General features: G+C 44.4%; 7 protein-coding genes across 16 annotated transcripts in view; 2 read left to right on the top strand and 5 right to left on the bottom strand.

Moving 5' to 3' along the window:
• Nucleotides 1-17904: 17904 nt before the first annotated feature.
• Nucleotides 17905-18788, bottom strand: fam204a (family with sequence similarity 204 member A). Its single transcript, XM_048228486.1, has one exon. It carries the CDS (start codon nucleotides 18702-18704, stop codon nucleotides 17970-17972), a length of 735 nt encoding a protein of 244 aa, XP_048084443.1. The 5' UTR covers nucleotides 18705-18788; the 3' UTR covers nucleotides 17905-17969.
• A 14-nt stretch (nucleotides 18789-18802) lies between these two features.
• Nucleotides 18803-23696, top strand: LOC125284501 (26S proteasome regulatory subunit 4). The gene is made up of 11 exons (XM_048228482.1): nucleotides 18803-18863; nucleotides 19791-19844; nucleotides 20046-20142; nucleotides 20693-20817; nucleotides 21009-21194; nucleotides 21349-21477; nucleotides 21697-21793; nucleotides 21997-22186; nucleotides 22422-22573; nucleotides 22913-23067; nucleotides 23433-23696. Exons 1-11 carry the CDS (start codon nucleotides 18861-18863, stop codon nucleotides 23565-23567), a joined length of 1323 nt encoding a protein of 440 aa, XP_048084439.1. The 5' UTR covers nucleotides 18803-18860; the 3' UTR covers nucleotides 23568-23696.
• Nucleotides 23697-24020: 324 nt separating this feature from the next.
• On the bottom strand, nucleotides 24021-39724 carry nrde2 (NRDE-2, necessary for RNA interference, domain containing). 2 transcript variants are annotated; one of them, XM_048228456.1, is made up of 14 exons: nucleotides 38789-39724; nucleotides 36997-37099; nucleotides 36553-36768; nucleotides 35562-35711; nucleotides 32504-32999; nucleotides 31783-32197; nucleotides 29636-29769; nucleotides 27818-27941; nucleotides 27388-27560; nucleotides 26804-27217; nucleotides 25298-26274; nucleotides 25033-25174; nucleotides 24648-24719; nucleotides 24021-24494 (listed from the first exon to the last, which is right to left on the bottom strand). In XM_048228456.1, the coding sequence occupies exons 1-14, from the start codon at nucleotides 38847-38849 to the stop codon at nucleotides 24369-24371; spliced, it is 3603 nt and encodes a 1200-aa protein (XP_048084413.1). In that variant the 5' UTR covers nucleotides 38850-39724; the 3' UTR covers nucleotides 24021-24368. The 2 variants fall into 2 exon arrangements, with proteins under 2 accessions (XP_048084413.1, XP_048084412.1); XM_048228455.1 differs by having other exon boundaries at nucleotides 36997-37102.
• Nucleotides 39725-41700: 1976 nt separating this feature from the next.
• On the top strand, nucleotides 41701-52787 carry calm1a (calmodulin 1a). Its single transcript, XM_048228218.1, has 6 exons — nucleotides 41701-41813; nucleotides 47178-47208; nucleotides 47913-48056; nucleotides 49697-49803; nucleotides 50310-50445; nucleotides 51076-52787. Exons 1-6 carry the CDS (start codon nucleotides 41811-41813, stop codon nucleotides 51102-51104), a joined length of 450 nt encoding a protein of 149 aa, XP_048084175.1. The 5' UTR covers nucleotides 41701-41810; the 3' UTR covers nucleotides 51105-52787.
• A 14870-nt stretch (nucleotides 52788-67657) lies between these two features.
• ttc7b (tetratricopeptide repeat domain 7B) lies at nucleotides 67658-114921 on the bottom strand. Its single transcript, XM_048228217.1, is given in 23 exon segments — nucleotides 67658-70445; nucleotides 74904-75106; nucleotides 77408-77548; nucleotides 83577-83762; nucleotides 84934-85031; nucleotides 86636-86752; nucleotides 89041-89045; nucleotides 91104-91130; nucleotides 91132-91266; nucleotides 92398-92470; nucleotides 92587-92644; nucleotides 92970-93087; nucleotides 95595-95699; nucleotides 96200-96283; nucleotides 98253-98390; nucleotides 98576-98639; nucleotides 98847-99019; nucleotides 99138-99216; nucleotides 100885-101006; nucleotides 103875-104008; nucleotides 109322-109490; nucleotides 112399-112553; nucleotides 114739-114921. Coding segments are annotated over 23 exon segments (2727 nt in total). The 5' UTR covers nucleotides 114860-114921; the 3' UTR covers nucleotides 67658-70223.
• Nucleotides 114922-115087: 166 nt separating this feature from the next.
• Nucleotides 115088-120012, bottom strand: LOC125284039 (breast cancer metastasis-suppressor 1-like protein-A). Its single transcript, XM_048227736.1, has 11 exons — nucleotides 119945-120012; nucleotides 119532-119672; nucleotides 119350-119440; nucleotides 118960-119087; nucleotides 118794-118873; nucleotides 118464-118560; nucleotides 118083-118172; nucleotides 117833-117897; nucleotides 117644-117683; nucleotides 117341-117482; nucleotides 115088-116257 (listed from the first exon to the last, which is right to left on the bottom strand). Exons 2-11 carry the CDS (start codon nucleotides 119665-119667, stop codon nucleotides 116140-116142), a joined length of 987 nt encoding a protein of 328 aa, XP_048083693.1. The 5' UTR covers nucleotides 119668-119672; nucleotides 119945-120012; the 3' UTR covers nucleotides 115088-116139.
• Nucleotides 120013-121363: 1351 nt separating this feature from the next.
• Nucleotides 121364-144179, bottom strand: part of gphna (gephyrin a) — a 78931-nt gene continuing 56115 nt past the window's right edge. For 2 of the 9 annotated variants that reach the window (XM_048228827.1, XM_048228831.1), the window contains 18 exons: nucleotides 144108-144149; nucleotides 142712-142786; nucleotides 141418-141480; nucleotides 139768-139810; nucleotides 138315-138452; nucleotides 135634-135783; nucleotides 130619-130711; nucleotides 130238-130293; nucleotides 128467-128586; nucleotides 128089-128147; nucleotides 127800-127953; nucleotides 127538-127659; nucleotides 125980-126067; nucleotides 125776-125849; nucleotides 125606-125670; nucleotides 122734-122837; nucleotides 122482-122578; nucleotides 121364-122031 (listed from right to left, as the gene is read on the bottom strand). In XM_048228827.1, coding sequence (XP_048084784.1) covers nucleotides 121898-122031; nucleotides 122482-122578; nucleotides 122734-122837; nucleotides 125606-125670; nucleotides 125776-125849; nucleotides 125980-126067; nucleotides 127538-127659; nucleotides 127800-127953; nucleotides 128089-128147; nucleotides 128467-128586; nucleotides 130238-130293; nucleotides 130619-130711; nucleotides 135634-135783; nucleotides 138315-138452; nucleotides 139768-139810; nucleotides 141418-141480; nucleotides 142712-142786; nucleotides 144108-144149 — 1677 coding nt within the window. In that variant the 3' untranslated portion in view covers nucleotides 121364-121897. The remainder of the gene's footprint in view (nucleotides 122032-122481; nucleotides 122579-122733; nucleotides 122838-125605; nucleotides 125671-125775; nucleotides 125850-125979; nucleotides 126068-127537; nucleotides 127660-127799; nucleotides 127954-128088; nucleotides 128148-128466; nucleotides 128587-130237; nucleotides 130294-130618; nucleotides 130712-135633; nucleotides 135784-138314; nucleotides 138453-139767; nucleotides 139811-141417; nucleotides 141481-142711; nucleotides 142787-144107; nucleotides 144150-144179) is intronic. The other 7 variants (XM_048228832.1, XM_048228834.1, XM_048228835.1 and 4 more) reach the window with 5 other exon arrangements.

The raw sequence follows: 144179 nt of genomic DNA on the forward strand, positions 1-144179 counted from the left end.
AGCTGCGGTAAATTACAGTCCTTGTATGAAGGCGTCCATTGTTTTTCCAACCCACTTTTAACTTCCAACAAAATTACGTCTCACTGCAACGTCGCCATCTAGTGGACAAGCGACTACTTCTGTAATACTGAAAATGCAGCCATGATGATGATGATGAATATTTATTTTGGCTTTCTTTTAATCCTACTGATTTTCATTTTTTTTACGGGGCAAATCACAAATGAGTGATTATGAGCCAGGTTGATGTGGGCCCTTGAGACCAACATACCATAAAAGATTCACAGAGAACTGTGTCTGCCCTACCCTCCTTTTCGGGGTCCAGTCCAGCGGGGGCTGCAGATGAAAACGAAAAATGACGGTTCCATGCTATCCATGTGGGGTACATGCTCACCAAGTTTGTGTACCCCGGTCTTTCAGTGTCCTGAATCCTTGTTGGTGTACGTCACTAAATGTACACATAAATTATTTTATTGTAAGGCCCCCCATGAACGAAAGTACACAAAACTTGGCATGCATTCAGAGGGTGTCATAATGATCCTACTCTTTTAATTTCGTGCAGTTTTGACCTTGTCAGCCAGAGATATTGAGATGAAAAACACCTCATTTTTGCTTTTAATTTTTAACTAGGTGGCGCTATACATGAAATAAGTGGTAATGGGATGGGTTGACATGCCCCTTAAGACCAACATACAAAAAAAAAGGTGGACCTCCTAGGCCCTACGGTTCTCGAGATATTCACAGAAAACTGTCTCCGGCCACCTACAGGCCAGTTGGTGTATAGTAACATAAATTAATTTATTGTGTGGCCCCCATGAACGGAATTCCACAAAACTTGGCGTGCATACATAGGGTGTCATAATGATCCTACACTTCCAATTTTGTGCAGTTTTGACTATGTTAGGTCACAGATACCTTCAATTACACCACCTCATTTTTACTTTTTTTGTGTTTAACTAGGTGGCGCTATACATGAAATGAGTGGTTATGGAATGGGTTGACATGGCCCCTTGAGATCAACATACAAAAAAAAAATGGTCCTCCTAAACCCTACGGTTTTCGAGATATTCACAGAAAACTGTGTCTGCCCTACCCTCCTTTCGGGGGGTCCAATTCAGCGGAGGGGCTACAGATCAAAACGAAAAACGATGGTTCCATGCTATCCATGTGGGGTTACATGTCCACCAAGTTTAGTGTACCCCTGTCTTTCAGTGTCCCGGGAATCATTGACGGAAATTTGGGCATGCGAAAAAAGAAAAAAAAAAAAAAAAAAAAAAAATCTGACTAAACCTATATGACCGCCGCTTCGCTGTGCGGCGGTCATAATAATCACATCATAGCACTACATCACTTCACAGATCATCAAATGACATGATTAAAGAGAGAGTGAGAGAGACAGAGAGAGAGAGAGAGAGAGAGAGAGAGAGAGAGAGAATAATGACAAGCCGTAGCCCATTAGACTGAGGTGGAGTCTGTATGGGCCTGTGAGTGCTGGTTCTGAGGTTGGGGGTCAGCTCTGTGACACCACAACAGAATCTCCTCCCCACCTCAGAGCTGCCCCCTGGGGGACTTCGGTGTGGCCCACCTCTGCCACGGTTCACTGCCTCCTGCTCACCACTGCTGTTTGTTCCTACTGCAGCTCTTTTCACAAACACACACACACACACACACACAAATACACAAATGTGCGCAGACACACACACGCACGCACGCACGCACGCACGCACGCACGCTTTTACACACACACACACACACACACACGCACACTTGTGAAGACACACATACAAAAACAAACACATATACACACTAGTGGACAGTTAGAAACCAAACAAATGTTCACATGCGTATCAAAGGGCACAAACAAATGACAGGGTAGCGCCAACTGACTCCAGCAGCAGCAGACTGGAGCAGCAGAGAAACAGAATATCATCAAGGCTTCCTCTCTCTCCCCATCTCTCTCCTTTATTCTCTCCCCACTCAATTTACCACTTATCCAACCTTCTCCACCTTTTCCATTCCTCCCCCTCTCTCTTTCTCTCTCTCTCTCTCTCTCTTTTCTGACGTTCACACCACTGGCTCCCGAACACAGGAGCTGTCTGACTTGTCACAGTGGTGTGTGTGTGTGTGTGTGTATGCGTGCCTGCTCCTCAGAGGGGGGGAGTTCAGGCTTGCTTGGTATCCCAAGCAATAGGACAGGGCATTGCAATGAGTTGATCAGTATCCAAACTGCAGCGTCTGCAAACAGATGATTAAGGCATTTTCTACTTGTTTTTCAGTGTGGGCCTTATGCTTAGTTAGGTTTTGTCCTTGTCAACACTTTTGGCCACCTTCCACCACACATTCTCTCCTCGCTTGGGGGATTTTGTTGAAATTGCGGTGAGATATCTTCTGTTTTTTCTCAGGCACAACCTGACCTGACCTAAGGGCCTTAAGCCAACAGCTCCCCAGATGGGTGTCAACCTGAATACACCAAGCAATGACACCACCTGTCCGGCCAACATGCTCAGAGCTACACTACTCAGAGATAGTGAACTCTCAGTTTGTCTGGCATGGATATGCATGTTGTAGTGCACAGAATCATTCTCTGTAATGAGAGACTATTCTTGTAATGATAGCTGAAGTACCACAATTTCCTGAAATTTCTTGACACATACTTTCAATGCCTCCTATTTCCCCATTTCCCACTTTGTTTCTGATGCAATTCTGCCTGTTTTTAACAGAAATAATGAAACAAATGAGTAACTAATGAGTATAATATTTATGTTCAAGTAAGTAACCCAGAAATTTGAAGGGAAAAAAACAATTTGAATGAAAGTATGAACCTTTTTAATTGGGGGCCAAGCAGCGAAGCTGCGAAGGCACCCATTGAGTTACTAGCTTTTCCTATTATTATTACACTTCCGCCATTGGAGTCTATGGCAGCCCATAGAACGCCTGGCTAAAAAGTGCAGATTTTTGGCAGAAAGATTCGGGACCTCCACTGACCACTCACACTCATTTACGGACCTCTAAACCCAGCCATCTAAGCCACCAACGGGTCAAAATCTGGGCGAAAAATTGAACCGCTGGGTCTAAAGTTATGAAATTTGGCACACTGATTCAGCACTGTCCCATGATCACTCTCACCAATTTCCAGAACTCTATGCCCAACACTCTAGCGCCACCAATGGGTCGAACCTGGATTGCATTCACGCATGTGACCATTGAACGGTGCGTCCGATTTTCACATATCCGGCACCGTTGGAATCCCTGGACCGACCTAAGTTCAATGACCCCTATTACGTCACTTTCCGCCATATTGGACATCCGCCATATTGGATTTAGTCCAAACTCTACGAAAAGTTTCAGCGGTCAGAAATTTCATCTGATTTTCACGGAACTTGACGGAGATGATCTTCTGCCTGAGCCGCAAAAGCGATACTTGCCAGATTTTTCAATTTCAAATTTGTTTGCCCGTGACAGCCAATCAAACGGGCGACGGACTTTCCGCCATATTGACCTCCGCCATATTGGATTTAGTCCAAACTCTACTTTAAAAGTTTCGGCAGAAATTTCATCTGATTTTCCGCGGAACTTGACGGAGATGATCTTCTGCCTGAGCATAAAAAGCGATACTTGCCAGATTTTTCAATTTCAAATTTGTTTGCCCGTGACAGCCAATCCAAATACGGCGACGGCAAGCCAAACAGGAAGTGGACTAACATCTCCGTGGACGCTTTGAGTTAACATAACAAAACTTGATACCATTAGTCAGGACAATGTCCCAATCACTCACAGCAATTTTTATGCATATACATTGAACGCTCTAGCGCCACCACCAGTTCAATGCTGGACATGCGTTCATGCGTGTGATCCTTGACTCTTTTGTCTGATTTTCACATTTGAGGTAGCGTCTGAATCCTTGGACCATCCCGAGTTCATCTACCCCTATCCCGTCACTTTCCGCCATATTGGACCTCCGCCATATTGGATTTAGTCCAAACTCTCTCGAAAAGTTTCAGCGTTACAAATTTCATCCGATTTTCACAGAACTTGGCGGAGATGATCTTCAGACCGAGCTGCACAAACGATACTTGTCAGATTTTTTATTTTCAAGTTTGATTGCCCGTGACAGCCAATCACACAAGGCAACGATGCCTCCTAACAGGAAGTGGGCTAACATCTCGGCTACGCTTTAATGTACGAAGTCCAAACTTTGTACAGGGACTTGGTATCTGATTGTGAGGACACACTAGGAAATTGGCATTATTTAGCCTCTATAGGGGGCGCTGCAATACAGGAAGTGAGCTTGTATCTCAGCAACGCTTTTATGTACGAAGTCCAAACTTGGTATAGGGACTTGGTACCTGATTGTGGGGATGCACTAGGAAATTGGCATCATTTGGCCTCTACAGGGGGCGCTGCAATACAGGAAGTGAGCTTGTATCTCAGCAACGCTTTGATGTATGAAGTCCAAACTTGGTACAGGGACTTGGTATCTGATTGGACACAGTAGGAAATTAGCATCATTTGGCCTCCTCTATAGGGGGCTGTAATACAGGAAGTGGGCTCATATCTCAGCAATTGTATGAAGTCCAAACTTGATACATGGACATATTAGCTGATTGTGGGACATGCAAGGAAAGTGGTCTCATTTGGCCTCTAAATAAAGAAAGTGAGCTCACATCTCAGCAAAACTTTAGTGTATGAAGTCCAAACTTGGTAGACGGACATGGGAGCTGATTGTAAGAACGCACAAGGACAATGGTGTAATTTGGCCTCTAGGGGCGCTGTAACAAAGTAAATGAGCTTATTTCTCAGCCGTTCTTTATCCAATTGCCATCAAACTTGCTCATGCCATGGCAACGCCATTCCTGCTATAGCGCACTGCTTGGCCCCCGCATTGCTGCTTGCAGCTATATTTATACAGTGTCCTTGAGTGACTTGAAAGGCACTTATAAATAAAATGTATTATTATTTATTAAAAGTGAATGAAGAAAACAGCATGAACACCGTGCATCACATGCCAAGAGTTACAAGTTCTCACATCATTTTGCTGTCACTCACAGCAAAGCCACAATTCCAACATGGGAGGAGGAGAAGAAGAAGAAGAAGAAGAAGAAGAAGATGAAGAAGATGAAGAAGATGATGAAGAAGATGAAGATGAAGATGAAGAAGAAGAAGAACAGCAAGCAAGATGGATGGAAAATAAGGAGAGCACAACCATGCATGGGGTGGTAAATGTGGAGGGTGTGTGTGTGTGTGTGTTGTGTGTGTGTGTGTGTGTGTGTGTGTGTGTGTGTGTGTGTGTGTGTGTGTGTGTTGTGAAGGATGCAGAGTTAACACAGCTCCATTAAACAGCCATTCACCAAGCTAAGGCAAATCAACATTGATCTCAGTGACCTGGAGGAATCAATGCCCACATGAGTCTGCAGTCAATATGATCATCATACAACACACATGAGTGGATCCATGTAACACAGATAGCCCGGACTCTCAATGCTGCAGAGGCTGTTCCAGTTTAATCCTATAACTTGGCTTCATGCTGCTGTTGCTGGGTGGAAGCCTTTGGATGGGTCCCAGCATAGCTAAAATGGGAGAAAGCCTGGGGAACACCAGAGGAGAAATAGAACAAATACATTCATGCAGTTTAGAGGCTTAGATCAGCATGGATAAAGGGTAAGGTACTGAAATATACCTGACATACTGTATTTGACTGAGAAAATAAATTATGTAATGTAGATGCCAATCATGTAAAATGTTGCTCTATGTTTGTCCAACACAGCACCAGTTCTATCCAGTAATGAGCTATTTCACAGAAACAACATAGAGCCATTAAAGCAACTCTTAACACTTGACCTGAAATATCAAAGCTGCTATCAATGCTACACCAGGCACATAGAGGCAATGCAGGAAAACACTAAATAGAATAGAAAGAATAATTCATGCTAACATTACAAGACAATCAATACGGTTGTGGTCCTAATGGTTCTGCAATGTTACTGGAAGAGATTTTATGATTATGACTTTAATGTAGGGGATGTTTCATTTGATTAATTTGTTATCCATGTGCTGGAAGGAGGACAGAGTTTGCATCCACTTTCACCACTGCTCTCAGATCAGTCCAGTTTGTCCACAGCTGAGAAGTAAGTTGAATAGCATCTCAAGGACATTGCTCATATACTAGCTATACAGACACATCTATGCCTTCTTTCATACGGAGAGATGACTGACCAAAACATAATTTACAAAAGTCCTTGAACTGTATATTCACATGAAATATATATTCCAGAACCTCTCTACAATGGAGTTTCATTTGATGTCCTCTCTGCAAGAACATGACAGGAAGAGTTGATCAGTTTTTTTCAGTTGAGGTTTTTTCACTCTTGAGGCTTGGCAAGTCAGCTGGGGACGGTGAACACAAAGGCCAATCAGGTGGAAGATTTATCTTTACTGAGAACAAAGCCATGAGCTTTCACTAGTGGTGGTGGGGGGGAACAGGAGGCTATAGCAGCTTTTTGAGAGCTCAAGAAAATCCAGATGTAGAAAAGAGGCAAAAGAGGTAAATGGCCTCCTTTGAAGAGGCCGTTCACTCATGAGATGCTCTGATGATTTGCTTTCTTTAAGAACCTGTTGAAACAATGCCTGTCCTACATTACATTTATATATATAGAGATATTATTGTTGGATTTCAGACTACTTTTTTGGCTCCTCTTGTAATTCCGAGAGCAACACATTAACCAGGTGTGAGTCATGCATGGGTTTCAGTGCACTACACATTGACTCAGCTGCCCGAATCTCCTGTCCCAGACTCTTTCTGTCCTGTGTGTGCTCTCCACACAACAATCTTTTTCAGCAGTCAGAATGGATGTGAGTCATATTTCTGATTTAGTCCATCCTAGGCTGCTTTTTCTTTTCTTTTCTTTTTGCTCTGGATATATGAGCAGGAGTGGCATAGCCTGGCGCCGGAATGAAGGTGTTTGACAAAGTGCGCCCAGAGGGAACAAAAAGGTGAGAGGTTAGGCGGGTGGGAGGTGGAGTGGGAGAGCAGCGCAGCTCTCTGTCTGCAACAGCAAGTCCCCTATAAAGGCTGTATTCCATTCACGGAACACAGCCACGCACACTGGGGAGGAGGCTGGATGCTGTCCTAATGGGGAGTCAACAAAGACGGATGCTGTTGCCAGGGCTCTCTCTCTCTCTCTCTCTCACACACACACACACACTCACACAAGCACAGACCTGCTCAGACACACATACACACACATATACAGCACTGTTATCTCCTGAGCTCCATCACACAGAAGTCCCAGAGCTGGTTGGCAGCTGTCAGTTGGCTGCATAGCACATGTGACTTGGCCACATACACCACAGTGCAGTGCAAACACAGTACAGTACATGCATAATATTTAAACCCTTTCTCCTGCACAACTTGTGTTTAGAAACTCATCGCACTCAATCACACATTCATGCACATACACACATGCAGAGACAAAAAGAGGGAAAGTCTGTCCATATATCCATGTTAAACGTACCCACATTATGAACACCATAAAACCTTGTCTAAAAATACATATCAGTCACTATACAGTGTTGTTCAAGCACCTCCCTAAAACTGAAAAGGCTCATTCAATCCACAAATCCATTTCCCACCCACACACACCCCAGTAATTGATCTAACTCCCTGCACGTCTTTATTAAGCACTAAAGATCGCACTTAACCCCATTACACATGCTTAAGCTGGCCACTCAATTTGCCGTGTGTCAAAAATCCCTCCTCTCCTCTGCTCTCCATTCCTCTCCTCCTTCCCTTCCCTTCCTCTTCACCCCATCCTGGCACACGCTTAGCCCAGATGCTAGTCATGACTCCACAGGCTCCCCTAACATTCAGCCACTCCACAGCAGGCTAAAGCGAGCCTTGAGGAGAGTGGAGTGCACCCACAGAAAGAAAGAAATGAAATAACAATGCCACATCTTTCTCTCTTCCTCCCTCCCTCCCTTCCTCCCTCCCTCCCTCTCTCTTCTCTCTCTCTCTCTCTCTCGCTGGCAAGCAGCGGGAGCCTGAGCGATATAAAATGGAAAAGGAGGCAAGGGGCGTTCGGGAATCAAAATAACATCTCCAAACTGGAGCATCACAGGGGGCATCTTCAGAGGCATATTTTGCATGCGATCCCCAGATGCCCCAGCTGCTTGTGGCAGTGAATTGTGGGATAAGGGATGTAGAAGGGGGTGGATGGGAAGGTGGGGTTGTGTGTGTGTGGTGGGGGGGGCATTGTTCACGAGGAGCTGGAGGGTACACAAAGATGAGAGCCAGGAAAACGATGGTAAATATGCAAAGAGGCCACATATCAGGAGTGGAGAGCCGGAGCTGTGTGATGCTAATTGCTCTGCCTCAGAAGAGGAAGAGAGGGAGGCCTTGAGCCTTGAGCGGAAAAAGAAGACCATTCTTGGAAAAAGAAGAAGTATTCTTGGTTTGATTCCAAATCATTTCACTGCGTTCACTTCACACAAAAACATTTAGAAGAAATGAGCCTGGAGAACACTTATATTCGTTAAAAAAGCAGCTTGATTGCGAATTGCAGTGAGCGCATTCAGGCATTTGAAGGGTGTACCTTTTGCACATGAGGACGGTATGATGGGCTAATTTGATTGGTGCATTTACCCATTAGTGCTGCTATGTGTCATTCAATCCAATCTGATAACAATTACGTTGAGTGAGGGGATTTGGGGCTAAAGCTGATTTACTACTGGTTAGGACAACTGACAGGTAATTACTAAAGCTGCCAGCACAAGATGGCAATCTCTGACACCATGCACCCACATGTACATGCACACAATTACACACAGAGAGAGAGAGAGAGAGAGAGAGAGAGAGAGAGAGAGAGAGAGAGAGAGAGAGAGAGAGAGAGAGAGAGAGAGAGAGAGAAACACACATGTAAACACACAGACACACTCATGGTGTGAAGCTGTCTGGTATTCTCTCAGAGGGATCACATGCAACTTTGACTTGATATTAGAGGCCCAACCATCCAACTCTCCCAGCAGGCATTCCTCCAAAGAGGATCCCCACCGTGGCAGGCTGCTTGATATTCCGGCCGTGTCCTGTTGTGCTCACGAGTGCACTCTCTCTGAGATCGTCCTGCGCCTGTCGCTCCCTGACAGATTGCTCACAAGTGTTTGTCGGTGTTTGCCCGCTGCTTTTGACTGGCGCACACAAGAAAAGCTTGGAGAGGTTCCTTTGAGGAGTTAGGGTGAAGGTGATCAAACAATTACACCTTGGATATTCCGCGATCTACAAAGAGACCAGTGGAAAAACACTACAAATATTCAGATGAGGGGGTTGCATTTGATGAGATCTCTTCAACATCTGTATAGACTCTGAACACAAACACTTGGCCATAATCACCCATGCGAGAATAAAGTTACCCTGTATTATCTAGAGGAAAGTGGTTTACTGTTTGAAAAGCCCTTTATTATAGCAGATTTTTTTTTCTCTCTCTCTCTGTCTATATATGCTTTTCTTGTCACCCCACCTTGTTTCTGAAGACACGAGAGAATTGTCACCTTGGCTTTTTGTACAACTGCTCTTCCAGGCCACTTACGCCATCAGAGGGGATGGTCAGCTGTCCGGCATGATAATAGCACTGTGGCCCTGAGAGGCTGTAAAAGCTTTGCCTTGGCTCTCTCCCGCCAAACACACACTCACAGACACACCTCAGTGGCGGAGACTGGTCTTTGATAGTTGCTGGAATTGGTCGTGCTTCACAAAATGGGCCAAACGACCTGACCCATCTGAATCAAAACAATTCAGCATGGGAAATGCCAGAGCACTGCGTACTGGTGAGGGATAGGTGGAGCAAGGAAATAAAAGTCCTCAAAAAAGGCAGTGGGGATTGGATGAAACAGCTCATAATAAAGATATTTCATATGTGGGAAAGCAACAATGTCTTAACAATGGCCTAACAGCAACAATGCCTTGATATTGTTGAAAAGGTAAAGCATTCTGCTAAATATAGTGTAAAAACTCAAATAGCCTTGTACCAATACCATTGTGCTTCAAATAACGTAGCCAGCCTTCGCCTGTGTGTTGCATTACTTACTATCTGGCACACTTTGTGTCTGGCATCAACCAACACGCAAAACATCAGCTTTTGAAACACGACTTGACGCCCAATTACGTGAAAAAATAAAAAAAACATTTCCTTGAGAGACCTATTATAGAACTCTAGATATTCTTTTAATGACTGTCATTATTTTTTTCTACTTATCTCTCTCTTTATCAGCAGTGAATGCCAGGGTGCATTGCTCTTGCATCTTGGCAATTTCCAGTCATCGTGCTGGTTTGGGGCGTTCGCATCCAGCTCACGCACGCACCCGGAGCTTTGCATGTTTAGGCTGAAATTAGCAGCTCCTGCGCGCACCACGTGCTACTGTCTGAACTGTAATGAATGCTTTAATTAAGCCCTGCACTCCAATACAAGTCCCCACGAGCAGACAGGGGCCCCCACAGCTGCTGATGAACATTAAAGGCAGAGAAACAGATAGATAGACAGCAAGAGCTGTGAGGAATATCTGATATGGGCACAGAAGAGCAAATGACTGGGAGTAAACATGGTATGCAGACACACATAGACTGAAATGCACATGAATGAAGTGTACATTGACTCTCAGACCCACTCGCACACCACCACTCGCACTCTTTTGTCTCTCTCCCCGCACACTGTTATCATATTTATTCAGACATTTTCAATCTCTTTTACACACAAAACACTCTTCGGTCATCTCACACTTCCATTCCGACACATACGCACACACATACACTCCATATTTCTCATAACCATATGCTCTCATACACTGTCAAACTGTTTTACACACACACACACACACACACACACACACAGAAAGTCTCTTCTCAGCGGGAGGCACTTTCATCACTTCTTTATGCATACGAGAGAAGAAAGCCATTACTACGGCGGCACTCACTCTGCTATTCAGGACGATAATGTCCGTCTCGCTGACACACAACTTATTGGGGGAAAAGAAGGTAATGGGGGGGGGTAACTGGGGAGTCGAGTGACCTTTGCTGACCCGATTCCAACAACAGTGTAGCCACAGCTTTGTGAAGCTCCATCCCACTGCAGCGAGACCACAGACAGAGAGGTGAATGTTCTTTTTAAAATGCATGTCTAGTCTAGGAGGCTTGCTGGGATAAATGCAGGGGAAGGGGCTGTATGGAAGAATACCCGACAGAGAAAGCCACAATATAGTTCTTGTTAAAAGCCCACCGTAGTGTTTACCAAAAGATAGACTATGCTTAGAGAAAATGGCTTTGCTTGAATTGGGGGACAGAGGGAAGCGAAGAGCAAATTCTGATTCAGGCTGATCCGATTTGAAACCAGCAGGGTACATTCTATTATAGTGCATTAGCTCTGGGACTGGTTGCATTGGTAGTGTTTGGGAATAGGGCTCTGCTTTCTAAAAACAAAAGTTCAATTTTTAATGCATTCTGGGAAATGGTGTCTGTCCTGATATCCTTTGTGGCCATCCGAAAATGTGAAGAACACAGGACAAAGACACAGCAGGCTGGTGGATGGCCAAGAAAAATTTAAACTGCTCTTCCCTAAGCTGAAAAAACTGACCAAGTAGTAAATCCTTAGCAAATCGGTTGCCTATATATGTAAGGACTCACATAAATCACAGTGACTAATTTATGGAGAGGTTAATTCCATCAATTATAATAGAAGGTAATGTGAAATATTTGTGTGGTATGTTTCTTGAAGGCGGACAATGATTTGGAGCCCTTTAGAAATGACCATCATGTGAAATGATGTCCATGTCAAACACTTTTTCACCCATAGGCAGGCGCAAGACGACCTTTGGGGGCAGGGTGAATTGGATTGACATTTGCAGGAAAAAAGCAGACAAGGCCTTCAATATTAATCGAGCTGGTTCGCTAGTATGAGCGGATTTCTCATTTGGGTCTCTCACCATCCCTTCTACCCTTCTATCTGAGAATTTAATGAAGATAAAGTAAGACAACGTCACAGGGGGCAAAAAAAACATCAAATTATCAGAGTGTCGGTAATGACTGCCGCAGAAAGGATAAACTGGCGACATTCTTGAAGAGATGATTTCCTCCTCTCGACGCCATTAACAGGAGATCTATGCGTGTCAGCCTCGTAAGTCATTTAACAGGGCCAACGGAAAGCACAACACCACATTACAAATGAGAAATTAGACCCCCATTTCCTCGGCGTGTGTTTAATGATAGTGCTCTGTGTGTTTGCACATGATCCCGACGATGATTACACCGCTCCAAAAATAGTTTCATGAGTCATTTGCTACTTTGCTTGCTGGGTTCAAACATTTTTTTCTAATTTAATCACATTGTCATAACAATTCCCATGAGGCCACATTCACGAAACAGGAAAGGTTCCTTATTTTGTAGTGTCAAAAAAGCACAAAATTAGATGGTGTTTGAAAACATCATGTGACAAAAGATATTTTTCTCAAACACATGGCAGAAATGTTTTTGACACGTTAGCGTGGGAATTGGGTGTTGGAGAGGAGCATAATTGCCTCTGCAATGAAGCTTACATGATTTGAATACTTTTCTTTAGAGTGCACAATGAGGCCTTTGATTACTCGCTGTCTTTGATTATTAGGCTTCAGATACACAGGCAAGTATTTTGCTGTTATAAAACCGCAGCAATCACATTCTCTCCACATGCTATATTGTCGGAATACTGGACAGACTAATATGAGTTACATACACATGCTCACATAATTGAGCACTACAAAGAACAACTGTGAGGGCTACAAGTGGGTACATTACCCACATCATGTTGTTTAAGAACTGAAAATTATTTTTTCCCAAACAGTTTAAAATAGGCCAACCTGCGACACCAGGGGGTAAGAGAAGTCAGGTACCGAGTAGCTCAGCCTGTACTAGAGAAGGCACAGTCCCCATGCCTCTTACATGTCCACGGTGTCACTGAGCTCAAGCCAAATACCATATGCACTGTGCTGTTATCCTGCTATATGGAATATCCTTGAATACAAATATGTTTCAGATGTGGATCTGAAGCAAATCCCAAATTGGGGAACTGCAGCTTGTTAACGGTATCTCACAAAGCATAGTGGGGCTACTCTCTTGGAGAGCATTTCCTGTATAATGCCGCCTAGAGATACCGTCTCTGGTCATTAGATTACATCAGCAGCCAGTCTGTCTTGTCAGTGTAGCCCCTTGCTTACAACTGTATGTGTGCACTGTGTCTTAGTGGTGTGTGCGTGTGTGTGTGCGCGAGTGAGAGAGTGAGTGAATGAGAGAGAGAGAGAGAGAGAGAGAGAGAGAGAGAGAGAGAGAGAGAGAGAGAGAGTATTAGGGCAAAACACAACAAACTCAACGACCACAGAGCCGAGACAAGACTCAGAGGCTTGAATTTTTCATGTAGTCCTTGGAAACTCTGGAATCTGCATAATTACTTCCTCCCTCACATGTTCAGAGGGATGTAAGGCAAAATCCTCTCTTCAGTCAGGTGAAAAACCAAAGACAGGTGGAGGCACGCAGCATCTGCTGTATCAGTGAATGGCATCTCAGAAATGTGGAGGCGATGGATGAGGCGGAGATGCTTTCTGAGGTGCATCCTGGAGTGCTTTGGTATCCATGCCAGATCTAGTAGGATTACCTGCCACAAATCAACAAGGAGCAACATGGACATAGGCTACAAGAGATCTTCAATATTTTTCAAAATCCATAAATGGAACAAGGTTCTCAGGAGGTAAAGCACTGATTTGATTGACAGGGAGAGAAACCCTGGCTTAATCAAAGCTGTGTACATCTCTGAGACGGTGCAAGCCTCTGTGTGTATAGGGCAGGATATGTGGCTGTGCTGTCAAGTGTAGCTCACAAAGACAGCAGAGTGGTGGATCTTACAACAAGGAGTGCAAACTGTCCTGGATCAATTCACTCCTGTGAGGATTTGGTGTTTCCCAATTACATAGAGTGTAGTATGTTGAAAAAGTCCTAAACAAATAATAAGCAGTGTAAATCCTAAGCATAGGCAAGATCATATTTATTTGCACTGCTTCTGGAAAGGGACAATAGACATGGAATAATTCCTTATTTAATTGTCTTCAATGGTGGTGTGGGCAGGTGCAGTTACTGCACTAAACATTGTTTAGCATGCACATAACGCCCTCTCCTGGTGAATGGCCTCAACACGCCAAAAGTGGGTGCTGGAAGTTTGTGGTATTTTTGAGGATAAAAAGGTCTCTGTGGGGAACACAGCGTTAGAATTTCCTCAGAAGACAAAGAGTAAAAAAGGACCGATTTTAACCAGTTTTCTTGCAGTAGCGATTCAGGGAGGCTAAAGTGTGCTCGGAACAGAGCTGGCAGGGGAAGAAAGACAGAGGCAGAAAGGCACTTTAGAGGAGATGAATATGTTTAAATAAAAATATGTATATTTTTTTAAGCTCGAGTGTGTAGCATTACTGAAACCGCTTACAATGTGTGTGCCCTTATCAGAAATTAAACATTCAGATGAATGGAACTTGGCTCTGGGTTTAATGCGGGGGAAATGTCAGAGGCAAACGCCGACCTCTCTCAATAAACATTGAGCTCCATTTCCATATTTCATCAGTCGGAGGTGTACTCACCGTGTCGGCTCGCATTATTATCTTTAATGTCTGTGCCTTTTGAGGAGAAAGAAATGTGACGCCGCGGTGCTGCTGCTGCTACGGTTTCATAATGAGCGAATGCTAATGCACGCAGTCAAATGTGAGCCGATCTCAGAGGATGAGTGGGAGTGCTGCCTGCTGGATGGCTGAAATTAAGAGTTCCCATAATAAAGGTTACAGAGATATTCTAATAATTAACTCTTCACACAACAGTCGGGTCCAAGCTCCCACTACAAGAGAGAGGCAAACTCTTCACAGTCACAAATTATTCAAATATGTTCCTAGTGGCAGTGTGTAATCGGGCAATAAAGAAGCAAAAACTAATTAAAGTAGGCTACATGTAATAAGATCAGATAGGAGGGAACTGTTATTCAGCTGGCACCACTGTTACAAATTCAAGACATAAAATCCAGTCTAAAACTGGATTAGGCCTAACTAGACTTGTAGTCAAGACCGCCTAAACTGAGACCAAGACACTACCAAGACCAGAGGGTATCAAGATCGAGACCAAGGCCAAGACAGACTGAGTCAAGACCAAGACAATGAGACCAAGACAAGACCGAGGGATCCGAGACCAAGACAAGACCAAGACCAAAGACGGTCGAGACTGTGACAAGACCGAGACCATGTAAAAGTGGTCTCGAGACCGGTCTCGAGACATCCAACTCTAGGCCTAACCATAATATAGGCCTACAAATTATTTGACGAGATGATAGGCCTATATGATGTCAGGTTGGTGTCGGAGTATAAAATATCACCATAGTTAAAATATCTAATGTGGAATAGTATCTAATCCAGTTGATTTAAGAATCTGCTCCAGAAAATTATGTTCCAGACTTCATAACTGCATCTCCATCCAACTGTGGAATACGATCTTTGCTGCTGTGTACAAATGTAACAAATCCCATGATACACCTCTGCATTATAGGCCTACTGAGCTGATGCAGCCAGACTAGGCCTATATCCTGCTAACTTTATGATGGGACAGTTGGAAAATATATTTTTACCTATGGTACAAACCAATAAATGTTACAAAAGAGTAGCCTAGTTAACATCTTATTTCAAATATGACAATAAATGTGGTTAACCTCCTGTGTTTGACATTACAATCTCTTCCCGTCTCACTTTACATGTCCACCCATGAATCATGGACCATAACGAACACAGTGCATTCATGTCAGCATTACACTATTCTTCAAGGCATTCTCACTAAAGTGTGAACATGCCCCCAATGTAAGGGAGATTAAGCTAGCATTGACAAAACTTAAATGGGGGACGAATGAAACATTCCGGTTTTCTCCGAATGCAACGATGATAGACAGACATCATTTGGACAAAACATAGAGCATATTAACCTCCGTTGCTCAGCCAAATGCCATCCTGTTTAGGGGTGGGCATTTCATCGGATCAATACCAGCATGATGAGATCGATACTTTAATTTTAGTTCACTTCCAATATCTCTTAATTTGTTCAAAATGTTCCTGTTTCACCAAGGGCTAGCCTACAGTCATGCAAACACCATTCCTTTCACATTTTGCATGCCCGCTTTGCAATGTTTCATTGCTGAAATGTTTGTAAACTAAACAGTGGAAATCATAAAATCATTAGTGGTCATAGCCTTGGCAGCAAATGTAATTTGCCGCTGCTAGGGGCGTGTCTAGATTTCTAGGCTATAGTGGTCATGATAATGTATTTAAATTTAGTATATTGATGTTTTATTCACATCATCATGACACACTGTTCTCCCCTACATAAAAGTATATAAACTGCTTTTAGTTACAAATATCAGTATTGGTATCAGTATTGACAATACTGGCCATATATTTAATTGGTATCGGATCGAAACCAGATTTTACAGTATCGCACACCACTAATCCTGTTTGTCCTGTTATCACAGAGTTACAAGCTATAAACGATTTTTGATGGTCACAAGTTTACTTCATTAGCGGTTTATTTTTTTGATTATTAAAGAGTGTTTTTCATTTAAAGGTTTGACTTCATGTTTATTCAGTAGAGCATTTAGTGCTCTCCCCAATCCCAGACGTTCACATTGCATGTTTGTTTGTAATGGATGCAAAACAGCCTATAATGCTAAATGTCTATGGGGGACGATTGAAACACCTGTTTCATTTGTCCCGACCAGGCAGTAAACCCCATTTATTCTAAGTCAATGCACACATATCTGTGTTTATACTATATTTTATGCAGGTGAGACATGGAAAAGCAGTTTTAGAAAGATGCAAATATATTTGGGGCTATCAGCCTAGGGGGTTTTGCCATGTTAACCTATGGAGACTGACGGCCTGTGGGTCATGAAGGGCCCTTATTTGGATGTGTGGTGGTTTTAACCACATAAAAACAGAGTGAAATAACATTTTGTACTATAGAAACATTATATAATTCGAAACATGCATTATTCTAGCTATATTAATGGCATTGTGCATGCTATTTCCATAACCGCGAAATACGCACATCACCATGACGGCAATGAGTTGTCAACAGACATGAACCAAGACATATAGCCCAGCAGCAATCTATCTAAAATAACACATACTTGAAGTACCATTCATGGTATGTTGTCAAATATTGAAGTTGTGGGAAGTTTACGTAGGCTAATTTAAGCTGTTTGCTTCATTCGTCCCCCATGCTGGTTCATTTGTCCCAGCCAGGAGGGACGAATGAAACAAAACGCACGTCCGACTTCTCCTTAAATAATTCTTGAACGGTTTTGTTCAGAGCTGTAAATGCAACTGTATTTGACAGAGGACAGATGTAGGTTGCTAGTGACAAAATATTGACTTTCAGTGTTTATTGTCTTTGTAAATTACATTTAATTAAAAAGTATTTAATTTGTCTCCCCTAGCCTATGTCATTGAAGCATCCCTATTTCTGCTTACAAATGGGCACTCGTGTAAGATATGACTTTGATCCTATATTATGAAAGCACAAGAAGTTATGTGACCTCACATGGCCATGGCATTTATAAAATCGACTTAGAATTGAACTAAAATCTAATGTTGAAGTGCTACAGAACTCACAATAAACAATGCAGGTTTCCCTACTCATTCCCACAACTGTAGCCTAGCCTACCAATGGTTGCCTGAAGACTACTGCAGTAAATCTGGCACTGTGTGCAGGTTGCTCTTTGGCATAATAAAACACCAAGTTTGCCCATATTTGAAGGAGATCACTGCTCTGTTTGTTTATAGAAATCTAGTGGCCTAGAAATTCATTAAAACACTGCACTGTAATGGGAAAGCTAATGTAACTTTTAATTTAATACAATTAACAAAATAGTTTGTTAACAAACAAAAGCTCACATATAGCCCATGTTGCTTTTAGTTTCCCATCTCCTCTTTGCCTCAAAGCCCCAAACAAGATTCTTCTTTCTTTTCTGGGCTGCCTTTGAGGCCTCAATTTCCTGATCTTGCACAAAATCACGGCAGTCAACCGCGTTTTTGATTTTTACACCCAGCTCTCGAGTGGCCAGACTGTCACTGAGTTCCTCTGCCTTTTTATAGTCCCCTGCTTCAATAGCACTGTCAATAGTCTTTTCAAGACCAGATTTAGGAGGCGGCCTGCTACAAGCCGGGGGTTCAAATCTGTCATTAATGCCAAAATACTGCTTCAGTCCTTCGAGGTGTTTTTCTGGTGCATTTACTTCCTCCACCTGTTTAGATTCCTTGTGCTGTGGGTCAGAACATTTTCTTTTATTCGCTCTTCGCTTTCTTTTTCGTTTTGTTGATGGTAACTCTCCCCTTTGGTCGTCCTTTTGCTTCTGAAGGTGTTTGAACTTATTCCACATCTCTTCAGAGACCCCAGGTAAGCATTCATTTGAGGAATGATTGGGCCTAGTACTGTCAACAAACTCAAGAGTCTCACCTTGTGTGGGTGAAGTTTCACTGGATATGAGTGCGTTAACGTTAGCATTCTGTTTACATTCTCTCACATCGGCTCCAGTAGCCCCATCAAGGTCCCCTGCACACGCATCAGAATCATCAGAACTAAGCTCTGCTTCTGATAGACCTTTTGGAAGAAGTCCGCTATACATTCCGAGTTGATTTCTCCTGTTCTTCTTACACAGCACAACACAGAACCTGGTAGTAGGCTACAGTGGAACCACCATTCTCGTGTCTCATAAATGATGACGTTACTTTGCTGGCATGACGTAGTTTTCAAGGGACACATGTTCTGAAAACAAGCGACAATGGTAAGTGAGCAAGCATTTTTCGTACATGTTCAAGTGTGTAATTTAAATCTTTATTTTAAAATAGAATATATGATTCTATTTATATGATTACTGAGTGTAATTTACTATCAACTGTACACTGTGAGGAGATATGTAATGCATTCTGTTGTGGACCAGTGTTATTTTATCAACACATTCGGCTAGCTTGCTATCAGGTTGCTAACGTTTGCTGGTGACTGGGCTGAAGACTCAATAAGAACGGTTTTGTTAGTAGTGGAAATTTGTAACTTAGTTCGTGTGCGGACATCATCTGTATGGACATTGATTGTGTGTCCATACACAGCATGTTCTTTTATCGGAGTTAGCGCAGTGACAGTGGATATTCAGCTCAATTTACTAGTGCTAGCTTACGTTAGCAAATGATGGTTTGTCATCTAGAGCCAGCTAACGTTAACTAACTCCAGCGCCGTTAGTTTGATAACTTTGGCATTGACATCCTTGGTATTGTTATTCGTTAAACGTCAGCGACTGATTTGATTGTGAAGATCAAATTATGTTTTGTAACGTTAACGTACATGTATTCCTGTTCAAGATGACGTTAATTGCAGATGCTAAGTATGTGCCTGAGTTATTTCTTGTGTCTATGTCTGTAGTCAGCTAGCTGATTAAAGAGTGCGTTTTACAGTTTGTAGTTGTGCCTTGTATTGCATACATCACTGCAGAGTTTCCCATACATTGACTTATTTGTGGCGGCCCACCACAATATCAACATTGACCACCACACAATGATTTTTACAGGTTCTACTAAATTGTGCTTAAATCTGGTTAGCATCATAACCACTGTCTTAACAATTGTTGCATTCAAGTTAATTCTGCAAACCAACCACCACAAATAGAATTTAATTCTGTGGGAAACACTGCACTGAAAATGTCTCTTATCTTGCACAGGGTCAAAACCAAAGTGGTGGCCATGGTCCTGGAGGGGGGAAGAAGGATGACAAAGTGAGTTTGAACTGTGTTGCTCCTAAAAGGTTTTCAATGACACTTTCTCCTCATAAGTGGTTACTAAATGCAAAGATGTACTGAAATTTGTCCAGTTGAGAAGCAAATGCTGTACCAAAATACCTTGCATTTTGGCACAAGGGATTTTAACATCTAATCCTGTGTATTAATGTCATTATACCGTATTCTCCTTTGTGGCAGGATAAAAAGAAGAAATATGAGCCACCAATTCCCACTAGAGTTGGAAAGAGGAAGAAGAAATCAAAGGGACCAGATGCTGCCAGCAAATTACCATTAGGTATGACATCAACCTGCTTTTTGTTGGAGTATATGACTTGTGCAATAATTTAAAATAAAGCAAACAAATGTTGTGTGTTTTTCACATAACACCAGTCGTCATCACTGCCCAATGCCCAGGTGTTGCTAAGCCTATTTGTTTGTTTAATATAATGTCTTGATTATAATGTTATGATTTGTATTTATTTTATTTTTTACTTTTTATTATTTGGTACTTTGTTTGTTGTCTGTTTGTATGTCTTGGTGTAATGGGTACGCTGGTGATTATGCCGCTCCGTCTGGCATCTTTTGTCTTGTGTCAGTCTTGTATGTGGAGCGCTTTGTGTTGCACATGAAAAATGTGCTATATAAATAAATACTTACTTATTCATTCTTCATGGGTTTGTTGATTGTTGGGATGCAAAAACATTTGCTGAAGCATATAGGCAGTAAGTGCAGCGATCTATATGTTTACAAGATGTGCTGATTGTCAGTGGGTCAGCTTGGATTTCTTCTATCTACTGTGTATCGCTGAGTACTCACCAAAAATGGCGTTCTCTGCTGTTTGTCAGTAACCCCTCATACACAGTGCCGACTGAAGCTCCTTAAACAAGAGAGGATCAAAGACTACCTGCTGATGGAGGAGGAGTTCATCAGGAACCAAGAGCAGATGAAGCCACTGGAGGAGAAACAGGAGGTTTGTATCCTTAATCTGTCATTTTGTCCTGTATGAGCAGGCCTGGAATTAGTGTAATGTCTTGGATTTGGACAAATGCAATTCAGTAATGTAATGTGCTGCTGACAGATTAATGAATGATACCAGGAGACTTGTAAGCTAAGTAAAAAGCTCAGCTAAACGGCTTTCTTTTTTGACTGTTTTGGCTACAGGAAGAGAGGTCAAAGGTTGATGACCTGAGGGGGACACCCATGTCAGTGGGAACGTTGGAGGAAATCATTGATGACAACCATGCCATCGTGTCCACATCTGTGGGCTCGGAGCACTATGTCAGCATTCTGTCCTTCGTAGATAAAGACCTTCTAGAACCAGGATGCTCTGTACTCCTCAATCATAAGGTAATATAGAACAAGGTAGCCCATTAGCCTTCAATGAAGCCTCGGTCGAAGAGTTTTTCAGGAAGATGCTAACCAAGGTCACATTATGATGCATAACAAGTAACATCCACATCATCTGCCTATACTGACAAGTGTTCTGTTTTTCATTTTAAAGGTGCATGCAGTCATTGGGGTCCTGATGGATGACACAGACCCCCTGGTGACTGTTATGAAAGTGGAGAAGGCACCACAGGAAACCTATGCAGATATTGGAGGTCTGGACAGTCAGATCCAAGAGATCAAGGTATTCTGTTTATGGTGATAACTGTGGCAAATTCGTTAATTATTTTCGCCATCGTATGATAGTGTTACAAACATACTCATAAAACAATTGGTACATAACATTCAAGTTTCTTTAAAAAGTCAGCGACAGAAGTGTGGCTGGATAGTATGGATAGCTGATGAAGCTAAATCTCTAAGTCTTTACCCAGCTCTAAGGCAGTAAATGTGTTCTCCCTCACAGGAATCTGTTGAGCTCCCCCTGACACACCCAGAGTATTATGAAGAGATGGGAATTAAGCCACCCAAAGGAGTCATCTTGTACGGAGCACCTGGGACAGGTATGATGCACACAGTGCAATAGTTTTTTCCCCCGACCAGGTACTTATGATAGACTATAGGGTCTCTCAAACAGTATATACCTCAGTCAGTGATATTGGGTGGAAATACGTAAGATTTATGGGAAATCTTTTAGACTTGACATGTATGATCATTGCTGTTATCAGCCTTCTCTAAAATCCCTTGTATCATTGTCATTTTGAAGGTAAGACGCTTCTAGCTAAAGCTGTGGCCAACCAGACGTCTGCCACATTCCTACGTGTTGTTGGGTCAGAGCTCATCCAGAAGTATCTTGGCGATGGGCCGAAGCTGGTGCGTGAGCTTTTTAGAGTGGCGGAGGAACATGCTCCCTCCATCGTCTTCATTGATGAGATTGACGCTATTGGAACAAAGAGGTGAGAGGGACTAGCCTTCAGGGATGATTAGTGCCACAAGAAACTACTCATTTTTAAGTTCATTTCCGTCAAAGAGTGTTTGATTTCAGGGGCGAAAAATCTATACATATATTATCATTTAAGAGTTCACAGAACATCACAGAAATGGTTAGAATATTTTTTTTTTCAAATCAAAGCAAAACATGGATTAATTTGTAAATTGTGATTCTTGACTAATTTGCCCATGCCTTTGTAGATACGACTCAAACTCGGGGGGTGAGAGGGAGATCCAGAGGACCATGCTGGAGCTCCTTAACCAGTTGGATGGTTTTGACTCCCGGGGCGACGTTAAGGTCATCATGGCCACCAACAGGATTGAGACTCTGGACCCTGCTCTGATTCGGCCAGGTAAATGTTATCACATTACATGTTATAATGCATTTATACATCATCTATAAATCCTCTGTAACCCAGTTATAGAGCATTTATAGACTAAGTGTAACTTTTATTTATTAAGTATTAAGATAGTAAAATGTTCATTAGGTCTTTTCGTTGAGTGAAAATCGTATGTGATTTAAGTGATAAGTTGATCAAATATGCCCAGCTGCAAAGATGGCAAAGGAATTATTTAGCTGTTATTAGTATAGTTGTCGAATAGGCCCAGCTTGTGCTGTAAAATGTACAGTCTCTGTTTCTCTCTCTGTGACTGATGATTGACTGTTATTTTTTCTCCTCCTTGCTGCAAAGGTCGAATCGATCGTAAAATTGAGTTCCCGCTTCCGGATGAGAAAACTAAACGCAGAATTTTCCAGATCCACACCAGCCGCATGACAGTGGCTGACGACGTGACCTTAGATGACCTCATTCTCGCCAAGGATGACCTTTCAGGAGCAGACATAAAGGTCTTTAAAATGCCCTTCACTTCTAGACAGCTTCTTAACAGCTTTGCTGCTAATCGTCAGAAAATCACCCAGTGATTTAAATGCGCGAATGCATACTGCATCTAAAATGCATAACAAATCAGCTGTGATGTTGGCACATCTGTCCAAATTTCCACAAACACTCACAAGCCTAAGCTTATCACATTCAGAGCAGAACTATAAAAACCTTCACACTTCAGACAGCTTCGCTCCTCAGAGAGAAAGTCTGGCACCGTATCTGACAGATGCTTCAATTAAGTGGCAGATTTGTTTTGATATGGGTTTTTTTTCCCCGTTCCTGTCCTTCCACGACTCATGTTGTTCCCCTCGCTATTTTTTTGTTTCAGGCCATTTGCACGGAGGCAGGGCTGATGGCGCTGAGGGAGAGGAGGATGAAGGTGACGAACGAGGACTTCAAGAAGTCAAAAGAAAACGTGCTCTACAAGAAGCAGGAGGGCACGCCGGAGGGCCTCTACCTCTGAGTTCACTATTCGTATACTATATATATATTTTTTTGTATTTGTTAGCGTTAGCACTGAGCCTCCCGTTAGCTTTCCCAGCTGCCATTCATTTCTCCAATGCAAATAAAGTCATCAATTTCAGAAACCTCACTTTGTGTGGTAAAATTACACGTCACATTACACAACATGCAGTACCTTTGGAATCACCAATACAATATTAAAGACCGTGTTTAATTGAAAACCCATGCGAGCATAGTTAGCAGTGTACAGTAAATTAATCTTCATGTTTTAGTCTTGTCAACTCTAGCTTTCAATAAAAATCTGTTCTCTATGAATGCAGGCTACACTGCTTGCTCTGAATCTAGATATGAAATGATGTAGGAATCAATTCTGCATATACATGGTCTATTCAACATAGAATATACAGTATGTAGCAAAATGAGATGAAGACACCATTTCAGTAAATGGGAGGTGTAGGTTCCTTAATATGTTTTATTTTGTCATTCAAAAATATTTTTCACATACAGAAATTCTATGATTATCAAAAATAATCAACATCAATTTAGTTGTGCATCCTTTGTGAAATCAATTTGTAATGATTATAAAATGAACACACAGACACACACTCACATTTTAATTCATTCAAACAAGGTCATACATCTGCAGGTAGCCAGCATCAACTTGTGGCGTTGCACATATCTGATGTGACAATCTCCTCCACTTTTGTGAGCCAATCCGGCACAGTGTGTAGCTTTGAGGTGTACACCCTTCAGAGGGATTTCCTGTTTGTCTTTGGTGCACTATGGGTAGGGTTAATAAGTGCTAATCCTCCAGCAGGATCTCTACTTCCTCCATCGGTGCTCTGAGCCGTAGCTCCTTCTCAGTCATCAGGTCCAGGAACTCAGTCACAGCATCTGGGAACAGCAGCACTGCATCCATATACAGGCCCTGAGGACGGACGGACAGACACACACACACACACACACACATTTACTTTTCAGAAATATGGAGTAATGCAAGCTTAAATGCAACCTCTGAAATTCAGAGGGACTTAAAAGGTATAATTTTTATTTGTATAGGATATGATTAGTCCATGCGTACCTTGGCCCAGGGGATGTTCTGAAGAGCTTTGTAGAAGATCCCTTTGGCCCTCTCCTTGTTGCCCTCTGAAGCCTGTTAGAAATAAATCTCACTCTTCAAATCTAGAGAGCTTTTTGACAACCATTCACCTTTTCCACTACAGATTTTTTTTGGAGTTTTGTAGCCTCTTCATAACAAGTTATTTGGCATGCATCATAGTATTGCACTTATGCATTTCTTTTTCAATTTCTTATGCAGACTTGCTTTTGATAGTTCAGACTGCTATTTTTTCACAGGTGTTTCATCTGGAGAGCCAGCCAAATGTAGCCCAGCTAAGACTAAAAATCAACTCGACGAAATCTGTCTTAGATGTCAACAGTTATAACAGCTTTCTGTGTCTGTTTACCATGAACTTGAGGTACATCCTCCAAAGCAGCGGACACTGGGCTCCCTCCTCTGTTGCCGTGGCAGCCTCAAACAGCGACCGGATACGGTTGCTCAGTCCGTTTTCCGGTATTGTGGGCAGAGTATCTCCAATTCCACCAGACCTGAATATTAAGGAAACCAAACAAACAAACAAAGTAGACTATTTTCACTTTGAATTCAAATATTGTCTTTGAAAGAGACATAACATCTTCTGGGGGAAGCTACATTAGAATCATCAGTCTAACCTTTGCACAGAGTCCAGCAGCTCTTTCCTGCCCTGCTCCGCCCAAACGGCAAACAGGTATGGCACCACGCTCTGGTCACTCTTAATCACGCTGTGGATAAACCTCCGCGCTCGACCCGCACTGTGGTACCGCGCCTCAGCCTGCACGTAGAGGTGCCACAAGGGGGCGCTGGTGGAGAAGTGAGTGAGGGCTGAGGTGAGTGCTTCCCTCAGGTGGACCAAGGGGAACACGGAGGTGCTGGTGTGGTGGCGCAACAGCGCCGCCTGCTGAACAGCCAGGGCCTCGCACTCTCCAGTAACACTAATGCTATTAGCCTTACCGCTACTGCTATTAGCATTAGCACTACTGCTATCTACCGAGGTAATTTGCTGAGTCGTACTAGCATGCTGCCCCAGTCTCTCTCTGGCCTGCCTATATACCATGTTAGCGGCGTCCATACCCACAGTCAAGTACTGGAAGAGAGCATAGCAGCCTACAAGTCCTGCTACATGCTGGGCCTTTTTAGAGCGCCCGGCTTCCAGCCCAGCTAAGCAGACCTCCACAGCCTGCTCGTAGGACTTCCTGGCTTTCAAAATGGCTACCGGAGCCACCTGCCCTGAGAAAGGGGTATAGGTCGCCTCCTCGGCTAACTTGGTCAAAATATGCACAGCGGCGGACGACGCAGGGGCAGTTCCTGCAGCGCTTTGTCCTTCTGCCCGCCACGTCTCTTCCACCTCTAACTGGGCATAGAGCAGGCAGAGGTGGCACAGCGCAGTGTCTTTGAGCCCGCGGGCCACGCCCATGCCCAGCGCCGTGTCGAACACCTTGCGCGCCTCCTCCAGGTTGCCCAGCAGCCACTCCAGGTGGGCGTACTCGCGCCACAGGCCCAGGCGCCCGCGGTTCTCCGGCTCCTTCAGCAGACGCTTGGCCAGCCGCTTGCTGCGCTTGCCCTGGCCGCGCAGGCGCTTCTTGTTCCCGCTGCGCACACACCTCAAAACCTGCCAGAGAAGCCAGGAAGAAGGAAGGATTGTTCATAAACAACTGACTGCCAATCCCAGTGGTGTTATATGGACATATATTCTGTGCATGATTTTGTGTTTGTGGATGCCTATCTACATGTTACGTACGTGTTTGTGAGCAAGAGCCTATTTATCAGAAAGTATGTCAAAAATATTTGTCTAAATGGCCGTGTGTCGCTCATGCAATAGCACATGACAAAAACATGCCCTCATTCAACATGCCCTCATTCAACAAAGAGTGAACATACAGATTAAACTTCAGCTCTTAGAGGATAAACAGACTCAACTTAAGCTCTAAAAGGATAAGATGCTGGAAACTGATACGAGGATGCTAAAAACTGCCTTGGGTAGTCTCAGATTTATGATCTACACTTGACAGTTCTGTAAATCAGGTCCTCCCAATATGAAGCTGCTGCACTGCAGGTTAGGAGAGTGAAAAGTGGAGCACACAGGAGCAGGATGCAGGGGTGACGTGAGGATGGAGGACACCACGGCACACTGCGCTCACCTTGAGCCTCTCGTACTGCAGCCAGCTCAGGTGGAGCACGGCCCTGTCCTCGGCAGGCAGCAGCGGCGCCACCTGCTGCAGGACGTTCTGGACAAACTCCTCGCCCGGCTTGCACAGCCCCGCTTGTTTGTGCGGTGTGCCCAGGACAGTCATGTGGCCCACTGGGCTGACTCCGGACAGTGACGACGATGACGACGACTGAAGGTGAATGGAGGTCAGAGGTCGCTCGGGGTCCCGCTGGTCCTGCAGGAGGGAGAGGTCGTCCAGGAGCAGGCTCCGGAGCTGGGAGGAGGAGGAGGAGGTGGACGCAAGGACGGGGAGCCCCAGGAAGTGGAGGAAGCTGGCGAGCAGATGGAGCTGCAGGTTGGGCCGGGTCACGCGGATCATGGAAGGGCCGATGTCATCAAAAAGCACCTGCGGAGGTGAGTCAGATGGCGCCGGTCAGAAGTCAACAACACACCAAGGGAGGACTGATATGCAGGTGAGTGTATGTGGGACACTGCTTTCATCGGGTCACATCGTGTGTGTGGGGATAAGATTTGAGAGAGAGAGTGAGTGATGAGATTTGTATGTATGACCAGTACCTGTCTCTCGGGATCTTCGCAGTCTTCCTCTGATTGACCTGTGCTTTTGTCAGGTCTCCACGGCAACCAGTGGTTGGCTTCACGTGTTGTCTCCACATCCAGCCAGATCCTCCACTTGGGCAGAGTCTTATCCTTCACTTCCTCATCATCACCCTCATCGTCATCATCCTCATCTGTCACAGAAAATAAATAGAAATATACAACAATATCTGGACGAGTTAAAATACCGGTATATAATATTTTCTTTTATGATTATACTCAATGGGACAATTTCCCATTCATGGATTAAGCCTAGTCATAAACTAAAAGAACTTGAAAGACTTCAATAAAAATACCCATTGAAAAAAGCTTTAGTCTAGGCCTGGGCTTAATCAATATACGGGAAACTGGCCAATTGTGTTAATTCACAAACCGGAGTCTGTCGACTAACCTGCCTCACTGGGGACCAGCCAGCCCCCCCTCTCCTGCTGCAGCATCCAGGCCTTCCAGCCCCGAGCCCCCTTTTCCCCCACACGCGGCTCCCCGCTGTCCCAGAACGGCTCGAAGAACTCCACCTGACAAACCAGGGTACCAGGGCAGAGTTAACACACATCAGATTGTTTTAATGACGAACATTGAAACACCTACTACAAGACTGTAGGCTTCTGTGGACGCACACAAAAGACATACACACTTACGTACCAAACTTATGTCACAACACATTTAACGGCTGTATTCTTAAGGGCTCCAATTACATGTGCATGTGCGTCTGGCTGTTTGATGAGCTTGCTGGTCGGAACTTAATTTCTATCGTATTGGTTTGTTTCAACGCTGAAAGAACAGTTTTAAATCAAGCAGCCCAGTAGAGACTATAGAACGAAGCAACATCTATAAAAACAATGGCTCCTGCCCTGGCGAGAGGAGAGTGGTAGAGTGGAATGAGTGAAAGTCGATAATAAAAGATGACATTCCCCCTCGGACCAGGAGCGAATGACACTTCCAATCACTTAGCGAGTCGTGGCGAAGTACCGCGTCAGCTTCAAAGGGCCAAACTCCGCCATCTTAATGGCCGCTAATCTAATGCAGTCAGCACTTCAAGCGCACGGGGCCAAGGGCAGCATTGCCTCATACTGCAGGAGGAAGAGGAGAGTGGGGCGAGAGGGAATCATGGCCAACCAATCCGAATGGAGATAGACATGTCAGCCAGCCAATCGTAGAGGGATTTCTCTACTGCTATTGGGATGGGGGTGTGTGCTTAAAACACAAGGATGGATGTCGGAGATGAACTCAACCATTTCCCTAAGGACTCTGACAGTGTCACATATTAGTTGTGCCCTGAATATGTGGGGATATTTAGGTCAACACCAAAAGTGATGCTAGGTATTCCTATAGTACTGCAAGACAAACTGTGAACATACACCTCTGAAAAGACAAAGTTGTAAAAATGATAATGACACCACTCAAGAAGACCACTAGACTTTAGGATATCAAAAGCAAACAAAATTACAGACTTAGTTTTTAACCTAACAGATGCAAAAAGGTGTTTTTAAACAACACTGATTTTGTTTCGCCAATGTTGCACTCTTGATATTCTACAAATGTCAATCCCAAATCTAAACAAGAACATAATTGACCACAGTGTAAAAACAATAAGTGGTGTTGTTGTTGTTGTTTTTCCTGATAAAGACAACGCTAGCTAATCAGCATCTGAAATGTGCTCATCTGGTCCAGGACACGTATGTGTGACGCCTCACAGTCACAAAATATGCACAGTCACATTTCTCATCAGACAGATCTACAGAGAGTGAGAGAGCAGGACATTAATGCTCGTCTGTTCCTGCCGGGCTCATTATCGCGCCGCCTAAACAGGCGCTTGTCATTCGCCAGCACACGCCGACCAAAAACAAGCATCTGCGCCCGCCTGGCGTCACAATATCCCAAGCTCATCAGCACAGGGCGGCCTGGTGCCTGGTGCCTCCTCTTCAGGAGCTATTTCTGAGCAGAGGGAAAATATGAGCAGTAATCCCACCGACACACACTCAGTGGGGAAGGATGGGTAGGTGGGTGGCAGCGGAGCGTTAATTGCATTTCTGTTATTGCTGTTTGTGGGCTGTGTATAGCTGTACAATGGTCAAAGTAGCAAGGAGGAGTGTGAATGAAGACTCACAACAGGGACGCACTGAGCACACATGCTGTGCGTGAATGTGTGTGTGTGCGTGCATGTCATTACCATGCTGAGCTCAAGGGTGTGTCTGTGTCTGTGTGTTACCTGCTGTCTGGTGGGAAGCTCTTTGACGCTGTCCGGCTTGAAGAAGGTGAAATCCAGCAGGCCCTGGAACAGACACACGGCCTTCTCTGAGTGGCCTGCCTGCCGAAGGAAATGACACTGCTGCAGGAAGATGTCTAGAGGGGGAGGGACACACACACACACACACACACACACACAGACAGAGCAGAAGGCTATCAGAACAGTGGACCTGCTAAATGACAGAATATATACTACCTCTATAGTGTAGCTTTTACTTTCAAAACCAATAGCTTCAAACCAGTAATGGTGGTGCCATTCCAAAGCAACTGTTTAAAAAGGTTCTTCTAACACTCTAATATTTCTATATGTCTAACTTCTTTTGATGGGAACACATGATCTAGGAAAATCGCTATTTCTTCGTGGTTCCACGCCATTGCTGTGGATAATACATCCTTTCGACAACAGACCCTACTGTAATATATTGCACCTTTGAGGAACAGAAAACCAGAATCATCACTTCATCGCAATCGTCACCTGACGTGCACTATTAGAGTGGCCACCAGAGGGCCCCTGTGACCACACACACCACACTGTCCACCTCAGCGTTCTTGAAAAACAGAAAATACTCTCCGTCTCAGCAGTTAAGTAAATCAGCACAGCGAGGCTTTCTCCTGCAGAACAACGGAGTGCCTCTGAAGCACACAGCACAACGGCGGCCCCCCTCACAGCCTTGGCGCTGCTGACAGCTCCTCTAAAAGGCTTTCACAGATTGATCCGTCACGTCCAAGAGTGCCGTCGTCCACAGGTTGCCCGCCTCTGACATATTCATTTGGCTAATGCACACACCAACATGCTAACTCTGCACTCTGCTCCACTCACAACTGAGCGGGAGCAGGAACAACAACAAAAAAAACACTCAAACCAATTCATCCAGAAGCTCTGACAAAAGAAACAGTGATGTGGTGAGGTGCTGTATTCGAGATCTAGTCTAGTAAAGAGACAATGTGGTAGCAGCTCACTGGACAATACAGAAGAGACAGACAGAGACAGACTATGAAACTGACAGATAGAGATACAGGAAATAGGACAGAGCAAGAGACAGAGAGCGGCGCAAAGAAGAGAAAGAAAGGATATTTGTGCACCGTGTGTTTTTATGCAAATGGAGCGGGATTATTCACTGTCCCTTATCTTATTACATACCAGTATGCAAATACCAGGGTTCCTACACATTTTCCATTTCAAAATTCCATATTTTCCATACTTAATTTTTTTTTTTTTTTTTTTTTTACTATATTTGACTATATTTTAAAAACTAGGGTAAAGTATAAATTACTTGCAGTGTAAAGTTGAAAGCTAACCTCACCTCAAACATATTTGAACAGTTCATAGTTCTCAGTGTGGTCTCACACATTGGTGAACAGGCAAATATTGTAGATGCAATAGTCCAAAAACACAAACTATTTTTTTCCATAACCTCTTTTCTTTTCTCCAGACCTGAAAAATACTCCAATCAAATTCCATACTTTTCCATACTGCATAGGATCCCTGAAATACACACACACACGCACACACACACACACACACACACACACACACACACACACACACACACACACACACACACACACACACACACACTCTCCATCATGCGCGGGTCATCTACAGTATTAGCCTGTGTCACAACCACACTAAGAAGAGATGGATGATGACTGACGATTCACACACTGAGAGAGGAGGAGTGACAAGAGAATGGGAGAGAAACAAGAAGAGAAGAGAGAAATGAGGAGAGGAAAGGAGAGGAAAAGAGGAGAGGCAAATATGAGAGACTGGGACAGGAGGAAAGAAGGGAAAGTGAGAAAAGCACTTACAGTATATTAGATAAGGATATTAGAAGGATAAGGTACAGAATATTAGAGGGGGAAATGAATGGAGAGAAAAGGAGGATAAAAGTAGGGTCGAAACAGGGAGTTAACAACAGAAGCAAAGACAGAGAAGACATTCTATCACAAAGACTCAAAAAATACAAATATACTCCCAAATTTACTCCAAGATGGGATGTTAATAAAGTCTAAAGATTAATAAAGATGGAGATATGGAGGAGGGAAAAGAAGGATAAACAGAACATTGGGGCACTGGAGGATAAAGAGGAGGGGAGGGGAGGGACGTACCCAACATGTCCTCCTCTGCCCCGGGCAGCGCTGGGTGAGACAGCATGCTTCCGTCATCGCACGCCGCCAGTGTGGTCAGGCACTTCCCGTACGCCGCGCTGGCCTTGGTCACGGCGAACGAGCCGAAGTGGCCCTGGCAGAAGCGCAGGTAGCGGCGCCACAGCGAGGCGCTGTTGGGGTGCAGGAAGACCAGCTTCTTCCACTCCTTGAGCAGCACGGCCGGCTCCCAGAGCTCGCGGCACACGGACAGCCGGGCCAGCTGCAGCGCCACGCAGCCCGGGTTGCTCTGGACCGCTCGCTCGCAAACAGCCAGTTTCTTCTCCAGCACCGCGCGCGTGGACACACGCCGGTGCTCGGCAGCGTCGGCCTCACCACCGCCGCTGCCCAGCCCTGCCCCTGACGCCGCAAACTCATCCTGTGCCAAGATAGAGGAGAGACACACAAGAGACATAGGAAGGGTCGAAATTACTTTAAAATAGTAGGTAAATTAAAAGTAGGTAATAGTACTGTTGTTGATTACTAAAACAATTTTGCATCCCCAAAATCAAAGCTAAGACAACTAGATCTCTAAGTTACCAAGTCAATAATTATTTGCATGTGCACCTGCAAATGTGTGTATGAGAGAGATTAACAGGTCTTTACGGGGCTTTAAAGGGTTGTGTGTGTGTGTGTGTGTGAGAGAGAGAGAGAGGTATGTGAAGGCTCCTTGCCAAAGGCGTACCTGGAAGCGAATGAACTCCAGCCACCCCTCTGTGTCGGTGGGGTTCTCCCTCACCCTCCGGTTGAGCTCCTCCACCCTTGCTGTGAGCCTGGCCTCCGGCGTGTCCGCGCTCTTCCTCTCATCTCCACCCTTCTCCTGGTGGGGCGCGGGCGCCTGACCTTTGCCCTCCAGCCAGAGCGCCGTGCCCACGTCGTACACGCCCAGCGGGTTGACCCACGAGCACGAGCCTTTAGCGGTAGCGCTAGCCTCCTGCTCGGCAGAGAGCGAGGGCAGGGGGATGAAGGAGGTGCCGCCGGGCTCCTCAGCACTGCCCCCTGGTGCCGGTGGCCGGGATGGCAGGGCGTCGGAGCGGAGCAGCTGGCGAGCCTGGGAGGAGTAGTAGCGCTCAGTTCGGCGCGGTGCCGCCCGCTTCTTCTCCTGGCCCGCCGGCTCATCCCAGCTCACGGCCTGTGAGCGCGCGTCCAGTCCCAGAGAAGAGCTGCCCTTCCGCTTGTACCTGAGACACAGAGGAGTTGAGGGGGTCGGATAAAAATAGAGTGAGTGGTTTTGGGTTGCATTGCAAGTACAGACCCTAAAAGCAGTAAAAACAGTAAAAACGTGAGAAATATGTGGAAAAATCATTGGGACCAGACGTAATAATATACCGGTAAATATAATATAATATAAATGTCCATGAATTGTGTGTTGTGTGTTATATATATATATATATATATATATATATATATATATATATATATATATATATATATATATATATATATATATAAAGTAGCCGAGTTGAGTAGCTGATTGCTGATAAAGAGGCTGATGATGACTACGCTCCCGCTCCCCTCTCCCCCTCCTCACTTGGTGTGAGTGACCTTCAGGAGCAGGGAAAGGCCGTCCACTGCAGCAGGCTGAACTGAGCTGCAGCTAGCGTATCAATAAGAGTGTACTCATCGGGTATCGATCTGATATCTCTCTTTCTAGTGTGTGTGCGTGGGTGTGTGCGCCTGTGTGTGCGCCTGTGTGTGTGTGTGTGTGTTGGGAAGCCGGTATCTGAGAATGGAGTAGAAAGAAAGCTAGAGACGTGGTGAGGTTGTGAGAGAGCAAGTGTGAGCGTTAGTGAGTATTGATTGCAGTCTATTGAGTTACAGATGGCTGCTTTTGACTCCTCAGTCATTTGGCTCTGGTCCAGGAGCTGAAGCAGTGGCGGTTCTTTAGGGTGCCAAGTATAATATACTGCTCCCACATCTTCATGAAGAGCTTAACTGGTCCTGCAACTGACACTAAAGAACATGGAGAACGTATGTGTCCTTTCAGCAGAGACTGTCAAGAACTGCAGCAATCACAGGTGTACGGCGCAGTTCCTGTTATTTCTGTAAGCTAACAAGTAATGTACAAATAGGGAGATCTTCAACCAGATCATGTCTGGTTTAAATCCATCATAAACTGTTTACTGTTTTTAAAGCAAAGACTTACACTGTAACATTAAAAACGTTTTTTTTTTTAAAAGTTAAAAAACGCTATTTTGGTAACAATGGTGATTATCTGAACATGAAAAGATGAAGGACTAAAAAATTCCAAAAACCTCAAACACCTCACTCATTTCTATGCCGCATGACAGGGGTGGTGGGGGGGTCTACCTGGGAGAGAAGGGCATAGAATGGCAAGATGCCCTCACCCTGCACAGTTGCCAGGGGGCTGCAGTGGTACGGCCAGACTGGGTGAGACTGGGTGGCAGCACAGAGAGGATGAAACTTGAACATTTATGTCTCTAATACGACAAGATGCTCAAGTTCTCTTCTTCCAACTCTCCAAGACACCCATTCACTGATTTAGTGACAAATACACTCATAACTATCCTGAAATAGCAAAAGACCACACACAAACAGTAGCGCTCACAGTCACACATACACGGAGGGCTCTCAATATGTCCTAATGGAGAATCTGGCACACTCTTTGAATGGCCTTCAGCTCCCTGTTAAGTTCCTCTGAGGACAGCAGGTGAACTTGAAAAAGGAATGTGTGACCAAACTCGCACACGATGAAATCACTCATTTAGTTTCAAACACAGACACCCATGAATCAAGGGGAAAAAATGGTATTTAAGGAGTCAAACAAATCTTCTATATACCGGTATCTATTTTTTCACATTCCTGTAGGGTATTTTTGCCATAGCAACCTTTCCAACCGCAGCTATTTCTCAGAGCAAAGTGTGTCCCTGTCGGACAGACTAAAAATGGAAGCAGAAGCACACAACACATATCTAAACTTGTTTTGTGGAATAACGTTGTCCAAATTTGACTCTATATTGTGTCCTACCCCAACACACATATTTGGGGGAAAAAAACAGATCTGGGGTGAATTTCCCAAAAGCAACATTGTGCAACAGCCATTGTCAAACACTGGCGAGCATAAACTTTTGGACACTCCCTCTCTTAGTAATGGTGGTTGCACAATGACGCTGTCTGGATCTGCACCCTGGGATGTTTGAATCCGTTCCCAAGGCTGCAGCCTCAACGACAATCCAGGGAGTGTGGGGTGAAAGCAGCAGCCCTTAGTGCAGCTGAGATGTAAAGGGCTTTGTGTGCTAGAGCAGGGGTTCCCAAACTTTTCCACTACAAGGCCCCCCAAATACCACTAGGTTCTGGCCAAGGACCCCCTTTATGTGTTATTAAACCTATGGACAATACTACGGCAAATGTAAAAATACATTAACTTAATCCTACAGTAATAATTATTTTAGCCACAAGCATTTCGCGATGGAGCATACAGTGTGTAAAAATTGCATTTGGGGCTTTCTGCTATATAAGAGCCATCACTCTACTATTATTCCCAGTCATTATCATGGAAAATATAATGTTCAGATATGCGACAAATTATTATAATGCCCTTGTATAACAGCCTCCCCTCATAGTAATAGGTATATTTAAAAAAAAATGTAAATGTATTTATTTATTGCTTTTATTTTTCCTTCCAACTTGCTGAGGCCCCCCTGGCACCCCCCCCACTTTGAAAACCACTGTGCTAGAGGGTTGCGTTCAGCGCGCGGTACACTCAAGAGCTCCCGGGTCACCTTGCGACGTCCCCGCGGTAGAGAGACTTGTACTGCCAGTTGGCTGGGTCCGCTTTCCTGTCCACACAGAAGAAGCCATCCGCCGCAGACTCCAGGTCGTCCAGCCATCGGAACCTGCCCTGGCGGACCACCTCCACTGGAGACTCCTGTCTGCAAAAGGCAACCCAACCCCATAATAAAAATAAATAAATACAAAAGACAAAAGCATACAAGCATTAAGCATTACCTTGGGCGTCTCTGGAGTCCTTACACATCTGAACAAGAGTGTTACAAATGAGTATGTCTGTGTGTGTGTGTGTCAGAAATAGCAGGGAAAGCAAACGAAGCCCCCCAAAGCCCCCGAGATACGACGTGATGGAAACAGTAGCGTCAAACAAAACGGACTCCTCGCCATGGGAGAGGGAATAAGAAAAATAGCTAGAGAAAGTAGGAGAGGGGGAGGGGAGAGAGGATGAGAGGGAGAAGGGCTTGGAGAGACAGAGGGATGAGGGTATAATAGGGAAAGAAACAACTCTGTGTGTGTGTGTGTGTGTGTGTGTGTGTGTGTGTGTGTGTGTGTGTGTGTGTGCCTGTGCGTGTGCCTGTGCGTGTGCGTGTGCGTGTGCGTGTGCCTGTGTGTGTGTGCGTGCAAGTGGGAACAAGAGGGAGGGAAGTACAGCGATTAAAAAGAGGCCGATTGATGGCGATTCTGCAGAGCATAGCTTCTTACTGCCACAGTACAGATAGAGTTGAGCCTTTTAAAGTTAAAGACAACTGGAAGTCTGAATAAATCTGCCGGAGGCAAATAGAGCAGCCCTGAAATGTAAACCTGTATGCTAAGCTAAACAAAGACCAAAGGCCGAGCAGTTTGCCACTTAATCATTATTGTGTTATATTCACAAAGTAATCACAAAGTAAGTGTGTTAAATGCACGCATGTGTACTGTATGTGTGAGAGAGAAAGTGGACAGAGAGGTAGAGAGAGAGAGCAGAGTTGCAAAAGGCAGTGGCACCTCTGAGCCTCCTTCTCCTTCTTCTTGAGCAGGTCGCTCGGGTAGACCGTGTCCGATTGTGAGTCATCACTGTCCGAGCGCTCTCCCGCCTTCCTTTTGTGCTTCTTGTGTTTCTTCTTCTTCTTGTCTTTTTTCTTCCGTTTCCTGTGTCTTCCGCTGATATTTTCATCTTCACTTTCTGGCTCAGAGATTCTGCCGTAACTTTTATCACTGACACTAACACAGGGACAAAACCCACAGTTAGCCATGCATTACTTAGCCTTTTAGCGGTCACCATGGCTTATGTTTGCATTTGTATAAATTGATCCTACAGCTTGCTGGATATCAGTGTGGCCTACTGTATTCTCTATGGCTTTGATGAAACACATTTGCTATAGGGCTTACAGTACAGTGCATAAAAACAGAACATCAGAGAGAGGAAGCGGGGAGTAAAAACTGCATCACCTGGGCTCCCCTTCCTCAGCCTCCTTGGCCTTCTCCAACACAATGTGATGGAGCGCTAGGGCATCATCAGAGCGGAAACTCTGATTGCTCAGCCATTCTGTCTCTGCTGGTCAGGGGACCGAGGAGAAGTAGAGAGGAGAAGAGAGGCGAGGAAAAGAGAGGAGGAGAGAGAGAGGGAGAGGAAGAGGAAGAGGGAGAGAGAGAGATGACCAATCAATCGCAATTATTCAGCCAGAGGGGTTTTAGCGTACAGGATTAATCACAGCTGCAAATAGCCAAATGGGATGCAGAGAGCCCCCCAGTCCTTATTGAGGCAGTCACAGAGGAGATCGCTGATGCATCAGTCACTCCAGGTCAATATGCACAAAACAATATGGTCGATCTGCTACAACACTGACTTCTGTAGCCAGACTGTCAGTCCAGGTATTTTTTGAAGGGGGGCTGTATTTTACAGAATACATTTATGACTAAAACTCTTTAAGAAAGTATTTTACTGGTATTACTTGTCAACAACATGAGAGCATGAGACATTAGACCTGGGGATGAGGGTATACTTATTAGCAGATTCTGGTAACAACGCATGACCCTCTAAAACACAGCATTGCATGGTCTCATGAAACAGCTTTTAGAACCTAGGCTACTTATCTCCTATATTCAAACCAAAAATCATAATTTTTATATCATAACAACAAACAATGCCACACTATTCTCCATCGTCCAAAATAAGAGCGTAAAAAGATGAAGACAGACAGGTATTTGTTTTTTTTCCTTTTTGGGGAAATGCGGTGGGATGCTGTTGCAAACACTACTGTTTGAACAGAACACTGCTGTTGCAAAGTCAACAATTTGGAGCAAACCCCGTGTCAGTCAATGACTGTAATGACTCAATTATACATTTTGTACACACATTGTCTTCTTTATGGAACCACATTAAACTTGTATTTCAGAAGCGGAGTACAAGAGAGCTTTATAATCACAGCATCCATATCAAATATTCTGTGTTATGCAGGCCTATGAAACAGAAATAAACACTTAATTCGTTAATGAAGCCAGGTGTAAAGTCACCTACTTGCATGCCTGAACCTGGCCTGAACTACAGGCTAACGGCAAACATCTAGGCTATATTTTACATTTTGAAAGTGTTCAAGTCTACTTCTTATCCGACAAACCCAATCATGTCCGTTACAGCACCCAAAATGTTCTTGCACTGTTTATTGGAAGGTTAGATTTCCTTTGTAGGGTACCAAAGATCTGGCATAGGGACTGCAGATTTCAAGTAAAATCTGTCCCATATTTTATGGGCCATATACTATTCTACCTATTTAATCAACATATTCAAATATAAAGTAGGGCCTATACATTAGCCGCTTTCAATTTAACCATAATACCTAAATACCTATGGCAAATACAGAAAAGTAGACTGATAGCTGCTATATAACTGCCCATCAACATACCGCTGAATTAGAAATGTGCAGGCTACCCTCAGTGTGGTGTGGGTCGAACGACCTATGATTCATTTCAAGAGACAACACAGACAAGCCTCATGAACGTTGCAAGTCAGTGCTACATGTAAACTGCCTTATGTTAACCATCAGTATTTTCTTAATGTATAACTTCTTTTTACAACCTAACTGAAGTCGAATTCCCTATGTGTAGCAAACTTCAGGCGTTCTCCCCGCAAGATACCACAGAAACAAGCAATATCAGTCACGTGCTCAAATGAAAACAAGTGTAGGCTATGACATGTTGATCATTACGCGAAATGTCAAACTTCACTTCATTCGGACCTTACCTTTCACCGAATTGTCTTCTTCTTTAGTTGATATTCCACGAAACGCTGGAAAGAGGGCCATTTCGTCTTGCAAACGACTTGAAAGTAGTCGCAGAAATATTACGTCACAAGTCGCAACCCAAACACACGCGCAAGTTTTGATCTGACAGCTTGCGCATATGTTTCCACATGGTTTCCACCCCCCTGTGTAGGCTTTACTGTCATTTCTATCAACATTAGGAAATAATTAATAAAAGTCATGTTTGACTTTTATTTGCTTTATCATTTCAGTTTTCATGTGCGCATTTATTTGTTCCCAGTGTCCTGGTTGTCATAAGCTGCGAGTTGTCTTGCATTAAGTGGAAATGTGGAATTCTGGAATATGTTAATTTTGTCATTGTGACTGTAACTCATTATTTAGGAAAGACTGACTTTTTTGACTTGTTAAACAACAAACCAGTTTAGGCCTTTTTCTCGTCAATATATGAAGATTTTGTTCTCTACGTGCTCACCCCGACGTTAGTAACCTGATCACAAAACTGGATGGTGCACCAGTTGAAATAACTACAGACAGCCAAGTCTTGAGCGCAGGTTTAGGCTACACTTCACATCAGAAGTGTTAAAAAGAATGTAGCCTACCCTACAATAACCACAGCCTTATTGCCAGCCTAGTGGACGCGCTATTTTATACAACACACCATCTATTCAACGTTCAACTACAGGCTACGAATAACATTTTAGATGGACCTGTCTGTTATTTTAAATTCCGCGACGGTTTGCAAATAGTTCCGTGATATTTCCAGTCGCCAATCATTTTACACCACACATCCTCAAGGAGAGCCGTGAAGAGATCTATATTCCCTAAGCATACGAGTCAACCAAATAACTGTCAGTCGCAATTATTGTTTAACGATAATATGTTAACAACCAAAAGGATGTACAGCATAACCAACTATGGTTACCAATGATGTATTCTTACATCCACCACCAAAGCTAAATTGAGCGCCATTGCTTGACGCATTGCAGATCTAACGTAACCAATCATAGACCTCCTTACATGGAATATCCTATTGCAGGTCTGGAGTAACCAATCGCGCAACCCCACACAGAATTAGCCGCAATTTCTCTAGCATCAACAAAAGAGAGTAGACCACAACGTGCAACGTATTCTTCCGCCGAAATAACGTAGTGCCAAATTATTATTTTTTTAAAAATGTATGTAGTGTTCTGGCCCCAGCTCTTCAGTGGGGCATTTAACGTTCTATTCAAAGACGTTGACAGCATTGCGGTAAAATAATAAATATATAAATAATAGTATGCGTTTGTGTGTGTGTGTGTGTGTGTGTGTGTGTGTGTCCGCGTGTGTGCGTGTGCCCTCGTGTGTGTGTGTATGTACGTGCATGCTTGTGGTGTGTGTGTGTGTGTGTGTGAGAGAGAGAGAGAGAGAGAGAGAGAGAGATTTGAAAATGTTAAATGTAACAAAATGTTGACTTTATCCATGACTTGCAATAGATTTCTAATATGCTGCTGCACTGCTCCAGCTCTAGCACAACAGGCCGCTCTGAGGGAAATGCCCAGTCATAATCAAATAATTCACTGTTCCAGTATCCAATTGGTCATAGTTATGTAGGCCTAACAAGTTAATGCAACATTATTATCATTATTATTATTATTATTATTATTATTATTATTATTATTTTAATGTAGGCTATACTCTTTTGGCTATACTCTTCAGCCAATGTGGTTCTGCCATGTATTTTCAAAGTCAAAGTCAAAGTCAGCTTTATTGTCAATTTCTTCACATGTTCCAGACATACAAAGAGATCGAAATTACGTTTCTCACTATCCCACGGTGAAGACTAGACATATTTTACCAATTTAGGTCCACAGACAAACATAACATTCAAGTAAACAAAAAAGTAAGTAAATAAGTAAATAAGAGGGCACATATAATAATGAAAAAATAAGAGCAGCAAAATTTGGTTGAAATTGTGCATAGACAGTCAATAAAATACTAGTGCAAAGTCAGGCCAATAAAAGGCTTGGGTAGTTCTGTTTGACCTAAGTAAGAAAGAAAGTGGCATAGTGGTGCAAGTTATGTAAGAGCAGCAGAAGTGTTGTGTTTTCAGGACAACAACACCAAGTTGTAAAGTGTACAAGTGTGCAAGTGTGCAAGTGGAGTAGTGCAGGCGGCCATTTTGGGTCCAATGTCCAGGATGTTATGTAGCTGAGGGTGGAGGGGGGAGAGGAGGGAGAGAGTTCAGCATCCTTACAGCTTGGTGTATGAAGCTGTTGGTGAGTCTGGTAGTGCGGGAGCGCAGGCTTCTGTACCTCTTCCCAGAGGGCAGTAGATCAAACAGATTGTGAGCGGGGTGACTTGCATCACTCACAATTTTGGTCGCCTTGCGGGTGAGGTGGGTGGTGTAAATGTCCTTCAGGGAGGGGAGTGAAGCACCAATAATCCTTCCGTCATTTTTATTCTGATAATGACGTTTGTATTTTTATTCTGATATTGACCTTCAAATAAATACTGAAATAAAAGTCAGATTGTCAACATGTGGCATGTAGGTACGTTAAAGTTATCTCCCATGATGTCAAATATGTCTAATCAAATATGTCTAGAATAAAAACTTTATTAGACTGGGGCCTAAAATCCTAAAATCTATAAACAGTGTTATGCATAGCCATTTTGTCTTCAGGAACCCTACTGTGAATGTGAATGTTGGTGTCGATGGTTTTGATAAGGTGTTTTTCACCAATTGATCAAATAAACATTCTGATGTTTTTTTTTTTTTTTCGCGCAGTGCTGGGACACTGCATTAGCCTAGTTGAAGTGAGAAGGGGGAGGGTTATGAACTGCGTTCTGCAGTGGGGATATACGGAAGTGAGTGAACCGGGACTGCGCGGCGGAGGAATACACGCACTTATATAGCCCACAGACCGCTTGTGACACACATCCTCAGTTGTGTGATAGAGATCTAGACGAGAGCCCATCGCCCTTGTAGAGTAGCTTGTGAAGACCGACCCATAAATACCGTCAGAAATGGTATGTACCCTATTTATGTAACTCTTATTTATAATCAGTCAATTCAATCATTTGTGTTGCAAAGGAATAGATTATGAAGACTACATATTTGAAGGCTTCGTGTGACAAATTGTAATTCGCGCATTAGGTTATTCAGTGCTTCCTAGAGAGATTCTGAGCCTCGGCTAACTTAACGTTGGCTATTTTGTTTTTCGCGTTTTGGGTGTCATCCGAAAGGTTGCGCATGTTGTGTTGGTGGGTGTTGTCACTGCCAACGATTGCATTTCTTTTGGCCCTGGATTTGTTCGGGTTACATTGAATCTTAGCTAAAAAGAGACTTCTCCAATGCGGTAACACTTGACACCCATGTTCCAAACGAGACCAGTTAGAGCACGACTTTGCTAGCAAGCTATCGCTAGCTATCTTAGCAAAGTTATCTATGTTTGAGATATTCAGGAAGCGGCGAGTCATGTATCTGTGAATGAATGAAACTAGTGTAATAATAAAAAGAACGGTACAAATATGTACATGTACCTTGTTTCAGCTAAGGTTTGGTAGGGTAAATTGTCTAATGTGAACTAGATAGGTGGTTAACGTTACATTTGCGGGTCCCTTGGACCTAATTGACTGCAAGTCAAACAACTTGGCTACTGCTGCTAGCTGTCCAGCTAGGTAACATTAACGTTAACGTTAGTCCACTTCCGTTTAAATGTAAAGGCCATTGAAGTTCCTCAGGTTTTGTATTTGAATGTATTTTAGCTAGATAGTTTGCTGGAAATGCCAGATAAAGATAGATATTGGCTTAACAAATCCCCTTTGACGCGATATCAGTGGTCTTGTTAAGTGACCACAGCTGGATACATTAAATGACGCTAGATAATGTGAATAATTTGTGCAAATTGGTCATCATTAATATTGTCAATCAATGTTATCTTCTGCTGCTGTTAGTTTAATTTGTAACGGTATGGACAGGATAAAACACGAGAAACTGCTAAGAGTCTTCATTACGACGTGAATACTTGTGTTGCTGGCTATTAGTATTTGGGCTGTCCGCTAAATGTATTCGATGGATAAGTTACGACATCATTCGCATTGACTGCTTGTTGACAGTCGGAGAAACGACGTATCAGTTGTTCCACTACACATGTTATAAATCCACCTCGTGTTTATTATGTCGGATAACTTAATGGTCTGATCAGTTTCATTTATTTGCAAATTGCCGTTGTTGAATCCCTTTTACCAAGCGTTTGACGCGTCGAACACCCATCTATGCTGCTAATATTGTAGAAAGACTCGCGCCATCTTCATGGATGCTGAGCTAATTGCGTTGTGTAACTAACCAAATGACGCACAAATTGCATCCAAGTTGTTTCAAAACCTCCGTTGTTTCCGTGGCACAAACACGTTTTCAGTACACTCTTGTGGTTTGCTCCCTGCCTGGTCATGCACCGCGGGCAGATCTATCGTGCGCTGTCGGTTGTTTTGGAAGAAAGACTTCCAGAGACTGTTGGAGGGCGTGTTGCGCGGCCAGTCAGGTCGTGGATTCTGCCTAGACTTTTTGAGTTTATGCGCCTGTGTGAGATGCAGGGTTTTTTCCACTGGTCCCCGCGATAGCCTCGGGGTCCCTGACCCAACTCCTGGAGTCACGCCATGGGAGTGCGTGCGTTGCCATTAAATTAACTGATGTGCGTTTCCATGCAGCAGGGTCTAGAAGTTTGGCCCCTGCGCATCCTCCAAGTGTTGATCTGCGGGTCCCTAAGAAAACACCAAACGTGTTTTCTCTTCCTCAGATGTAGTAATGTGCGTTTCATGGTCAATTACCACAATGCACGTTGCATCATGCATACACAGACGGCAAGAAATGGCACGTCTTGTGTGTTTGTATACAAGTGTTGATTAGGGCTGCAACTGGATTATTTTCATACTCCGTTAATCCATCAATTATTTTTCAATTATTAATCAAGTAGGCCTAGTTGATTGATCGATACAATTGTAAAAAATGAGTGTTTCCCAAATCCCTAGAATAGTTGAGAATTTGATTTAATAATCGACAACTAATTAGTTAATTGTTGCACTAGTGTTGATCCAAATGGCAAGGCAGCCTATTTCTTACAATGGGAGACCTTGCTAAATCCAACTAAGTGGTGACTTTATTATTATTATTATTATTATTATTATTATTAAACAATAATAATATTTCCATCACACAAAAAAAATATGGATGCGGTTGTAGTTTGCGTCATTCATGTGTGTCTTAGGTCATCTACTGGTGCAAGGTGTAGCCTATTTATGCTCACTGGGCTTGTGTGCTAAATTGTGTCATGGTAATGGAGTCGGGGTTATATCTTCACATGTGTCTCTAGTGGATTTGGCTTGGGGATGCATGATCCACACATACTAGCAGGGGAGACAAGGGAGTGAGTGTGTAGGAAGGTCATTACGGTTCAGTGGGTCCCCCCCCCTCCTCCTCCGTCACATTGGCAAGTGCTGTGGCAAACACCCCTCAGGGGCTGCCCTGCAAACATGGTGTGAAAGTGGCAATACCACGCTGATTATCAGCCCACAAGCCACCAGCTCACTGGGCCTGCAGTTCGTGTGTGTGTGTGTGATAACTGCTAGCTCATGCCCACAGAGCATCTCCAAAATTGAGGCCAGATTCCAGGCGATGTTGCGCAGCACTTTTGTATCCAGGCCAGATTCCTGGCAGCAGTGGGTGGTGTGTGCTTGATGGGGTGTGTGTGTGTGTGTGTGTGTGTGTGTGTGTGTGTGTGTGAGTTGAGTGTGTGTGCACGCTGGAGAGCGCCTGACCTGGCAGGAGTCCAATACTGGAGCTGTGGTGCAGAGGAAGACGTGGCCCCACTCTCGAGACTGAGAAAAATGGGTAGTAGTTCCCTTCTGCATTTTGAAAGAAAATCTCATACTCGGTATGGAAATCAGAATGGATATTTGAGCACGGTTTATAAGGATCTTACTGTGTCTTGTCCTCATCCTAGACTCAAGAGTGGGCTGACAGGAGTTGGAGAATGCTGTCCAGAACCAGAGTTGAACTAGCCTAATCAACAGAGGCTTTCCCTCTTTAACCAAATGAAATCCATGTATCTGATGCCAGTCTACATTAATTGAATTGCTATGTGGTCAAATTGAATTGCAATGTGAGTGGTCAGATACTGCCAGCAGGCCATATGTAAAGGAGATGGCCAGCAGGACAGGTAACACTAGAGTCAGGGAGACCCGGAGGCTAGTGGACAGACAGGTAGGCACAGAGAAAAGGGGTGAAGAAACACAGAGGCCATGCAGGTGAGGCATACATTTGATTTGGAGCTGTCAGAACTATATCCATTGGCCTGTCCACCCGGTGGCCACCCTAACCTAATCTGTGCTGCCACTGGCAGAGCACCAGGGTGTCATCCCCTCCTGCTTTCACGGTGGCAAGGAGGGGTCAGTACTGGACAAATCTGAGCTCCAGTCACGGAAACGGATCTTCCCGTGACGGTGAAACCGATGCCGAGCCGCTGACAGCCTAGATTGCGGGGGACAACCAAGGCCCCAACCTGATTCGACAGACATCCGTTGGGCCTTAGCCGATACCCACCCCCCTTACCCCACCCCCCTGCTGACAGCCAGACACCTAATACAATACAGCCCTCAATGCACCAGCAGGAGGTAGCTGCAGCAATCCAGACCTGGGCATAGATGGGTGTCAAAAAACTGGCAAGCCGCTGGGCTCTCGCACTTCTCTCTCACTCTCTCGCGCTCTCTCTCTCTCGCTCTCTCTCTCTCGCTTCCTCTCTCTTTGTCTCACTCGCTCATTCTTTCTCTGTCCTCGGCCACCTGCTGCCTCCCCAGGCTGGGTTCAGACCGGTCACTCTGGAAAGGCGCAAGAGAAGGAGGGAGAGGAGAGGAACAAAAGAGGGGAAAAGTAGGGCAAGAATTTGAGCACACCGAGGACTAAGATCTCCAGCTGTGGTCGTTAAAGATTTTAGTGCAACCCTGCCCCCTGAAAATGAGGAAAATGCACCCCAAGAAGGCGGCCATGTACGCCGTGGAGGAGGATTCGCTGGTGACTCTGTCCATGGTGTATGAGCTGCTGGACCAGCAGCAGTACTTCTACAAGGAGCTGGTGGAGCTGCAGGAGCGCAACTACAAGTCCTTCTTGCAGATGCTGGTGGAGTCCAGCAATGGGCGCGTGGACGCTGTGGTCAAGGAGCTGCAGGACCTGAAGAACGGCCTGCAGGCCAGCCGCACCGAGCTGGCGGAGGCGCGCCGCGAGGGCCGCCAAACGGCCAAGCATGCCGAGTGTCTGGCCGAGGGGCTGGTCATGGTGCGCACGGCACTGGACGGCCTGGCGGGCAAGAAGGGAGTTGGGACTGGAGGCGTTGCTGGTGGTGTTGCGGGTGGTAGTGGTGCTGTCGGCGGTGGTGGAGGTTGTGGGGTTGGGGGTGGGGCTGGACGTGGAGCGGTCAAGCCGCCAGAAGCCAAGCCCACAAGGGGATGCCAGAGCGAGCCCAAGGCTAAGAAGCTGGTGGCCGACCTGACTGCAATTCAATTCGACAACATCCAGGTTCAGACCTGTTGGCTGCTTTAGAAAGGAGAAAGTATAACTTTGAGCACAGAGAGATTTAGATCAATGATAACAGGGAATGTTAGGTCCTGTAACATTATCATCAGTTCTGTTGTAGATGGTAGTTTCTGGTAGGTTGAATGAAACAACCTGTCAGAGAGGGGACGTTCGATGCTGTTTGCATGACGCTCTTTGGTACAACTGATGACAGTTGTTTTTTTTTTAATGGGCATCACAGAAGATTAACTATGACTGGGTGAAGCATCTACCTGGATGTAAAGTGATACAACAGTATTGAGTAGCTAGCCTGCTATGTGTGAAGGGGTTAGACAAATGTCCATTTTGCATGGGGAAACCTGGAAACTATGTGTGTGACGTCTTGCTTGACCTCACTGATGCAATATAAATTCCTCCTGACAGATAAGAGATGGCCTCTAAATTGCAGGGAGATGGGAATTTGCACAGTGATTAAAGCGAGAACCTGGTAGCGGATTTTTAAAGCAGTTTTGCATCTGTCGTGTCCGCAGGGGCGGGGGCGTGTGCCATGAAAAGGTCACTCATCAGGGGGAGGCATCGGGCAGGGAAATAGTGTGGTTGAAAGGAAAACCACAGTGGTTTATTTCTCAGTTATGTCATCATCTAAAAATTGTCTGTGTGTGTATGTGAGATGTTGAAGATCTGCTTCCTTCCCTCCTATATGCTAAAGTGTATTGAGCCCTTTGAAGCAAAGCCTGATTTAATATTTTTCTCTCCACCTCTCTCTGTCTCTCTTTCCCTCCCTCCACCCTCTCTCTCCCCCTCTCCCTCCCTGCCTCCCCTCACAGGCCGACCAGCTAACAGAGGAGCAGATTGCTGGTGAGTACATGTGTAGAAAAGGCTGTCTGCACTTTTTTTCTCTGTCTTTTCTCTGTCTGCGAGTGAATAATTCACTTGACTGAGCTGCCTGTGTGTGTGGGGCTCATCACTGATTAAGCCCATCTATCAGTGCTTAACACGCCCCTTTATCAGTGGCTAATGAGCACTGTCTCAGATTAATACTAGTGATTAAGGCAGTCCATTAGAGGGCCTGTGTGGAGATCCATTTAGACTGCTGTTGATGTTTCCTGCCGGGGTGCAAGAAATTGGGACATGCAGCCAGTGATCCGAGAGCGCTGAAATATTTATCAATAATCTTACTGCTCCACATCCTGCAGTACTCTGCACACTAAGTACGGAGCCGCAAGCATCTGCAGAACTTTAGAGTCTGAGTTTTTGGTGGAGGGGCTGTGTTGTTTTGAGAGGGGCCTGCATTCCTGTTACCTGCAGCAAGATTCTGTACCAGTTTTCTTAAGATTAGATTCCAGCAGTTTATCTTGCAGTACTTTTCCATGCTTTTTTTTTTAAGTGTAAATGAATTGTTGATCCCCCCTTCATGCTTTTTTTTTTTTTCTTACTCATGTGGGTCCTCCCTTTATCTTGCCGACTCTCCCTATCTTTTCACACTGCCCTCTACCCCCAATCTTTCTCTCTCCATTTACTAAACCCTCCATCTCTCTTTCTCTCTCTCCCTGTGCACACAGAGTTTAAGGAGGCTTTCTCCTTGTTCGACAAGGACGGCGACGGCACCATCACGACCAAAGAGTTGGGCACGGTGATGCGCTCACTGGGCCAGAACCCTACCGAGGCCGAGCTGCAGGACATGATCAACGAGGTGGACGCAGACGGTGAGTGGACGAGGTCGAGGCAGTAGTGAGCTTCAGGGCGAGACTACCCCAACCCAGTGACCCTGCCCCAATGACCAGGATGTTTAGTGGCATAAAGCTGACATTGCTGATGGGGGTGGTTATTGGAAGAAGTAGTCTACTGGAGGAAATGGAGAAGGTATTCTTCCGTGCAGGGCTTTAAGCAGTCAAATTGGACAACTGAGTAAAGATAATTGAGCTTAATCATGGCTACAAGAAGATCCTCGCTGTGTGTGTGTGTGGTGTGTCTCCATCACACTTTGCTCATCTTTCCAGCTCTATGTGGGTCAGACTGCAGCAAAGCCGGTTGAATAACTGCAGGTAATAATGGGCCTATGAATCCCTTACGTAATCCTATTTCCTCCCAGTGCAGCCCTGCTGCACACTCGGTCTAAATGCCCCCGGGGTCAAAGCATGCCTCTGTGCCTCGCTCCGACCCAAGTACCCACACATTATTAACACTGTTCACACAGCAAAGAGCAGCAGTTTGATACACACACTCACACACACACACACACACACACACAAGGGACACATAGTTGGCCAATCACCTTAATGGCCTTGGGGAATAATGTGACCCTCACAATCACACACACACACTCACTCATATACACATCCCTGTCAAATGGACCATTGCATAACTGTCAACACACACACACACACTGCACTCTGGGAGTAGTCCGCAGTCCCAGCTCGCGTCCCATGAGGCGGGGAATGTTCAGTGCACACAGGGGAGCACCAAGCCCAGGGGCCAGCTGGGTGTAGATGATCATCCCATTCTCATGCGCTCATATGCTAATAAGAACAGCTTATGTGACTCACAGATCTGCACACAGGCACCGAGGGTTTCTGCTGCTCTGTGCTGCATCTCAGAAGAGTTTAGTCATTGTTATATGTTATTGGTGGGTTTCAACAATAACTTATAAGTGTGTGGAAACCAAAGATTATAGAGCGCGCCGCTCAAAGATCTTTGGTGGAAACTAAGGATGCATCATTCTGTAGTTAATGAGGCTAGCAGTCCACCACCCTAGCAGTCAGAGAGGTGGAGCAGGGGTCTACCACCCGAGCTGTTGAAGACCGGGTTAGATATGAGGAAATTTGGATATCGGTCAAGTGGTTGAACAACAAGTATACATTTCCTTGTTTTATTTAGCAAGACAAATGCCTAATTCATAATTCATATGGAATGTACCAGGCAAAACATTGTAACACCTTGCTGTTTTGTTAATCACCTCTCACAAGCAAGACTATTCAATCCATCCTCCATTTTGTATAACAGCAATATAGATGCTGCTGTTGTGTTGCTAAAATATCCCCATCCCCCTCTCCTTTTCGGATGTTGTGTCCAAAGCCTTTATGTGCAATCCACCTTAGGGCCTTTGGCCACATAATGCACTTTCAGCATCCTGTATGGAACCATAGGACAGAATAGCAGAGCAGTCTCTGTTCCATCCCCAGGGTCACAGTGTATGTGATGTGAATGTTTCTCTCTCTCTCTCTCTCTCTCTCTCTCTCTCTCTCTCTCTCTCTCTCTCTCTCTCTCTCTCTCTCTCTCTCTCTCTCTCTCTCTCTCTCTCTCTCTCTCTCTCTCTCTCTCTCTCTCTCTCTCTCTCTCTCTCCAGGAAATGGCACCATTGACTTCCCAGAGTTCCTCACCATGATGGCCAGGAAAATGAAGGACACAGACAGCGAGGAGGAGATCCGTGAGGCCTTCAGAGTGTTTGACAAGGTGAGACTTTGGTGTGGGTTTGGGGGGGTGGGGGGGGCAGGCATAGTTATGTGGTGAGAGATCATGGACTTGAATAGCCAAGATAATGGCCTTCCTACTGTCTCCTGATGCATGTTCATGTGATTGAATGGTGTTAAGCATGTTAGAATGTGATTATAGGTCTATCTCTGAGATTTGGAACATTAGTGCATATAGGATTATGAGTCAGGCTGCCTTTAAATTGCTCTGATTAAGTAAATAGGAGCAGATGGCTATTTATCTCATTGGTGATAAGGCCACAAGTGATTAATCTATGAAGGGGAATGTGCAGTCCCTCATCACTGTAGATCTTCAATGGTTGGGCCATCATCTTGTTAAAACGTTCAGCGTCTTTTGCAGAGTAGATCTATCCAAGACATTCAAATGTAGTGAAGGATCATTTGAATAACACATACCTACACACACACACACACCCCTACACACACATGCTGTAGCTTCTCTCTCATACACATCCTGATCTGTCTCAGGATGGGAATGGCTACATCAGTGCAGCGGAGCTGCGTCACGTCATGACCAACTTGGGCGAGAAGCTGACAGATGAGGAGGTGGACGAGATGATCAGAGAAGCAGACATTGACGGAGACGGACAGGTCAACTACGAAGGTGAAGATTCCCAACTTTGTCTTTTGTAATACTTTAGGATGTCTTGGTCAGGACTTTAAGTCTAGGCTGTTGGTCACTGCTGTTTCAGGCTTTATATGAAGGACAAAAATTCAGTACTTGGGGTTATTGATAACATCTGAAAGCACCTCAGTGTATTTGTCATACGCACACACAAATACACACATTCTGTGTGTGTCCATACAATTTTGACCATCTGTGAGTGGAGTGAGTAGCCTACAGCTTGAAAGGTCCAGAAATGTGACCCAATATTGGCCCAATAAGTAATAATATATACCCAATAAGCCATTGATCCATTTGACTAATACGACTTTAGGACTGGAATCGTCCATCATCCTGGACATGTACACTCCTTGCTGTCTTTCAGTTTGACAGGACAGTATCTGTTTCTGGAATGGCACTGTTCTCACAGTTGCCCATAAATGTTGGTTTCTCAAATACAGACATTTAGTCTAGTCTTGCTTTTGACTTTGTAAGCGGAGCAGTTGCTGCTATTGATCGTAACGGATCATCTCTTTTTTTTTTGGCTTGTCTTGGAGTGTTGTGATGTGATGAGTAATTGGTCATCTTTGGTCTAATGGTGTTTTTTTTGTCTCTCTCGTTCCTCCACAGAATTTGTACAAATGATGACGGCAAAGTGAAGTGCCCCTGTCCTCTCCTGACCTCCTTAGAAAAAAAAGAGAAAAAAAAATCAGTCAAATGTTTTACTTACCTCTTGCAAAAATATTCATCTATTCATACTGTTTCTGTATAGAAAATATAACTGAATGTTAAAAATGGAAAAATTGTCCTTAAAAAGCAAAAAAGACAAAACATTTATGTTGAAAAGACGAAAAAAAAAAATCAAACTACAAAAACGATCTGCATGTACTGACTAGTGGTCCTGTTCCAGACGATCAAGCTTAGATCATCCGTAAAGACTACAGAATAATCTTAATCTATACCAATAACCCACAAGCTACAGGAGCCTGACGAGAGCGCACAGCTTCCACTGCTGAACTGGTTCCATATGCTACTCATGGCAGTGTTTGGGTTGGCCGTTGTGTCCTCTCTCCTCTACGATCTCATTTTTCTTTCTTTCTTTCTTTCTTTCCCCTCATTCTTTCTGTTGTTGGTGCATGCAGCTTGAGACTGGAGCCGTAGTCTGGACAGTCCGTTGGCATTGTCCATTTCTTGCTGGTGTTTTGATTGGTTGTTTGTGGAGGTGGGGTGTGGTTCTGGGTGGGGGTGTGGTCTGGTAGACTGAAAAGTCTTGGGTTTGGGCAGAGGCGGTGTGTTCACGTGCTGGTCGGACATTGGGAAGTAGACAAGCTCCAAAGTCAAACCCATTAACTGCGTCATATTCTTGTGCTTCTTGATTGGAGAGTGAAACAGAACATAGATGACAAGCAGATATTAAGGTTCCAAAAAAACTTTTTTTTTTTTTTTTTTCAGACTTTTAATAATTTTCTTTTTTTGTTTTTTTTTTTTTTTTAACGAAGGCAATAAGATCTACACATGAGCTCATTGTCATCACAGGTGGACTGTTTTCCTTTTTTCCTGTTGTTGACTGTTGCAGAATTGAAACCTTCCTCAGATTACGAATCACAAAGGGTCATATCCTCCTAACTCAGAACTTGTGTAGCATAAAGAATCCCAAACAACTACCATACAAAGCATTTTAAGTTTGCGTTTTGTCCAACTTTGATTGGCGTTCATGCAACTCCCAAGCAAGAAACTCCATATTTTTATTTTGTCCGATAGTGTGTGAACGCACCAAGATATGATGAAATTGCAGTGAGCGTGTGGGGTGGGGAGGGATGTTGTAATGTATGAATGGGACCTGTGCAGTTTGCTTAAATAATTCAAAAAAAAGAAACTTAAGAGATATTTTTAAGAAAATGGAACATTTATCAAAAAAAGGCAAAAAAAAATCTATATAGAAGTTTTAAAAACAAAAATGACATGTTTGGCATGTTAGGAAATATTTGGAGTTTTGTTTTTCATGTGCATCGAGCTGTACTGGAGGGGAGTGAAGGGTTGGGAGTATGGAGGGGGACTTAAGTCTTCAGGTTTGGGAAACCTCACGCCTCTGAGTGGGGAACATCCTTAAGTTTCTTTGGGCTATAGGGGAGACACTGTTGTACCACGAGCATCTTTTTTTTGTTTGTTTGTTCTTGCATTTTTTTTTTTTTTTTTTTCCTCAGATCTCAGATCTGCAAGTCTCTGCAGAGGTTTCTATCTCTGTCTTCTCATCTTTTTGAGTTCAGGTTATGTTCATTCCAAGTTGTACATGCTAGTCTTTTAATTGTTTTTTCCAATAAAAAAACATGAACTTCAACAAGCATAATGGTTGTGTCTTCACTGTTCTTCAACTGTATGTATAGGGCAGCCACAGAATACTTTGAGGGAATCATCCTTTTTCTTTTAGCCAAAGCCTATTACTGCTCCGTGCATGATGTGCCTTACTACTGACCTCTGCCCTTCTAATACAGATATATCAGGAAATCATTGGGGAACAAAAATGGGCCGCTTGTCCACATGCCTCATGCAAGTTTGATGGTCTATGCATGTTTCATAGTAAAGATTGCCTTCTTGGCTTTGAAAAAGCTGACCCAAGACACTAACCATGCACTTGCTGATCAATCTCAATTTGAAAATGTAAAGCTAAAAGATCGTATGAATATTGACATCGTAGAGACATTTGATCGTTGAAATCCATGGATATGAGCTCTGGCAGCTTTATTGACAGTATCTCATTAGACAGAAATGATTAACCCTGCACTCTGTGCACAGTGCTGCGTGGGCCCCCTCACCTTCTGTGTATACTGTATAAATACATGAGGACATGCAGGGCTTCTTTAGTTCGCTCCTCTTAAAGAATGTCTTTGGAGGTTGGGTTGGTTGCCAGGGCAACGCCATGGAGCAGGAGCGGTGGATGAGGGGGATTTGAAGAAGACTCGTGGGAGTTGAGGCAAGGTAGCGGTGCTTACAGCAGCGTCTGCCAGCACTGCTGCTGTGAAAACCACATCCACCATGCCTCTTCATCCCTCTCTTCTCTATCTCTCCATCCACCATGCCTCTTCATCCCTCTCTTCTCCATCTCTCATGTCCTCCTTTTTCATGTTCTTTCACTTTTACTAAACGTTCTATATCCAATAAGCATACAATTTTCTATATTATCTATCATTATGAATCTTAAAACACTGCCCTAATTAGGTAGATGATCAGCAGCAACAATGGGGTTCTTCCAGCATCATCAAAATGATCCCAGGCTAGTCTGGGAAATTGCGTAACACCACATAATGACTGATATAGGACAACTGCACACAAAAAGAATAGCATAAGGATAGACAAAATAGCACAAAACACAAATTTCGTCTAGATAAGAGATGGGTAAGGATGGTTTCTCACATAGATGTTTTCTCTCGGTAACCGTCAGGTGAAGAGGGGTGGTTGTTGGTTTACTGTGTTCAGTAGGTTGGTTGTGTGTATGTGTGTGTGTGTTCAGTGGTGGGGAATGGAGCGTGGTGATAGGCTCGCTGAAGGGGGGGATGGGAGGAGGATTGGGGGAGGCAGTGGCTCAGTGTAGCATCGCTTGGAGAGCCTATGCCTCCTGGCTTCTCGAATTGTGTGTGTGTGTGTGTGCCTACACGCTCTGGTCCTCTATCTCACACACATACACTGCACACACAGGCACTTGCAGACTTTTCCAGTGATTTCCTCCACTTACCTAATATGTCAGTCAACATAGCTGTTGTTTTTTTTATTCTTTCATACATTTTAAGAGAAATAGCTAGGGAATTATGTCACCTATCATTGCAAGGCTGCTGAAATCACAATGTGAATGTTAACACAGAATTAAAACGCAACACCATCTGAGGGGAAAAGGGCAGAAACACATATAGTGTTAGCAGAGGAGGGGAAAGCCCTCCATTCTCGTGATATAATGTTCTGGCGCAGCACAAAAGGCATACCGTTACATACATGCACTTCACACAATTCTTGTGACACATGCAGCTATGACAACCCAGCTCTACCGCTGAGAGGGATGAATGGAGGAGGGGAGAGATGGAGGGAAAGAGAGAAGGGAGGAGAGGACAAAAGAGGGAAAGGACGTTCCATTACTCTCATGGCTGTCCAGACAACATGTCAAAGTCAAAGTCAAAGTCAGCTTTATTGTCAATTTCTTCACATGTTCCAGACATACAAAGACATCGAAATTACGTTTCTCACTATCCCACGGTGAAGACAAGACATATTTTACCAATTTAAGTCCACAGACAAACATAACATTCAAGTAAACAAAAAAGTAAGTAAATAAGTAAATAAGAGGGCACATATAATAATGAAAAAATAAGAGCAGCAAAATTTGGTTGAAATTGTGCATAGACAGTCAATAAAATACTAGTGCAAAGTCAGGCCAATAAAAGGCTTGGGTAGTTCAGTTTGACCTAAGTAATAAAGAAAGTGGCATAGTGGTGCAAGTTATGTAAGAGCAGCAGAAGTGTTGTGTTTTCAGGACAACAACACCAAGTTGTAAAGTGTACAAGTGTGCAAGTGTTCAAGTGTGCAAGATGGAGTAGTGCAGGCGGCCATTGTGGGTTCAATGTCCAGGATGTTATGTAGCTGAGGGTGGAGGGAGGAGGGAGAGAGTTCAGCATCCTTACAGCTTGGTGTATGAAGCTGTTGGTGAGTCTGGTAGTCTTGGGAGCGCAGGCTTCTGTACCTCTTCCCAGAGGGCAGTAGATCAAACAGATTGTGAGCGGGGTGACTTGCATCACTCACAATTTTGGTCGCCTTGGCGGGTGAGGTGGGTGGTGTAAATGTCCTTCAGGGAGGGGAGTGAAGCACCAATAATCCTTCCAGCTGTGTTCACTATGCGCTGCAGGGCTTTCCTGTTGTATTCAGTGCAGCTTCCACCCCACAGCCATACAGCTGGAGAGGATGCTCTCAAAGGTGCCTCGGTAGAATGTGGTCATGATGGCTGGTGGAGCACTTGCTCGCCTGAGTTTCACGCGAGGAAGTACAGGCGGCTGAGCTCTCTTCGCCAGTGATGCAGTGTTGGTGGTCCAGGAGAGGTCTTCACTGATGTGCACCCCCAGGAATTTGGTGCTGCTCGCCTTCTCCACCACAGCACCGTCCGATGGTCAGTGGCAGGTGTTGGGTGTGACCTCTCCGAAGTCAACAACAATCTCTTTGGTCTTGCTGACGTTCAGCAGGAGGTTGTTGTCCCTGCACCACGCGGGTCAGATGGTCGCGACCTCCAACCTGTATTGAGTCTGCCGCTCCCTTGGTGATGAGACCCACCAGAGTTGTGTCGTCAGCAAATTTCACTATGTGATTGTTGCTGTAGGTTGCAGTGCAGTCATCGTCAGCAGGGTGAAGAGCAGCGGACTGAGCACGCAGCCTTGGGGCCCCTGTGCTCAGTGTGATGCTGCTTGAGGTATTGTTGCCAACACGTACTACTTGGGGCCTCTGACAGAGGAAGTCCAGTAGCCAGTTGCAGAGGTAGGTACTGAGTCCCAGTTTGTCAAGTTTGCAGATGAGTTGTTGTGGTATTATGGTGTTGAATGCAGAACTGAAGTCTATAAACAGCAATCTCACATATGAGTCTCTTTTTTTTCAGGTGGGTGAGGGCTGGGTGGAGGGCAGAGCAGATTGCATCCTCTGTGGGACCGCTTGGCTCGGTATGCAAACTGGAAGGGGTCCAGGGTTGGGGAGAATGGCTTTGATATGTGACATGACAAGCCGCTCAAAGCACTTCATGATGATGGGTGTCAGTGCCACAGGGCGGTAGTCATTGAAGCAGGATGGAGCAGTTTTTCTTCGCACAGGTATGATGGTGGCAGCTTTGAAACATGATGGGACGATGGCTTGCTTCAGGGAAGTGTTAAAGATGTCTGTGAAGACATCCTTAAGCTCCCCCCAGTCCTTCAGCCGCGCCGACCTGGGATGTTGTCTGGACCTGTTGCCTTACGGGTGTTGATAGCAGCAAGTGTCCTCTTCACGCTGTCGGCAGAGAGGCACAGGGGCTGCTCATGTAGAGGGGGATGGGTCTTCTGTGGGCAGAGACTGTCCGAGACTGTGCTGTGTTTAACAGGACAGGCTGGGGAAGAGAGAATAGTGTCCAACTATTGCTATCTTGGGTGCCTTTCTGATGAGGTCTTCTCACACATACATACACAATAACAGTGTGTTACTTTGACAAATATTCCTCCTTGAATATACAGTGAATACAAACACACACACACACACACACACACACCTATACTGCCAACATAACAATCTGCCATTTGAAAACTGACAGTGCTGGAGGAGGAGGCTTTACGCACTAGTGAATGCTTAATTTGGTGTGTGTGTATGTGAGAGAGTGCGTGTGCGTGTTGAGAGTGTATGGGAGAGTATAAGTGTCTGAATGGGCATGCATGTGTGAGTGTGTGCATTTGAGTGTGTCTGTGTAAATGGTGGGGGAGGGTAGAAAAAGATAGAAGTGGCATGTTTGTGTGTGTGTGTGTGTGTGTGTGTGTGTGTGTGTGTGTGTGTGTGTGTGTGTGTGTGTGCTGTACTAGAGTATCTGAGCATGCCCTATGGTTAACTGATCCACACAGAGCAGAGGAAATGGAACTCTAGTGACACTGGCCTTTTAAAAACAATTACACTCTTCTCCTTCCTTTCTCCCTCCATCAGCAGCCAGAGGAGAAAAAAACACAGAATTCATGCATCATACCTAAGCTAGAGTGAGTGTAGTCAAGAGCCTTGTACTGACACAGTAATCTCTGTGTTAATGTATGGAGTCAGATAAAGAGGAAGGCAACGGGTGTGAGGCTGGAGGGAGAAACAGGGAAATGGATAACATCAAGAGGGGAGCTGGCCATGGATTATTTATGTTGTACAAATTAAGTATTCATGAGAGCATCCCGGGCTCCACCAATCAGACTTCAGACGGCTCTTGGGCCAGTTATCCGGAAGACCTTCATCCTGTACCACAAACTACACAGAGTATTTGAGCAAGGTAGGAGTGTATTTGTCTGTATTTGTCTGTCTCTGTGTGTGTGTGTGTGTGTGTGTGTGTGTGTGTGTGTGTGTGTGTGTGTGTGTGCCTGGGCCTGGATCAGTAACCTTGTCCTCTCTACTGAGTCAGACTGAGTTCATGTTGACATGAAAAAGGCCTACTGGCTTAGTTGCTGAGTTGAGTGTCTTCATCTGTAGTTGCCTTCAAACAAGCATTTGCCATCGTAATGTGAACAAACACAAACACATTTTAAATGGCAGATGCTATGCTCTTCAAAACAATCACATCATACAGAAACACCATGCTTACAAAAAGTCATGTATTGTTAGTTAAGTGGATGTTTCTAAAGTTTAAGACGTTTATGGCACATTGAGTCAACTGAGTTGTAACTGATTCACTTCTCTGGGTTGTTACAGGATGGTGTTATGTAGGCTACGTCTGTCCCATGCAGGAACAGGGGTTCCCAAATACATCTCAGTTGTTTTCTAATCTATTTTTTTTTCAGAAAAGTTGACAAAGAGATCATTTAAGATGACTTCATCTTGTGAGCTCAGTTTTCGCAGCTCTTGAGAAATCCTAAACCCTTAGCAACCTTTGTGGGGGGTTTGACTCGGCAACGCCTGAATGATATGCTTGAAAATCAACCCTAATATGGCTGCAATATCATCCATGAGACTTAACTTGGAAATGACTTGGATGAATGCATTTAAAACTGAGCATAACATGCGGTGATGACCTTACAACATGTCGGTCTAAGTGACCACCAAAGAGCATAATGGACATTATAAGATAGGCCATATCTCTCTCTTACTTACAATTTTTAAATTATACTCAAATGAGGAATATTTTTTTCTGCCCAGCCACACTGCATTCAGTGAGATGCTTGGCCTCTCATGTCATTCTAAATGCCAACTATAGAGTCTGTGCTCCAGTTGCTGGGCAAACCCTGAAGCTTCCGCCCCATGTGTCTCAACAGAGAGTGTGTGGGCACTACTACGGCCGTCTGCCTATCTGTCCAAATGTCCTCCCTGTCCTCCTTGGGTGAAAATGTGTGTGAGAGTGCATCATCTCCCTGTCCGACAGTTTGGCAACTGTTTCTCTGAGAAGAAGGGAAGAGGGAGGGAAAGAAAGAAAGAAAGAAAGAAAGAAAGAAAGAAAGAAAGAAAGAGAGAGGGAGTTAGAAAGAGAGAGAAATGCGTAGCTCACTGTCTTATAGGAGTGCGTGTGCTGTGCTGTGCTGCTCTTTGCTGGGAAGCTGTTTGCATGTATTCAAGGACGAAACATGATCTATTAAGCAGTAGGGGGAGGAAAACAGTGTGTGGCCTGAAAATAAAGACATGGACTTTCTGCAGTGATGGTGTCACAATTCAATTACATTGAAAGGAGTGACCATATACTCTCCTGGGAGGGAGGGAGGGAGGGAGGGAGAGGGAGAGAGAGAGAGAGAGAGAGAGAGAGAGAGAGAGAGAGAGAGAGAGAGAGTTGGCTATTGGACTACGGCATGCTGACCAAGAGGCTTAAAAACTGGAGAGGGGGGAAAGGTGGTAATGGAGATGAAATGAAATGTGAAAAATGAGACTGAAAACAGTAGATCATCATCATGAGAGCATATCAAAGCCTTCTATTCGTGCCACCTCTGTGCAAATGTTAATGTTATACAACCAATTCTGTTTGTTCAGAATGGTGATTACAGCAAGGATCAGTTATGTTCCCCTTGTTTTAATATCAATTTGATACACTTTAGCTGATCAAATTTGGGTTCACTTATCAAAATATATCCATTATAATCTGTGTAGCCTAAATAAATTATTACATGAAATGGAACAGCAAAATAAACACAAATGTCCAAATACTGGTTGTTATTATAAGGTCAATTCAGATGTGTAATGTAGATTAAAGTGCTTTGTTTAGGTTATGGCAGAATCGATTTGAAAGACAGCGACTCAGGTTCAGAGCAGCCCAGGCATGAGGGGAGAACTATGTGGTCTCGGTAACCATAGCTGGACGCCTCTGTGTTGGAAATGGTATCATGTCACTGCTGTCGCCGAGGTGGTCCGTGAGGACAGATCCCGTTCGAGCTTTCACACCAGCCACTAATCTGCGTGACGACAGACGTTGGTCTGCGCTCTGAGGACAGATGCTGATCCAGAGCTCACCTGTCACCCTGCCCCAACGTACAGGGGTCATGGCCCAAGGATAGTCTGGCTGACACACACGCAGACACACACGCACACACACACACACGCACACACACACACACGCACGCACACACACACGCCACACACACGCACACACACACACACACACACACACACACACACACACACACACGCTCACACGCGTACACTCATACTCATACATACACACACACACACACACACACACACACACACACACACACACACACACACACACACACACACACACACACACACACACACCCCACCCACCCCAACGCACGCACACGCACACGCACACGCACACGCACACACACACTCACACTCACACACACACACACACACACACACACACACACACACACACACACACCACCACACACACTAACTAACTTATGTGTATTTCCCAACAGCTATCTAAACTCAGAAGTCAAATCCATGGCAACAACAAACATCGCACTTATTATACACATGTGCTCCCCATGCACTTCCTGTCATACTGCTTGCTCTCAGGCTGTTTGTTCACTTCAAAACATGAATAGGAACTCTGTGACCTCATTTGTCTCTAGAGAAACTATATGAAACTCCCCAGGTGTATGGTTACCCACAACATAATTACGCAAGTAACAGCGCAGGTTATCTGCAGCCTTATTTAGGCCACTATATCAGCAGGTCATGTCCATCTGGATGGTTACTAGGTTATCAGCGTAGCCCAGATGTTACACTACAAAGCCTCAGAGCACCATTATATTAATTACAGAAGGGGAAATGTAAATAGGAGAGTTCATATGGAATTATATTTGAGAGAGATATTAGAGAGAGATAGACCCATTCACACAGAGGGAAATGGAGAAGAGCAGCCTACTTGTTACATACAGCAAGTGGGCCTAGGCCCTACAAAAAGGGAGAAAGAGAGCAAATAGGCAACAGATACTATATCTTGGATTTGTATATAAGGTCCTACAAGAGAGCTTATGAACATATGAGCATGACTGATTAATCAAACAAAATGTAGAGAATTTTTGAGAGTTTGTGGTATGGTAGGGAGGGACAGTTTGTGTTTTCATGTCTAGGGGTGTATTCCTGAGTGGGCTTCCTGTTGTTGGCCTGATTGCATGATTTTTCTCTGTGAACTGAAACAGACTGGCATGATCTGCTCTGCGCGTTGGGACGGCAGCCAGTCGAGCCTACTCCGCCTACAGACTCACCCCCCGATGCCTGTCCAACGCCCAAACACATGGCAGGCTGATGCCAGAGAACCGAGAGGAAGTCCACGCATACATACACACACACACACACACACACACATAGCCGCGTTCCAGAACCCTGCACAGATCTGTGCTGAGGTGCGACAAGCTCCCAAAAGAATTTGAGTCGTGCTTTCCGTAAACAAACACTTGACCGCCGAACGTTTTAAGTGCTAGGGTGCTGTGACGATGGACTAGAGGATGCTGTTGTGGCAAATTATAGACTTGTTAGTCATATGAAGATGAGACTCACACAAACACACACACACACACACACACACACACACACACACACACACACACACACATAGCCGCGTTCCAGAACCCTGCACAGATATGTGCTGAGGTGCGACAAGCTCCCAAAAGAATTTGAGTCGTGCTTTCCGTAAACAAACACTTGACCGCCGAACGTTTTAAGTGCTAGGGTGCTATGACGGTGGACTAGAGGATGCTGTTGTGGCAAATTATAGACTTGTTAGTCATATGAAGATGAGACTCACACAAACACACACACACACACACACACACACACACACACACAGACACACAGAGGGAGTGGGATGGGAGAGAGAAAGAGAGCGCACACAGTGAGTTAAGAGTGGGAGTGAATGCATTATGTTTATGTAGAAGATGCTGCTTGAGCAAGAATAGGGTCTGTTAGGCTTGGATGATTCATATGGTACTCTAAACTTATTGAGCTGGATGGGGCTGCTGTGTGGAGCGAGTGATACCCATCGGGAGCACAAAGCCATGGCAGCGCCTCCACCCGAGGACACAGAGCACAGCTCTTCAGTGGTGTCTGCTTTCATGCCTCCTTATCCTCACAGTATCTGGCCGTTTCACACTGAAAACCCACTGGATTAGTATCATTCACTCGCTATTATGTACAGCCCACTGGAATAAATCATATCAGCAATTGATTGATAATATTTATCAGTCCAGTAAATGTACCTTGAGCTTTTGACAAACAACACAAATCTATCTGGTTATTTCACTCCCATTTAAGGGCTCTCATTTTATAAGAAATTCTACTGGCAATTCTACTACAATTCTACTGGGGGCTGGCAATGCTTTCAAGAACTGGATGATTACTTTCAATGATTCACCTACTTGGCCCTATGATTAGCCTGGAAGCCAGCCTGAATTTCATCCCACCCACAAAATTTGAGGTCGGGAAATTCGGTCTGGCCTTGCTACTCATTGACAAGTTTCAGCCATATGAAGATCAGCCGACCAATCAAATCGTGCGGGCAGGCTTAATGATGGACAGATGAGCATCTTGCCTATTCACATGACCTGAGTGTGCTTCGGTTGATTCCGTTTACAGCCAAAAAGCTGGTCGCTAGAGAAGCTAGACATTTAGATATTGCTATAGTGTCTGTTGTACAAGATATTGACAGCGCAATAACTTTAAAAAACAAACAGAAAACAGCGATTAAGCCATTTGTCGAGAAGAAGGATGTTTTGGCTGTTTTGTCCCTACACGATTCAGGGCTGTCTTGTTGCTCTGATTGGTTAGGTCTATCCAATTTTGTGCAGAGGCATTTCCCCCCCTGTATCGGTTGAAACATGCCCCACAATCATGTCCCAATGCTCCAGTTCCACACTCAGTCAGGCTAGTTATAGATAAGTAACCTGCTATAAGTGAATGCATCTATACTGACTAGCAAACATGGAAATGTAAAACCAAACAAGTCCATATGAATTTGGGGGTGGGTTGGGGACTGATTTGGGTCCTGTGAACAACTGGCTATCATCAGATTGGTTCTCAAAAGAAAATGTTTTATTGATTCACTGAACTCCTGAAAACCTTTTGGAAGAGAACATCTTTGCTGTGAGTGAAGGTAATGCAGTCTGTGTCATTTAATACTGACACCATTCAGCGCAGCCATTGGTTCTGTTCAACAGCATTCCTAACCATACTCCCCTGTTTGTCATCGTATAAAGCCCGCCTCATGCCGGATAAGTGGTGGCGATTGATTCCTGGAGTTTCAGTGATTTTGGAAATCACTTTGAATTGAAAAATTGCCAGATGGATTTGCAGAGCAAATTCAAATGTGATCACAGATTCGTCTGGGTTCACCCAGGCTAGTGTACAACACTGAGATCATTTTATCATGAGCCACAATGTGTGTGTGTATGTGTGTGTGTGTTTGTTTGTGTGTGTGTGTGTGTGTGAGTGTGTTTGTGAGCTAGCAGTGATGTATCTAATTAGTGAGATGAGGAGGCAGGAACTGACTGGCCATTGACAGGCAGCAGAGAGCTGGCAGGAACTGTGTGTGTGAGAGAAAGAGAGAGAAAGAGAGAGCGAGCAAAAGAGAGAGAGAGCGAAAGAGAGACAGAGAGAGAGTACGGTATGTGTGTTTGCTCATACTGGTTGATGGTAATGATACTCCAGGATGTCGCTGGCAATCACCATTATGAGCAGAGGAGAAAGCCAGAGAGGGTGAGGAGAAAGAAGAGGAAAGAATGGAAAGAAAGGAGGGATCAGAGAGAAGGGGATGAATGGAAAGAAGTGAGGGATCAGAGATAAGGGGATGAATGGACAGAGGAGTCTGATGATGGTGGAGAAAATGATCAAGAGGGGTATCTAACAACATTTTGTTATTCTAACAGAAATAGCCTACCACTGATTGGATAATTAGAGCTGGAGACTACTGACGTAAGACCTGCTACTGAATACCAGACTATAGACAATAGATAGAATCTTTATGGTCCCATAGGGATAATCATTTCCATACATTTTCCATTCATGTTCCATAGCACAACACCACTAACCTGACTCTCGCCAGATGAATTTCGTTCCGCCTAGCTCCACTCATCCATTTGGAACCGATCCATTGGAATGGTGTTTCAGAAGGCTGGGCCTAATCAAAAAATGCTTGCATATGATTGAATAAGCCACTTGTCCGTCATCTATTGACGTGCTACTTCAACCACTCACATCGAAGCCAACCCGTGACGCTGATAACAGTCTCACAGTCGCTTCTACGCAATGTCACATCTATGAAACTCCCGCCCTGCGTCCTGATTGGCTGTACCATGAAATCGGGTGCAGAAATCACTCTCAATGGAAGAGGTCCCAGATGGATGTGAGTGAAGCTAGGCGGAGCTAAGCGGAACGAAATTCATCTGGCGAGAGTCAGGTTACAACACCACATATAAACACATATAAGATGTACCACATATATCCCATCCACACATTGACATATATCTCATCCACACATAACATATAGCATTTGAAATAGCATATTGAATTCGGTGCATGTGGGTCACAAACTGTCTGCGGCCCCCATGCACTGAATTCAAGCCACAGTACACTGTGAAGACAGTAAAGCATGGTGATGCACAATTCATGTTATGGGGATGTTTCTCATACTGTGGTGTTGGACCTATTTATCGCACACCAGAGATTATGGATCAGTTTCAATACATCAAAATATTTGAAGAGGTCATGTTGTCTTATGCTGAAGAGGAAATGCTTTTAAAATGGGTGTTTCAACAAGACAACAAGAAAAACACACCAGTAAGCGAGCAAAGTCTTGGTTCCAGACTAACAATATTGATGTTATGGAGTGGCCAGCCCGATCCCCAGACATCAATCCTACAGAAAACTTGTGGGGTGACATCAAAAAGGCTGTTTCTGAGGCAAAACCCAGAAATGCAGAGGAATTGTGGAATGTAATTCAATCGTCCTAGGCTGGAATACCTGTTCACAGGTGCCAATAATTGGTCGACTCCATGCAACACAGATGTGAAGCAATTCTCAGAAATAATGGTAATGCAACTATTAGTGCAGTGATTCAAAGTAAAGCAAAATCTTGAGACATTTTTCAGTTTATACAGTAAATGTTTGAGTTTGTAAAGAAAAATGCAAAATTATTTTGAACAGCCTATTTCTTTTTCTTCACTTTCTGTAAAGGTATAACACAAACTTGATCAATTTTGGTCATGTTTTGATTTGAAATTCAATGTGCAGTGTTCCCAATGCATTGATCTTATGGAATTAATAGCTATTCTAAGGATTTTAAACTTTATTCAATTTTTTAAAACACACTGCTACTATTCTGCCCATAACTGACCATAACACCAAAAACGCGACACCCACATAGACACATCAGAGTGAATAACATAAGTCTACAAGGCAGTACTGTGATGGCAGTGGGGAGAAGCTTTTTTTGATGGTGGCTTTAGTCCAGTTCAGTGCTCTGTATTTGCGGCTGGATGAGTAGTGAGACAAATTGATTCAGCGGGTGATCTGTGTCAGCTGCTATTGTGCGTGCGATGGCTGTCATTCATGTCTGATAGGCTGGGTGCGGGGAGACTGATTATCTTGGAGGCAATATGTGTGATTTTAGTGAGTTTGTTTTTGGTGATGGTGATGGTTAGCATTGTGTAAAAACAGGGAGAGCTGCTCTATAGTGTGTGTGTGTGTGTGTGTGTGTCTGTTGTAGGATTGGTCAGAAAAAAGTGGTTAATCCCATAGAAAAAAGTGGTTAATCCCATAGATTTACAAGTAAATTTGAAGGGTAACTCCAATGGATATGTGCAAGTTCCTTTCCAACACCCCCACACACACACACACACACAGAAAGAGAGAGAGAGATTTTTCTAACACGGTCAGTTTGCGGCAGCACTCTGCACATCCAGCTCATAGGCCTCTGCTAAATCACTTCTATAAATTCTCAATTGCTGAACACAATGTGGCCGCCCCCAGGGGGCCAGTGCTGGGTGTGCAGACAGGGCAGACTTATTTGTGTAAGATGGGGGGGTTTCAGCCCATCACCCTTTCCACCACTCTCTCTTCTTCTCCTCTCACTCCTGCACTCCTCTTTTTAGGACAGCTCACTCATTCATTAAAGAGATTTACTTTTTCATGAATGCTTGTTGTGTTGCTGGTCTTAAATGGGCTATGTGTAGAATGGCATCCTTCCATTGACTTGCTTTGAGGTGCACCGTGTTCCAAATTATTGTGCAACTTGGATTTATGTGTCATAAACATTTATTTTTTTTTTTTTTTCAATTAAACTCATGGATGGTATTGTGTCTCAAATGCCACTGCAAAGCAGCAAACAGGTATTTGAAGCCGCTGGTGCCTCTGGAGTCCCGCGAACCTCAAGGTGTAGGATCCTCAAGAAGTTTGCAAGTGTGCATAAACCTATTCGGCCACCCCTAAACAATGCTCACAAGCAGAAACGGTTGCAGTGGGCTCAGAAATTCATGAAGACTAATTTTCAAACAGTTTTGTTTACGGATGAGTGCCGTGCAACCCTTGATGGTCCAGATGGATGGAGTAATGGATGGTTGGTGAATGAGACGTCAGCAAGGATGTGGCGGAGTCATGTTTTAGGCCGGAATCATTGGGAGAGAGCTGGTAGGCCCCAAATGACCTCGGCAAAGTATGTAGAGTTTTTGACTGACCACTTTTTACCGTGGTACAAAAACAACTGTGCCTTCCTTAGCAAAATCCTCTTTATGCATGACAATGCACCATCTCATGCTGCAAAGAATACCTCTGGGTCATTGGCTGCTATGGGCATAAAAGGAGAGAAGCTCATGGTGTGGCCCCCATCTTCCCCTGAACTGAACCCTATTGAAAACCTTTGGAGCATCATCAAGCAAAAGGTCTATGAGGATGGGAGGCAGTTCACATCCAAGCAGCAGCTCTGGGAGACTATTCTGACATTTTGGCAGCTCTGGGAGGCTATTCTGCCAAGACATTAAAGCAGAAACTCTCCAAGAACTCATAAGTTCAATGGATACAAGAAATGTGAAAGTGATATCAATGAAGGGGTCCTATGTTAACAGGTAACTTGGCATGTTAAGATGTTTTTGATTGAAATAACTTTTGATTTAATTTATCTCACCTCCTAATGCTGCAAATTCAACAAATGACCGTTTTTAGTTCTTTACAACCTATAAAATGTCTTGAAACTCTGTTGTGCATAATAATTTGGAACAGTGCATTTTGAGTTTTTTTATTTTTGAAGAAAAAAAAAACTGTTATCATTGGGAGGTTTGTTCAAAAATTATACTGACTGTCATTTGCATCAACTATTTAGGAAAATCTGAGAAAAATTTAATTTGCATAATAATTTGGAACGCAGTGTAGTGTTGTATGTCATAGTATAGAATCTGTAGAGGGACACCAACGGGACACTAATATTCTGCAGACATGACAGTAAAGACCTGGCCCTATTCAAATGAAAGAGGGGAGGCTTAGAGAATGAGACAATCCCGTTAGCAAGGCGTGAATTTTAGGGCCGTGTCTTCTGGATTGTGAGCATTTTATTGCCTCATAAACCAGGTATACCACTTAATTCATTAGAGAGAAGCAGAGAGAGAGAGAAATTGGTATTTATCTATAGCTAGTACTAGGAAATGTGACTGACCAAGTATAGAGGCAAAAATTATGTTAAGTGGCTATGAAAAATGACTTTGGAGAAGTTTGGAGAAATTTGCCAGTGCCAGTTTCAAGCATGAATATCAATCATCTCTGATTCAGCAACATTTCAGAATGAGGGAAGAGGTCTCAAGGCTGTGCAGCAAATGGGTTCACTATTATGTGGTTTCATTCATAAAATTCCTTATAACTAGGTGACCACTGCTTCAGATAAGTAGCTCAAACCGTAAGAAATGAGTGTCCCACAGTTCTTCACAGAATGTATAATGCTTCCAGATAGTGTCGTCCTGTTATATCAGGACCATTTCCATGTAAAACACACATCAGCTCTCATGTGTTGTATTTCTAAAACGTATACTCCAGACTCAGGATGTACCATGATACTTTTCTTTATTTCAACTTACATTTGCCACCATCACTCCATCTTTATTGAACAGAACAAACAAAACAAATCCTGCACTCTTCCATTCTTTCTGTATTGACATCATATGACAGACACTGCTTTTGCGTGGGGTGATTGCTGATGCTGAGGTCAGCTGTTGAACTCGGCTGTGTGTGTATGTGTGTGTGTGTGTGTGTGTGTGTGTGTGGGGTGAGTGAAAGGAAGTTTCAGTGTACTGGCCATGCAAGGACAGTGACAATGATTTAGGAGGGAAAAAATGTCCCCCACCCCACACACTGATTATTATCTTCAGTGCCATAATGTTTTTTTTTTTTTCTCCCAACCTCTTCAAACAGCCCTGAACTTCAAGTAGAAGCTCTCTCACAACAAACATACTGCATGTTCGTCATGGTAACATCATCCATTTTAAAATATATTTTAATCTTCTAAAATAACAACCAAAAACAGTTCTATCAAATCAACACAAAATAATAATCTGCATTTAAAAATCAAAATAAACGTGAAAAAACTATATACGCTATACTTATATATGTAACAGAGAAAAAAATTTAAAACATTTGCTTACAGAATAATATCAATATATTTTTTGGCATTCACTTTATGTGATTTTGTTACTATGGATTTAGAGGCGCTAAACCTACCATCACTGCATTTTGTGACAGACCATTGGTTTCACGTGATTGACAAAGGAGAGGCAGACAGCACACCACTGTCACGCTATGGACTTTACAACCCACCATCATGAGCAGTAGAAACACAAATGAGGCTATAAGGGGTCGAAGTCTGCAATCATTGGACAGACACAAACAAACAAACACAAACACACACACACACACACACACACACACACACACACACACACACACACACACACACACACACACTTATAGAGAAGAATATTTTGTTTGTGTTTACTTTTAGCTACAACAGAGTAATACACAAGATGTTTTAAAGGTATTCTGTATGGCCTATTCATAAGAGGAGTTTTCCATATGAGGACGGGTTGCTAAGAGACATGGCTAACATATACACAGACTTTTCAAGACCATTACTCTCTTTCTGTAAACTATGGATTTCAAAAAAAAAAAAAAAAAAAAGTACATCTCTTCAATGACAGTAGCAGGTTTACAGCACAGGAAATATACTCAGGAACACATACCTTTCTTTTACACACTCTCTCTCTCTCTCACACACACACACACAAATAACAAACAAAAAAACAACAACAAAGACATACACACAAACAAATATATAGAATGATCAGCATCAGGGATAACTGACACACACCCCAGTAAAAAGGCGAATGAGACAAGGGGCAACTCTTCAGTGTGTCCACAGTAACCCCAGTTGGCTATAATGAGTTGATTCAGGTCATTCTGGGCACCACGTACACACAGACCACCAGAAAAGAAAACCACACACACACACACACACACACACACACACACACACCTCCAGTTCCCTGATTTGGACGCTTGCATAACTGTTTATACTGACTCACTCTCCATCTTGAATTTGCGTACTTCAGGGGACAACAGGAGACACCAGAAAAGTCAAGGAGTGTGTGTGTGTGTGTCTGAATGTGTTTTAGTAATCTGTGTGTGAGGGTGCGAAGGGGTTGGCTGTTTACACACACAAAACACACACACACACACCATGCAGTCACAGCAGTGGAGAATGGGACTGGTCGCCATGACACTGATTGCAGCATTCAGACGTCATACATGGAGTGTTGTGTTTGGCTTTATCTCTGCAAGTATGTGTCTGCGTGTGTATCGGTAAATTCAGGTATATTAGTGTTTATGAGGGTATATGCTATTGAGAAATGGCTGCTGTGTGTTCTGTGTGGGTGACCTCAAGGAGTTGAGGGTCAAGCACCGGTCAATAATTAAGCCAATGAGTGAGACGATTACATGATGGGGGAAACCCTGATTGGGGATGGGGGCTTGGACACACACTGGCCCTCGGGTGCTTGCTGGAGGAGTGTGTGTGGTGGCACTTCATCAATGTGCAATGTACATGACAGAGTGTGTGCGTGTGCGTGTGTGTGTGTGTTCGTTTGTGTGTGACTATGGGTGAGTCTACGTCTAGCAGGAGGGTGAGAGGTTAGAAGGTGTGTGTTTGTATGTGGCTATAGGTTATGGCTGTCTGCATGTGTGTCTCCACTACAGTCTCTGAAGAACTCTGTTGTGTGGGGTCATCAAGGTGTTTTGTGTAAAACGCTATGTGGGGGCATTGTGTTTTGAATCAGTAATCTGTATCATCTAGTGTGTGTGTGTGTGAGAGTACTATGCGCTGTGTGCGTGTTTTATTAACCTATACCATATGTAAAACTGTATGTGCGTTATGTTGCGTTATGAATCACAAATTATGTAGAACCATTCTGCATGTTGCACTATGAACCTGTACTGTATACAATGTGTGTGTGTGTGTGTGTGTGTCTGTCTGTCAGAACATGTGTATGTGCATTTGCATTTGTCTGTCAGTGTGCTTGTGTGTGTATTTGCATGAGTGTGTGTGTGTGTGTGTGTGTGTGTCAGAGTGTGCGCGGGATGATGGTGAAGGGCAGCACGGGGCTGCTGGCCTCCAGCTCGAGCGCGGTCAGGAAGCACTCGGTAGCGGCGGCGGCGTTGCCCTGCGCCTGCAGCACCTCGCCCAGGCTCTTCCACACCTCGTGCGCCGTGCTGCTCACCTGCACCGCGTCGCGCAGCACCTTCTCCGCCAGGCTGTAGCGCTGCAGCTGGTGCAGGATCACACCCTGAGACCGGGGGGAGAGGGAGAGAGTGAAAGAGAAAGATGGAGAGAGGGTGAACATTACTTCATTAAATGCATCAATGTATCATTGATGAATGATACATCAACTCATTATTTTTTTTATATTTATATACTTACATTACTTTTTCTGCTGTAAATGCAGTAAATGCATGTTGTGTGTGATGTCTGTATGCTACTGAGACCTTGAATTTCCCCTTTGGGGATCAATAAAGTATCTATTTATCTATCTATCTATCTATCTATCTATCTACAATCTATTATCTGTTTTTCTATTATCTATGAAAAGAGTTTTTCTCTTTAAACAGAGAAAACAGAGACGGAGACAAAAGAAAGGGAGTGTGAAAAAGAGATGAAGACGGAAGACAGAGAGTAAAAGTGAGAGATAAAGAGAAAGGGCGAGAGAGATAGAGAAAGGGCGCAAGAGCAGAGCACAGGCAGAAGGGCTGGAGATAGACATCAGCTAGTTGGACTTGACTAAAGGGTTACGGACCCCTCGTTGTAATCCTGCTTTTGATCCATTTCATCATCGATTTATTTCAACTAAAGGTCAGCCTCTTAAAACAATTCCCCTCGTCTTCATCTCTTCTTCTGAGGCGCATGTGATCATGGAAGTGCAGCTTGCAGTCAGTAAATGTGTCAGCTCATGGACAACAGCTGAGACACAACGGAGAGATGGTAATAAGAGAGGGGTGTGTGTGTGTGTGTGTGTGTGTGTGTGTGTGTGCGCAAGATTCAAACAATGTTAGAAAAAAACACAGGGCCGTGAGTACACACACTCATACACACACACACACAATTTACTGTACTCTCATGGAAGCGGAGGCCATTTGCACTTCACACACATCTCTTTCTGCTCCGTAGGGCATGTTTCTTTTGCTCTCCCCCTCTCCATCCCTCTCTCCCACCCTTCCTCTTTCTCCATCCCTCTCTTGCTCATGGAGGCCGTCTCTTCATGAGATGTGACAACTGGGCTTAATGCTGAGATGCCAAAAGCGCATGAATATGAACGTGGGCAGCCATGGCGACGCTGACACAAACCGATGTGGAAGGCTGCGTATGACTGCGGGACTCGCGGCCGTGCAGACCCACGCCAGGCCTGCTGGGAGACCAGGAAATAGACAATAAATACAGTTCGCCCAGGACCACTAAATATCAACAGACAGGGGAGGCAGGGGGAGTCCGTGGCTGTGGCTGTTTTTTTTAACCATGCTGTTATCTAAAGAAGTGTGGGTGGATGGGAGGTGGATTCTTTCTCTCTCTCTCTCTCTCTCTCTCTCTCTCTCTCCCTTTCTTTCTTTCTTGCTTTCATCTCATCTGCCAGATGTCTCCAATCAGGACGTAAGCAGGGCTGGAGGATGAGTGTCTGATTGGCTGGCTGGCTGGGTAAAGACGCCAATAGAAGTGCTTGTGTGGGTTTGTGTGTGTGTGCAGTGTGTGTACAGTGTGTGTGTGTGTGTGTGTGTGTTTTTGTTGTGTTCTGTTCTAATGGAGCGGTTGTTCTAATTATGTTTCCTTTTGAAAGCACACACACACCATCATCATCATCAGGTCCCTTAAGAGGGACAGAGCCAGCGAGGCCTTTTGGAGGTGCCCTTCAAGGCATCCAGGCAGCCCCTTTGGGGAGGAAAACACAGCAGTAGACCTCCAAAGTCAAGAGTGCCCATGGGGCCGAGACAAAAAGGCAGCGAGAGACAGCAAAAGAGAGAGGGAAAGAAAAAAAGAGAACATTACAAAAAAAATGACAGGAGAGGCAGAGGATTAAACACCCAAGCTGTGGAGGTCACACCTCCACCTCCTCTTCCTGCTCCATTGTTCCCAACTGGATGTGAAGTGTGAAAGTCTACACCTTTCCTACACCTACACCTGTCTGTCCTGAAGAGCGGCTAAGCACAGTGTGTAATGCCCGGTGTACTGGCAAACTCAACGCGCCAGACAGACGCCACTGATAGCCCAGACGCGCCATGAAGACACAGAACAAACAACGCCTATGTATGTGTGTGTATATATATATATATATACATATATATATATATATATATATATATATATATATATATATATATATATAATAATACAATATACCACATGCGTATACACAACACAGAACAATATATATATATAATAATATATATATATATATAATATAATATATATATATAATAACCAATATATACATATACATGCACATATACATGCATATATATATATATATATATATATATATATATATATAACAACACCACAACAGCAACATCACGACAGATAGGACAACAGCAGTGTGAAGACACCAACACAAACACTTAGAACTGCTACTCCCCTCTAACTGCCCCGATACATACTCGCACAAACATATTTTGGCTGAACATACTCCAACAGATCAAGTAGTTCGCAAGGAACAGAGCTCGCAAGGAACAGAGCACTTATGACACAGAGTGCATCTGTGGCTGGATGGCTGTCTGCTACATGAAAGATAGGACGCCGAATATAAACACGGTTAATGTGGTGGAGTCCAGATACCATCCAAATGTCCACTGTCTCCTGCCCACATCTCTTTTCCTCCATCTCAACCTCCCTCCCTCGCTTCCCCCTCCCTCCCCTCACACACATGCTCTCTCTCTCCCTCTTACACACACAAGCACGCACACACACACTTAAACACACACACACACACACTTAAACATACACACACAGATAGCCAGTCTAAAAAAGGCTGTATATGCAGAATGACTAATCCCCTTGATGCAGAGTGCAAGAAGAGAACACACACAGAGAGAGAGAGAGAGAGAGAGAGAGAGAGAGAGAGAGAGAGAGAGAGAGAGAGAGAGAGAGAGAGAGGACTCCTCACTTTTTCCTATCCTCCCCCTCCCTTTCATTCTCTCTCCTCAAACACAGCACTTATCCAGCACAAACCAGCCCTCCACGCTCCACACTAGCTCCTTGTTCATATCAACCACTGTGTATGTCAGAGAGAGTGTTTGAATTAGCAATTTGAAAGGCAGTCTGTGTGTATGGGTGTGAGAAAAAAATATATTCACACACGTGTGTGTGTGTGTGTGTGTGTGTGTGTGTGTGTGTGTGTGTGTGTGAGAGAGAGAAATAGAGTGAGCGAGAGGGAATGTGAGAGAGAGGGTGTTGGAAACCTCTACAAATATCTGTGCAATGAGTCACATCTGTGAGAGGGCGATTCAGAATGCCCAGCACCAGTGTGTGTGTGTGTGTGTGTGTGTGTGTGTGTGTGTGTGTGTGTGTGTGTGTGTGTGTGTCAATGATGATGATGAGACCAGGCTTTTGCTTCACAACATGTGGGAATGAACACTGGCAGTGCCTGTGTGTGTGCTGGTATAATCTGTGTTTGTGTATGTGTATGGTGCACACGTGCATGTAAAAGACTGCTGGCATTCTAGGCGCTGCCTTTCGCCAGTGTGAGTGGGCATGTGTGGCAGTGCACTGGTGGAGGGAGTGACACACACACACACACACACACACACACACACACACACACACACAGGCGGGTACACACTCGTCCACATCTCTCTGATGAACTGGCTGGCCTCCTTGCATCATAACGGGGGTTGCCCTGGGCAGATGGAGTGTGTGGATGTGTGTCTGTGACCTTAACATTGAAGCAGCAGATGGACAGTGTGTGTGTGTGTGTGTGTGTGTGAGAATGCATATGTGTATGTGTGCATGTATGTTTGGCATTGGATATGTGTTTGCTGTCTGCTGTGCAAACTTAGCTGTCTTTAGTACCCAGACTTTTTGGGACACTTGGCCATTACAGCTACAGGACCTTCTACAGTATGACACCCCGTTCTAAATCACTAGGCATAGGATAGCTAGAACTGCTCCCACTCTTCTGGGAAGGCTTTCTGCAAGATTTTGGAGCGAGTCAGAAGAGCATTTGTGAGGTCAGGCAATGATGTTAGACAAGAAGGCCTGACTCGCAATCTCCATTAGTTCATCCCCAAGGTGTACCACGCAAAGTGTGTGTGTCTGTGTGTCTATATGTACATGTGTGTGTGTGCTCCTCACCAGCCTTTGCAGGGTCATGACATTGATGTGTTGTGCACAACCCTGGTACATATCTGCTCAGCTAACAAGGGTGCGGCTAAAGGAGAGCGTATATGTGTTTATTTGTGTGTTGAGAGTGTGTGTGTGTGTGTGTGTTGTGTGTGTGTGTAGGTGTACTGTGCTCCTTATCAGCCTCTGCCTGGTCTTGACATGAGTGGGACTGATACTGTAGGTATGTATATGTTTGTATGTGTATGTGTGTGTGTGTGTGTGTGTGTGTGTGTGCATGTATGTGTGTGTGTGTTTGCGTGCGTGTGTGCATGTGAATGTTTGTTTGTTTGTTTGTGTTTGTGTTTGTGTGTGTGTGTGTGTGTGTGTGTGTGCGTGTGTGTGTGAACGGTGTGCGTATGTGTGCGCGCATGCTCCTCACCAGCCTCTGCATGGACTTGACGTGCGTGGGGCTGATGGAGAGGGCCTCCTCGTACCAGCGCTTGGCCTCCTCCATGTTGCCCCGCAGCTCGGCCACCTGGCCCTTCATGAAGAGCACGTGGTGCGAGGTGGGGAACAGGTTGGCAGCCTCCTGTGTGCAGGCCGTGGCCTCCGCCGGCTTCCCCATGCCAACGTACACCTCCGCTAGAGACACAGAGAGAGGGAGAGGGAGAAAGAGAGAGAGGGAGAGAGAGAGGGGGAGAGAGAGGGAAGGCGAGAGAGAGAGAGAGAGAGAGAGAGAGAAGGGGTGAGGCAGGTGAGACCTGGCATAAGCAATTGCATATATAAAGAGAGGAAAGGGGTGTTGTGTGTGTGTGTGTGTATGTGTGTGTGTGTGTGTGTGTGTGTGTGTGTGTATGGGTGTGTGTGTGTGTTTGTGAGTCAGAAGAGAAATCAGAAAGGTATAATGGTAATCAGTTAAACATAATCTCTGGTACACAATGCATCTGTATGCCATTTTCAAGAATGGAAGAGTTAGATGATGAATTTAGTGAAACACACACACACACACACTCAGGTCGGACTGAGCAGATTGTTGTGACAAATGCTTGTCAGGGTCGCGACAAGTCGTGGAGCAGACACTTGAATCTCCAGTTACTCAGCAGGAAGCTGGCCTGTTGACTGGGTCACAGCCTTTGTATGTACAACCAGGGTCAAGACTGCAGTGACTCTTCTTGGAATCATCTTACAAAAACACGGAGGCAGCTATGCTACGCCAGTCCCCTGCTATTCAGAGTTCAACTGGAGGCCACCAGAATAGCACAGGGCCAGTCTTTGTTTGCTGAGAATACTGCTTTTTTTCCTGTGCTGCTCTGTTAGTGTAGATGGATGTACACATGCAAAACATGTAATAGTTTTTTTACTTGCTTTTATTTCTGAATTAGTGTTTTCTATGTCTGCACTTGTGCTGTACCCGCAATTTGTTTGATCTACTGCCCTCTGGGAAGAGGTACAGAAGCCTGCGCTCCCGCACCACCAGACTCACCAACAGCTTCATACACCAGGCTGTTAGGATGCTGAACTCTCTCCCCCCTCTTCCCCCTCCACCCTCAGCTGCATAACATCCTGGACTTTGGACCCACAATGGCTGCCTTGCACTACTCCATTTTTACACTTGCACACTTGTTGTTGTTGTCCTGAAAACACAACACTTCTGCTGCTCTTACATAACTTGCACCACTATGCCACTTGCTTACTTAGGTCAAACAGAACTACCTCAGACATTATATTGACTGTCTATGCACAATTTCAACCCACTTTGTTGCTCTTATTTCTTCTCATTGTATGTGCCTTCTTATTTACTCATTTATTGTTTACTTGAATGTTAAGTTTGTCTGTGGACTTAATTGGTAAAATATGTCTTGTCTTCACCGTGGGAGAGTGAGAATTGTAATTTCGATCTCTTTGTATGTCTGGGCATGTGAAGATATTGACAATAAAGCAGACTTTAACTTTTGTGGTCTGTTTTTTTTTTTTATTATTATCTGGACTAGACTGGAGTTGATGAGAGCTTTTATTCGGCTGGGATCATCTACTTTTGTAGTCTGTGTGTCTGTGTCTGTGTGTGTGTGTGTGTGTGTGTGTGTGTGTGTGTGTGTGTGTGTGTGTGTGTGTGTGTGTATCCATGTATTTGTTTATCTGTGTTTGGCTGGGTTAGTGTTTATGAGTGCTTTTGTTTCTGGCTGGAACAGTGTGAGTGTGGGTGTATGTGCGCTAGTGTGTGTGTGCGCGTGGGTGTGTGTGTGTGTGTGTGTCCATGTGTTGGGCCATGCCGCTGCGTGGGCAGTCAGGACCAGCTGGCAGAGGGGGGACTCCTCTCTAGTCTCCCATTGGCAAGAGCTGCGTTTGCTGTGTAAGCACCGCTCACATTTCCCCTCTCTCTCTTCATAGTGCACTTTTTCACCTCCCTCTACCTGTTCTCTCTCTCCGTCCCTCTCTCCTCCATGGCAAGCCTTCTCTTCTTCCTCTTTCATCTTTGCGCTATCTGCAATCGATCCCTTGATAAATGGCTGTACATGACTTTCGAGGGCTCACGGGTGTGTGTGTGTGTGTGGTGAAGAAATCCCTGCTAATATGGGTTCACTAATGAGCGTGGGTCTGTCTGGGATGAGTGGAGGTTTTACAGTGGTGGGCTAAAGAGGTATAAGTGTGTGTGTGTGTGTACATTTACAGCTGGGGCAAAGAAAAACATGGCTGCACTTTCCCTAGAGGGTACCTGAATATTCACTCTGTCTGTTTGCTGAAGAGGTCATTTAGATTGTTACTTTCTCCCTTGTGGGCAGTCTTTGCATCCTTCTTTTAGCTCTTTTCTCTTAATACATCTTTATCATTCTAATGACCAATAACCTGCTTGACAGTGACACCACATGTGTGAGTGAGGCTGGGTTGGTGTGTGTGTTTGTGTGTGTGTGTGTGTGTGTGTGTGATTGCGTGGGGCTGCCCTACCTGCGTGAATCCAGATCTGGGCCAAAGTCATCCAGGGGTGCAGGGGCCCCTGCTTAGGGGCGCTGCTCTGGAGGGAGGAGGCAACCTCTGAGAGAGCCTGTTCCACCCTGGACGCGGCGATGGAGGTGGCGTGCACCGAACCTGACGAGAGCAAAAAGGTGGAGGTAGAGGAAGAGCAGAGGAGAGACAGGTGGAGAGGAGAGACAGAGCAGGAGAGAGAGAGAGAGAGAGAGAGAGAGAGAGAGAGAGAGAAAAAAAAGACAAAACCGGGTTGGGGGATGGGGAGAAAAAAGATATGAGCTGCACCGTCTGAAAATGCCAAATAAAAAGAACAGCAGGCCTCATATATCAAGCAATAAGAAGCGAATAGTAAAGATAAAACCTCTTCAGGTCTGACATTTTTATTAGCTAGATCACTTTATTCCTTATTAAAGAACTGCTGCAGCTTTGACGCTTGTCTACAGGCTTGATAAATGAGGCTCGTTATGCTGTGGAGAAGGGGCCGATGGTGAATAATGTCAAGGGCACACCGAAAAAAATACACCACTACATAACACTCACAACACACTCACAAATAAAACACACACATACACACATACACTCACACACACACACACAATTCGAATGCTCCCAAAGTACAAATATTCAAATACTTACAAAAATATATTCAAATATTTCAAAGCGCTGTACTTTGGATGCACGTTACTTCATTATGCACCATTAAGTGGGCTTCTGTCTGTATGTCAGTGTCACTCAGATTACAGCAACATACGGGTCAGTCTGATTAAACTGTATTATCAACACATGCATCCCAATTACAGTTAGTCATATGCCATTACACCAACACAGTAGTCATGTCTGTTATGTATGTCAATTATTTTTCCCCCATCTGAAAAGAGTAATGGGGTCTGCATGACCAGCTCTACAGAGGGAGAAGCGTCCTGCTCATAACCACCTCTGTTGACATAGGCCATAAGGGCCTACTTTAGAATTCAATTCAGGTATCCATGCAGACGTTCCTCATAGACTGCTATAGGTTATGAAGTACCAGTGGGTTTCAGTCCAAAGGCTTAGGACTGCAGAAGCTCTGAAGCGCTTAGCTCAGCTCAGCTGGGGCCTATGATGGGGTGCATGTCTTTGCAGAGAGGGAGGGCTTTGTGATTAATTTAAGAAGAAAATAAAAATATGATTTTAATATGTAAAGATTCCTTTCAATCACACACATATGTGTGTGCGCACACGCATACACAAACACACACACACAAACATGAGACCCTCATATTTGAAAAAATACATATCTACACTACTTTCATCTCCACCATATTTTACACTAAGACAAACCACAATAAGCCCTTACTGACCAGGAACTAACTCCACGGCTATGAAACATTAGCCTAGAAATCTAGATCGCCAAGCTTAGCTGCAGCAAATTACATTTGCTGCCAGGGCTAGTCTAGCAACTCTCTGTTGGCTTGTGAGCTCCAGAAATCGAAACTTAATCAGGACATTGAAATCGTATAGAGTCGCGCTTGGGGGCTTAACATAATGATTGATGGCAGAGTTGCAACGGTTTGGCTTGAATTCCCCTGCTACTTGAAAACAAATATCCTATTTTGTCCCATTAAGCAGAGGGAATTTGAAAGACAACTGATTATCCCGCCCTCGACTGAGCACTGCGAACGGTGAGTGCCCAGACCCTACATTTTAATGTGGGTCTGGCTCGCCAGGCTAATGAAACATTGCTCTCTTCAGTCCATAAAAAGTGTTGCCTGTTTTTTTTTTACATGGCTCACCCTGGAACATTCTAGAGCATCCTGGAACATTCTACCCTGGAACATTCTAGAGCATCCTGGTTTCAGGGGACCAAGTGGCGAAAGTACTCGATGGTACACATGAAGACATGCCTTTCTACAGCACACCACTGACACTGAGGTTAAGAGACTTGGAGCTGGATTGAAAGCAGCACTGGTTGGCTGACCTGCCGTAACTTTATGGCGAGGATGTCTGACTGGTCTAGATGTTTGTCTTCTGCCAAGCCGAGTGTGAAGTGCTGCATTTAACTCACATTAGAAGTGCCCACACCTGAGGCACCGATGCAGCCTTTAGATGCGCTGCTGCTGCAGTCGATACTGCCCTGAAGTCCACATGAGCTGCAGGACTAGTCAGGCACAAACAAGAAAGTTTGAAAATAAATAAATAAAAACAGAGTTCTTTTTCTCTGTCTGAAAGCTTCTGGGGGCAGTGGTTATTGAGCGACGCCAAGGCTTATAGGAATCTAAAAGCCCGTATCGACAAACCTCCCCACGCAGGAACCCCCGACACTGTCGTCACCTGCCGAGCTTGATGCACAGCTCGGCACTCCAGTCTCGGCATCGCCACGGTAACGCGGGTGGCGGTAAGTCTCCCTGAGGGGAATGTGACGCAGCTTCAGTTTTAACTGCAGCTGCAGCAGGAGGCAGCAGGACTTTCTGAGGGGAGCTGCTGCAGACCCACAGGTAGACATAAAGACCATATTTTACACACATGGCTAATGCTCACACTGCTGAATAAGCTGCAGCTGACAACTCCACACTACCCTACTGCTGACTATTCCTGAATGTTAAGGTTAGAAGATGTATCTCAGAGCAGTGATGGGAAAAGGTCTAACCCTATAGGGAGAGGTTATGTCTTGTTCTTCAAACATATTTTAAATAACACAGTCATCATTGTGCAATTTGCAGTCTGACAGAAATTGAAATTGACCCCTGACTTCATATAAAAGTACAAAGACCTCCAATGTGTTCAGGTTCTGCAGCCAAACGGGCATTCAAGCATCAGTACAACTAAAGGATGGCTGCTCTAAGACGGTGCTCTTGATCACCGTGGCTCTCTGTCCGAACACACACAGACACAAACAACACACACAGACACTGGCACAGACACAGACACAGACACACTAGCACCATTCTTGGAAACAAAAAAACATGAGGTTTGACTACAGAGCCAATGTAAATGATGCATGTAAGGGGTATTCAATCCTTGCTTTCATGCTCACGCATGATGGTTGCGGCCAGTGTAGAATGTCAGGGACCTCTGACATACTCAAAAATAGGCCTCGTGCTCCTGTTTCGGCCCCGGGGCCCGCTTCAGTGGGCCCCTATAAATAGCCACTTTAAACCTGAGCCGCCCCGGGGAAGACAAAAGCCGCTGTAACCCGCCACCTGGCCCCCAAACGAGAGCTGGGGGCCAACCAGAGAGCCTCCTCTCCTCACGTCCGCCCACGACTCGCCAAAACAATGCGCGTCACGGCGATGGCAACCCAAACATGTTCCAGTCTGGAGCCGCCGGGCCCCGTGGCCCCGACAGAGGACGGGTGGATGGATGAGAGGTGGAGGTGGGGGACAGATGATGTGGATTGACGGGTGGATGGAAGGGATGAATAGGCCCGAGTGATGAATGAATGGAGATATAATATGCCCTGTTCAATTATTGAGATGCTCGGGCCGGCCAAACTGCAGTCAGAGCTCAGTGTGGCCAAACAACGCAGGCCCAAGATGAGAGCAATGAAGGAGAGAAAAGGCAAAGAGAGGAGATAAGATAAGAGAAAAACAAAAAGCGTAGAGAGCGCCTGCTGCTTCACACATGGCAGTGGAGCGTGTGTGTGTGTGTGTGTGTGTGTGTGTGTGTGAGTGAGAATAGACAGGTGGCGGAGTAAGCCAGCAAAGAAGCCAGGCCAAGAAGATGGGGAACAGAGAGAGTGAAACAGAGAAAGAGAGATAGAAAGAGAGAAAGAACGAGAAGCTGAGTGAAGGAGAGGGCTACTTACAACCTGATATAACGGTGTTAAAACCATGCATGTAGGCCTCTGGAAGGTTGCATTTGAAATTGAAACAAAAATATACAAAAAAGAGAAAAAATGAAATCAAATCTAAAATTTTAAGTCATGGGAAATAAAAATAAAACAAAAGAACTGTGAGAAAGAAGGGATACAAATAACAATGGAATACAGCAAGACATCTCATCTTACTTTCATCTACAAAAAAATCTACAAAACATTACCAAGACAACAAAACTGGCTAAACCCAGACCAAAACAGTTGGATCAAAAACCGCAGGAGGCTGCATGTTTTTGATCCATCACCATTACTCTCCATAATGTGGAGATCTCTGTCCACTTCACAAACTGTATGCCCACAAAGAAAGCATGGAAAGTGCTCAGAACTCCACGGGTAGCTAGACACAAAGAACTCTCACTGAGAGAAAGTTGTCAAGGCACCGACTCTCTAAGGGAACTCGATTACAATAGAAACAGAAGACGACTGTATAGGTGACTTAAGAGACAACACACCAGGATAGCACAGTCTGGATTCAAAGGCCTCCATGGAGAATAGAAGAAGGGATAGAAGAAGGGATAGAAGAAAAATGAAGGAAGAGTAGTATGCATAGCAGAAATTGTTTATCAACACAGATCCGTCTACAAAGTGAAGGGGAGGCAACCATGGCATGGGGTGTTTGTCTCAAACCCAGTCTCATTGTGACTTTACTGGGAATAAAAGAAGAGGCAAGCGGTAAGGTAATGTCACACACACAAATGTGTGTGTGTGTGTGTGTGTGTGTGTGTGTGTGTGTGTGTGTGGGCGTGTTTCTTTGAGCCCTTAAATTCCGAGGAGGGGCGTATCGCTCCATCTTTTTGTCGCTGGTTTTTAGGGGGCCTCACTCCCCCCCGCTTCTCCATGCTTCTGTTTGGAGCCAGGCGATAAGAGAGCCGAGCAGTCATCGGGAATGTGAGAGTGAGCCTCTGCTCTCACGCGCAAACTCTGATACCAAACGTCACTCCTTTCATCAGCCTTTCTTTCTCTTCCCCTCTCCCTCTCTCTCTCTCCCCTACCCCCCCCTCTCTATCCCTCCCTCTAGCTCCCTCTCTCTCTCCCCTATCCCCCTCTCTATCCCTCCCTCTAGCTCCCTCTCTCTTTCAGTTCCTGCTTCTTCATAAGCCGGCCACTCTGGCAGATTAGAGGCTTAATGTCAACCTCCAGGGGCTCTTTCTCTTTTTCTTTTCTCTCTGTACTTTCACTCTTAAAGTCTCTCTCTCTCTCTCTCCTCACTCTCTCTCCCCTCGGTCCTAGCCCTCTAACGCTCTCTCTCTCTCTCTCACACACACACACTTCAACAGCATCCCACATCTCTCTTTCTTCTCGTTGCGTTCACACTTTAGCTCTTGCAGATCTCTCTTTCTCGCTCCATCTCTGCCCTCATTACTTGCTCACAACAGACGAGCTTCATCTTTTCTCTTCCTCTCTCTCTCTCTCTCTCTCTCTCTCACCTCTTTTCTGCTTCGTTTTATATCCCCCTTCTTCTTCTTCATACACCAGCACCAGTGAATTCTCTTCCGTCGTCACATTTTCTGCACAGCCCTGTCTCAGACACAGTCTTATCTCTCTAGTCTCATACATCATTCCTCTCGTTCTTTGTCCATCTCTCTCTCTCTCTCTCTCTCATCCCTTTCTCTTTTTCTCACTCATATCTTATGATGTTTTGACAGAATTGCTTTGACTTGTAAACAGACACTCACTCCAACAGAGGAGGCTCAGTCTAGCAGTTAACTGTATGATCATGCAAACAGTCCACCAGCTACCAGCTATGTTGTACACGCACATGCACACACCAAATCTGTGTAGTACTCTCTGTGGCCAATGGGCACACAAGGACATGTGCTGCATAATTACTTGATTGCATATTCTGACTGAGGGCCAAGCTTCCAAACCAAAAATGTTCCTGTCTAAACAAACATGAACTCATGCCATTTAGAATAGGCTACCATTTGGGTTAGTTGACTGGTCTAACTAGCTATGTGCATAGAGCCTTAAGGCCCGTTCACATATAATGGCAATTTGCTCATCTCCCGTCACTTGATGTTTCACCTCGCCCATGGCCATTTCGCCTGTAATGGCTGAATTATGTGAACATCACATGGTCATGGTCTTTTACCGCTAGTCGCTTGCAGTCTGAACGGGGCTTTATACAGGCTGGCAAAGTTTGGAGAAGGGAGGGGGGACTCTACAAGCCATGCAGTGAGTTAAAAGCATGGGCTTGGTCAGTGACAGTTGTGTCACGCAATGCCTCACGCATACACACTCTTAAATCAGGCACACACACACACACACACACGCGTGCAGGCCGTGGTGTGTTACTGAAGGTGGAGAGTCGCCGGTGAGGGGCGTGGTCACAGAAAGCCACGCTGCCAGACTTGAGTGTGGAGTCACTCTTAGTGGGGGAGGGAAGATAGGGAGGAGCAGGGGGAGCGTGATAGAGAGAGGGAAGGAGGAAGAGGGGAGAGGGGGTCTCCGCACTCGAGAAAGAGGAAGTGGAACCAGAGGCTGTAAACATAAAAATAAAAACAGTTGAAGGAAGTTTGCAAATACATATACACATTCGTTCTCTCTCTCTCTCTCTCTCTCTCTCACTCACACACATAACCCCCCCTTAGAAAGGCACAAGGTACTAGAAAGCCACTTATGGGGAAAAGAAATGTCAGTGCTAAAGTGACAGAGGGAAAGAGGAATGAGGACTTGTGATTCATCATCAGATGTGTACAATTTCCTTGGACAAAAACACTCTGTGTAGTTATTAACCTGTACAACTGCACAATGAAATAGTTATTCAACTAAAATGACACCAAATACCATCCCCAAGTTATGAGGTTCTATATACCTTATATTTATACCATATATATCTTTGGTACTGCACATTTCATAATAATCGTAACATATGATTTGGTCATAAATGCCATATTAGTCACATGCTAGTTTAAGGATATTGAAAACATGACATCTAGGTATTTTTAGCTGCTTTTATGTCATACTGGTTACAAAATCAGAAAAACATTATATTATTTGAAAAGAACGATTTTTTTTCATGGTTATTGCATAGACATGCATTCTGCAAAATGCACACCCAACAGGAAATTTCCACTTTGGGGTTGTATGGGGGAGATAATCAGCTCACCTCCCTGTCCATGATTGATTATGGTGACATTTAATACACGCAAGCCTCTTCCACATCATTTAGCGCTTCATTGGAGTCGCATCAGGGTCTGTTACATTTTACTGCTGCAGCAAAATCTTTCATTCTTCGCTGTAATTTCTGCATGAGCATGGTTGTGTCACCACAAGGTCTCATAAATGGCATACATGGCTTTTACTGATCAACCTGCAAATGGAAAACTCCAAGCTCATCTCACCCAACTGTGCAACTCCAGGTAGAATTAAACTGAACTGAAAAACACATCAATGTGTTCAACACATTCATGCACAACAATGTATTCAACACATTCATGCCTTAAGGTGCTGAAAATAAATTCACATTTGTTCCTCATTGATGTTCAACATGGATGTGATTTCAGGTCAGGCTGGAGATACTGAGGCAAAGGAAACATTGAGCAATTTTCCTTGACACTGTTGCCATGGTAGAACAAACAAAGGAAGAAAGAATTCCTCTGACTTGCTGTAAAGAGTCTCCATGTGGTCATACGTGAAGGGGTTCTCCTACCTGTCTCAGGGTCACTGAAGTCAGGCAGAGTCATGGCATTCAGCTGCCTCCGGTCTGCCATGGCTCGATCCAGCAGACTGCTACCCCGGCCTGAGTCACTGATCTCACACACACACACACACACACACACACACACACACACACACGCAAACGCATGCACACACACACGCACAAAATCAGAGAGGATAAAAATTACATCAGATTTTGATTTTAATGGCAATGAAAATTCTGATTCTACCCCTGCCTTCCAGCATGAGCATCCCCGTCCCATCTCCCTTACAACCCTCTCATCCCCCCACACCCTCTCTCCTCAGCCCGTCGAGTCACATCCTGTCACACCACCACCCAGCCTGATGAAACCAGGAGCAACCTTCTCGCCTGCATCCCCCACGTTAGCGTCATCAGCACACACTCGTATCAGCGATTCAGAGACACGACAAACAAAAAATCATTCCAATAACACAATAGTACACAAAACACATTGGAGTTTTTGGCAGAAATACTGCAAGCCTAGCATTAAGCAGTTGCCAAAATGTATGTCTTGAGAAGCTTTTGCTAAAGTGTACCAGACAACGTCTTGCATTGCAATTTCTAAGCATGAAAACTAAAGGCAGACACTGGTGGTTTTTACAAATTTCACAAAATAACAATAATCACAAATGCCAATCGAACATAGATAGACTACAATTACCATTACTAAAATGTTTGAGAAAGCAGGTTGATTACAGACCACGGTAACTTTGAGCAGATTGATGAAAGATCAGGGTAAGTGTTCTTGTACAGTATGTGTGAAAACTTGAGTGACAAAGCAATGCCACTAGCATATTTGTGAAGACTGTTATCGTGTCTCCATGATGATATTAAGTGGATTAAAATCTCTCTCAGAGAATGACAGACGTCATCCCTCATCACTCTGGCCTTTTTAGCAGGAATGGGATGTGTGCACTCAAACACAAACACACACACACACGCGCGCGCACACACACTCGATGCAAGCACAGGCTGAGTCTCTGGTGATTGACACACTGAATAATGCACTGCAGGGTAACAGGAAAGGACAAAAACAAATAAACAACAAGAAAAGCTAAAGCGGAAAAAACAGCACCACATGAGGGTGGCTGTCTGACTGACTGGGAACGGGCTGGGTGAAAAGTCCAGACACTAATTGGTCTCCCTGGAACGGTGTTAGCGAGCTTAATGAGAGATAGACAAGATTGATGAGAGCGGCTCGCGCCTATGGCGGCTGCTGCTGCTCCTGCTGGCCTCCCAGGCCGTGTGTGTGTGACAGGACAGGAGAATAACAAGAGGGAGGGGGGTCTGAAGGGTCGGCAAAACCTGTCTGGCTATTTGAGAAGACCTGCTGTAAGTATCAGAATATTAGGGACCTGTTCTGATCCTGCTCGAAGGACCATGCAGTCTTCTAGTAGTATGCTGAAAGGGCCAAGGTTTCAAGAATAGTGAAAGGGTGTGGCCAAAGGGATTTGGCATTTCACTCGAGTGTACTATTTGCTAAATGGAGCATGAACTGGCGAGAGTGGCTCTGTATGGAGGTTGTAAAGAGAGCCCTATAGTGTTGTGTTTACGGAACTATACCAGAGAGATGCTTTATAGTATGCCTAGGCTTTGCCTGTTGAGGTTTTCTAGGTTTGGTAAGGGCTGTGTTCTCTGCAGGAGTGTGTGTGTGTGTGTGTGGTGGGGTTACCTGGGGTTGGTGAGGTTGTAACAGGATTTCCAGATCTGCAGCATGTGTTTGCAGGTGAGCAGCGCGTCCTCAGGCCCTCGACACAGGGCCTCCAGCTTCACCTTAGTAAACAGCAGGCTGAGGACACACCACACACACACAACATTTACTTTCTCCAGCTTCACTTTGGGAACACCACACACACACACACACATAACATACACATTTCATTCCTCCAGCTTCAAAGAAGTATACATAATGACACAAATTTGTCTGGTGCAGTATACATGTGCTCATATATGATTCAAACATGTTACATTTGAAAGTACAAGTACAGACAATTATATGGAGACACACACACACACACACACACACACACACACACAGAAGGCTTTTTTAAAAACTAAGTCACATTCCTTTCCCCATCTTCCCTCCAAATATGCTGACCAACATGCCTCCATCATTCAGCACGTGCCTTTCTCTTATGCAGTTATGCAGTTTCATCTCTACTCCACCCAGCTCTCTCTCTTTTTCTCTGAGCAAGTCTTCCTAATTATTTCCTCTGCCTTTGTCGTTCTCCATCTCCTCGCTCCTTCTGAGGCGCAGCAGGACCCAAACGTGGGTCTGATCAGCAGGACGGCTAATTAAGTGTTCTATTAAAGACAGTAAACAGGCACCCACATCTCCAGGCCAACGCCGCTGCTGCACCAGTTTATGAAGGAGACACCTAAGCTGTTTATTTCTAATCTGAATGTCTGCTTGGCTCTCTCTCTCTCTACTATCATCCTCTTCTATCCTTTTCTCTCATAGTATCCTCTCTCCCTCTTTATTTTCTCTCATTCCACTTCATTTTATCCTTTCAACCCTTGCTTCACCCCCTCTTTCTCTCTCTCTCTCTCTCTCTCTCTCTAGTCTTTTCATCCCCCACTCCCCTCGCCATGGTGATTTCTCCTGTCTCACTGAGCGTGTGCACAGAATAACACAAAATAAACTCCTCAACTCAATGAGCACCCTCAGCTCATGTGCACACCACACGCATGCACACACACACACACACACACACACACACACACACAGAGTCTCTCTCTCTCTCTCCAGTGCACAGGCAGTGGAGCAGTGAAGGGTGGGTGCAGCAGCAGCAGGAGCAGAAGTGGCAAAGCACTTCAAAGCAGGGTAGGGAAGAGAGAGACAGAGAGAGAGAGAGAGAGAGAGAGAGAGAGAGAGAGAGAGGAGCCGGGGGCACACAACAACATGGATGTTCAGTCAGTCAGATAGAGAGAGGGAAGCCACAGCAAGCATGAGGGGAAGGGATAGGGGAAAGAATTCAGATGAGCAGCTCAACCATCCTCTGTTACTTAGACTTAGGGCAAATGAATAAATCTGCCTATGGAAGCCTCCCTGTACATATATCTGTGTGTGTATATGTGTGTGTATGTGTGTGTGTGGCTGTAGTACAGTAGAATGAAGGTATGAGCCTGCTTCATTCACATCACTGACATCCCATTAGCAACCCATCCTGATGTACGTACATTCCCTTAGGGCAGCCTAGAGAAAGACCATTACTCCTCTTCAGTGTATGTATCTATACGTGTGTGTGTGTGTGTGTGTGTGTGTGTGTGTGTGTGTGTGTGTGTGTGTGTGTGTGTGTGTATGGGTGTGAAGGGCAGCCTAGAGAAAGACTATTACTTCTCTTCAGTGTACAGTATGTATCTATACGTGTGTGTGTGTGTGTGTGTGTGTGTGTGTGTGTATGGGTGTGAAGGGCAGCCTAGAGAAAGACTATTACTTCTCTTCAGTGTACAGTATGTATCTATACGTGTGTGTGTGTGTACAAGTGAGTGTGTTTCTATGTGCACACTGGGGGATGGGGTGGGATGGTAGACGTTCCATCATCTACAGAAGAAAATGTACAATTGTGAATATTGGCTTAAGTCACACTGGCATTTTAAGTAAATGAGTTTTATATGCAGCGCAAGCATACAGACACACACACACACACACACACGCACAAACACACATACAGCAGATAGTGGGCACACTTCCTCCCTCAGGGAAGAATGAAGCTCAATCATGCTAACAGTAAAACTGGGTGCAATCACAGAGAAGGGAGGCAGGGCAGAAAAGAAAAAAAATCTTGTTCTTTTTCATGTTACATAAGTCGCTGAGGCATACACACAGAGCAACATCATAGAAACAGAAACACACAAGCACGCGCGCGCACACACACACACACACACACACACACACACACACACACACACACACACACACACACACACACACACACACACACACGTTGTGCGGCCCTAAGGGACGATAACATTTAAATATATCAGAATATAGGAAAAAGCAAACAAACAGAGCAGAGAGATAATTAGGAAAAATAGGGTAGGAGCGGGAGAGAGGCAGAGCTATCTTCTGGCTATGCAAAGTCATGGCTGCCTGGATAACATGAAGGAGTGTGTGTGCATCTGTGCTCATGTCTGGTTTTATGGGTATGTGTGTGTGTGTGTGTGTGTGTGTGTGTGTGTGTGCATGTTTGTGTATGTGTGCATGTGTGTTAGCATGCCTGTGCATAAAGTAACTGCATGATACAAGACGGGGCAAGGGGAGGGGTAAAAAGTGAAGATACAGAAAGAGGGAGACACACAGAGAGAGAGAGAGAGAGAGAGAGAGAGAGAAGGAGAGAGAGAGAGAGAGAGAAGAGAGAGAGAGAGAGAGAGAGAGAGAGAGAGAGAGAGAGAGAGGGAGAGATGGAGAAGGAGTTGCGGGCAAATTGTACGCTAGAACGCTCTGGTGCCAACACTAATGAAGTGGTCTGCCAGCGCGGTGCGTGCCCATTGCTCTGCTGTGCCCACATTTCCATCCACTCTCTCCTCTAATTAAATATGCCAGCTGCCGGCCCTTTCTAATGCCCTCGCCAGGGCAAACACAAACACACTGATGAAATGTTGCAAGGCAGCTTGGGATGGTCTGCTACGGGCCCTGCACGAGGACTAAGAGGTAGACAGATAAAGTGTTTGTGTGTGTGTGTGTGTGTGTGTGTGCATGCACGCACATGTGCGCATGTGTGAGAGAGTGTGTGTGTGTGTGTGTGTCGGTGTGTACTCTACTGCTTTGGACACATGGGATTGGCCAATGAATTCTCCAGCCTGTTATTGGTCAGTCTGCATCTCGCTGCCAGTGCCGTCCTATCGCTTCATATCGTCTCTATTTTATTAGAAGCATCTCATCTCAGAGAGCTGGAGTCCTTGTATTTTATAGTCGCTGGCTGATACTGTTTGACTTTTAATTATGCAGAGCTTCATCTGGTGTGCTGCAGATGCCGTGCAGGCTAAAGAAGTCACTGTGTTTTCCCTGTGCATCATCTTGAACGAACACAACATGGTGGTGGATGTTGTGAGATGATTCGATTCAGGTCCTATTAGGTGTAATAGGTTTGTTGGGAGATGAGCCTCAGGGTGTGTGATGTGGTTGAATGGGACACAGATGGATGTACGGATGTTAATTGAAGGAATGGATAGAAGAATGGCACTTATTTGGTCAGCCATTTAAGTTTGAGATTTAGTCGCATATGCTGAAGAATGTGGCTCAACAAGCATTTGAAGATGTACACAGTGTCATTGAGGTTGAGATTTAGTTGAAGGCAGCTTTGGATATGATAGTGGTTGAGAATGAGGTGAAATTGTGATTGGCTGGAACAGTAGTTCGGGAATGTACGTTGGTACCCAGTTTCATATGACATGGTTGACAGCGGGGTTAGGCTAGTTGAGGATGATGCTGTGGTCAGCAGATGGTGTGCTACTAATGGAGGTTGTCAAAAGTGCTGATGGAAACTGTGATTGGTTAGCATTATAGGCAGGAACTAGAACCTGAGATATTTGCGGGGATAGCTGCGAGCAATTAGCCTGGGTTTTCCCATGCTGCCTTACGCGCGCAATTTTATTCACGCTGCTAGGCAGCCTGGATTCTATGGACTTCGTTTTCACCTCAACGAAGGAACCAATCACAGAACGGAGGGAGGGCAGCAAGACGATGACGACACATAATCGGCCCGTTATGAGCTACGCACAGACGATTTGATAGACATTCAAAGCCCAATAAACGGCTCTGGGCATTCGTAAACCATGCGAGAAAAATGAATTTTCAAATGCGAGAAAATTAATGTCTAGTTCCCAGACCCCATCTCAATGAGATGAGGTCTGACAATAGCCAGGCTAGCGAGCAATAGCATGGGTACAGAATTGCTGTTAAGCACCGTGCATTGCTACTCTGAACAAAAGGCCCTATAAAAAATAAAGTCTGAATCATGATGCAGTGACAAGTATAACTGTGATGGGTGCATTCCCCCCCTATTTCCATTAAACACTTTATAATGTGTCCAGCACTGGCAGAGGACTTAAGCTAGCAATGTTGAGAGAGGTGTGACTGCAGACTGCAGCGTGTGTGTGTGTGTGTGTGTGTGTGTGTGTGTGTGTGTTTGCTGCAGGTTCTCAGGGTACTCAGGGTGGGCTGCCATCTTCGATGATGTTGAGCTGCTCGGTAGTGCTTTGCTTCTGCGCCGACAGCAGCAGGGCCAAGAGGTGCAGTGAGTGGACGTCGTCCCCCTGCAGCTGCAGCGCCTGCCGCACGTAACCCAGCGCCTCAGGAATCTGCACGCACACACACACACACACACGCACACGCACACGCAGCACACACACACACACACACACACGCGCACACACACATGCGCACACACACACACGCGCACACACACACACAAAAACATAGACGTGCAAACACACAGGTGCAAACACACACAAAAAAGCAGAGAGACAGATACACAGACACAGACAGACACACATACACACACACACACACACACACACACAGGTACACATAAACATACACAAAAACACAAACACAAAAAATAATGAACACAGAGCCACACAACACATTTGACACCCAAAGCACGCATACACACCCATACATGTGTGTAGCAACATGCATGCAGACAGAGTGATAGTGTGACACACGACCACACACAATAGGCACACACACACACACACATACAATGTTTGTTATTGAATATTCAGGCTCATCAACACAAATGTCAACACAAGTCCCAGTGGTTGTGGCAAACTCAGACCTCCCTGTGTGGTTATTAGGAGATGCTATCGCCGGCTGCGTCGCAGTGACCGCAGTGACCGCAGTGACTCGCCAACTCTTGCCTAATCCTGCCCTGACATTCAATCCCTCCTCTCTCTGACTGTTTTTTGTGTTTTTGTGGCAGTTTGACTTTGGGATATTAATTCCAGTTTGAGATCATCATATTGTCCTGCCGCCCCCACCACCCCCCCCCACCTCAAACCCCAAGTCCCTTAACGCCTCCCTGCTTTGGAGTGCTCTGTCGCCATGGAGACGGCCCCACAGAGTATATGATGACATGCTGCGATTTTTCGTCAGCGACTTCGAGATGTTCCTGACATTTCAACGACGGGACACAGGGGAATGAGAGAAAACGAGGAAGATACATATAGAGAGAGAGAGAAAAAAAGAGAGACAGAGAAAGACAGACAGCAAGAGAGAGAGAGAGAGAGAGAGAGAGAGAGAGAGAGAGGAGAGAGACAGACAGACAAAACAGAATGGAGACGTAAAAAGGAACCAAAGGGAGCCAAAGTCGTGGCTATGAACAGAGTGAAAGAACAAAAGCGAGGAAAGGCAGTGCAGGGGTGACAGACAATCAGTGTGCAACAACAGGGAACTCGGGGAGACAAACAGTAAACAAGGTTAGCGCTCACCTGTCGGGACACAGCCAACTGTAGGGACAGGTAAAAAGCAGCCAAGTGGTCCGTTGGTGACAAACTCTGAGCTCTGGGCCCCAATCAAAGAGACAGAAGGAACAAATATAAGGAACAAAGAAAAGGACACAAGGTATAAATGATAGAAGAGCTTAAGTAATGGACAGATGCCGTTTTTAGGAGTCATACCTCTGAAAAGCACTCAGGGCCTTCTTCTGATACTCCTCCTGCATCCCCCGCAACGAAGCTAAAGGACAGAGAGGGACACATCACAAATCACCTTTGGAACCACACATACTGTATTCAGAGAGCTAGTTCTGCAGAACCTAGAGCCATTCAGAACCGAAGTGCAGAAGAGGATTATGGAGTCTCACCCTGCACAGCACTGTGTGTACAGGAACACATGTTTGTTATAGAGCCTGTAAATGTGACTGTGGTGGCTGAGACATGTCAGTGTGTGTGTGTGTGTGTGTGTGTGTGTGTGTGTGTGTGTGTGTGTGTGTGTGTGTGTGTGTGTGTGTGTGTGTGTGTGTGTGTGTGGTGTATGGTGTATGGTGTATGTTTGCATTTACCATCAGTAGCCTTGAGGCTGTAGACCAGGCCGAGGGCCAGGTAACCTTTGGCTCTGAATTCGGCAGCTTTCTCTCCCATGTCCACCACCAGTTTGGCAAACGGCTCACCTTCATCAAGCTGTAGGCACACACACACACACACACTCAAAATTACATCAGACTTTGAGGATCATTCTTTAACTTTTACTTTTTTTGCAAAATTGAGTGACAACTGATTGTTTATTGTTCTACTATTTTAATGACCTCCTCATCACTGCCGATAATGGACATATATCAATATTGGTCCTCCTGGACCTTAGTGCTGCCTTTGACACCATAGACCACAATATACTACTCCACAGGCTTGAACATTCGATAGGCATTAAAGACTCTTGCTTGGTTTAGATCATACCTTTCTAACCGCAGACATTTTGTACAGGTTCACAATAAACCGTCTACCCAGACTATGGTAAAATATGGAGTGCCTCAAGGCTCAGTACTAGGGCCCCTGTTATTTTCTCTCTATATGCTTCCTCTAGGCTCAGAAATTAGGACACATGGCATTACATTTCATTCTTATGCAGACGATACACAGCTATACCTTTCCATAAAACCTGACGAATTGACTCCGTTAGCCAAACTTGACACATGTATAAGAGACATAAAGACATGGATGACAAATAATTTCCTTTTTTGAACTCCGATAAAACAGAAGTCATGGTTTTAGGTCCTAAAAGATGAGGGATATCCTATCCTCATCACAGGCCACATTTACTGATCTTCGACTATCCTCATCCACAAGTGTTAAAAAAAATCTAGGAGTTACAATTGACCAAGACCTATCACTAAGTAATCACATAAAACAGATTACCAAAACTTCATTTTATCATTTAAGGAACATTTCAAAGATAAGGAAGTCCTTATCCTTACCAGACGCTGAAAAATTAATCCATGCTTTTGTCACCTCAAGGATTGATTATTGCAATGCTCTATACGCTGGCTGCAATAACACCTGTCTAAAGAGCTTACAGCTTATACAAAATGCAGCTGCTCAAGACACTCACTAGAACTAAAAAAATATGAACATATTTCCCCTATCCTGGCATCTCTCTACACTGGCTGCCTGTTAAAAGTCACATTGACTTCAAAATATTACTTAACATACAAAGCCATTAATGGCCAGGCACCAGAATATATTAAAGATCTCCTAATCCCATATAACCCACCTAGACCGCCATTTATCACAGAATACTGGCCTTCTTTGTAATTCCAAGAATCTCAAAAAAAACTACAGTAGGAGGCAGAGCTTTCAGCTATCACAAGACCCTCCTCTGGAATAATCTTCCTTCCTCAATTTGACTAGCAGACACCTCCCTATTTTTAAGTCTAGACTTAAAACATACCTCTTTACTGCCTCCCCATAGTTAGGTATGGTGTGGTGGGAACTTCACCCACCTCAGGGATTTTGGAATGGACCACCCTGCTGAGTCCTCGTGACTGGCACCTCAGTCCAGCGGCGATGGTGGTCACTGACCATACCTGCGCTGGTGCCGACTTTTCACCATGCCTTAGTTATGCTGCTATAGCATAGTGCTGTCATGGACTTTTCATGTGTCACCGCAGACAACCCCCCTTCTCTCTCTCTCAACTCTCCCTCTCTTGCCTATTCTCACTATGATATACTGTAACAATATATAGTACCACTGATTAATTATTGACATTAACCATTTGGATTTTCAGTAATACTAACCCAACTACATCTCTTACATTCTTTTCCTTACTGTGCCTCACTTGTGAGGTATATCATCACCAGTCATCAACCATCCATGTGTTGGCCCTCTTCTCACCCATCTCACCTGAAGTCCCATCCTCGACTGCCCTATTACTGTCCCCTATCTGGATTCCCTGGCCCGCACAGCCTAGTGACCCATCACCTGCCTATGACAATTCTGCCCGATTCCTGGCCCGCCTGCCGACCCACCACATGCCCCCTTTGACAACTCCCTTCCCTGACAAATCCAATGCTGGACTATTTGAACTTTCTGTCACTAAATCAGGATTAATGAATTATCAAACCAGATACATAATCACCCCACCTCTTGTAACTTTCAGCTCAAGTGCTTTTTAACACCATATCTTATTCTCTACACCTGACTATCATATGCATTTGTCATGTATACAGACCTTACTTGTCCTGTACTGACCCTAGGCAGATGGGTCAGGCCCTTGAGTCGTGGATCTGCTCGAGGTTTCTTCCTATATGTATCTCCAATTCTAGGGAGTTTTTCCTCCTGTTACCCATGGCCTCACTATTGCATTCTGTTGCCCCTGTCACTCCTGTTACCCATGGGCCTCTCTTTTCTTTTCCTTTTTTTTCTTTTCCTTTTTCTCTGATTGCCTACATTCTGTAAAGCGCCATGATACATGTGTAATGTTTTGGCGCTCTATAAGCACAATAAATTGAATTGAAATTACTATTGTACTTATCAGCATTCATTGTACATCATTTACATTCAACACTCAACAATCACTGTGCAATCAAAACAATATGCACACACTATGCATGAAAATAGCATGGATAGTGCAGTGACAGAGGAACACAGGCGTCCACCTTGCACACTGAATGTTGTCTGTCGTCAGTCTTACCCAGTGTAACGTTCCTATGCACAGCTTGACAGCCAGTAAGGGGATGGTGGGGTCGTCCGGTTTGAGGCGGATACACTCCTTCAGCACCTTCACCGCTCTCGCCGACTGAAACAGACGGAGACAGAGAAAGATTCACACCCACACACTTGCAGGTGCAGAAGGGGCATTCTGTTTCTTTAGCCATGCCAACCATTCAATAGACCGCCGGCAATGGGATATAAACCTGTCAACTGCCGTTTCTAATAATACTGTGACACTACTGCATTCTACACCATGGCTTTATCCAGTGCTTACGGTTTTTTTTTCATTCAAAATATTTTCTCTTTCACCATGAACAAATATTATTATGAAAGCCTTACTCATAAATAAAACATTTTCATATAACACTTGACTTTATTTGACCTTCCTTCATTTAGCAAATTACAGCTCTAATGATCCAAACAGCAGAGAGAGAGAGAGAGAGAGAGAGAGAGAGAGAGAGAGAGAGAGAGAGAGAGAGAGGCATAAATACTACTAAAACATTTCTCTAAATGGGTTAACATGAAATGGGTCCTTCAACAGGTGACCTGGAGAGGGGCTCCGCAGGCCCACGGCCACCAGCTCACCTTCCCAGCAGCCATCAGGGAGAGAGCCAGCTGGTACCACAGGTGGAACTCCTCAAAGGCAAACTTCATGGCCCTCTCCAAACACTGAGAGAGAGAGAGAGAGAGAGAGAGAGAGAGAGAGAGAGAGAGAGAGATAGATGGGGAGAAGGAGGCATACTTGACTTTTAAAAGCCTTTTATTTAACTATAATATCAAATCAAAGGACATTAAGGACTTTTCTGTGCGATTCTGTACCACAAACAAGACGGGATAAGCAGAGAGAAAGTGAATGAGACAGAAAGAGAGAGAGAGAGAGAGAGAGAGAGAGAGAGAGAGAGAGAGAGAGAGAGAGAGAGAGAGAGAGAGAGAGAGAGAGAGAGAGAGAGAGAGAGAGAGAGAGAGAGAGAGAGAGAGACAGGTAGATGGATAGAGAGAATACAAGGGAGTGGCGAAAGAGAACATATTGATCCACCCCTCAAATCTGCATGCGTGTCATGGTGTGCTGGGCTGCTCGCACATGGTCTGACAGACAGAAAGAAACAGAGTAGAGATGATAGAAGAGGAGAAGAGAAGAAAAGAGCAGAGAGAAAGGAGAGAAGAGAGAGGTAGTGGAAAGGGTAGGCGAGAGAGAGAGGTAGAGAGAAGAAGACAGGAGAGAGAAAGAGCTAGTTGAGAGGAGGGGGGGGTAGTGGAGAGTAGAGGAAGAGAGAAGACAGGAGAGAAAGAGAGAAGACAGGAGAGAGAGAGCTAGCCAGGAGGAGAGAGAGAGAGGTAGTGGAGAGGAGAGAGAGAGGTAGTGGAGAAGAGAGGAGAGGAGAGAAGACAGGAGAGAGAGAGAGAGAGAGAGAAAAGACAGGAGAGAGAGAGAAGACAGGAGAGAGAGCGCTAGCCAAGAGGAGAGAGAGGTCGTGGAGAGGAGAGGAGAGGAGCCCCAGTCTGACAGGCGGTGAGGAAGGGCTTTCATTCGCCTCCTCTCCCAGGGCTGAGTAAATCTCTCCTGCCTGCTCGCCCTGCCGCATGGGAGGCCCCAGCCACCGCCTGCTGGCTGTGGATGGGGGCCTGGGGACGGATTTGGGTGGTGGAGGGGGCGCACGTGTGGGGGTGGAGTGGGGTTGAGGGGATTAGATTTTCTGCCAAAAACTAACCATGTTTGAGGACAGACATACAAGTGTGAGGGTGTGTGCACGCACATGCACATATGCACAAATGCGCATGCACGTACACACACACACACACACACAGAGCTTAGCAGGGAACGTTTAATTGCGCTGGGTGGTGGAGCAGCGCCGCACTGGCATAATAATCAAACAGATTAAAAGGCTGCTGCAGAGCATGCAGAAGAGCCAGAAGGAGGTGCCGGAGTATCTTCTCTCACACACACACACACACACACACACACACACACACACACACACACACACACACTTAGGATATGTGTGCAGAAAAACACATTATAAGCTTGTCAGTAAGAGGTTAGAAAGAGACCCTGAGGCTATAAAAAGCATGCACACACACACACACACACACACACACATAGAGAGGCAAACAGATGGTGGAGGTGGCAATGGGAGGTGTCGGCGATGGAGAGTGATAGGCAGCAGAGAGCATCAGCTCCACACCTGCCACCACCACCACCACCACCAGCAGCAGCAGCAGCAGCAGCAGCCCAAACACGCTTAACAGACAACACCTCTGGGGCCGCTACTGAATTACACTGGCATTGAGTTTCAAAGGGCAGCCTGGGACACCTGACACCGCTAGCAATGCCGATTTTCATGCTATTCCATATGAGGACGGCCTGTAAACAAACAAGAGCTCTAGAGTCTTGAAGAATATCCAAACACACACACATACACACACTTAACACACACTTAACACAGACAAAACACAGATAATCACACACACGTGCAAACAACCACATACCCAAAACAAAAACAAATACATAAAGCACTGCTATAAGCTTGAGGGTTACTGGGGGTGGATGTCAAAGACTATTTTGCACATATAGATGGCACGTGAGAGGTAGAGAGGGTGAGTGGCGTTCGGGTTGAACCATGTCCAGGGGCCGGCTCACCTCGGAGAGCATCTCGTACTGGCCGCGGCGGCCCAGTGCAATGGTCAGCAGGTCGTACACCACCGAGGCGCTCTGCAGGCTGATGATCCGGTCGTTGTTGTGCTCCGGAATCCGGCTGAGTACCGCGTCCCTGTTAGCCTGCGGGTATGGACACACACACACGCACGCACGCACACACACACACACACACACACACATACATAAATGTTAGCATATACTGTAAGCCAATACACAATGCTAACATATGCTGCATGCAAATGGTTCCTCAGCATATTACACTTAATGCATATCCGCTTTGCAAATGATAACCCACTCTGACTTACCATAGACTCACTGATCAACAGTAGCAGCAAAGCCTCCTCTGTGTTCTCCTGGGGGCAGAAGAGGCTGGGGAGAGAGGGGAAAAAACAGAAGGAAGAGGAAGGGGACGAGGAAGGAGGAGGAGGAGGAGGAGATGAAGGAGAGGAAAGAGAGGAAGAGCACAACTTAAGGCAGCTGTAAACTTGTTGTGTGGTGGCATAACTTTGTTATGACACAGACACGCTAGTATGCAAACACACACACACACTTTTTTTATATACATACGAGGCGTACTTTTCTCCGGAGTAGATGCGCGGCCGGCGGCTGAGGGCATAGTCCTTGGTGTGTGAGGTGGTCTTGAGGGGGTCGTCCAGGGGGGATTGGTGCGGGGGATCCTCCAGAGGGCTCCAGTAGCTCTGGTCACACATGCCCCTCAACAGGATCTCAGCCAGCTGACGCGCTATGGTCTACACACACACACACACGTGTGAAGCTGATTGTGCTGTACATACTGAACATAGATAAGCAGATGCACAGACCATGGGTTCCTCTGCGCACGCACACACACACACACACACAACCTACCATTCGTAGGTTCTGGGTCGTCCTGGTCTCCACAGCCCGCAGAATCTCTCTGAAGCGGCCCACACCCCGAGTGAGGTTGCTATGGCAATGGGAACAAATTAAGAATGAGAGAGGCTTCTCTATTCCCATGGAAGCTCAAGGGCAACCAAAAGCCCAACAAGCCGGCTCACTTTTCCTCTAATTTTGATTCATATTAAAACACTGACGGACTGCCCTCATGGCTTTAGACTAATGACAAATGACTACGAAATATGATCATAGATGATTGTCCTGTATCCTGTCTCTATATGTTTTCTTCAATTATGTGTTTTCATCACAACTGACAATCTGTATTAACATACAGACCTCTGTATTAACATCTGGAGAAAGTCACTGACTAGGTGGTGAGCTAGATGAGCCTGTTTCCTGTAGATGTCAGCTAACATGCTCATTAGTTCTAACAGACCTAGAATTTCCCATTGGGGATCAATAAAGTATCTATCTATCTATCTATCTATCTATCTATCTATCTATACTACAGGTTAGTGTCACTGTTGCTAAATAAACAAGGATAGTGAATAAAATTGGGAGTAGCTGAAACTATGCACTAACTACAAAGAAGGGGGGCTCAAACTAGATCAGTTAGCTAGATCTGAAGTTACTACTCTGTTGTACTCATACATGTCGCTCTACTGATCTGACAACTACCTGGACCAGCGATAGCTAACTAGCTTTCCTTCTGGAGCTAGCATGCTAACAAGCTAGTAAGCTATTGCCAGTCCAGTTTGGTTTTTTTTCAGAGCAGGAATTAGATTATTAGTATTTACACTTGTACTCATTGAGGATCTCTCCAAAAGGGCACTACCGCTGGGACTATTCTACTAGGAGATGAGAACTGGATCATACGTACTGCTGGGACTATTCTACTAGGAGATGAGAACTGGATCATACGTACTAATGGTCGTCGTACACACGGCGGCTTGGCGTGTCAAGAGGGCATGGTACAATGAGGAGAAAGCCGTGATTGTTATGAAGAGAATGAGAAACACGTACACACTCACGCAAAAAGAGGCACATACAGGCGTGCGCGCACGCACACACGCACACACACACACACACACACACAGGGTGTGCAGTGGGTCAGTGATCATCAAAAGTGTTTGATGTGTCAGAGGGGAGTCTGAAACATCAGAGGGGCTGTGTGTTAGTTTCACTGCTCCGGTCCTAATGACACAACAGGAGACTCTGCCACAGGAGCAGGGCGGCATTCATGATTCAACACAGCAAAGGCTTTCCACTCAGGGAAGGGGAGGGGAGAAGAAAAAAGAGATGGAGCTAGATAGAGAGAGAGATAGATAGAGAGGGAAGGAGGGAGAGAGAGGGAGGGAAAGAGAGGGATAGAGAGAGGGAGGGAGGGAGAGAGAGAGAGATGGAGGGAAAGAGAAATACAGAGGGAAAAGGGAGAAAAGAAGAGATGGAGCTAGATAGAGAGAGAGAGAGAGAGAGAGAGGGAAGGAGGGAGAGAGAAAGAGAGAGAGGGATAGAGAGAGAGAGGGAGGGAACCACCCATTTGCTCGAGGAAAGTGCACGTTAAAAAAATGACGGCTATGGAGAGATGGATGAAATGATGCAGTTTGAAATATCCCAGCTCTCGCCCTTTTGATGTTCCCAGTCAGACATGTGGTGCTCTTTTCCTCTTTTTTTCTCTCTTATTCTGACTCTCAAACAGGCAGACGCAGGCCGCCCGCACGCACACACACACACTCACCCATTTTTGAAGTGGATGACATGTGCTCTCTGCAGGCCGGTCTCCAGGAAGTAGCCCAGCTCCTGCTCCTGAGACACTGGGCCTGGCTTTGGACTTCGGTTCTGCATCCCTGCACTCAGAGCCTACACACACACACACACACACACACACACACACACACACACACACACAATCAGTACCTTTGCTCTGTATGTCATTAGTAGAGTGGATATCTGTGCTGTTCTGCATTACATTAACTCTATAAGTATTCACTACCCACTACTGATGTAGCAATAAATGCATTTAATTATGTTAGAGGATCAAACTTTAATCCTGTGGGAGAGCAACTTTTATAATGAAAGTCTGAGGGTATGTGACTTTGACCGGAGTTGAAAAGGTGAAGACTAGGGGATATTCTACACCTAGTAGTGTGTATGTGTGTATGTGTGTGTGTGTGTGTGCATGACTACAGTAAGGAGGGGGTCGAGGATATCAAGCGTCCAGCACCCACAGACCCCGCAGAGTCAATGCCGCAGTGGAGCAGCTGGGGACTGTGTCCAGCCTTCAGTCTACTCTGTTTGCCCTCCCTCAGCCACAGCATACGTACACACACACACATTGTGCCTCCACACTTTACAATGGGTGAATTTACACCCTGCTCACCTAGCCTTAGAGACCGAGACAGACAGAGAGAGAGACAGACACAGACAGAGACAGAGACAGAGACAGAGACAGAGAGAGAGGGAGAGAGAGAGAGAGAGAGGGAGAGAGAGAGGGAGGTAGTGATAGACAGATAGAGACATCCCTAAATAAAGAAAAATAAAGGGTTAATTGAGTAAAATAGAGAGAAAGAGTGAGACAACAAGAACAAAATAGCAACAGACTGCACTTCCTTCCATACATTTTTAATGCCGCTTTACTGCCATTTTATTCAGCAATATCTTCATTCATATTCTCGAGGGTCTGAACCGACATTTACCGTCTAAAAAAAAAAAACAACGTGCCGAAAGGGGAGAGAGCAGCGGGGTGGGGGAGTGCAGCAGACGAGGAAAAATGAATAAAAAAAGAAAAGAAAGAAAAATGCTGTTGAAGGAGAGTTGGAGGATGGGAGGGGTGGAGGGCTGAAGTAAAGTTGCTGATTGAAACAACAGAACCAAGGTCAGAAAGGAGTAGGGGAGAGAGAGGAAGGAAGAGAGAGAGAGAGAGAGAGAGAGAGAGAGAGAGAAGAAGTAGTAGAGTGAGATAAAGACTGGTGAAAAGGGAGAGAGAGAGAGAGAGAGAGAGAGAGACACTTTATGGGGGGTGGGGGTAAAAATAAAGCAGCCAAAATCAAACTTCACTCTGGCTCTGTCAATGCAGCATCGATCTGGAGTTGGAGGACCTCCAGGCTTCCTCCTGTCTGCCCCACAACCCTCTCCCCCAGTGCCGGCTCACATCACTGCGGCCGCCACAGCAGAAACCTCACCCCACTGACCCGGGGAGCTGTGGGAGTGTGCTGGAGAGAGCCCTGGTCCCCTCAAGCGTCTAGAACCTGCGGATATACGGACGGACGGTCTCCGTCAACCTGAACTGACATGGCAGCCAGCTACAGCCTCAGCTTCACAGCCAATAGCTTGGGCTCTGCATGACTCCAAACCACACTCAAGTCATTCAGCAGGAGTGGTGGTGTCTATGGAAACGGCACCCGGGAAAAGAAAACGTATTCGGAAATTACACATTGTTGACCTCACTTCCTCTTCCTCCTCCGCCAATTCCATGCTGGGGACACAAATAGCACGGGGGCTTTAAAGATGAGATCACCTTGGCAACAGCAATCAAAAACATTGACGGTGCTGCCTGCCCCCTGCAAGGAGAGGGTGTAATGCAGGAGACCGCTTTCCCAGTCCTCCCTGAGCTGAATTGGTAAACATCTGAACAAGTAAACATCAGCAGGTCTGCAAACTGCAGCAGCAAAGCCCGCTTAAGCTACGCTTGAAATGGCAATGCAAAAACAAGTATAGAGCAATACTACTTGGACTTGTGGCTATATTTAAAAGTCTTTTCAGGATAACTGAAGTGTTGGAATGATGGAATGCCTTTTGGGTGTGCCATGACTTGCAAAGTCAATCTGTCTGGGACAGCAGACATGGCACTTTTGGGGAGTTTGCTGTACCTCTTACCACACCGGGGGAGGGAGGGGGAGCGCTTAATGAAGCGCAAACACAGTGCAGGAGCTGCAGGAGACTGTCCGTCTGCCTGCTCACCCCAGAGCTGGCACCTCACTTTGACACATTCACCTCAAATCAGACCAAGCAACAACAAAATCAGGTGCAGTACACACGGTCTGGTCATTCCTGTAGAAAACCTGTAACATCTTAAAATAAGAGAGAGTACAGCTCAGCTTCAAGCTCAAGTCTGTGTGTCTCTCTTAGAGGAAAAAAATGAAATAAATAAAAACACCTTCCATCAACATCCGCACAGTCAAATCGTGCCGTTTCCATGGAGACAAATCCAGCACCATCAGCACCATTAAAAGAAAGTCAGTCTCCATGGAAACGTCCCACTCAGCATCGGCAGCTACTATTACATATTCAGAATCTACCATGGAGACAAGAGCATTAGAGATCCTTAGATGTCTCAAATCCACCCCCCCGCCCCGCCCCGCCCCAGAGGAGGAATACCTGCTCATCAGGTGCCTTGCATTCCTAATGGCAGGAATCACAATCCTGATCACACACAGAAAAACAGGCCCCCAAAACAAATCATCAATGTAGCCGTAAAACTATGGACTGGTCAGTGTAAAGCAATGCTTCTGGTAAACACTCTATTTCAAGATGGGTTTAAAGTGGCCTATGAATGAAGTCCTTGACCTTTATTGGTGACATTTATTCCAACTCTCTCAGTGTTTCGTAATTTGCCAGTGCGGTGTGTACCATCCAAAGCAGTTGCCATGGAAACTGCAGGCCAACTTGACATAACACCAGGAGATAAAAAAAAAGCATGACCTGACAGGAATCCAGTCACATACAAACCTTCTCTACTTCTTGAAGGTACAGCAGAGCGATGTCGCCAGACTTCTCATAGCAGGTGATGATCTCCTGGTCGCAGTCCAGCGTCTTATTGGTCAGCGATGGAGAACCTGGAGGCACCTTCTCTAGACACAGGCCTGAAGAAGAAGGGGCAGAAAGTGTGAGAAAAGGAGACAAATAAACATTGAAGCTTTGATTGACTCAATTTTTGTTTTTGTTACAACTAGCAGCAGGGAAGTTGAAGTGAGAAAGCTGTGGTGTGTAATCACATAGCCATACAACCAGCCGCCACATTTAGCATAGACACTGAGAGATATCCCTCACAGGGGTCCCTGACTGCCTCATATTAAAAAAATGCACCAACCCTGATGTAAAGATTTAGTGATGGAAGGTAACGGTCAGTCTCTGTCAGCTGTCCCCTTCAGTTTCTTTCAGTTAATAAAGGTTTCTTACTTGTGACCTCTGCCTACTGTATGTGCTTATTTAAAAGGGCCCATATCATAAAAAGTTTGCTTCCTCAGTGCTTTTACGCATGTACAGTATTTGGGTATCTGGGATGGCTACCGTATGAAAGCAAAAACACAGAAATAAGAAAATCCTGTCATCTTAAATTACGTGATTCAGTAAGCGTTTCAAAACTTCCAAATCTCCATTCACAACTGAAGAACAAAAGTGCAAAAGTTTATTTTGATCCCGCAAGCCCAGAACCTGTAGCCAAAATGTCGAAGTGAAGACATTGTGCAATATGCTTGTATTTGTAAAGGAACAGGCACACAAACAGGGCTCCTCAGATGTGGAAATTAAAAATGGATTTGGTGTCATGAAGGCACATTAAAACATTAAGGTTACTGTTAATGGTGGCATACAAATGGCAAAATTATTTCAGTAGCCTGACCAGTTTGGAAATGCGATTACATTTGAACCAGTCATTCTGCATTTACTATGTCAGTAATCTCGTAACATGAAGACCTGCTTGTGGTGAAATGTTGAGATCACGCATTGACAGTGTGTGGGCTTGGCTTGGGCCATCAGAACTCAGCTGAACTGTGGGCTGGGTGAGGAGGACTGCACTTGATTTGAACTGACAGGCAGGCCAGTGGGCAGATGTTTTCATCCGAAGCGACAGCATAGCGTAATGTATTTACTCATTGCTCGGACACCACGAGAACTGACCCTCGTGACCTTGGCATAGCCAAGTATCACGGTCTGGTATTTGAACGTCTCAAGTCGCTCCACCACTCTTTCCCACGTTTGGGGCTTGATTCGAGCTCAGACATGTTGGATAAAGTCATTTCGTGGGTCCTGACTGTGTCCAAACACTAAAGAAATGCATTGATCTTAGGCTGGTCCAGTCCCTGTGGGCGATGATGGAAGAAAATATTGATGGACAGAACAGTCAGCATTGACAGAGGGTTACTCGACCTGCATTTAACTGATTATATGGCTGTCCTCAGAAGCCATGTAGAATTAACAGGGCTGTGATTAGAAGTGGCACACACACACACACACACACACACACACACACACACACACACAGACACACACTTCACAAACATCTGTGTAATGGGCCAGTCACACTGTGTTTTATCAAAAGGGGAAACTCTGAATGTTTTATCAGTGTGACAGCTCACAGAGGAACCAGAGATACCAGACTGGCTTGGGTGGCCATATCCCGTTGCTGAATCTGTTTGTTTGTTTGTTTGTTTGTGTGTGTGTGTGTGTGTGTGTGTGCTTTCCTGCACACTATGCATAGGGTTGTGTGTGTGTGTGCCTCTACTTGTACTTGACAAAAAAAGCTGCGCGTGTGTGTGTTGTGAGTGTGTGTGTGTGTGTGCAAAACTGAACGGAGCACAGTTGCTAAGCAGCTAAGCCACTGTTCCCTTGAAACACCTTCCCTAAATACAAAATTAAGAACACCTTTACGTCAGCCTCCCCATCACCCCCCACCCCCAAAACTCCAAATCCAGCACCCGTTTATGTCAGCAATCTCCGTGGCGACCGAAGGCTCCAGACCGAAAAACCTTACTAAAAGTGGGCCACCTTTGGACTGCGTGCGGCATGCCTAATAAAATAATCATGCCGTTAATAGACCAACACCTTTTGGCCGCCGAAACAAAACCCAGACCAGGCCTCCCCACCCCATTCAACAGGCATGTATAATTGATTTCTGGTTTAAAAGGAATTCACATGAGCTATATCTGCTTGCCTCTGGTAAGGTGTGATACATAATGCATGCGGAGGAGAGGAGAGGAAGAGGAGGAAGGGGTTGAAAGACAGAGATGGAGGAAGAGTGAAAGGACAGTGTGACACTGGGGGCAGATGCACAGCTAGTGCATGCAGATATAATGTAGGAGGGATGGAGAGGTCGAATACTGTAATTTCCCAACTATTAGCCGAGTTTTATACATTGATTTTGCAAAATTTCTTCAGCTATGAGGTTAATACATGGGGCAGTTAATATGATAATAATAAGAAAAATGACAAATCCGAGGCACTCAAGAAGGATGCATGTAAAAAAAATATTTTCTAATTGCTCTGATAAAGGCCAGCTCGGCCGAAACGCGTAGGCATGTTTAAGTAGCCAAATACAAAATATATTTTTTACATGCATTGTTCTTGAGTGCCCTGGGTTTATCTTTTTTCACTAAATCTGGAATCCCTGCACAGAAGAGCACCAAAAAGGACCTACACCCTGAAGCACTGCAAACAGACCTGTTTTTTTCTGACATGATAATAATATTGTTTTGTTTTTTTAACTTGCATAAAACACTGTCCTGCGGGGGGATGGCAGTGAGGGAGAGTGAGGGAAAGATGGAGACAAAGAGAGGATGGCAGAAGGGTGCTGCTCGGGCCAGCAGGCACCGTCTGTGGTGCGCCTGACCTCAGAGACGTGGTTAAGGAGCGCAGCGAGGGTGGGGTGTGGGGGTGGAGGTTAGGGTTCTGGTGTGCAGTATCACCCATCTAACTAATTCATGTCGCCATGGCACCTACCCAGCCTAATGGGTCTCTAAACATGACCGAAGTGACCCCGGCAACACACACACACACACACACACACACACACACACTTACTCATTAAAATGAGACTGGGGTAAAGCCTAGCCTCAAAGACTCTATAGTCCTGTTATATGGCATCACCTGTACATGGGGTTACAGAAAGACACTATATAAACATGTGCGGTTTTGTGGCCTTCTTGAGTCCTTTGCATACGTGCTGCTGGGAAATATAGGAAAACCTTGGTTTGTTTGTCTCTTCAGTGTGCCTTTTGTATCTGTGTGTGTGTGTGTGTGTGTGTGTGTGTGTGTGTGTGTGTGTGTGTGTGTGTGTGTGTGTATCTGTGTGTGTGTGTGTGTTGCTTGTGTGCGTGTTTTTGCATGTGTGTGGTTAGCTGCAGTGCGGTCACAGCTGACAGATGAGTAGCAAGGCTTGGTTTAAATCCCCCCAGTGGTGGGTCCCCCTCATCAAGGCATTTGTCAGTCAGCAGTGTGTGTGTGTGTGTGCTTTTGTGAGTGTGCCTGCTTGTGTGCTTGCGTGTTTGTATGAGTGTGTGAGCGTGTGTGTGTGTGTGTCACTCAGTAGGGTTAAGCGCTGTGTAGAGAGACAGACTCAGCAGCATCTCTCTCTCTCTCTCTGCGGCTGTCATAACTTTGATCAAAGGCTCCAGCTCTGCAGTCTTGGCTGACACATCCACTACGCTCTGCATTAAACCAGAGAGATGGATAGAGCAAGGTGGGGGAAATAGAGACTGCTTTTGTGTGTGTGTGTGTGTGTGTGTGTGTGTGTGTGTGTGTGTGTGTGTGTGGAGGTGGGCTGTGTGGCAGATTACTCTGTTGTTGTCAACCTCATGATTAAACTGCAGTGTTGCTCCAGACTATGAGCTCACAGCACCACCCCATGGTTGTTTCAGGTAGTGCAAGCAGATGGCGTTAGCGTCAGTGCTATTTCTATTTGAAATCATTTACTTACTTTTGTTATGGGCATTAAATGGACAGGTTTTGGTTAGATACAACTCACTAAGTATTTACAAAACCTACTACTATGAATACAATATACTATGATGGCCATATTTATTAAGCCTCCACAGCGGTCAATACAAGCCTGTTGAGAGTGGTGTTTTTTCTTCCAGAGATTCACAAGACGACATTCACATCAACATACAGTCAACTGAGCTGAGACTCAACTATAACTCTCTTTAGAAAATAAAACAATGAGAGTACCAATTAGTGCAAAGGTCCACCTTCCAAAATATGAACCACCATCAATCACTACAAATTTGTAACAGTCCATGTCCTCTATGACTCCTAAATGTGGGAGCAAAATGCATCCTTTGGAGCAGTTGCTACATGGTTCATGGTTCTGTGCGCAAAAAGGTACCCCGGATAAGTTTAGAGCTAACTCATTCTCTCCATCACCACAGACACCAACCCAGCCCATGGAAAATCTGTATTATTTACATGTCTACACTGTACTTCTCTGCAGTAATAGCCATTAATCCTGACGCCCGTGGGGCCTGTGACAATACATCTTACAGTGTGGGCATCATGACATAAGTTTAGTGTGTCATGCCATTATGGCAGTTCACACTTTATTTTCTGGCATATGTTATGCATTGTAATATCAAGCCAGTAATCATTATAATGTAAGCAAAAACACTTTTAGATACTTCTTTTTTCCTCTTCCTCTGCCTTCCTTATCACTCTGTTCATATACCTCCACATTCTCTCTATATATCTGTTGGTCTGAATCTCTCGTATCTTTACACCTCTCCTTCCCCAATCTCTTCTTCTCTTTCAATCACCTTCTTTAACCCTCATTCTCTCTCTCCCTCTCTTTCGCTCCCTCCATCACTGGCCAAATTAAGGGCTGAGGCAGCAGTGTGTGGAGTGCTAGGTCGAAGAGGTGATGGTGGGCCTGGTGACAAGGCGCCCTCGTCGACAGCGGCTTCCCGCTGCCCGTGACAGGGGCCTGGTGAGACGGGTGCTGCCCGGAGGGCCTGACACCAGCAGCTGATGGAGGAGGGGTGTGTGTGTGTGTGTGTGTGTGTGTGTGTGTGTGTGTGTGTGTGTGTGTGTGTGTGTGTCAGGCCCTCAACTCTAGTCAGCATGTCCTCTCAAAGACACTGGAACAAGTCCAGACAGACAGGGCGATGTAGGGCAACAGGAATGTGTGTGTGTGTGTGTACTTCACTAAAGTACACTGTAGACTCCTAAAGTTTCTTAAGGTCTGTAGGCACACACAAAAGTGTTTGCGAGTGTATGGAAAGGAATCCATGGGTGTGTTAGCACACCACTTTCCTACACATGTGTGGTCTAAACAAAACCAAAGCATGCTGAACCTCAACACAGAAGAAAACAAAAAAACTCTGTACAAATCATTTCCCTTTTCTTCAATAACTTCACCATGAGTAAAAAGTCCTATGGCCTTTGCATGTTGCCACCTGACGCTTTACCTTTAGTGGCATAAGCCTCTGCGATCATGGACAGGCGGTAGACTGGCGACCCGATCAGCTGCAGGTCATCCATGTTGACCCGGCCGTACTGGTTAAGAGCCTCTCTGTAGTCCCCCTCCACATAACACAGCTTAGCCATCAGAAGACTGGCCTCCTGAAGGTAGTCATGCTGGAGAACGAGAGAAGGACAGGGAGAGAGAAAGAGAAAGGAGGAATAGAAATAGAAATAGAATGAATATATGGATAAAAGACAAAAAGTAGTTTTCAACCATTAAACGCCGAGCATTTAATTAGGTTATCATAGACTGCTTTTTTCATGCTATAGACGATGTTGTGGTTAGCTTTAAAACAGCATGTTACATAGAGATGATGAGTCTTTGTAATCTCCATTGCAGCAGATCTAATTTAAACGTAATGCTATTTCATTTAATTGGGAATGCGTTTTAGCACGCACGAGAGGGAGAGAGAGAGCGGCAGGTTCTAGCTGGCTTGTCATTGTTGATAATGGATATCTCCTTTTAATAAGAAACTTTTAAAAGGAAATCATGAAGGCAACAGTAGTTCCCACTACTGACCATTTATAAACTGATGACACAGCCATAGGCACAGCACTAGCCATAGGCTATATTTGAGTGGAGCTGGCAAACGTCTGGTCTTCAATCAGCCAAAGAGGACACATGTAACTCCTCTCCTAGTTACAGTACTCTCGACTGGCTCCCTATAGTGGCCAGAATTAAATTTAAATCTCTAACTTTGGCCTACAGAACACTGACTGGATCTGGTCCCTGCTATCTTAATTCAATTATCAAAATATATATATTCCCAACCGGCCACTACGGTCTTCTGATGAGCGTCTGTTGTGTGCTTTTATGTACTTTTTTCCATTATTTTTTATTTTTAAACTATTCTTTGACTATTGCCCTTCTATGATTTTTATGCTTTGACCATTGCCCTTTTATGATTTTATTAGCTATTCCTGTTTGCTTGTGTTTATGTAAAGCACATTGAATGAGTGTGTATGAAATGCGCTACATAAATAAAGTTGACTTGACTCTCTAGCAAATGTGACATAGGGAGTTGAGACTCAGCAATCCTCAATAACTTTCCCACCCCCTTCCTAGCATCACTGCCCTAACTTGGTCTGCATTTATTTTCTGCTTGTACATTACAACACTTTTAATCACTTTTAACAATTTTATTTTTCAGGCATGAAAAGAAAAAACATTAGACTGAATGCCAAAAACATTACACTGAATGATGAAACTTCTACTTCAGCATATATTGTGTGGGCTGTTAACTGGACACCCGTATCAAACCTTAGTCAATAATAATGTTAATCACAACACATACCTACTCTTGCCATGAAAGGGTAAAACAACTGAATATTAACTTGCTACAGCAGCATAGAGGCCTTCAGGGATCCTTTTGATGATCCACAGACTCACAAATCAGTTTTTGTTACACTGAATGACCTCAAATTAACTGTGTTTTTGGGACAAAAGTCCCTTGGCATTATTTGTTATTATGACAAAGCCAACATTAATTTAAAACATGGTAAGAAAACATGCTTTGAAAAATGTTTATTTAATTGTGATATCGAAGTGTGGGCCACTACTCTGAATGACTATTTTGTAGTTTGCAACATCATTTTACCCTTATTTTGACTTTATTTTACCAAATATTACTTTAAGTGTTAAAGTAGATCTTGTTGTGTCATTTAATATTATATTATATACATTCCATTTGATGCATAATTATATCAATTCAATATTATACATGATTTATCACACTGAATGTATGTTACATATAATACAATTTAATATAATATTTAGGGCTGTCAAAATAACTGATTAATTTCGATTAATTAATTTGAGAAAAAAATAACTGATTAAAAAAAATAGCAGATTAATCGATTCCGTATTACCTTTGACCCCGAGCCGTTGTAGTCAGTAACCATTAGACTGTAAATGAAGGAGAGAGAAGAAAATGTGCTGCCTAGATCATTGATTGGAACATTTACTTTTAAAAAATGGCCTGATGGTGTTGATAAAAATAAAGTGTTGATTAAAATAAAGTCCTCTGCAATGTCTGCAGCAAGGAATTTGCATATCACCGGAGTTCATCAACTCTAAAATTAAGCACATCAATGCAAAGAAATAGTGTTGACATTGAGGGGAGTGTTAATTTATTTTCATTGTGTCCCCTAGGTTATATCTGTGGCCTGAAATACCTTGTATGTGAAAAACAACTTCTTCCCGAAGCACTTTTGAATTTATTTCCTCAGCATATTAGGTCATATCATTATTATGGCCATTATTAAAATAATAATAAAAGAGTTTTTGAACTTTAATGTCACTAATGCTGATAATTCAATGATTTATTTGAATTTAAATATTTAAAATACTTTCACAGCAAAAATTATATGTGATTCATTTAGATTAATTAATCACAGAGTACATAATTAATTTAAAAAAAATGTAATCGATTGACAGCCCTAAATATAATATAATATAATATAACATAATATAATATAATATAATATAATATTGACCAAATTTAAACAAGTAAATCAGCCCCACATATGAGGGACCTGTCCCCTCATCTTGTCAGTAAAACCTTAAAAAAAAAACCCATTGAATCCAGTTTTTCTATAGATGGCAAGTGACCAAATGAACTAATCCAACAAATCCAGCAGTCCGTCCATCCACCAACCACAGTGTATCTGCACTCATAGCCCTTTAATCTAGAGGACCAGATGATGTTATCTGCTACACATTCTGTGCATGAGCACGCATGTTACGCCTCATTTAAATGTCTTGGTCTTGTTGTGAACTTCATGAATGCATTCTGTGTGTTTAAACGGCCTATGTCTCATATGGAATAAAGCACTGCAGTAAATTCCAGTAAGCATTCTCTAGTGTTCTACCCAAGGTTTATTCCTCAAACCTGATGAGGTGAAAAAGGTGAACACACACACACACACACGGACACGGACACGGACTAAACCCAGCTGACACAGGGTTAGTATAAATCTGGTATTAATCCAGTAATCCTGCCCCGTGCCAGCCGCTCCTAACCTTGAGGTTTCCCCGGTCCAGCGCAGCCGTCAGGTGCTTGCGGACCTCCACCAGACGGGGTCGGTTGCCACGGGGACTGGCGTCCTGCTTGATGGGGTTGTCCTTGAGGAACTGCTGGAGCTTGGACTCCCCAAGCAAGAGCTCCCCTAGGTCATCTGCACACAGTCCACATACACACACACACAGAGTTAGAGGATGTGCAATAATAAGCATGTAAACTTAACTAATTACAATGATACAATGATTACAATCCAACCAGTAGAAAGCGGCTGAAGTGCCCTTGAGCAAGTTAAAATATCAAAAATGTATGCAATGCACAATACCAAATTTGAAAATAAGATCTGAATTTCAAGCCTAGCTACTGCTTATCCTTGCCAGCACTAATATATAATAAGTTCAAAATGACCAATGTTCAGTCTGTTGCTGGCATGGAAGTAACTTTAATCACTGCTAATTCACTGACCAGCTAAAACATCAGCTTTCGTAACTAGCCTAATGGCAAGTCACTGGCACATACTGGAACTACAGAAGCGCAATAGTCAGTCGGTACAGTATGGCAGGACTGGTTTGGGACATTAGCCAGGGTACTTAAGATTACCATCACCTCTCCTACCACAAGGTTGGAAAACACTCAGGTGCTCCTAAGGGGATCACAGGTTTACTAAAAGCAATTCTGTACACAGTCTCATTGAAGATTTCACACCAGCCTGCTACTTCCCTCCGAGGGTATGCTGAGCTAAGTGAAATCAGTTGGTGGGGGAAGAAGAGAAAACAATTTGAGAGGTTGTAGTTTTCTTGGAATGGACAAAGAGTTGAATTCAAGTTACAAGGCTGGGCAAAATACTACGGCTCAGAGAAACAGTCTGGCTGGCATTTACTGTAGGCACATTAAGCAGTCTAACAAACACCTCTGAAAATCTAAACTCCTGTGTTTTGCAAGGAGCTGTTTCAGACCAAATGGGTTTCATTCAGTGACGTCTAATCAACTTCTAAGCAACTGGCTTCCATTTCAAAACACTGTTTGGCCAGAATGCTTAAGTAATGCTAATCCTGGCACAAAACTCCGGAACATTGTAGGCCTATCAATAGTACAAGGCTTATTCAATGTCTGTGAGATTGGGTTGCCAAGTGGCTACTGTAAGCAGCTTTGAATAAAATAGTCTGCAAAATTACACGTTTCCCATCACTGTGTTCTTTGACAGTCTGCAGCCCATATCATATCCAACCACCGTAGCCCACAGATCCCTACCCAATCCATGCCTCCCGACTCCCCATCCACACAGTACACACACAACACAGGCAATGAGGACGAAACACTCAAACTGGACCAGGAAGAGTAGGTGCATCACTGTAGCCTACAATGAGATCAATATGGCCCTAGCCCAACAGTATGTCACGTGAGTCATGGGCTGGCCGCACATCAGTTATGATGGGTGCATTCCATTTCCGATTAGCCATGCCACAACTTTCTCAATGTTAAGCTTTGTGTGCGTCCACGAGTCTCTTAATCTACATTAAGACCTGTTTACGTGTGGAGGTCCTCAAGAAGTACGTCACGAGGACGACACCCTACTATACATTTAGCTACAGTAGGTCCACCGGAGTGGATCCTGACCATATACCATATAAAATTGCATCCTGACCATATACCATATAAAATTGTTATATATTTCTATGTAAGTTATCTACACCCTGCACTCAAGAAAGTTAAGCTAATATAGTTCCGTACACTTAAATACTTTGTATTCAGAACATTTAGTCGGTGTTAAACAGGACATTCAACTAACATTATCTCTTCACTTAAGCATCTTGTATAGAATCTCAACCTCTGACTTCTGGCCACCAAGACTGATGATTTTAGTTATAGAAAAACAAAACACCTAAACTATACCAACGACCTGAATGAATACAGTCACTACTACCATGGGTTACTGGCTGCACAGCACAACTTTGGATATGGCAAACACCGTCATCTAAGCTAAATGTCAAAATTCCCTAAAACAGGAAACGTAGCGTTAACGTTACTTGCTAACGACTCACCAGCCGTCCTATGCCGATGGTATTGCACTAACGTTACTCATTTCCAATACAGTAAACCTTCAAACATGAATCCTGAAATGGGAACATGAAAGTATACTGACAGCTAAATCTAGAAATATTTCTCCTTATTCCTGCTTAACCTTACTTACTGCTTCCCAAAAAGACAGCTAGAATAACTAGCGATAGCTTACTAGCTAGCAAGCTAATGTTGTTGGCGAGGCAGGGCAGGTAAGCTAGCAAGCTAGCTGTCTATCTTGTTAGCTAGAGATGTAAATTCATTCGTAAATCTTTGAAACCAACCGTTTGATATTAGTTTAGCAGACAGCTGTCGCACAAGTTCTGGTATCTTGTCCCATTGTCCTTCTGAACGGCATCTCTCTATTTCTGTCTCTAGTCGTGACCCAGACTTTCTGGCTGTCATCTTTCTCCTCTCCAAATCAAGACCACAACACAGAGCTAGGCAAGAGCTGCGGCAGCTTGAGTTCTAAACAAGACGAAAACAGCGACATCTACAGAAACCTTCCATTGAATTACAATGCAGTAAGATGCAATTTCATTCATGCAGAGCCAGTACCCTATTAGCAATCATTCGTCCAAGTGCTTGCGACGTCAAATTGTCCATTAGACAAACATGAAACATTCCCACGACTCCTGTTTTTCTCTAATCAGACTTTATTTCCTTTTTCACTTTGACAAGCAGAAATATGTTTACCGAGAATATACAGGTATAGGAAACTTCTGGTCTGACATACTGATAACCAGAATAATAATAATAATAATAAAAAAAACTGCTACACAGTTAACTAACCAAGATACAAGATACAGAGGTAAATCTGGCAGGAAAATAAAGTCGAGCTGGCACAATATAACAAAATGTACGTACACTTGTGAGCTCAAAAAATGAACAGGGGAGGGAGACATTTCTCCTTGGCAATCACTTCCTTACGACCAAACTAATATTATTTGACACACTAATTGACTACATATTTAAAAATGCATCAGTTTAAGGCATCACTTCTGTACAGTATGAATGAAACAAAAACATTTCATTTGTATTCAAAGATTTGTGTGAATCCACACATTATATATGCCAGACAGGCTGTATGGAGAATACAAAATTTAAAATACGGAAGTGAGGTGAAAGTGAAGGTGTGGGGAGATGGGAAAGAAGTTCAGTTCATATATGACCACACAAATAAACATATACAAATATCCATCCACACTACGGTACCATGAGACTTCATGAAACATACAGAAACACAAGAGCTTAAAAATAAGTCAGACATATTAATACATCATGGTTGGTAGTACAGTTTTTCTGTAAACTGTGGTAAATTGTCAGAGTAAACAGTTGCTTATAGAAGGCAGAAAATACCTTACAGTACTATGGAGCATGCATACATTTCAACCGTTCCTCACACTCATACTCCTTTTGTTCCTTATACTGTGAAGTAAAAAAAAATGATTTTTTTGGCAGTGTCACCAACCCATCTCATTTAGCTCTTGAATAAAAAAATATACATAAAAGTTCTCACAGTAAACCCACTAAAGTCTTAATACATGATAGGCTGGACATAGAAAGGGCCGGAATGAAAACACTGTTTGGCAGTCCTCTGTTGAAGTCGTGCAGAGTTCTCCCAGGCTGGCGTCAGAGATGGCAGTGAAGTAGAGAGATTGCTGGATAGAAGACTCCTTGGATATCTATGAGTGTTTGATGGTATATCTGCCTTTCTGCAACTGGGAAATGTACAGCTTGGACTTACTGCCATCCAGGCGCTTGAACCACACCTCGTCATGGTTAATGGTGGTGATTATGGCACTAGGGTGGAGAAAGTTCAGATGAAGGAATTCAGTCTGATTGAAATCAATCCTTAAAGGAACCGTATATTAACCTGACCCTAGCCAGATGAATTTCGTTCCGCTTAGCTCTGCCTAGCTTCACTCACATCCATCTGGGACCTCTTCCATTGAGAGTGATTTCTGCAACCGACTTTATGGTTCAGCCAATCAGGACGCAGGGCGGGAGTTTCATAGATGTGACATAGCGTAGAAGCGACTGTGACACTGTTATTAGCGTCACGGGTTGGCTTCGATGTGAGTGGTTGAAGTAGCACGTCAATAGATGACGGACAAGTGGCTTATTCAATCATATGCAAGCATTTTTTGATTAGGCCCAGCCTTCTGAAGCAACACTTCAATGGATCGGTTCCAGATGGATGAGTGGAGCTAGGCGGAGCGAAATTCATCTGGCTAGGGTCAGGTTAACCATATGTAAGATTGTGGCCAAAACTGGTTTACAAACAAATTACTGTAGAGCGGTGTATCCCCTCCCCCTCCCCCCTGACTCGAGGTTGCCAACCCGGATGCCGAAACACTACTGACTTTGTGATTAGTACATAGGAGGAGGGTGGCGCATCAGGCCAAAACACAACACGACATGACAAAACACAACATCAACATCAGTTGAGGGCTGCAACTTAACAATATCCTGGCTGGACTGCTGTTGTCAGTGATATAAGTATTTGAAATTAACATGCTTTCTTAATGTCTAGTGACATACCAGAGCCATTTTATGATTAATTGAAATACATTTCTTACATATGGTTCCTTTAACTCATGACTTTGTCTTGACTTTGTCTTGATCATGACTAACTTATAAGTGGTTCACATTACTTTACTTAACTTAAATCACATTACTTAACTTTATACTGCTTTTTCAAATATGCCCCATTACATTTTCCATGATTTATTTTTCAAGGGCCCAAAAAACAAAATATTCTGACTGACTAGCAGTGTTGGTGATATTCAAATACACATAAACATTTACAGTCAGGACAGCATTTCACATTCAGACCCAACATGCTAAAGGGTTGGGGGATAAAGGGAATACGCAGCAGCTCACCTTGTAGGATACTCGTCCTTCTTATCAATGCATATGCTCTGGCCTCGACAATACCACTCCCCGTCGTAATACAAACGTCCATCCTCCGACCTGGCCGTGTGGTGCGGTTGCTGATGAAGCTTCTCAGGCTTGACCAAGGGCACTATAAAGGTCATGTGAAACACAATAATAATGTTATACATATGACATAGCATCATACAAGGCTTACAATGGGTTTGTGCCATATTCAGTATGTGATTTATGCAATGTTATAGGGACACTTATACCCCTAATGCAATAAGTAAGCATAAGGAGAGGACCTACCATCAGCCTTGACTCTGTGAGGGCCAAGTGTAGCCATAGCCTGCAAAGTATCATAGTGCAAAAACAAAAATCAATTACTGATGCCAATGATGCACACAATGTATGTGTCTGAAATGTGCTGATCACATCACAAATATATATTGCTTAGCTGGGAAAGTACACTACAGTACGTGTTTGTGAATAGATTACCTTTCTGATTGCTGTCCAATCCTCCAAAATGTCTAAATCTTGCAGCATGTACACAATATATGGTCGTAACAATGTTAAAGAAAAGCAACACATGGAATAAAGTGGCAGTAGTTGAAACATCCAAATCACAGAGTAACTAGCACACTTATATCTCAGTTAAATGAAACTCAAATGAAGAATAGAAAAAGACTGAATTTGCAATTTGACCAGCATTTAGCGCTAAGCACCCAGTGAGTTTCTGAGAGGATATCGGAGACGACAACAGGCTTCCTCTTCTTGTCGGGACTGAAGGGGTCTCTCCTCTTACTCCTTCTGGACTGAAGCTCATCATTCCACAGTTCTGTTAGAAGAAGAACATTGAAATACACTGGTCAATAGAGTGATATGATGCAAAATATATTACATTGAGATTGCAAATGTTTACTTAACACCATGACAGATCAATAATATGGTCTCTGCTGTGGTTTTATACAATCTTTTCATAAACTCACATTCTGCGTGTTTTTACAGAACAAGTTCTGCATGTGTTTATTTCAGAATCAATGTAAACTCAAAATGAGTGCTAAACCTTTCCTGCAGGAGGTCTTCCTTCAGTGTCCATCCCATACAAGTGTAAGCTTGACTACAGTACCTGAGGTGATGTCGATGCTGTGTCGGTCTTCCTCGAGGCGCCGAATCTTCTCCTCTAGCTCACTCTGAACCGTGTCCAGCAGGAGGAGCTTCTCGCTCTGAGGGAGAAAGAATGGAAGGTGCGGTCATTCATGAACTAATTCTGCGTTATGTTGTAAGGTCTATTTTGTGTTTATCTTAATGTCTCTTGTCTCCAACAATAATTCCCTACTACAACTAAAAGCTCTAAAAAGTGAGGACCGTGCAAATGTAGTTCCACAATTAGAAATGACCTGAAAGGGTGGCCACCAGTGAGAATCTACAGTTCTGTAGTATGAATATATTCTCTCACCTCCCAGTGCTGGTAGGCAGCTTGTGTTTCACACTCATACTTATTCTTTACAGAGTCCAAACACAGCTCCTTATAGATCCCTGTCATTAACAAAATAACAAATATCAAATGCAGCAAGTAACAGACATTGGTACATCATCACCTCCTACATGCATGCAAACCTTACCAGCAACTTTCATTCTGATCTGCATGTTCTCTTGCAAAGCAGCAAGTGGCTCAAGGTATTCTGGAGCTTTGCCCGACAACACCTCCTGTAATTTGGCATCCACTTGACTCAACCTTTCCTTGTACAATCTAAAGAGAGAAACACGTTCACTCAGCATTTAAAAACACAATCTATGAAACGTGCATGTAACTGAGAGCAACTGACATTCTGAACAACTGCTTTATTCCTATTCTTTTTAGATGTGTTATTTTCGGCGGAAAGGATGACACATTGACTTATTAATGCACGTTGGCATGCGGGTTGTTGACCACCGCTGTCAACGTCACGTTTGGTAAATTCAATGCACATCTCCAAATTCTGTCACGAGTGTCGTGATAAGTGATGTCTTACTGGTCTTTCAGGTCGCTGAACTGCTTCTCGAGATTGGTCATCTCATCCAGGCATTCCACTCTTCTGCGCTCGCAATCTTCATCGTCCATCTCTGCGATAGGAAGATTCAAACATACAGTAGCATTAGGCTACATTACCTTGTCTGTTTACGATGCCTAACGATAACGTGAACGTAAAGTTACCCGAGCTGTCTCCATCCTCTGACACTGATGAGGTCTCCGAGTCCTCTTCGTCTGAACTGCTGCCCTCCTGCTCCGGATAGTCCACCTCCATCTCCTCATGGTTGTTCTCTTTCTTTTCTCTCGAGTGCACTGGCATTGTTGCTAAAAACAGATAAACGTGATAAGCAATACTGAACAGCAGCCACGTATACCGAGGTTGTTTTTAGCGGGTATCTGGTTAACGCTAGCTTGCTAGTCTTGAAGGAGTGATACCCAAACGTGGAGGTATGAATATGAATCGATCATTCCAAAGAAGCACTACAAATCAGGAACGCGAAAGATAATCTATAAACAATTTAACAGAGATAAGAAAAGTCGGGAATGTGTATAAAACACATTACACCAGACAATCCACACACATCCACTTTCATTACCTTGTAGTTGTTTTCGTAGTGAAAAGGCCAGCGATCCAATCACAAAGGGGGCAAGTTTTCTTCGGTTGTTGCTTAGTCAGAGAGCCACACGATTGAGCTTCAACATCGCCATCATGTGGCCCGGAATGAGAACCTTGATTTTACTGTCTATGATTGACAGTTGCGAGAAGAGCACAACACATCCACCCAGTCAGCTTCCATGTTCGATAATAATACACTTGGTTGGTTCGATATGGCTAAAGGCAGCAAACATCTTAATATATTTTCAATTACTTAATAATCTTTCCATTAGCCATTTAATTCCATTAAATTAAAGTACACAATCTCACCTTGCTGGTAGCCTGGAGAATGAAGCAGGTGCATAATGCATGCAAATAATAATGATAATAAAAAAAATAAAAAAAACTTTAATTCAGAAGATGTGCAAATGTTGACCATGTAAGCATCAAATTAGACAAAAATCACCATTCCTCTTGGAAAGTTCTTTCGAAATAAAATAGGCAAAACATAACACAAGAAGCAGAGACGAGTATGTTTATGTAATGATCAAGGTTTTAATTTTCTCTCATCAGTTTTAATATCATTACAGAAAATGTCATTATAGTACAGAGTTTTTTTTTGTTTGTTTGTTTTTCTTTAAGGAGTTCATCCTCATCCTCAAGTATATTCATAGGAGTGCTGGTCATATATCTGTACAATATCACCCATCATTTTTACTGTACAGTTTTCTTTTTTCTTATATATATATATAATTATATATATATATATATATATATATATATATATATATATATATTTATATTTGAATAAGTTTTTAAAAAAGGCTTTCAGCGCTTAAATAAGCTGTTTCCTTCAGTGTTTTTTTTTCTTCTTTTTTAACGTTGAACCAAACAAAAGATCTCCGTTGACCCCCAGGGTGTCGGCTGACTGAGTCGGGGAGGGGCCTGGGAAGAGGGGAAGGAGGAGAGAGGGGACTGGTGAGGAGGGTGAGGCTTGGGACTTCAGTGAGGTGATAAGGTCACGGCGTCCACAGTGAGGATTCCCAGGTGGGATAGGCAACCTGCGGTGTGGGTGATAGTCCTCCACATGCATCAGTCTCCGAGCACATCGTGACCTGTGCAGAGCTCTTCCATAAACTGCCGGTGACCATTTCCTGACCCAGACAACCCCACCCAACTGTCTGTGCCCCCCCACCCCACCCCAAATTCCCCTGACCCAGACCCAGACCCCTCCCTGACTGTTGGCACTGTGCACATGAACACGACTCACAAGATAAAGGACAAGCAAAGCTGTTGGGATGGACGCCTTTAGACGACCCTCATGAGGTCCTACATAGCTGTGGCACACGGCTGTGGCTACATCCAGTGGCAGACCGCTCTCCGCCACCTTCCTTGGTTCCTCCCCCTCCCACCCCCCCCATTTCAAAAATGACCCCCACTTTTGTCCTTCCTCCAAGGTCTGGAAATAAGCGTTTCAATGAACTCGTCAGGAGTCTACAGCTTTCTACTAAAATGCTACTGCTATCTATAAGGGCTAGCGTTGAACACACAAAGCAATTGCGATGAAAGAGAACAGAGTTGCTTAATAGAATGATGATGATGATATTCATAATAATAATCATAATAATATATTACAGAATAAATCTTATATATTATATATATATATATATATATATATATATATATATAGTCTTATTTTAAAAGGTATAATATTTTAATTTCTTTCTTTGAAATAATAAGGATTTTCTTTTCTAATTAACATTTCCATAAACCATTTGTTTGCTTCAGTGAGTTGTCGATTACCCTCAATCAACAAATTAGTTGGTCAAATCAGTACAAACTTGCTGTGCCATTGCATATTACAGAATAGTAATGATATGTGGACATGCACCACTTCCACTTTCGCTTGCTCTCGTCGTCCCTCTGTCTCGCTGTCCGCACCCTGGGGACAACATCATAGCCGTCCAATCACCATGACGTCCACCACCTCTCCTTTGTGCAGCTCCACGTATTGCTCGGTTTTAGGCGGCAACATTAGCAGACCATTGGCACTACGCATACTCATTAACCGGCTGCTCATTTGATTCCCTGCAGAGAGATGGAGAGAATGACAGAGAGAAAGAGAGAGAGAAAGAAAGAAAGGGAAAGTGAAATATGGGAGATAAGTTAGAGAAATGAGAAATAAAGAGATAGAGAGAAGTACACACTTTTGTTTTTGAGTTTCATGATTGAATGCAACTTGATGGGAACCACTTAGTTTGTCTTTGACTAATGTGACACTGCTTCAGAACAACATTGATGTGAAAAGGCTATTCAGGGGCAAAAATATGTCCTAAATAATTTAACAAGATTTAACAAGTTAGTGGACATTATTTGGTGTGTCCTCTTCAAGTCATTATTGTCATACACATCAGCTTGCCCAACCACAACCTATTAACGCAACCTCAAATCAACTAACACAAGGTTAAATAAATGATACGATTATACTGATTAGTAAGGACTTCAGTAGAGCTCTCTTTCAAAGAATGGTGCCAATACCTGTGCTCTGTGCCCATGGTAACGGCTCCTGATGGTGCCATGTAAGTATGCAGCGGTGGTACTCGGGCCGTGGGTCTAACTTAACATCACACGATAACTGAAACAATGAAAAGAGGCATGCATACTGATGACATCATAATCATGAGACAAATCACTAGCAAAATGTAGGATTAAGGTTAAAGTGGACGTATTTCATTAATTGTGGATAGATTTTGGTTAAAGGCTTTAAAGGCTGTTTGCGTGGTTGGTTACCCGAGCTTTGATAATGGTTGGTCGGGGGTCCAGGATTCCTTGCATCTTCCTTAGAGCAGGGATGACAAAGAGATTACAGGTAACAACTGCTGACACTGGATTGCCTGTAGACACAAAGAAAGACCAGAGAGAAAGGAGAGCATAAAAGAGAAAGAAAAAGAAGTCCTAAGTATCAGTGCAACGGACAACCACCATCTCTAGATAAACAATACAAGACAAGTAGAATCTGGGTCAGTGGGGTTTCCCGTGCGGGAAAGGGGTCACTTTGGAACAAGGACCAGGGCTTTTGTGAAAATGGGGTGGGGGTGGGGGTTGGGGGGTAATGTGCTTCATCATGCTGTTAGGACAGTTGGAGGAACAGAGGAGGATTTCCAGTGAAAGCCACATAGGTAAGTACGGACAGGGCCCTTGGTTAAAGTCTGCAATTAAGGGTCCTGACAATCCTGGTCAGTTCATTTCACACACATACAGAATACACCAAACTCTGAAATGACACCCCTGTGTGCCTAAGTCAAGAAGTCAGCTAAACATCTGCTGCTACCTTGGGGTGTGCAAGAGAGTGTGGTGTGAGAGAGGGTGTTGTGTAGTGTAATGTAGTTAAAGGATTAGAAGAGGCAAGAAGAGGATATGTGTGTGTTTTATCAAGGGCTCTGGAAGGGCAGCTTCAAGACCCTTGCAGCAAGCAGGGCAGGGAGAATTTGCTGGTACTTTCAGTATGCAAAGGGACTTCAGGAGCAGGGCAAGGAGAGCAGTAGAGAGATCACAGTGTGCATCAACCACAGCCAACCAACCAATGAACAGCACCATGGAGGAACATACTCAAACAAAACACTAAATGTACTCAAAACAGAAACGATAATATCAATATCTCTCAGAAAACAGAACAGAAAAGTGTCATTTGACAAGTGAGCCTTCTATTTAAAGTCATCCTTTTATATCTAGCCTTCAATTCTTTAGGGTCAAACCAAATCAAGCTCAATCTGAATTCACAAATTCCAAAAGACGGCCCAAAATTCTCACATTTTCGAGCCTGCATTATTTATCAGTTCTTCTATTTAAAAACAAAAAGTATTCCGTTTTCTGAGCTGTGGTGACTGGTTGTTTTTATAATGTGGAGTTCTTGGTTTGTCTGTTCATATTTTTCATGTGGTCCTCCTGAGTGAAGAGCACCTACTTCCGCGAGCGGGAGGTGGCACGGGCGTCTTGCTCGCCTCGCTGTCACTCAGGGGCGCCCCCTCCAGCAGAGTCACCCCTGTTTCCCTGTAGCTGAAATTACCTTAGGGGAGGGGAGCCATGACAGACAGAGAGAACAGAGAAGGAGGACAGAAAAAGAGAGAGAGAGACAAAGAGAGAGAGAGAAAGAGAAAGACAAGAAACCAGCAAAGGAACAGAGAAAAGAGATGGACAGATGGAAAGATAGATAGATTGATAGATAGATAGAGAAACCACATATAGACCAAAAGAGAAAGCAGAAGGCAAACAAGCAAGCAAGGAGGAAAGGAAAAATAAATAGAAAGAAAGAAGGAAAGAAAGAAAGAAAGAAAGGCTGTCAACACAGCCGAGCCGAGCTCCATATACAGGACGGACAGACGAACAGGCGAGCTGATAGTGGGAAGGGGGGGCATACTAGGAACAGGGGGGTGGGCCCAGGAGGGGCAACGTTTCACGCTAGCCAGATTCACAAAAAAAGGACAGATCAATGGGGGCCAGTTCCTGCAGACACTGTGGCAGTGAGATCACGGCAGAGGGAAGGTCACTGGAGACAACGTCTAGAGGTACCAGGGTGGGGGGGGCACCTGTGTGTCAGTGGGACAGTGGCAATGGCACACCAGATCCTCATACAGCCGAAAGAAGACCCACTGACTCCTGAACTCACACTCAAAAGTCCAGGGTTAGGGGAGAGTGGCACACTGTGTGTTTTGGGGTGGGATGGGAGGTGGCAAGAACGAGGAGGGTATGTTAAAGTCAAGAGGCAATAGGCTATTTAGATGTTAGTATTTGGTGCAGGGGGTCAGGAATGGGTACATGTGGATAAAGTGGGCAGTTAATAGCATGGTGTATTGACCAGTGGTTGGTTAGGTGGTCAGAGACGGGAGGGAAGAGAGGATGCTCATGCAGATCGTAGGGCTGGGTATGGCAATTCAAAACCTTACAGTGGTGCTGTTCTGTGCAGTGATTTGTCATCATACCATTAATAAAAACAAAGTTAATTTTATCATCAAGTCAAAATGAAAAATGACAAAAGTGTAGCTTTTCAAAGTACAGTATTTTGATATATCTGAAGCCAATAATGAAGCTGCAGTGCATACTTAAAGGAAATGGTTTTAAGGATCAGCAACACCACAAACTGACTAACCAAAGTAGACTGTGCCAGCTAGAATTTAAGAGCTGTGTTTGTGAGATCTCTAGGTCTTCAAAATGCAAAACTACTTTCATTTTTCAGTAGTCAGATTCCAGCTGGTAATTTGACAGTTAAAAAAAATGCAATGGAGATTACATTTGCCAAGTAATATTAATTTAAAACTGTTTTTCACTTGGGAGGTCTTCCCATTAATGACATTAAATTTTCAATTCAAAAAGTAATTAGTAAAATCTAGCATTAATTTGAAAATGGTATAAACGTCACCCATATGGATGTAACACAACACACAATCAATACCCAGCCCTATATGTAGGAAACAATATCTAAATAGTTTCAGTCAACTCTGCATGCAAGTCTGATTAGTATTTGTGAGTAGCACAGTAATAATTCTGTATAGTCACTAACCATCCACAACTCCTGCAAGTGCCAGTCATTAACCATCAACATCTCATGCAAGTGCCTTACGTAAGGCCAAATTACAGCCCCTCTCACAGACACACACACACTTACCTGGCAGGGCAAATATCAGCTTTCGGTGCCCATTGATGTCAAGAGTGGCAAACGTAGTAGGAAGACTAAGAAATGGATAGTGACAAAAAGAATCAGTGAGGAGATGCAATCGGAACTGTGAGAAGTGGATAAAACACTGCCCTATCCTGGAATCCACTGTCAAGACTCACCCAGGTTTCATGAATACTCGTCCAAAATGAATCTGGGCATGTAAGTCGATGTCCAGCACCTGTTTCAGGTAGTCCTGAGACAGAAAGACAGCCGACAGAGTCGACAGACAACTAATCAGGGGCTGGTTGCGTAAAACATCTTAAGTCAATTAATTCTTTATTTCCTTTTGTGCAACACACTTAAAAGCACAGAGTCAAGCTCACCTTTTCGCCCATGGACACGCCACCTGAGGTGATGATAACGTCAGCACGGCTGATTCCTTCATTCAGGGCGTTGAGCAAATCATCTGGACTGAGGAGACAACAGACACATCACCGTCAGTGTGTGCATATGCATATGGGAGAGATACACACACACACACACACACACACACACACACACACACACACACACACACACACACACACACACACACACACACACACACACACACACACACACACACACACACACACACACAGTACATTCTTCAACATCAGAGGCAGACATCCCGGATTCAGAAAGTAAAAGTCCTGCCAAGTATTTGATCCAACCATTTGGTAAACCAGCTCATCCTAATTAGCAGCCAGGTAGATCAGATAATTAGTGATATCACCTGTGTTCAGTGCACAGGTTGAAAGAATAAAGGTCACGGTTTTCGAGATATTGAAGAGATAGCGATTTGAATAGAGAGAGGGTTGAAAAATGACAAAATTATGCATTTTCGAACACACTCATAGATGTATCTTACTGTAAAACGACCTAGAAATATGATTTTGAAGGCCAAATGTGTAGGCTGCGCATTAAAGTTTGGATAAAAAAGTTGACGTTTTTCTTCCTCCTTCAGACTCTCGCTGTGTGAGAACTGGAATGTTTCCGTTGTCTTTGGTCTTATAACTTTGTGTTTTGGCTTTTGGCCTCTTCAAGAAGTCATCATAAATAGGCTATCCACTCGTAATTATTCCGAAGAAATTTTCTATTTTAGGAGGAGAAACCGCAACCTAACCTACCTACTCAACGAAGCTAAAGATACAGTGGTTGCTGACCAGATTCCTCACGGATATTGCACCCGATTGGTCCGATTCAATATGTTTTGGAGTTGGTGGCCTATTTAGAAACAAAAACATTAGGCTATGCATTAGGCTATTGTGGTCCTTGTCGTTTTCAGAAGTTGATCGAACGTTATAGGCTAACTCACAAGTTATAGTTAACTACAAATGCCTCACGAGTGTTACCGCCTGCGTGAATGGAGCATTTAGAAGTTGCGCTGTGTAGTTCGGATCTTTTCGGATTCTGAAGCAATTCAATCAACCTTTGGCTACGGATTTCTTTGGAGATTAACAGCGATAGCACTGCGGCTATTTTAATTCCAAAGGCAAAGAGAACTTTACCAGGATGCATCATCTTGTGATGTGACTGGTTGAGAGGAAATAGCCTACATAATATGCTCATTTACACTTCACAAACTTTAAAGCTGATTTTCTCAAAACTTTTTTTTTTTTCTGAGGTGAGGATATCTTTCACATTTTGGCCAATATATCTGGGTTGGCTAAACGGAATTGAACAAATGGCCCCTTGTTTTAAACCCTAAGGTCTGTGGATTATGAATAAACCAATAAACCCTTTTTTTTTTAATTTGTCGAACTGGACTTATTTTGCCATGGCACGCCCCATCTGGCAGGACATACATTCTGGAACCCGGGATGTCCACCTCTATTCAACATAATTACAATATAAACCACTGCGTTCGAGTGGAAGTGTATGTGTGTGTAATAGCCTTACTTGTCTCCAACGATGCCCAAGTTGATGGTGGGGTAGCCGTGCTCCTGGATGGTGGCGAGTAGGGTGGAGCGGTTGCTGTCCCTGATTTTCCCAGGGTGTAGGTCATCCTCTGGGTTCAACAGCTACACACAAGAACACACAGACACACATACACATATTCACAAATGAGCAAACACACAAACACATAGAACACACAAAGTGCTTGAGAGAATGGGAGTAAGCTTGGATGTTTGTGTCTTTTGCAGTTCCTCCTAACGCTCACCTCGTTGCCTGTGGACATGACGGCCACAACGGGGAACTTCTGTACCTCCACCTCGGTGACGCCCACCGTGGCCAGCAGGCCGATCTCAGAGGGGCCCATGTGGGTGCCCTTAGCCAGAACACACTCCCCACGTTTGATATCGTGACCAATGGGCCTGCAGAGAGAAAGGGCAGGGTAGCCAATGAGAAATCATCTCCTGCTGTAATCTTCTGGTGTGTGTGTATGTGTGTGTGTGAGTGTGTGTGTGTGTGTGTGAGTGTGTGTGTGTGTGTGTTTCGTGCTCACTCACCTGATGTCCTGTCCAGGTCGTGCCTGCACCAGAATTCGCACTTCCAGCTCCTCTGTGCCCTGCAAGTTGTAAGAAAGCGGTTTCTTCAACCAATAGCAAATTTGTGTACAACTCCATCTCCAATGATGATTAAAGCGGCATCAATACCATAAAGGAATGATGGAGTGGGCTAAACCAGCAGACAGAAAACAGCCGTAATACCGTAATTGTTTTTAGTTTTTAAATTGATTTCAATTCTAAATTTTGTAAGTCTATTCCAAAGAATGTATCTTTATATTTTCTTAGCTTACTCATATACACAGAGATAAAATAACCTGATCGGTACACACAAACATTGACTCTGAGCGTGAGTGTGTGTGTGTGTGTGTGTGCACTCACATCCTCGGATTCACGCAGTAACTCTGTGTCCTCCACCTGCACCACAGCATCGGCTCCACAAGGGATCGGAGCTCCCGTCGTCACACGCATCACCTGCCCTGGCATGACTGTGTGTGTAGGCTACAAAAAAAAACAAATATCCACATTGTACGTAATTATGAGGACCAACATGACTGCATGTGTAGGCTACAAACACACGAATACACTCTGGAAGTCATTATGAGGACTCAAAATGGAATCTGAATTTGTATCAAAAACACATCAGGTCCTAATTTGAATGATGAACAATGTGCAGTCTTAAGTCTAACTAAAGCTAATTTAACAAAAAGTTCATGGGTAAGACCTTAAGCACAAACATCCATGAGTCATTTCAACGCTCCCACATATAGTTCATGCATGATAACTTTGCTTGTTGAAGGACTTTGCACTTAGCTCCCCTTTTAAATCAGGGCCCACCGGGTGAATTAAGTATGCAGTATATATTTGGGACAAAAGCACAAAACAAAAAACAGATTTGCTAATGGCTTGAAATTTTCCAACATGTTATTCTGGTGATTCTGGACGGGCCACAAAGCTCCTGTATTTAGCTCGCTCGCAGTGTTTCCCTCCTCTGGCGTGGCAGGGCAGGGCACAGCTGCAGAGACTGATGGTGACGAGTGCAGACAAGCTGGCCTGCTGTTTGTCCAGACCACCTCCCAGCTGTTCTGCGTTAGCATGTCACACCAGTGGGACCTGGAGTCCCAGCCTCCCCACATGGCAAATAGTCCAGCACACACTCATCCTCCCTCTCTCTCTCTCTCCCTCCTTCTCTTCTTTTTGTTAAGAAGTTTTCTCGTCCATCCAGGCAGATCCAGGGCCACACTATGGGGGCATGTTTGTGAGCCCCCATGTTCATGCCACAAGAGTGTATCTGCCTGGCTGCAGCAACTTGTAGCGCTGTATCTGCCTGACTGCAGCAACTTGTAGCGCTGTATCTGCCTGGCTGCAGCAACTTGTAGCGCTGTATCTGCCTGGCTGCAGCAACTTGTAGCGCTGTATCTGCCTGGCTGCAGCAACTTGTAGCGCTGTATCTGCCTGGCTGCAGCAACTTGTAGCGCTGTATCTGCCTGGCTGCAGCAACTTGAAACCAATCTGCCTTGCAGCAACTTTTTATCTGCCTGGCTGCAGCAACTTGAAACCAATTGTTTTCGGTTTTTCTACCTCGATAAACCTCGAAAACAGAGATCTATATGAACGGTCAACAACTTGTCTGGTTCAATTTCTAAACTCTTTTTCTATGTCCCTCCTGGTTCGCCAATCCCTATATCAACTACAGAATACCATGCATGCAGACAATGCCTGATGATTTGTACATGTATTTACTAATACAACCAGTTAAGCTATTGATCTGAGAGTGTAGAAAGAACATTTTAATTTCCCCTTTTCTTCCAAAGATGTCCAACATTCTGTCCAAGGATTTCCCTGAGCAAAACTAAGAAAAGCAGTAGAAGACCCCCCCACACACACACACACACACACATGCATGTCTTCTTTATGAGGCAGGTGCTGCTGACCCAGTGGCTTGAGGAGAGAGACAGACAGAGCAGTCATCTCTCTGTGCATGACTGGCCAGACAGCTGAGCACAAATAACCTTTGTGGACAGAAGGCCTCAGTCTGTGTGTGTGTGTATGTGTGTTTGTAAAAAAGAGAGAGAAAGAGAGTGTGAGTCATTGTGTGTGTGTGTGTGTGTGTGTGTGTGTGTGTGTGTGTGTGTGTGTGTGTGTGTGTCACCTGCTCTCCAGCCTGGGACTCCCCGATGATGAAGCGATCCCCTGGGCCATCAGCAGCTATCAGAGAGAAGAGGGAGAGAGGGAGAGAGAGAGGGAGACAGAGAGATAGAGAGAAAGAAAGAGAGAGAGAGAGAGACAGAGATGAGACAAAAAGACAGAGGTACAACAATTCAGTGGTAAATGTAGAGTGTCTTAAATAACAACTCCCTCCCCAGGTGCTGTTTTCTTCCACAAGCACTACCAAAGCAAAACACAGTCACTAACATTTACACTGTCTCCATATTTATCACTACTGTCAACAGAAGAAGCAGAGCTATCAATATGCACATGTATCTCAAAGCCCATCCGTAGAAAATGTTCACTGGACATTTGTGGCACTCACCTCTGACAGCGTAGCCATCTTTGACCGAGGCGGGGAACGGGGGCAGGTTGTCTTTGGCATATACGTCCTGAGCCAGGACGCGGCCCATGCCATCTACAGAGATGAAGAGACAGGGAGAGTGAGATAGAGAGGGGCAGTTTTGTCCTTAAACAGATGATGAGTGTGTGTCTGTATCTCTCTCTCTCTGGGTGCATGTGTGTGTCTGTGTGTATATGTGTGTGTGTGTGTGTGTGTATACACAGCACTTCTCTAAATGACAATACTTGTTTTGAACACTCTGGAAAGTGGCATGTGCACACTTTATATAACAATGAATCTTTTGATTCAAGTTGTCCATTACAGTCTTGATGGAAACATGCGCGCGTATGTACACCCGCACCAGATGGTTCCAGAAGCATGGCTGATGGAGGGTATGAAGGAGGTGGAAGAACACAAAAGACAGGTGCAAAGGCTCATGGGAATGCCAGGCTGCTTGGTTGACGATGTGAGAGTGTGTGAGATCCTCAGTTTGTCCGACAGAATATAGAGTGTATGTGCCACAGGAGAGAAGACACTGACTTGCAAATTACATCATTTACGCATAGTTGAGTAGACACTTTCATACGCAAAAAAAAACAAAAACAAACAAGCAACACACAACACACACACACAGACACACACACACACAAGCATATATGCATAAACACATCTTACTATCTCTCATACAGTATACACATAATATCAAACAAGGGAACAATGGGACAAGAGGAAGGAAGAGCTGAAGTGAGGGGCACAAGGAAAAGGAGCAATAAAGGCTATAGGGAAGACAGGGAAGGAATGATAGAGAAAGAGAGGGGGAGGGAGAGAGAGATGGGTAGAGAGAGAGAGAGAGAGAGAGAGAGAGAGAGAGAGAGAGAGAGAGAGAGAGAGAGAGAGAGAGAGGAGTGGGATTGTAAGCTGATTAGAGCAGACTAAAATGGCATCAGATGAGACTGTCTAAATATAGCGAGTCGCTTTATTCAGCGATCAAACAGATGGGGGTGGAGGTCTCTCATCAACACACATACACACTTATACACACACACAAATAAAAAATGCACTATTATACACTGCTGTATGCCTCCGATGTGAACATACAAAAACACCCACACACCCTGATGCACACATTTACACACAATTGCAATCAACAATGAGGCACATCCTTATAAACACACACAGTGGGGTAAACACGGACACACAGTGAGATTCCCCTGATTGGGACAGACAGCCTGACACACACACACACAGACACACACACACACACACACACACAAACTGCACTCTTGCATAAAGAGAGTGAGGTGAAAAAAGACCCTCACAGCCAAACAAGCGTAAACAGATTTTCCCCTGAGGCAGCCAGACAAAAAAGACAAAAATCTCCAGAGAATGGCAGTGCATGAAACTCCTCAAACTCCACAGTGTAAGCCACACATCAGTGGCACAAAAACGTCCTCTAATCCCCTCTGTGTGTGTGTGTGTGTGTGTGTGTGTGTGTAACGCGTTCATAGATTAGCATGAGTGGATGCGTGTTGTGATCGATCCCACCATGTACTTAAACACGCACATAGGGAACAGGTCCCCCATAACAGCAGGGGATCATTACTGCACAGCCTGCTGGAGGATCCCTCAGAGGACTGGCGACTGTCACCCCGACACTCTGGAGCTTTGTGCCATGCAAAGGAAAGGGGGCTCTGGGGTACCACTGGGCACTCCAAGCTGGCTGCCATTGGGATCAAAGCCTGCAAGCTCCTGCTACAGTGGCGGTGATGAGCTCCCATGGGGTATGGATCACACTGTAAGGGGCTAGATGTGGAGAAACCTTACGACGGTGTGTGTGTGTGTGTGTGTGTGTGTGTGTACGCGTTCATAGATTAGCATGAGTGGATGCGTGTTGTGATCGATCCCACCATGTACTTAAACACGCACATAGGGAACAGGTCCCCCATAACAGCAGGGGATCATTACTGCACAGCCTGCTGGAGGATCCCTCAGAGGACTGGCGACTGTCACCCCGACACTCTGGAGCTTTGTGCCATGCAAAGGAAAGGGGTGGGGTACCACTGGGCACTCCAAGCTGGCTGCCATTGGGATCAAAGCCTGCAAGCTCCTGCTACAGTGGCGGTGATGAGCTCCCATGGGGTATGGATCACACTGTAAGGGGCTAGATGTGGAGAAACCTTACGACGGTGTGTGTGTGTGTGTGTGTGTGTGTGTGTGTGTGTGTGTGTGTGTGTGTGCATGCGTGCGTGCGCGTATGTGTGTGTGTGTGCGTGTGTGTGGTGTGAGTGTACATGTTTATCTGGCCATGTTTGTGTGAGTATAATGCTTGCTAAGGGGGAGGTGGAGTAATATGCCTCCTAAAAGTGGTTTTCAAAGGCGATCACTTCCTCACAGTAACATGGAACTTTAAGCTCTCAGTATTGCTACTATTATTGTAAAATTGCAGCAGCCTTCTCAAACTCTTGAATGTGCCTCTTGAACATGTAGTTCCCTTGGTATGGTTGACATAAAGTCCTTATGAAAACAAAGTTTGTGCACACAACCATCTAGTGGATCATACTTCTCACATACTGTACTAGTCCAATGAGGCTCTTGTCTCATTTCGTTCTGGTTAAAATATATATACCTACACCCTTTCCAGTTCTCTTAGTCAATTCAGTTCTTCAAACTTCATGCTGAAAACACTATCTCAAAATTTGGTAGTGGGTGGTGGTAGTGTAGTGGTTAAGGAGCTGGGCCAGCGTGCAGTAGCCTGAAAGGTGTCGGTTCAATTCCCGGCTTCCACCATTGTGCCCTTGAGCAAGTTGCTCCGGGGACAATGTGATCCCTTGTAATATAGCTCATTGGTTCTCAAAGTGGGGTCCGGGGACCCCCAGGGGTCCGCAGCACATTGTCAGGGGGTCCCTGACAAAGTTTGCTACAAAATATGAAATTGTCTTATATGGCGAAAAATGCTACAGTATTAGTATTTGCCCAATTGATCTGCTGATACGTTACATCTATATGTCAAAATACTTTACTATTAATTAACCGCCAACAAAATGAAAGTTATGTGAAGCAAACACTATGTGTTCAACACAATAGGCCTACATTTGACAAAGAAACAACAATCCTTTAAACAAATCCTACATACTGTCAAAGTTTGTTAACATGACTATTGTGGTTTTAGCACTCAATGTTTTTAAAATACATATAACATAAGCATCTAACAGAAAAAAGGCTATACAGCTACATGATTAACTTAAGTTTTATGTGTTGCGATTATGAGGGTCCTTGGAGAATTTTCTACTCCATGAGGGGTCCCCGGCCCACAAAAGTTTGAGAACCCCTGATATAGCTGACATATGTAAATCACTTTGGTCAAGAAGTATCTGCTAAATGTAATGTAAAAGAATTCAACCACTGAAAGCAAAAATTGCTACACTTCTCTTATTTCCCCAAAGTTTTCCTCTCAGGATTTGCCATCTAGTCCATCAAAGACTTTTCCCCTTTCCTTTTTTATTTTTATTTATTTATTCATTTGGCTGATGCTTTTATACAAAGCAACTTTCATGTGTCAATTATTACAAGGGCCAGTCTCACCCGGAGTTACTCAGGGTAAAGTGCATTGCTCAATGGCATAACGGTGGCAGCCGGGAATCGAACCCACAACTTTATTGGCAACTGCATGCTAGCCCAGCTTCTTAACCACTGCACTACCACCACCATTTTCCTTCCATATGCTCTTGTGTTCCCCAGGCGGTCCCCTCAAGAAGACTTCAGTCACCTTACAATCGCTATCTGGTCTCTCTAGAGGGAGCTCCATCTCTTTACCGCTCTTGTGATAAAGGGATCTCCAGCGGTTCAACATTGGCCTTGCCACACATCTATACGTCTTCTCGAAAATAAACCTCTAGATCACACTTCCAAGTAATGGAGATGAAATACATTACTTTTACTCTGCATGCTTTGGGCTCATAAATCTCGAGAGTTAATTATACACGCCGATACAATGGTGCAAGCCTCTTTTTTTAAGTTAACACCAATCTAAGTTTGCGGACATGGCCATTTTGGAAATGTATGGGCCACATTACACGTCCCACTGTGTTGATGTTGGAATGGAGTCAACAGAGTCGGAGTGGGTGTGCGAGCTCGTGAATTCATGCTGCTTGGACTGGCTTTGGTGAACACCACCTCTCTGCTACTTACAGTACACAGAACCTGCCCACTGCAAATTATGTTTTTGGATCTTTGACAAACTACATAAGATGCTTTACTTTACTCGTTGCTAATGCATGTTGTTTGACATTGTTATCACTGCTATCATAGTTGTCAATGCTAACGGATGCCTTCGCAATGTCAGCTGTGATGTGCAAGGGTGAAGAGGGACATGAACAGTGGAGCGCTGAGGTGGTGGAACATGAGAGTGGTTACAGTTTTCAGTAACTAATCCAATACATCATATTTTACATGAGAAAACATGGGAAAATAAAGGATAAGATGGACTGATGAGGAATCATGAGGGATAGCGAAAAGCAAGATCTTTCTGTCCCTCACAATTCATTAAAACAAGGAAAAGTTTTCTGAGGACATAATTACGGTTTACTGTTTTCTGGCTTCTGTTGTGCTCCTAGTTGGTTTGGCTCATGATTCTCAGAGCAGTTTTAAAGGATACTTTTTTTTTAATTAGGAACCAAAACAAATCCTTTGCCTTTGCCTCAGGTTTGGGGTCAGTTGTCCTGGTTTTCCAGTGAACAGTGCAAGTGGGCAGGATGATGATCTCTGGTCAGTAGCCCATGCAGTGGCACCAGGCTGCCAAGGTCCCACGACCCGTCCACAGCAGTGGCGTGAGAGCAGCCGCGTCATGCAAACAGCAGATGCAGCAGCAGCAGCAGCTACGGCAATGGTAGCAGCAGTGCAGCAGTCTCTCGCTCACTCTAGCACCCCCCAGTTCCCCCCACGCCTCCCCCCTCCCCCTTTGGTTCTCCGTGCCACCCTGCCAGGCCGGGACCACTGACCTGTCTGATGCCAGGGGGACAGGGTGCCAGCGTCGGCGCCTCTCCTGTTAGACTTTCTCCCTTGCGGGCAGGCCAGTCCGGGCAGGGGCCACGCATCGGGCCCCGGAGGCTTACGCAGAGTAACGGGGGCCGAGTCTGAGACTTCAGGCCCTATGGCTCGCAACACGGGGAAAGGGAAAGGGAGAGGGGGGGCATTCATTATCCATCATTGGACGCCCCCACACATAGGAGTATATATACACAAGACAAAACATCTCACACAAACAGACTATGCACCACGAGCACACCCAACACCACTACAATCTGCATGCATAAGGAAGGCAGACTGCTTTGGTGATGACATCGTGTGAGACGGGGGACATGTGAGCCCTGTCCAACAGCATATTCGGACAAAAGGAACAGCTGATGCAACAATGTAAACAAACAAACAAACAAACAAACAAACAAACAAACGATGAGCAGAATGAACAAAACAACAGTGGTGGACAATCTCAGCTCTTCTCAAAATCAGAAGAGTAAAAAAAAAACAAGGCAAAAAGCAAGCAGAAGCAAAGGGCCATCATGGTGCACAGTGGGAGACAGGCTGAGAGTGAGGAAGCAATGCAGCTGGAATATTACGGCAAGAGAAGACCACCCAGGCTTCTTCTGCTCCAGGTTGATCTGATCCTAGTTTAGGTGTGCTTTTTTTTATTTTTTTAGATGCATTAGTGTTTGATACATCTGAAAAGCCAGCTCCTTGGGACGTAATTATATGTAACAATATGAGACAGCGGACAATTTGCGGATGGAAAACATACTGCTACTCAGCATTCGACATTCAGAGTCGGTAACTTTGGTTACTTGCCACAAACCTGCTTCAAATGAATGAAATTTCAATGTACATTGAGAATGCAAGTGAGGACTTTTGTGGTTCATGTATACAGCAAGGCTGGTGAAGATGAATGTGGGTGAAAATGACAGCTCAGACATCTTTAACCTATTAGATGGTTTCAAAACTTAGTAAGCTTCCTTCTTTATTGGTATTGCATATATTACGGACACCTTTAATGTGTAAAAATTGAACTTGATTTGGTAGATATTTAGAGGTTTTTCAGTTTTCTACCCTATTCTACTCTACCAAATATTCAGTTTAGTTCAGTTCAGACAAAACTCATATACCGGTACTTTCTTAGGCCGTGCATTAGATGGTATGATCTACACAATCTTTGATCTTTTGAAACCCTTTTGATTGACAATGGCTGTTCCTTTACACTCCTGCTTAAACTTCTCCATGACAGGTTTTCACAAATGCAGAGGCCTCGAGGAACTCTGATGACAAGTTTAAAGTTCACAGTTTTCTGTGTTCTGTGCCAATTATAAAATGCTAACTAATAAATGTATTCATCATAAGTAATCAGCTACTGGTTTCAAGCAGCAAGTATTTGATAATCAGCCTTCATGACTGAATGCATGAGGTTCTCATAGGTGCATGTTTATTGAAGTTCGTCCTTATGTAAGTGTGAGTTCAGCTGTTTCCATTAACTGAAACTAGCCATTGAACTGGAACAGACTTGGACTGTGTGTGTGTGTGTGTGTGTGTGTGTGTGTGTGTGTGTGTGTGTGTGTGTGTGTGTGTGTGTGTGTGTGTGTGAGAGTTGGGGGGGCATATGGCTTGGAAGCTTCTGCATGAGTGGGTCACACGGAGGTGAGAAAAGCGCCCCTGGTGCTCAGTGATGACCTCATGAGGGGTAGCTGTGAGTCTCTAGCACAGAGATACCACAGCAGGATGAGATGAAGAGCTGACCGTACTTAAGGTGTGTGTGCATGCGTGTGTGTGTGTGTGTGTGTGTGTGTGTGTGTGTGTGTGTGTGTGAGAGAGAGAGAGATTCCGTATGTGCATTAGTGCTCACATGCATGAGTGTGTGAGTGCTAGTGCGCAAGACTTATTTGTGTATGTGGCCATTTGTGAACTCATAAACATGCATGAGTATACACATGAATCGGTGTGGTCATGTGAATGCATGACCGTGACTTTTGTGTGTAAGTGTGTGTGTACCAGTAAACAGATAAACAAACATCGTTTGGTTCTGGTATGCAAACGTGGCAGGGGGAGTAAGGACAAACAGAAGTGAAGGAGGAACATATAAAAACAGGAGGATGAAATGGAGAGCTTGTGCTTGTTGACATCTACTGGGATACACATCACTTTACACTGGCCAGAACCCTGCTTAATCTACAGCCTTTTGGGCTGTGCCAATATAGTCGCTGCTGTGTTGGTCAGATCCAATGTTAGGTCTTAAAGGCACAGTGTAAGAGTATGTAAGCTTGTACAGGGGACCTTCCATCTTACCTCAGAGTAGTCATCTGATGAGTGGGGCTTCAGGTGTTCAACTGAAAGAGTGTGAGTGTGTGCGTGTATGGTGTAGTGTATAAAAAGAGATGTTTTTCTACATGTGTATGCATGAGTACACACTATGAGAGTATGTGTGTGTGCACTGTACATTTGAACTTGCATATAGTGTGTATATAGCATAGAGCAGAGTGACTGAGTGATTTGTGTGTGTGGTGTGTGTGTGTGTGTGTGTGTGTGTGTGTGTGTGTGTGTGTGTGTGTGTGTGTGTGTGTGTGTGTGTGTGTGTGTGTGTGTGTGGTGTGCGTGTGTGTTCGGTCATGCTCCTCCTCCTCCTTCTCCTCCTCCTCACCTCTGTAATTGATGATCTCAGTGCCAAGCACAGGGGTCATCTCAAGCACCGTGATGAAGGCCTTGTCCATGGAAGTGAGCGGGAAGGGGGACATGCGGTGTCGGCGCGCCACCTTGGTGATGTCCACCGCACTGTGACCTGCAGACGACCAAAGGGGTGTCACCATCAAACAGCCGTTGCCACAGCGATGTGTGGATCTCCTATCTCTCCTTCCTGCTCTTGTATTTCCCTTAAGGCCTTTTCAAAGTTTTATTACACAAATCACCAGGGGAGGGGGGGACACATCAAAACTAACAGTCCTGACAATGGAGTCGAGCCTGGAGCTAATCTAAATTATTGCTGACCAGGCATCCCTCGGCTAAGTAATAAATTATATCTGGCCTTTTGTCAGTCTGTGTCATCTTCTGAGGAGGCTCCAGGATATCTGAGCCAGAGGAAAGAAGCACAGTATCTTTGGTGTTACTTCAAAACAATGCTAATGATAAAACTATACAATTCAGAATACAAATAATAAAATACAATTCTTGGCATTTGAGCGACCTAATTCATTTTTTTTTGTCTATTTACAGTATGTTGGTCCAGCTTCAGCATGACCTTTAAAGACTGAGTACTCTGGGTAAGAGAGAAAGGTTACACCCTGATGAAGCACATTTCTGAAACACTGTATGATAGCCTGGAAGCCAGTTCGAATTGACCAGGGTGGGCAATTTGGTTTGAAATCGCTCCATTGAGAAGTGTCTATGCCCGGTTAAGATGTGTTCACGCTAATCAAATTGTTTTGGCAGACTTCATACAATGAAGGACAGGTGAGCAACAGGGAAGCAGTCATCCACATCACCTGAGTGACCTTGAAAGTGACCTTGAGTGCGCTCAAGTTGGGGGTTTTTACGGCAAAATCAATGTTGCTGGAGAAGCGTGATGTTTAGATTCCGTTATCGCGTCAGTTACACAAAATAATAACTTGCATAATTAACGTGCAATAACTTTAAAAGACAAACAGAAAAAAAAAAACCCATTAAGGCATTTTACATCCTCAAATTTTGTGGGAGAGATAAATTAGGACTGGCTTCCAGGCTAGGTTGAAACACACCCCATAATCAAATCCAAATGCCGTGTTACCAGGCTCAAATTTTGATAAGAATCTGAGTCTGTGGCTAGACCAGCAGGCTATTAAAATGTATATTGTGGAGTAATGTTGAGAGTGCAGCTATTCACTTTTTATATTACATTACAAAAGGACCAAGCGGCGTGTGGTCCACATCACTGGCTACATTCAACTTTGTACCTAATTACTTGTGTTGTGTTTTATGCTTGGAAAGCCGCACTGGGTTTGTTGGAATGTTGCCTTAAGGGAATGTTCAAAGCAACACTGTCTGTCTTAACACATATTTCAAGCTAGACAACAGTAACATGTATTTGTGATCGTATTTGTGTGCATATGGAAGCCACTTACTGGATCGCAATATGTTCTCTTTGCTGCTACAGCGAGATTGCACCTACAGGCAGAGAGAGAGAGAGAGAGAGAGAGAGAGAGAGAGAGAGACAGAATGAGAGAGAGAAGAAGAAGAAGAAAAGGAAGACAAGGGGGGAAAAACAAGAGATGAAGACTGAGTGAGACCAAAGGCAGCAGCTCAATTCTCTGTCCAGAGAGGATAGCAGCATTCCACTGACTGGCAAAAACACAGAGTGGATTGCTCGTCTAACACACACACATACACACATACACACACAAACCGACACACAACCAAAAAGAGGAAGCACCAGCGGATTCTATGGGTCAGTATGTCACACCTGAATACCATCATCAACATCACCATCATCATCCTCATCATTATCATCATCATCATCACCATCATGACCACAACAGAATACCTTACACCTGAGAAATGTAAGTCAAGCAGTTACTCAACTGCAAATGCCTAAAAATAGTCAACAATAATTAACATTACATTCATTACAAACATTTAAAGTTTAACGTTAAAGTGTAATCACTAACTATACTTTCCTCCTGTTAATATGCCTATGGTACACACACAGAATCTAGCAGTAAAAGATGTGATGATGATGATAATGACTCTGTAACTACAGCTACTACCACTACCATCACTACTACTACAACTACTACAGCAAGTACTATTGATCTACTACTGATAAAGATAGATCACTGTAAGAGGAACAAACGTAACCAACGCAACAGGAAAAGAGCATGGAGTCAAAACTCAACAGAATCGTTCAGCACAATGAGCTCCCCGTAGGTCAGGGATACTGGCGGCCAGGTGCACTATTGCAAGCTGTACTTGGCACGTGGGATGAACTTCTCTCTCTCTCCCCCTCTTTCACCCAATCTTTTCTTGCTAGGAAAAAATATATGACCTGCGTCCTACTCTCCCCGCGTCACCTGTGATGCCAGCCGAGTAGCCCCGGCCTACGGGCCAAATGGAAATGCTCAAGTGTAATGTTGGGCAGTCGGAGAAACCCTTCACACACTCTAAGGTCCAACAAGAACCAAAACCCAAATGGAAAAGACTCGCAAGGACACATAGAAAATGACAATATGATGGAAAAAGCAAGGAGATAGAGACAGAAAGAGAGGGAGAGAGTGTGTGAGAGAGAGAGAGAGAGAGAGAAAGAGAGAGAGAGGGAGGGGAAGACTGAAGAGTTAGATGAAGGAGAGTGTAGGAGAAGGATGTCACATTGAGGCAACAGCATGGTCCAACTAGAGCTAGCACACTTTCATCAGGCATCTGAAAGACACGGCATCTACTGTACAGACAGAGCATCGACTCAACCAAAACCAAGAGAAGAGAGAGCAACCATAGAGCCAAAAAACGCAAAAACATTGATACACTCCAGCGCAGAAAAAAAAATAAAATAAAGAGAGAACGACAAAACGAGGATGTGGAAACACGAGCGCTATCAGACAACGATACTACAATGAAGAAATGTGTAACAAATGACAACGTCAACGACAACAAAAGTGAAAAAAAAAGCTTGTGTCGGAGGAATTCGCAAAGCAGTGTTTGCGGATGGGAGGCGGCTCCTTTGGGTCGGGTCAGGGAGAGGTAGAAGGGGTGGGTTGGGTTGGTCGGTGGGGAATAGTTACTCGCGAGTCGTAGGTCCTATGGCCCCGCCGATCATCTCGGAGGCCCGCCAACCTAGAGTGGAGCTTCGGCACGAACAAGAAACAACAGGGTTTTACGACAGACAGGGCAGAGGCAGCGCTCCCAGACAAAACAAACAAACAAACAAAACAAACAAACAAACGGCTACAATAACGACAACAACAACAACACGAAGCAGTAGCAGCAGCAGCAAAACCGTCCTCAGACGGCTCGCACAACAACCCCAAGAATTTCACCTCAGCACCAAAACAAGCCAAACCATCACAGGGACTACGACTCAGCCAAGAACCAAAAATCAGTATGGGGAACCAAGGAAGAGGTCAAAAGGAATGATGACTTGTGTAAAAAACAGAAGCTTTGCCATAGCCAGAGGTATGGAGGGAAAGGAACTGTGTGGTGCAGCACAAAGTGAATGACACTCAGAGTCTGTGTAAACAGTCTCCAGTTTGGTAGATAACAAAGTGGATGCTAGCTAAAACACAATTGTCCTTTTTGACAAAAAAATCAACAAAGGTTGGAAGAGCGGTAAGGTATATGTGTGTGTGTGTGTGCGTGCAGTAAGGTATATGCGCACGCGTGTGTGTGTGTGTGTGTGTGTGTGAGTGAGTGAGTGAGTGAGTGAGTGAGTGAGTGAGTGTGTGTAGTAAGGTATATGTGCACGCGTGTGTGTGTGTGTGAGTGAGTGAGTTAGTGAGTGAGTGTGTAGTAAGGTATATACGCGTGTGTGTGTGTGTGTGTGTGTGTGTGTGTGTGTGTGTGTGTGTGTGTGTGTGTGTGTGTGTGTGAGAGAGAGAGAGAGAATAGCATAAGAATGAAAGAAACAATGACAGAAAGGAGGAAATGGAATGAGATGGCCATGTGGATGGACATGACAGAGGCGGAAAGATGAGGAAATGTAATGGTGTTTGAACAGCAAATGGCGACTGACTGAACAAGAAGCTGAGTGACTTTAAAGTCACTGTGTGTGTGACGGCCACCTGACAGACAGAAGTCAGATTAGGAAACATCAATGGATCTCCTGAAAGGCTTAACCAATCAGAGGAGACAGATAGAGGAAAGGAGAAAATGATGGCATGATGATGGCAGCTCCAGGTTGCTGGTGGAACGTAATGAACTTGGTCAAGAACGATGAATGAAGAAGAATGATTAAGCATGGTTATGTTAATCTGTAGGAGTGTGTGACTGTGTGTGTGTGTGTGTGTGTGTGTGTGTGTGTGTGTGTGTGTGTAAGCGATTGCCCAGCAGAATATAGCAGTAGAGATTGGGGCTGTTTACCTGGTCCAAGGTAGAGTACCTTGACTTGAGCGTGATGACCTCATCCATGTGTGCCCTGAACTCTCTCCGAGAGGCCTGGAGAAAGCCACAGGACAATAACTCACCTCTAACACACACAGCTTGTGTACACACACACACACACACACACACACACACACACACACACACACACACACACACACACACACACTGCATTTACACCAAACATACACACACACCTAAGGCTATACTCAGTCTTAAAGAAAATCAAAGGATAGTAACTAGTCACTTAAACCATGCAAGGTCACTCTCTCTCACACAAACATACACACTGGTGCCAAATTACGCATGCTCACGACACATCACAATACAAAACACACACATCACAAAACACAACAAGAAACACACACACACAATTTCCACAATACATTGTATACTGTCCACACGGTAACAGTAAATACACAGTAACTAAGGTTACCAATCAAAATCCCACTTACTCACTGGCCACTCTTAGCCTAATCACTTAACACATACTGGTGTTAAACAAGCCCACCCACTCACTCACTCACTCACTCACTCACTCACTCACTCACTCACTCACTCACTCACTCACTCCCTCACTCACACTCACTCACTCACTCACTCACTCCTCACTCACTCACTCTCACTCACTCACTCCTCACTCACTCTCACTCACTCTCACTCACTCACACACACAGCCACCAATTCTCACTCCAGACACTTTCCTGAGAGGGGACCTGAGCAGAGAATGACTTCATGAGGTGACGAAAACAAAGCGGGGGGAAAACCCAAAAATAAATCAAATAAATAAATGAATGAATGAATGAATGAATAAATAAATAAATAAATAAATAAAAAAATAAACAAACAAACAATGTCAGAGTGCACCTTCCATTGAGAAATGAGTGGATAGAGAGAGAAGGTGTGCTCTCCCTCTGGAGGAGAGAGCCAAGTGGATGCATTTAAGTAAGTCATAATGAGGCTGGCGCATGCCACCAGCGTGGCTGGCATAAGAGAGAGAGAGACAGTGCTGGAGCGAAATCAATCTAATGGATGACCCAAAAGTGAGACAAATCAATATGAAAACAGTAATGGGAATGTGTCTGAGCATACTGAGGTGTGATAAGTGGGCGCCAACAACAACAAAAAAAAATTATATATCAAAATGATGTGGAATGGTTAGGGTAAGAGATGGAGAGATGACAGAGATGGAGGGAGAGAGAGAAAGAGAGAATGGCTGGAGAGAAAAGAGGGTGAGAGCAAGAGAGTGTCAGCCTATGTGAGGAATTGAGAAAGACAGAGAGAGAAAGTGAGGAGAGGAGAGGAGGAGTGTTGGGAGTGATAGCAGCTTGTTCGTGGCAGGTGCGTGAGAAGTGAGCGCCACGTGCGGTTATACCTCAGACATACTACAGGTGGATGAGCTGGAGGGAAGCCGTGCCTGGGTGTAGTGAGAGAGAGAGAGAGAGAG

The sequence above is a fragment of the Alosa alosa genome, chromosome 19 (genome assembly GCF_017589495.1).
Source record: "Alosa alosa isolate M-15738 ecotype Scorff River chromosome 19, AALO_Geno_1.1, whole genome shotgun sequence".
NCBI lineage: Eukaryota > Metazoa > Chordata > Actinopteri > Clupeiformes > Clupeidae > Alosa > Alosa alosa.

Excerpts from the sequence above, each read along its gene's own strand:
- fam204a (XM_048228486.1), bottom strand. The coding sequence starts at position 18,704 with ATGTATAGCGGACTTCTTCCAAAAGGTCTATCAGAAGCAGAGCTTAGT.
- LOC125284501 (XM_048228482.1), top strand. Across the intron at positions 22,574-22,912 it reads CCCTGCTCTGATTCGGCCAG|GTCGAATCGATCGTAAAATT; the intron begins GTAAATGTTATC and ends CTTGCTGCAAAG. Across the intron at positions 23,068-23,432 it reads TTTCAGGAGCAGACATAAAG|GCCATTTGCACGGAGGCAGG; the intron begins GTCTTTAAAATG and ends TTTTTGTTTCAG.
- nrde2 (XM_048228455.1), bottom strand. The coding sequence starts at position 38,849 with ATGGCCCTCTTTCCAGCGTTTCGTGGAATATCAACTAAAGAAGAAGAC. Across the intron at positions 32,198-32,503 it reads TGGAGTTCATTCGCTTCCAG|GATGAGTTTGCGGCGTCAGG; the intron begins GTACGCCTTTGG and ends ATCTTGGCACAG. Across the intron at positions 24,720-25,032 it reads GGATGTACCTCAAGTTCATG|GCTTCAGAGGGCAACAAGGA; the intron begins GTAAACAGACAC and ends TATTTCTAACAG.
- calm1a (XM_048228218.1), top strand. Across the intron at positions 47,209-47,912 it reads AACAGAGGAGCAGATTGCTG|AGTTTAAGGAGGCTTTCTCC; the intron begins GTGAGTACATGT and ends CTGTGCACACAG. Across the intron at positions 49,804-50,309 it reads CCTTCAGAGTGTTTGACAAG|GATGGGAATGGCTACATCAG; the intron begins GTGAGACTTTGG and ends GATCTGTCTCAG.
- LOC125284039 (XM_048227736.1), bottom strand. The coding sequence starts at position 119,667 with ATGCCAGTGCACTCGAGAGAAAAGAAAGAGAACAACCATGAGGAGATG. Across the intron at positions 118,874-118,959 it reads GATCAGAATGAAAGTTGCTG|GGATCTATAAGGAGCTGTGT; the intron begins GTAAGGTTTGCA and ends TGTTAATGACAG. Across the intron at positions 117,898-118,082 it reads GAAGCCTGTTGTCGTCTCCG|GACCATATATTGTGTACATG; the intron begins ATATCCTCTCAG and ends TAACATTGTTAC.